General features: G+C 32.9%; 10 protein-coding genes and 1 long non-coding RNA gene across 21 annotated transcripts in view; 5 read left to right on the forward strand and 6 right to left on the reverse strand.

The window, feature by feature from the left end:
• Positions 1–12526, reverse strand: part of LOC139485167 (uncharacterized) — a 19502-nt gene extending 6976 nt beyond the window's left edge. The window contains exons 1-2 of one of the 7 annotated variants that reach the window (XM_071269397.1): positions 12437–12526; positions 1312–3382 (exon numbers count right to left, since the gene is read on the reverse strand). In XM_071269397.1, coding sequence (XP_071125498.1) covers positions 1312–3235 — 1924 coding nt within the window. In that variant the 5' untranslated portion in view covers positions 3236–3382; positions 12437–12526. Of the gene's footprint in view, positions 1–1265; positions 3383–11983; positions 12154–12185; positions 12301–12382 lie in introns of those variants that run through there. The other 6 variants (XM_071269394.1, XM_071269398.1, XM_071269395.1 and 3 more) reach the window with 6 other exon arrangements.
• Positions 12527–20208: 7682 nt separating this feature from the next.
• Positions 20209–21135, reverse strand: LOC139484013 (integrase/recombinase xerD homolog). Its single transcript, XM_071267735.1, has one exon. It carries the CDS (start codon positions 21133–21135, stop codon positions 20209–20211), a length of 927 nt encoding a protein of 308 aa, XP_071123836.1.
• A 5851-nt stretch (positions 21136–26986) lies between these two features.
• On the reverse strand, positions 26987–34496 carry LOC139485229 (small ribosomal subunit protein eS1-like). The gene is made up of 6 exons (XM_071269516.1): positions 34349–34496; positions 33037–33140; positions 32130–32443; positions 30903–30985; positions 28761–28870; positions 26987–27139 (listed from the first exon to the last, which is right to left on the reverse strand). The coding sequence occupies exons 1-6, from the start codon at positions 34408–34410 to the stop codon at positions 27021–27023; spliced, it is 792 nt and encodes a 263-aa protein (XP_071125617.1). The 5' UTR covers positions 34411–34496; the 3' UTR covers positions 26987–27020.
• A 31-nt stretch (positions 34497–34527) lies between these two features.
• LOC139485233 (PDZ domain-containing protein 11-like) lies at positions 34528–43819 on the forward strand. Its single transcript, XM_071269521.1, has 7 exons — positions 34528–34642; positions 38107–38193; positions 39369–39425; positions 40021–40071; positions 41053–41100; positions 41787–41847; positions 42812–43819. Exons 1-7 carry the CDS (start codon positions 34556–34558, stop codon positions 42877–42879), a joined length of 459 nt encoding a protein of 152 aa, XP_071125622.1. The 5' UTR covers positions 34528–34555; the 3' UTR covers positions 42880–43819.
• Positions 43820–51552: 7733 nt separating this feature from the next.
• Positions 51553–56714, forward strand: LOC139485169 (ependymin-related protein 2-like). Its single transcript, XM_071269401.1, has 6 exons — positions 51553–51766; positions 53483–53608; positions 54053–54131; positions 54298–54456; positions 55625–55731; positions 56586–56714. The coding sequence occupies exons 1-6, from the start codon at positions 51626–51628 to the stop codon at positions 56616–56618; spliced, it is 645 nt and encodes a 214-aa protein (XP_071125502.1). The 5' UTR covers positions 51553–51625; the 3' UTR covers positions 56619–56714.
• Positions 56715–59190: 2476 nt separating this feature from the next.
• Positions 59191–89730, reverse strand: LOC139485170 (serine/threonine-protein kinase MRCK beta-like). 2 transcript variants are annotated; one of them, XM_071269402.1, is made up of 7 exons: positions 89524–89730; positions 68002–68433; positions 67032–67306; positions 64803–65004; positions 63215–63286; positions 61016–61135; positions 59191–60284 (listed from the first exon to the last, which is right to left on the reverse strand). In XM_071269402.1, exons 2-7 carry the CDS (start codon positions 68428–68430, stop codon positions 59352–59354), a joined length of 2031 nt encoding a protein of 676 aa, XP_071125503.1. In that variant the 5' UTR covers positions 68431–68433; positions 89524–89730; the 3' UTR covers positions 59191–59351. The 2 variants fall into 2 exon arrangements, with proteins under 2 accessions (XP_071125503.1, XP_071125505.1); XM_071269404.1 differs by lacking the exon at positions 89524–89730 and adding an exon at positions 70799–70825.
• Positions 74300–75995, reverse strand: LOC139486946 (uncharacterized). The gene is made up of 3 exons (XR_011655693.1): positions 75925–75995; positions 75310–75428; positions 74300–74750 (listed from the first exon to the last, which is right to left on the reverse strand). It is a non-coding gene; the product is annotated as an uncharacterized lncRNA (long non-coding RNA).
• LOC139485171 (uncharacterized) lies at positions 77953–89743 on the reverse strand. 2 transcript variants are annotated; one of them, XM_071269405.1, is made up of 7 exons: positions 89605–89743; positions 86294–86642; positions 83150–83412; positions 82269–82467; positions 81522–81593; positions 79946–80071; positions 77953–79014 (listed from the first exon to the last, which is right to left on the reverse strand). In XM_071269405.1, exons 2-7 carry the CDS (start codon positions 86639–86641, stop codon positions 78079–78081), a joined length of 1944 nt encoding a protein of 647 aa, XP_071125506.1. In that variant the 5' UTR covers position 86642; positions 89605–89743; the 3' UTR covers positions 77953–78078. The 2 variants fall into 2 exon arrangements, with proteins under 2 accessions (XP_071125506.1, XP_071125507.1); XM_071269406.1 differs by lacking the exon at positions 89605–89743 and adding an exon at positions 88217–88415.
• Positions 89721–96630, forward strand: LOC139485172 (heat shock 70 kDa protein 12B-like). Of its 2 annotated transcripts, none has more exons than XM_071269407.1 (5): positions 89721–89772; positions 91490–91868; positions 92946–93164; positions 94739–94901; positions 95455–96630. In XM_071269407.1, exons 2-5 carry the CDS (start codon positions 91560–91562, stop codon positions 96501–96503), a joined length of 1740 nt encoding a protein of 579 aa, XP_071125508.1. In that variant the 5' UTR covers positions 89721–89772; positions 91490–91559; the 3' UTR covers positions 96504–96630. The 2 variants fall into 2 exon arrangements, with proteins under 2 accessions (XP_071125508.1, XP_071125509.1); XM_071269408.1 differs by having other exon boundaries at positions 89764–89964.
• A 2469-nt stretch (positions 96631–99099) lies between these two features.
• On the forward strand, positions 99100–104453 carry LOC139486948 (uncharacterized). 2 transcript variants are annotated; one of them, XM_071271986.1, is made up of 8 exons: positions 99114–99146; positions 99426–99587; positions 99919–100110; positions 100596–100723; positions 101082–101268; positions 102277–102381; positions 103301–103411; positions 103739–104453. In XM_071271986.1, the coding sequence occupies exons 1-8, from the start codon at positions 99129–99131 to the stop codon at positions 104033–104035; spliced, it is 1200 nt and encodes a 399-aa protein (XP_071128087.1). In that variant the 5' UTR covers positions 99114–99128; the 3' UTR covers positions 104036–104453. The 2 variants fall into 2 exon arrangements, with proteins under 2 accessions (XP_071128088.1, XP_071128087.1); XM_071271987.1 differs by lacking the exon at positions 99426–99587 and having other exon boundaries at positions 99100–99146.
• A 3203-nt stretch (positions 104454–107656) lies between these two features.
• On the forward strand, positions 107657–119716 carry LOC139486949 (uncharacterized). The gene is made up of 8 exons (XM_071271988.1): positions 107657–107741; positions 110234–110466; positions 111150–111347; positions 111824–112062; positions 112345–112540; positions 116347–116454; positions 117959–118075; positions 119271–119716. Exons 2-8 carry the CDS (start codon positions 110275–110277, stop codon positions 119559–119561), a joined length of 1341 nt encoding a protein of 446 aa, XP_071128089.1. The 5' UTR covers positions 107657–107741; positions 110234–110274; the 3' UTR covers positions 119562–119716.
• The last annotated feature ends 2180 nt before the right edge of the window (positions 119717–121896 follow it).

Raw genomic sequence — 121896 nt, forward strand, 5'->3', positions numbered from 1 at the left:
ATTTAGAAAATTTCTTTAAAAAGTTGACTTTTCCAAACCATGATCATTATGTGTATTGTTGACTTATTTTTTTGTCGATTCGTCCATATTTATATGGTTTTTTCTTTCTCTCTCTCTATTGAGGCATATAATAGAAAGATTTCAGATTGAATGTATCAAATTTTGGGTCCGACGGCCGTGAACTCATGTTTTTACTCTTTAAACTTCGGGAACCACGTAAAAGGATCAATATATAAATCTGTTATTTTTCTCTACTGTTGAAGCATATGATAAAAAGATCATAACATGTCATTTTTCATATCGCATGTATTATCAGCCCTCGGTCAATATCAGCCCTCGAGCCATGCGGCTCTTGGGCTGATATTGAACCTAGGGCTGATAATACATGCGATATGAAAAATGACATGTAATAATCTGATAATATGTATCATTTTTGTCGTTGACTGGTTGTCTATTTGAACATTATGCAGTAGCCTACACTTATTCAAAAAATATTATAACGAAAAGAAGAAAGCATACTTCATTGTTCTAAGGAGGTGAAGTAAAGTGTTAAATTGTGAATTTAAATTTAGTTATTCTTGAGAGAGAAAAAAATAGGAATCAATCCATGGACACAGGTGAAGGACTGTTTGCATAACTCAAGATCGGCAGAAGTGACGCTGCACAAATGTGCACTTGATCTGAGTTATGTGGTCGTTAACATTTTGCATAAGTTTCATAACATTTGATTGAGGCAAACTAAAGTAAGAGAACGGAAACAAAAAAATCAGCTATTTTTCGTTTATAACATGTATAATGGGGCATAACTCTAGAACCGGTTAAGTGACGCCACCAAAATTCAAACTTTAGTAATGAGCATTGTGTATAAGGTTTATAACATTTGGTTGAAGCAAACTAAATCTATAGAAACTTAAACGGAAAATAAAGTTTTTTTTTCATTTGTAAAGGGTTATAACTCTCGAACGGTAAAAGTTAAATCTTAATCTGTGTTTCGTTGGTAATAAGCATTGTGTATTAAAAAGCATTGTGTATTAAAGCATTGTGTATTAGTTTTATATATAAGATTTGGTTGAGGCAAACTAAAGTAAGAGAACGGAAACCAATTTTGGGCCGGACGGACGTACGTACAGATGGACAAGGATAAAACTTTTAAATTACCTACGGTGGAGGGCACAACAATGTGTATGCACCTCTATACGCCAAATCAGCATTTTTAAATACAACTTTGGCTCGCTTTGAATGGTCAATACTTCATCTTAGAAAAGTAACAAAATAAAAAATTTAATAAGTATAACACAAACATTCACTTACAAAAGCAATAAAGTTTCAATCTTTTATCATTAATGCACGATGACTGGTTTCCATAGCGATTTGTCCGACTAACATGTCCCAATACTGAAAATTCAATTGCATTCGTTTCCTCTATAGTTGCCTCAAACATAGCAGCACTTGGCAAAACGTCAAAAAGAATCAAAAAACGTCTGCTTGTGTCCTCTTTTGGCTTAATGAAATTATGCATAAATTTCTTATCGTCGTATTGTTCATTATGTTTTAATTGGGAGTGAACTAGTTTTGCTTCGATGATCGTATTTAAGGTCAATGTGACGCACTTTTCCTTTAAATGATGCAAATCACGATTTATTTTCGTAACAACAAAAGCTGCTACACGTTCAATCTTGGTATTGTTAACTGGAATATTTTCAGAAGTGTAGCACGCACAGTTATGTTCATGAATCCCAGCATCGGCACATGATCGCTGTTTTGGAATGTTCCTGAAAAGGCTAATTCCTCTTGACAACGGATATTGTACAACGTTTGTACTATGAGAGTATTCGTTCTTAAAAATATCTACAATAGTTTCGTAAAAGTCAAAAGGAGAAGTTAATCTTTCGATATTTGTTCGTAAGTTTGTTTCAGCTTGTGGAAATTTGTCTTTGAAGTTCTGAGGAAGAACAACTGAAAAGAATGGCATTCTCTCTTCAATACGTCCTATTGGTGTGTTTCGGATTTTATCTACTCTTGAACCATGATCACTTACAAAAAATAAAACGGACTTTTCTAAATGACCATCTTCTTTGAGAAACGTGAAAAAATCCAGCAAATCATCGTCTGCTAACTTTATAAAGTTTACGTAGTCATGACTAATTTCGTTTAACCAAGAGAGACCGAACTTTAACTTGTTGCGATAAGATTTTAAAAATCGTTTATAGTAGTCCAGTTGTAAAACGTGTTTTGGTTTATCACTATAACACAATGTTGATGTTTTACCAACTTTAATATTTTGGTTTTCTAGAAATAACAATGCTTCATTTATCGTTGATTGATACTTTCGCATTTTGTTTATACCCAAATAGAAAGGACGGAAATAATGGTCTGTTGGTGATTGGTTGAACCCTGGAACAGCATAGTTGAATGTTGACAGTCTGGGCCAATCTTCGGCATACATAGTTACAGCATCATCTTTTGAGAAGTTATTCCAGATAAACGGATGATTATCGAAAAACACATTAGGGTCGACCGGGAAATCTTTGCTGTATCCTATACGACCAGCCAAAAAAGCAACCATATTTGGGAATGTGTTTTCTCCAACTTTTGCATATCCCTTTAGAATGTGCCCCTGTAAAGTATCTTGTAGATATTTGAGCGTTTTTGGAAGTTCACGAATAGCTGCCAAGCGCGACATACCATCTATTCCAAGTAACAAAACACTAAAGCGATTTTCATCAGATGTGAATTTTTTTCCGGATTTATAAATATGGTAGTGTAGACGCTCATACAATAAATTGCCGCTGTAATCGTAGCACTGAACTTTAATAAAGTCTGAGGTCAACTTTGAACTTTTAGAGAACCAAACTGGTGATTTAAATAATACCTCGTTATCGTTTTCTGTTTCTCGAATTATATTCTGATAACTACAGTTAACAACTTCTAAATGAGTTCGACTATAATTTACATGTACAGTATCGTTGTCATCGATATAAACTAGTTCAGTGTTTTGTGTACACACTATAGGATCTGGTTGCCAAAAAAATGCTAGAATATTTTTATCAAACGGATTTATCTGTGGAATCATACACTGCGCATGTGTATTAGCATGCGTATACACAAAATGACCAGGTGCTTGAAAGAAAACTAGATAACAAAAATAACTGATTCCTACTAGGATGATGCCTGCAAACATGCGTCTTAAAATCCCAGCTTTCCAAAGCCTGCTTCTCTGTTTCTCTCCAACCATGGTGACTGTTTACTACGTCATGCATGTTCTACTAGTAATATTGATATAAAGCTATATATTTCATGCAAACCCCATCCAATAAGCCATTGTTAGTAATCATCGAACATAAATCACCTTTGGAGTGTAGATCTCTTTAACTCTTTGCACCTAAAAAGATAAAATATTGTGATAAATACAAATAAATGGGGAATGTGTTCATGAGACACAGATGATGCCCCCGCTTGTATATCATATAAAGTTATAAAGGGACATAACTGAAGGGCGGTATAAGTGACGGTACCAAAATGTGTACTTAAGCTGAGTTATATGCGGTAATAAGTATTGTGTATAAGTTTCATAACATTTGGTTGAGGTTAACTTATGTTAGTGAATGGAAACCAATAATTCAGCAATTTTTCCCTTTGAAAAAAGGGGAAAATTTAAGAACAGTAAAAGTGACACCACCAAAACCTTGATCTGTATTTTGTGGTAATAAGTATTGTGTATACGTTTCATAGCATTTGGTTGAAGCAAAATAATGTTAGGAAAAGAAGGACGAATATTCTATAGTTGACCAATTTTGTTTTAGTTCATTTTAACGGATTTTTGTTGATTTTTCTCCATTTTTGTTATATTCCATACATTAAATAAATTTTCTTATTGCTCAGCAAGGTCTACCAGGAAATCTGAGCGATTAATAAGAACAAACATGGACATGTCAACAGGAATATTGAGATTGAAAGAGGTGTCGAGATACGTCAATAAGACAGCATTTAACAAAACTTCCTAATTGACTTTTTAGTTTTTTCTTATGTATTGGGAGAACATCATTATCCCAGACCTCCCATGCTAGGAAGGATTGAGGGCTCAAGGCATGGCAACCGTAGGGAAGACATAACATTTGTCTTTTCTACACATATCAATTGATCATGTTGATAATTCAAACATTGAAAGAAAAAAAAACTAACCTCTTCCACATGCACGTGATTTCACGAATGCAACTCTCCGATTGTGTGCTTAATGAAATTCAAAATCTGTTGTTTTCTTATTGATTGGAACTAAGTTGGTGAAGACAAAAAGAATAGCTGAATTATCGTATTTATAAAAGTCAATATCAATTTCAGCGATTTAAACAGTAAAATAAGATAGTATGCTTATTTAATGTATATACAACTATGATTTTTTCCTAAGGCCAAACAAAAAAGTATGTGTTTACTGTACCCTAATTTTTATCTCCTACCCTAAAGTTTTTTTTTACCATTTTTGATTAAGCACTGACTGTTAAAGTCACAATGTTGCTCCCAAAAACTCTCTGTAAAAGATAATATTAAAACCAGATGCTCCGCAGGGCGCAGCTTTATACAACCGCAGAGGTTGAACCCTGAAAGGGTTGGGTAAGTATGGACACAACATTCAAGCTGGATTCAGCTCTAAATTTGGAATGTGATTAAATAGTTGACACAGCATAGGTTTCTGACACAGAATGAATGTGGTCTAATGAACTTAAAATATTTTTTTTTTGCCTTTGAGCAATTCACTATGCTGTTGAATATTAATCCTCTCAAAAAAATGTTTGAAGAAATTTTCTTTTTATTTATGAAATCTGAAATGAGAAAAATTTAACACCCCCCCCCCCCCCCCCCCCCCTGTGAATATACATTGTATATTGTATAAAACAATGATTTAGGTTGATTCAACTACTATTCTGGACAAAGAAAGATAACTCCATTTGAAAAAAATTCTTGCTATTGCACAATATTGTGCAGTTAGATATTTCTTGCTATTGCGCAATACCGAGCAATTGAAAATATTTGCTATTGCACAATACTGTGCAATTGAAGATTTCTTGCTATTGTGCAATACTGTGCAATTGAAAATTTCTTGCTATTGCACAATACTGTGCAATTGAATATTTCTTGCTATTGCTGAATACTGTGCAATTGAAAATTTCTTGCTATTGCACAATACTTAATATAATAATTTTGGATCCGATTTGGACCAACTTGAAAACTGGGCCCATAATAAAAAATCTAAGTACATGTTTAGATTCAGCATATCAAAAAAGCCCAAGAATTCAATTAGTTTAATTTTGGACCCTTTGGACTTTAATGTAGACCAATTTGAAAATGGGACCAAAAATTAAGAATCTAGATACACAGTTAGATTTGGCATATCAAAGAACCCCAATTATTCAATTTTTGATGAAATCAAACAAAGTTTAGTTTTGGACCCCGATTTGGACCAACTTGAAAACTGGGCTTATAATAAAAAATCTAAGCACATTTTCAGATTCAGCATATCAAAGAACCCCAAGGATTCAATTTTTGTTAAAATCAAACTAAGTTTAAGTTTGGACCCTTTGGACCTTAATGTAGACCAATTTGAAAACGGGACCAAAAATTAAGAATCTACATACACAGTTAGTTTCGGCATATCAACATGATCAAAGAAATCAAATTATTCAATTTTTGATGAAATCAAACAAAGTTCAATTTTGGACCCTTTGGGCCCCTTATCCCTAAACTGTTGGGACCTCAACTCCCAAAATCAATCCAAACCTTCCTTTTGTGGTCATAAACCTTGTGTTTAAATTTCATTGATTTCTATTTACTTATACTAAAGTTATTGTGCGAAAACTAAAAGTATTCGGACGACGACGACGACGACGACGACGCAGCGTGCAGTCCTTCGCTCTATTCACTTAAGCAATAAAACATAAAAATAATGCTTATTTGGGCCCCTTTTTGGCCCCTTATTCCTAAACTGTTGAAACCAAAACTCCCAAAATCAATCCCAACCTTCCTTTTGTGGTCTTAAACCTTGTGTCAAAATTTCATAGATTTCTATTTACGTAAACTAAAGTTATTGTGCGAAAACCAAGAAAATGCTTATTTGGGCCCTTTTGGCCCCTAATTCCTAAAATGTTGGGACCAAAACTCCCAAAATCAATCCCAACCTTCCTTTTGTGGTCATAAACCTTGTGTTAAAATTTCATAGATTTCTATTCACTTTTACTAAAGTTAGAGTGCGAAAACTAAAAGTATTCGGACGACGACGACGACGACGACGACGACGACGCAGCGTGCAGTCCTTCACTCTATTCACTTAAGCAATAAAACATTCAAAATGTAATAGTAAAAAGGGATAAGGAATCAAAGAGCAGATTGCTCTGAGGGCTACGATTGCCATTGTTTTCATTGATACATGTATTAGTATTATTTTCAAAAATAATTCAACTGCTCGTGTAAAAGACTCAAATGTAATTTACGTAATCTGAATAGTTATTCAACTTGAAAAATAGCCAATCCTCGATACAAGTGTATGAACATTACCAGTGTATGTAAAGTGCGGATCCTAAAATATCATTTTCACTGTATATGCCAGAAATTTTTTATGTAGAATGATAAATAAACAGACGACTTTTTTTTTATTTTTGAAGAAAATGAAGAAAATTAGTTAAAAAGTATATGTAAAGAAACACATAATACTAATAAAACAAAGTAAGAGATGCGAACGGATTTTTTTCGCGCCTAAATCCAAATAGCTGTGAAATATATACCAAAATAGGTGAATATTTAGGACATTTCACGAACAGATCGTGCAGGTGTTTTATAACTAACAGGTAAGATGTTGTTACAGAAAAAATATTCATTTCAACACAATTATTAAAGTTGTATAACGTAGAATAGGTTTTGTCATTCAGTTTCTTCATATTGAACTGAATTCCACTATGATGCTTTCTTTATGCGAGTCACGTTTACTGTCGAATAATGATACTATTCTTTCATTTTCACTGTACATGCTTGTCATTAGTATTGTATATGCGGCGCATTTTCACTGTATGATATATTTATTTTTTTTATCTATTACAGCGTATTTTTTTAAGCATGTAAAGCAAGACTTTAGTAAGCGTGCTTGCTTTGGGTTTTTTTTTGTACAATCATTATGATAACACCCAATTTTAAAAAATTCAAATATAATAATTATATAAATACAGGTTAAACTATGCCGATACATATTGTTTAAAGATGTCAATCTTATTTACAAAGTTTGTATAAACAATTATACAAACTAAGCAATCAAGTCAACCACAGTTTTGCTTTACATGCATTAGGAAATTACATGTAAAGCCTTAATTTAGCCGACTTGCTCAAACAATAGATAAAGTAAGAGACGGATTTGATAAAATTTAACTTACGGAGGAAAGTGTGGTTTTAAAACACTCTAAATAAATTCAATAGAAATAACATTTATTTCAAATGTATTCCATTTTTAAAATTTCTTATGAATCGTATAGGGATCTTTATCCTTGTTTTTTTTTTATCCATTTCCATATCCTTGTTTTTTTATCCATTTCCATGACACTTCACCACTAATTACGTACATCTTGATAAAGATTGAATCGTTGGTTTTCCCGTTTAAAAGGTTTTACACTGGGGCTCTGACTCCATGTTGAAGACCATATTTTGACGTATAAAGGTATACTTTTATAAATTGTGAATCGTTTTGAGAGTTGTCTCATTGTCACATATGACATCTTATCTATCTGTGGCTCAACCCGAAACGAGACGGGATAAAAAGGGATAAAAAACACACTTTTTTAATATATTTATAATGGGCTTAATATGAGTCAGAAAAGAGTAGAATAGTGGGTCGCGTTGGGGTATAAGCGTGACGCGGAATTGCCGATTTTTTTGTGAGCGTGACACGTGATAGTCAAATGATTGTGTCGTGAAAACGAGAAATAACGTATAGCGGGACACGGAAAATTAAAAAAAATGAGAACTGCATAGTATAAGCGGGATACGGGAATCATCTGATAAAGCAGTATGCGGGATCAGGGATCAGACCCCCCCCCCCCCCCCCCCCCAATGAGACCCCAGAATAAGATTTTTTTTTTATCTTCATCCTATTGTTACAGTCATGCCTTCAAAAACAAATGTATCCCATGCATACATTTTTATAGACAAAAGACCTTATGGATATTTGGGGTTCTTTGACATGCTGAATCTAACCTTGTATCCAGTTTGGGGATTTTTACCAAGTTACCGAATTAGCCCACATAGAGGTCCAAAGGGTCTAAGATCATCAAACATGAATTGTAGCATGCATGTTGTGTACAACTAGATATCATTGAGATGGGAGTCATCTCTGTGGACCCCGCTGTGAATAATGTGCATTAAAAAATTGTATCTTTACCATAGGACATGGGTTTGTCAACTGAAAATCAAAGTTTTTGACCTTGACCTTTGACCTAGGAAGTTGTAAATAAATTATGACACACCCTTTGGTGTTGGTTTATATACATGTCAAGTATAAACTTTGAAATGATAACGGTTCTCAAGATATAGAGCGGACACGATCTTTACCATAGGACATGGGGTTGTCAACTGAAACCACAGTTTTTGACCTTTAACTTTGCCCTAGGCAGTCGTTCATAAATTATGACACACCCTCTGGTGTTGGTTCATATACATGTCAAGTATAAACTTTGAAATCATAACGGTTCTTAAGATATAGAGCGGACACGATCTTCACCACAGGACACAGGGTTGTCAACTGAAACCAAAGTTTTTTTACCTTGACCTTTGACCTAGGAAGTTAAACATACATCATGACACGCCCTCTGGTGGTGGTTAATAAACATGTAAAGTATAAAGTATGAAATCATAATGGTTCTCTAGATATGGAGCGGACACAAAGTTAAAGTGTAACGGACGGACGGACGGACAGACTGATCACTATAGGGCGACCCGCCTTTGACCTAGGAAGTTGTACATACATCATGACACGCCCTCTGGTGGTGGTTAATAAACATGTAAAGTATAAAGTATAAAATCATAATGGTTCTCTAGATTCGGACGGACGGACGGACGGACATACTGATCACTATAGGGCGACCCGCCTAAAGGCGGGGCCCTGATTACCCAAATGTGCATTTTTTTACCTCTGTGGTAGTATCCACTCGCGGATCTAGAAATTTTTATAAGTAAGGGTCCAATGACTACCTAAGAGGGGACCCGCTCCAGTGATTCCATATAAAAGTAACCAAATGTTTTCCCAAAAAGGGGGCAACCCCCTGTCCTCCTAAATCCTCCTCTGGTATCGAGCTGTTCGTTACGGATAATTCTTTTTGTATCAAGGGTGCTCTACTTCACGTACCAATGCAAACAAAAAAGTTCGCCCACACCTTACATTTCATGTTTTAATGACTGTGGATGATTTATGTCACATACCGTTTCACCTTATACAGTTAAAATCATGCAAGCAACAATCGAGTCAAGAACATTTGTTCTACCAAAACTGTCTTTTTCAGAATATGGAAATTGAAGCAGTTGAGGGTACAAACTGGGGAAAGTTAATCTTTTATAAGCTTTTCTGTCACCATTGCGTTTCAAGATGCATATTTCTCTGTTCGCAAGTGTATTTATTGCGTGGAAGATAACGTCCTCAAATGTACTCGTCTCTATTTTACACAGACATCGCAATATCAATCTCTGACTTAAAAAAAGTACAGAAATATCTTTTAATTTTTATTTTAAATCAAGGAAAAACGTAATTTGAAGAATACAATATGACATTTTGGGAAGCGTTTTTGTTACAAGTGAAAAGCTATATATTTGATAAAGAATGAATGAGGAGTTTGTATTTCAATTTGAAAATACATTTATCATAAATTCTAAAGTCATCAACTAAGTTTTTTCATTTGTTTCAAGTGCATTTATCACATAATTCTACAATAAAAATTCCTCGCATCTTCGAAAATTCCACATCAGAAATGACTGCACTAACAGTGATAATTCATCGCATCTATAGTTAAAATGAATCGCTTTCAAAAATCGAAATGCTATATTATGTTGCTTTTATAACACTTATTTGAACTTTAATGCTATGTTTGTACATAATAAAGACATATCACAATGAAAATATGTAAAAACTTTCCTTCAAATCAATTAATTTGGTATTTTCAAAACGTAAACAAATACAGTTTTCCCATGATCCTTTATTCTACAATAGACATACCCGCATATGACAGTGAAAATGAACTAGCTGGATTCGCACTTTATATACACTGATTACAATGTACTTATTGTGTTTTATTTTTGTACTATCAATTCCAAGTTGACTTTCCACAGCAGTCACTGAGAGTGAGAGAAGGTATTTCACTTCGTACCTTATCACCTATTTTCCTACGTGAATTCTAGGTGCATGGAACCCCATTCCTAACTCTTTAAATGATGCATATGATTTAAAATTATGCAACAACAATAACCCTCAATAGCAGACAGACATAGAAAGGATCTCGTGAGTTTCAAGTTAATCAATGGAGTTGGGAATCCAGAGCAACCATTCAATCTGATTCAAGTCAAGGAAACTATAAGCATGCGCATAATTACCTAAACAAACCCTAGACTTGTGATTTGTAGCAAGGATGTATATTAAATGTTAAACGACCTTTATTTCTTAATGGAAGTACAATATCAAATATCAGTTTCATAACGGTGACATATATGAAAAACCTAGTTTTTTTCAGTATATTGATATGGATAGTAAAGTGCACATTGCTACAAAACAAAGAAATACCGATGACATCGTCAAATACGTTAATAAAGTAATACAAATAGACAGGAAATACTAAAAAAAAATATAAAAAACATTGATTAACAAAATTTTAATCTGCTAACCGAGTCCCTGTGATGTATCTTACCTAATTGTAAAAAAAATAAGGACAAAAGATTACATTCTACTTCAAAAATCTAAAGGGGGGTCCAACTTTATGTCCCAATTCAAATGCTTTGATCGTCACGAAAAAAGGGGGGCTCAAACCAGCGGACCCCCCCCCCCCCTTTTACAGCTGACATTTACAAAATACAAATATAAAAATAAACAAAAAACAAAAAACAAATATATACAGAGACGTATTTTCTCAATGATAAGAGACACATATTTTATATCTTCATTGCGTGGAGGTGTTATTTATATTATACTATTAACATCAATTGGAAGAAAATAGTATTCTTCTTTATACAAGATTTCAAACTTGTCATGTGTGTATGTTGATCTCGCGGGGGAATTAATTTCTACTTCTATTAATATTTTATTTCGGATAATTTTATTGTACTAAGTTTGATTTTTTTCATCTTTTTTGTTACTATATTATGTTTTACTATCAATGTGAATCAAAAAAAAAAGAAAAGAAAATGTCAGTATTAAACATTGAATATGAATGTGAATGCACATATGTTATGTATGTCATGTATGTATGTTATAGGAGTAGTACATGATGTTGTACAATGTACATCCGGGAAAAAAATATTCATGTATTATAATTATAGTGAGATAATAGACACGAAAATGGCGATAGCTGGTGAACTTATGGACTTGTGGACTTTAATTTCACATTTAAATAAAACTTGTCTCCAAAGGAGAGGAATTTGATAGAGATAATGTGATACCAGATATCACGATGCAAAATTAAACCTCCTCCAGGGAAATCAGTTAAATAAATTGGAATAATACATAAAATTAGTCATGACAGTAGACAACATATAACCTTGTGATCTGAATTAATGCAGTTTACCGTGTAAATCGTAGAAACTCGATGAAATTCAAAAATACACAAGAGAAATTCCAACATCACAATGATTGACAAGTTTTTTTTTTATTAATATTTAGAATAGAAATATTGTCAACATTATCACTAATACCTAAATGCCTAATCAATATATGTCCATACTGCATGCAAATGATGTTTGAAGAATTAATTACCTGTTAAAAGCCCTGTGAGTGCCTCTGACTCTGAGGAAGGAAGTTATAAATGTATAACATATACAACCAACATTTATAGCGATTCGGTTTTCTTTATTTTGCTATACTTTTTTTCAATAAGAGCAAACAATCTCAGCGAATAAACCAATAGAAAGCAATAATATATAAACAAACAGAAAATAAATACATAATATTCACTTACTTCTTGCCGAACATAAATGTCAAAGGTCAGTTAATACCTTGTTTTCATTCATGATAAATGATTTGAACATGAATACAAGATAACAACTATAACACTACACATGCATTCAATGTGTAAGAATTAATTACAACTTTTAGATAAATGTATTGTTAAATCACGATGATAAAATAAAATTGTGTATTGATAAGTTTACTAACCAATCAATATTAGTTGGTGCAAGTTGCATTAAAACCATTACAAACAAAACTTACTGTACGCTTTTGTCTAATACACACCAACGACCAATATATGTGCTGGTTATCCAGGCCACCTAAGGAATCTAATCTGAAATTTCAGAGGCCAAGGAAAGGGAAATTACAGTCATAGGCATTTCAATAAGATCATTCACTCAAGTTCAACTCATACAGTAACTGTATGTGTAGTCAAAACTACGGTGTATCTAAATGAATATATGGTTATCATTCATTTATCATGGGTTACGAGTTTTCAATGGGGCGTCTTCAATAGTATATATGATCAAATCTTTGAAAGACCGTGACCCCGGACCGTGACGCCTCCAAAATTATTGAACACTAATTTATTCAACACAGTCGTAGATCCATGCACAAGAAAGTGAAAATTTCATATCTTCTCTCAATTTATAAAATGGTTAAGTAGTGCTATAAATCTGTCATTTCATACTGATAAGGCGACCTATAATATTACTTAACTATAAACAGATGTTTTAAACACATAATTGTAAAAATTTGAAAGTTTTAGGAAAATGCATAGGCACATTTGGGGTTGACCCTCCCCCTTTTTTTAAATTTTAAAAAAAAAAATTTTGGAAATATTCTTTGATGTATCCTGCGTTTCAAGATTTATTTGAAAACTAATTATTTTTATACAGGGTTTTTAAATTTTTTTTGTAAAAAAATCAAAATCACATATATAATGAAAAAAAAGATACTTTTCTTGATTGGTATTGTGTATTTCATTTTTATTCCTTCTTGCAACAATTGTCACCTATAGATTGAGAAAGAAACCATGTGGTGGTGTCTGTGAACTAACATAATATAATCGATGTGACAGTTTAATTTGAAAATATGTTTTTTTCTAAGTGCATGGTGCAGGAGATAGTTCACTTTTTATTCAACATCCTTTTGATGCAAGTTCTTGGGCTTAGATCATAGACTGAACATTGAAAATAATGTCATTTTGTAAATTAGATAAAAATAAGAAAATGTGGAAAGCTCTCTGAGGGTAGAATTGTCAATGAGACAACTATCAGAGACCAATTTGACACCCAGAAACGTGAGGGGGTACTTACTATGTAATGTGTGCCGGGAATGGATGAGCCGCTGTGTCACTAGTTCATTTGGTTCTAGGATGAGGGGGTAGTAGGAGTCCTGATCCATAAATCCCGGACTTAAAAACATGAAATCCCGAGGTCCCGATTTAAAAAAAAATAAATCCCGCCATCCCGAAATTCGAAAAAACGAATTCCCGGATTCCGAAAGGACCAATCCCGAAATTCCGAGCTTAAAAAACCCGATCCCGAAGTCCCCATAAAAGTCCTTCCCCCCGGCCTCTAGGATGGATATCACAGCTCTGATCACGAAAAATAATCGACGCCTCGGTCCTGCCTAAATTAAAATAAAATGTGCATACATGCCAGATACCAGGAGCGGATCTAGCCATTTTAAAAAGGGGTTAAAAGGGGGGTCCAACCACATGTCCCCCTTCAAATGCATCATTTGATCGTCCAAGGAAATAGGGGTTCCAACCCCCGGGAACCCCATCCCCCGGACTACCCTCTCCCCGGGACACACACCTGGCCGGATCTGCCACTTAATACGATTTGGTGAGTTGACGATAAATTAAAAAAAAAGGCAGATCGATTTACTCACTATTTTTGTTTAGATTTATAAGTTAGACTGATTAAACGGATGCACATTTGAAAAAGGGTGGGTGGGGACATGTTGCTTGCAAGTCAATGTTTTGAGTCATATAGTTAAAAAAAAAAAAAAAAAGTATGCGTTCATTATATAGGACTCCCTCACTCTCGATCGAAATCTGCCTCTGTTGCACGAATGTTGTTCAATTCTCTGCATTACGAAAATATTGTGAAAAAGTATAAACAACTATCGATCAGCATACGGCCTTCAACAAGTGAACAAAGCCTATACCGCATAGTCGTCAGCCATAAATTGTTATTCATATTTATTAGAAAAAGATCAGTACACAGTTTTTACACGGACATCTAAAAGGGGCATTAGGTATCGTGATAATCTATCAAATTATTTTCACCGATTTCACTCAAATTCTCATTTTTGAGTTATCTAACAAACATATACTAAACGGGTATCATAATGACATTTGATCCAAATAATAAAAAGTCCATAAGACAAAGTTAACAGTGTTACTGTACACAATTATGTTATAAAGTATCAGCATTTCAAGTGAAAATATTTTAGAGGTAACGCCATCTAATTAACCTATTCAATATTCAATGTTGACCGTGACATTCTTTTCCTTTCATTCAGAGGAGGTGTTTCGTTTTGCACACGGCACGCATATTCAAACTATATCAATTGATCTTGCAAGACAATACTACAATGTACGTAGCGATGTTTTGCCGGATTGGGGCTCATTTTCAGAAAATGGAATTAAACTAGCGAAATATTCATTCAATTCTGACTTTGTAAATGATTTTTTTCTCTCTCTCGTCAATGTCACTTTCACATATTAAATAAGAACGTTTATGACCCATTTACCGGTACATATGTTTATACCAACTGTTGTATGACCTCCGTGAAATTGCATGGTAAGCGAGAGCGCCATTTGACATAGTCGAAATTTTGAAAGACTAATCCAGACCAGCATATAAAGGAAGAGATCCCTCATTTCCAATGGGTCATATAGCTATTTTCTTGAATATTTTACTGTTATAGTTTTTGGTCTGGAATATTATGTCATTCAAACTTTGTTTCTACGGGTAATCGATATTCACCGTTTTAAATGAGTTACTTTCTGTTGAAGGATAAACAAATGAATTAATTATACATCCGATTCGTAATCGATGCTTCATATTTTCATTCTGAATCACACTTCATTTCATTCTTTACATTTTACACTGTAACCTTACCATTTTCTATAGAACGGACGATTTTGCATTTTTGTAATAATAGAAGTTATTTTTAGTTATTAAATAGCTACTGGTCATCGGTGAGGATTATAAAGTTAAAATATTTTTTTTTGTATCGAGTGATGGTTAAAACGGTTTTCGAAATGTTTGATTTTACTGGAAGAAGTAGAAGATTGTAAGAAGGAGAAGAAAAAGAAGAAGAAGGCGCTAAACACCACCACCTTCACACCCCCATAATCATCATATGCTGACTGTCTTTTCACTAACTGCATTGGATGTTGGATGTGAACTGATTGGAGTTTTAGTCTAAGATACAAAGATGCATGATTTTTTATTAGTTGTTATAAGTTATTAATGACTTTGAACTAGCTGACCGTTACCATGGTTACTACGAGTACTTTAGGATCTGTACATAGTTGTGTTTTTTGTTGTCATGGACGAGCGACGTATATTTATCCTGATTATTTGGAGTTATGTATCGAAATTTGATTGGCCGATATTGTCCTAATAAATTTTAGTGCAATTTTTTATCAAGTTAAATCGAATTATCTCCCTTATCCCATTGACTTAATTAAACAAAACATTCTGTTGTTTCCCTTATAAGTGGTGTCATAAAAAATAAAATGTTTCGCTGAGCCGAGCTTGATGCGACTGCAGAGGTTGAGCCCTGAACAGGTTGGGCAAGTTGGACACAATATTCAAGCTTGTTTAAAAATACTGTCTGAATTTGGATTGAATCTATAATATAGGATCTGACACAAAATAAATGTAGTCAAAGATCTTCTTTTGCGCAATTGAAGATTTCTTCTTCAATCTACCACTAGTAATTAAAATATTGATCTCTGATTTCGTTATACAACATAGATTGATTTCTTCTTGAAACTATTCAAAAAATTAAAATTTCATAAGAGAAAAAGCCCGCCCCCCCCTTTTCGTGGGAAAAATTTGGTTGATTATATAGGGAATCACTGAAGCATGACTGAAGCGCCCCTCCCCCTTTTAGGTCAGTCAGCGGGGCCCCCTTAGGAAATGTTCTGGATCCGCCACTGTCATGTCCCAAGTCCTGACCCTGTTGTTTAACGGTTGTCGTTGATCCGTGTATGTCATATTTGGTTTCGAAATATTTCTTGTTATTACTTATATAAATGCTGTTAAGTTTCCTCAATTGTATACTTTCATATATTTCATGTCGGCGCCTTTTATAGCCGAGTTTTGTCTTTTCTCATTGTTGAAAGTCGAACGGTTGCGTTTAAAACTTACATCCATTTCATTTGAACTAACTCAATAGTTATCTCGTTTACAGTCGTATCACATCTCCTTTATTTTATATGAAAAGCTTGTTTTTAAAAATAACCGACAGACAAAGGCTTACGGAATTTGAACCCTTGTGATGATTCAATCTTAACATATGGAAATTTTATAGAAAATCCACAGATATTCCCATTGTACTCTCATATGGGGCAATTCGGTGCCGACTATGCGGTATGGGCTTTGCTCATTGTTGAAGGCCGTACGGTGACCTATAGTTGATAATTTCTGTGTCATTTTGGTCTCTTGGAGAGAGTTGTCTCATTGGCAATCATACCACGTGTAGTGTAGTTAATAATCATTCAAACGAGTTCTCAAGTAGATACATGATTTATTTATCAACTAAAATCCAAACCATCATTCATGATTACAAGGAGTCTACATAGAAAAGGGAAGGAAACTATTACAATGTCTATTACTAATGACCAACTACCACAAAACCAAATAAACATAATATTCTACATTCACCCGGCCCCTCTAAAAGTCAACAAAATACATGTAGTTCAATTAAAAATGTCTGGTAATCGTCAAATCCAAATCTACAGGGTTTCTTAATTTCACGTGTAGAACGTCTAATAACGGGAGATGTTTCCATAGTGCTGTCCGTGTTGTAGGTAGCTTCCAGTGTTGTATTTTCAACGTCGGTTTCGGCAATGTCCATTGTTCTATCGTTCAAAAATGATGATCAAGATTGCCATTGTTTATTGGTTGTCCTCTTGGCGCTAGATGTCGGACTGATACAGTAGTTTCGCGTCCATCAGGCAATCTATAATCATGAGCATAAGTTGGATTAGCTTCCAAAAGATCTACTTCCTCGACGAAAGGAACATACTTAGTCGCACGCACATGGCGATGCTTTTTCATTAAAATTGGTCCAGGATTGGCTAACCACGACGGAATAGATTGGCCAGATGATGATCTTCTAGTAAAGTTGAAAAACCTTTCATGTGGAGTACAGTTTATTGAAGTAGATAACAAACTTCGAACAGAGTGCAGTGCATCTGACAATACACTCTCCCACTGCGTCTCTTTAAGTCCCAAAGATTCTAATGCTAGTGTCACGGCTTTCCAGATGATACCGTTATAGTGTTCACATTGCCCATTGCTCTGTGGGCTGTATGGCGTTTTCCTGCTAGTAGCTACTCCATGCGATTGTAGAAAAGTTTTGAGTTCGGCACTCATGAAAGATTGACCACGGTCTGAGTGAATATAAGCAGGCATACAAAAAAGAGCAAATTACTGTCGTAAACACTAAATAACTGTTGCGCTTGTCATATCGGAACAAGGAAAGGCAAACGGGAATCTTGAATATTCGTCAACAACGGTAAGAATATACTTCTTTGTACTAACAGACGGCAGTGGTCCTTTGAAATCAATGCTTAAGCGTTCAAAAGGTTGTGTAGCTTTCACAAGAGATGATGCATTTGGTTTAGCATACTAAGATTGACGTCATCAAGTGAGAAAGGTAAGTTCTTTGAATGGACGAAGTGTACGTAGAAGGCGATTGATCCCCGGATGGCAAAGTGCACTATGTAATTTAGAAAGAGAGTCGGAGCTGATGGATGAGCAGTAAGCTAGAAACAAACAATCGGCTGATGCATTGTCTCGACCAGGACGGTATTTTATATCATAGCTGCAACAGCTCAATTCAGTTCTCCATCGAATTATTTTGTCATTTTTCACTTTACCGTGCTTCTTTGAATAAAACATTTAAAGAAACTGCTTCCTGGTCAGTGACAAGAGTGCCCACTAAGTAAGTGTCTCCATTTGTGAACAGCATCTATAATGGCACATGCTTCCTTTTCTACAGGTGAGTGTCCTAATTCATGAGAATTTAAATTTCTCGAAAAAAAAGCAACAGGTCTTCCACCCTGATTGAGACTTCCGGCTACTGCAGAATCAGAGACATCGGTTTCCACGACAAAAGGAATAGCTATATCAATTGCACTGATGCTTGCGTTTTCAAAGATTGGATCGTTTTTAATAAATTTCAGATTTTAAGTTTCTGAGTAATGAGGTTTTATTCAATAAAATGGTGGTATTTTTTTCAGTTTTCTTCTAAAATCTCAAAAATCAAGGAATTTTGGTGAATTGTTTATATCTATTGACATGAGCTCCCTTTCAATTTGTATAAATTTTAGATTTTACGTTTCCGAGTTAAGGGGTTTTATTAATCAAAAATTGGGAATTTTCTAGTTTTCGGACATTAACACAAATTTTCAGCAATTCTCATGAAACTTTGCTGAATTGTTTATAGCTATTGTTGTAAGCGCCCTTTCTATTTTCATTAATTTTAGATTTTATGTTAGTGAGTTTAGGGGTTTTATTCATTAAAAAAGTGGTATTTTCCAGTTTTCGGACAATAACTCAAAAATGTTTTTAGCAGTTCTCATGAAACTTTGGTTTATTGTTTATATATATATTGACTGAGGCTCCCTTTGAATTTTTCATGAGAAATATCTGATACGACATAAAGAAGTTATCGAATATTTCAAAAAGGGCAACGGATGTATCATGCGCTGTTTATTTGTTATAGAATACTTTTTTCAGCCTTTATTTTTATACAGTTATAAAAACTCAAACATGCTTGTAATTTAAATAGTGTGTAATGAAATTGAGAATGGAAATGAGGAATATGTCAGAGACAAAAATGATATCTAGTAAAAATTCAAGGGCAAGTTATGGTATCAAAGCAGGTCCAATTGACATAGTTCTTGTGTTTGTTACCACTAAAAAATGACCTAAAAGAGTTTGAATATATGAATTTTTCTTACTTAGACTAGGAGGCAAAGTGGTATATAGGGTAGATGAATCAAAAGCACTAAAGCATGCAATGTCTTAACTGCACTACAATAATAACAAACACAAAGCAATGCATTTAGCCGTGAAGACTAAGAGAGCCGGCGTTTAATGTATATTTTATATTATAAATCATGACATATATGAAATACAAATACATTCGAATGAGGTACACAGAAAGAATAAACATCTGAAACAAGTTTACTCTGTATCAATAAGAGCCCATATCTCTACGTATGCATGTATGTATGTATGTATATATATCCGTCTTTAACGTAACCTCGCCGCCCAGGAAAAACCATCAAAAAACTTTATTAAAGAAAATTGATTTGGAAACCTGTGTTCGGAGCAAGTGCAAGGCACGCCTCGGGACATTGATGCCAAACTCCATCAAGAAAAAACAGCAAAATAATATACAATATCAAATATTATGAAACATTGAAGTTTAGTGTTGAACGTCTGCGGCTAGAATGATTTTCAAACCCAAGAACATTTAAAACCCGCTTTCACCTCATTAACATAAGAAAACTTATTGACACAATCCAAATGATTGGTCCACGTATCCACGTGTACAACTACACATAACAAAACCCGCCAAAAAATATATACCGTTCTTATAAAACGTTCCTTTTAGACAACATTTTCCCGCTATACTCCGAAACGCGGGAAAATACATGTCTTAACTACACTACAATAATAACAAACACAAAGCAATGCATTTAGCCGTGCAGACTAGAAACACAAAGAAAGGGCGGAAAAGCGTAAATGATATACAATAAAATGAAAATGCTAAAGACCTAGCTTCTTAGTAACTTCTAAACGATGTGCAAGTGAGTCTGCCACGTACCCATCTTTGGCAGTATCAGATTTCCATCGACCGTGCCGTTTCCAGCAGCGTTCGTTAACATCAGCGTTAGCTGCGACAGTGGCTCCACCCGCCCTTAAAGAATGTAAACCTATGTTTATATCACCACAAACTTCTTTGAGTCTAGCTACTATACACTCTCTAGCTCTGGTATAACTCAGTTTTTTGTTCTTGTAAATTAGCGAACACCGTTTGCCTGATCTAAAAATAGGTTTAAATAAATACTGCTCAGAACTGGACTCAATTTTACAAATACTGAAATATTTGGACAATAAACTATAAGGACAAGCAGCAGACTCACCATTTGAAATAACTAATTTCTCCCCTAATCTATACTGATCAGTTTTGCTTTTGTCAATATCAATCTCTAAATAATTAGTTTTGAAATGAACATCTTTACATCGAAGAGAACTAAGCTCGTTGTATCTCAGAAAACCAGAGAAACTAAGAACAATCATACATAAATCCCTTAAAATAGCTATATCATCACTGTCTTTATATTTTATACAAAGTTCAATAATAGTTTCAGAATCAATATGTTCCTTTTTAACTTTCGGTTTATGTGGTTGACGTTTAGAAGACTCCAGTAAATTGGTCACAAATGCATTTTCTGTGGGATCTGAAAAACCTTGAACTGTATGTGCCCATTTTATACCGTAAAAAGCTGACTGAACTACACTATAAGATGAACCTGTGTCTATCAGTTTGGTTAAATATAGGGCTACATGTATAGGCTTTGCTGGTAAAGATAGTCCCCCTTGTTTCAATATAAATCTCTCCCACCGTTTATAAGCATAAAAATATTTATTGTTAGTATTGTCACTTCTGGACTGCAGTAAATACGATGACATCGTATGTCCCAATTCGTCAAAGTCAGCCGAAAGAATCCCTCCATCTTGTATTTGCTCCAACACCCTGCTTTTCAGACCGATACCTGTAGGAAAGAATGAAATAAATTAAAACCTTATTTTCATAGCCAACATCCTGAAATCTGTGGATTTTCCGAACATACCATTTCTACCTCGGCCTTTTTTGATAACTGTTGATGGTAATATTTTACTATCTTTAATGAACGATTCGAATTCTACAACATTACCATTGACTTTGTGTAAAAGTGGCCAATATGGTGCTGAAACCCATAAAGGAACAAATAACGTGCTATCTGCTTTATCTTGTATAATCTTGTGTATACATCGGGATATGTCTGAAGGTGGTGGCACAATCCAGTTATTTTCTTTACCCCAATGTCTATTAAAAGCATCAATACCTAGTGTACCTGGACACCAGTGTTTAGTATTGAATATGCTACATTTTGCATTGTAATCAGTGGCAAACCTATCTACGGTATGTGGACCCCAATTCTGATTAAAATATTCAAATGTAATATCGTCTATCTCCCAATCATCGCAATCGATAGTCTTGCTAATTTTATCTGCTTTAACGTTCTCTTGTCTAGGTACCCACTCTGGTACGATCTTAATGCAGTTTAATTTACATACATTAGCTATGTTAATTGTAATATTTTGTAAATCAGATTTCTTGCTGCCCTTTTTTATTATGTTTACTACGTTTTGATTATCTGTGTGCCACTTAACTGTTTGACCTTTTAATGACATAGATATAGACTGCAGTACTCTATAAACTGCCTCAAGCTCTCTCCAAGTAGAACTTTTCAATTTTTCTCCATCGTTCCAACTACCCATAATCTCTTCGTCTATGGCTTTTACCAAATAGCCACCGTAACCTATGCCCGAGGCATCTGTGTATACTACACTCGAGTATTGCTCAACAATATGCAATTCTCTGCCATTCATTTTCTCTATATTTTCCTTCCAGAAAATTATCTCATCAAGAGATCTACCGTTCAAAAGAACATGAGCATTCCAGCTTGCTTTATACAAAATGCATTCATACATACTTCGTGTACGTAGTCTAACTACAGGACCAACTGCCCCTTGCATAGATATGATCTGACCAATTATAGAAGCAAGAAACCTTGCAGAAACGTGTATTTCTCCTTTACCTATTTTGTGTATAACTCTATTTAAAGTATCTAACAATTTGGAAAGTCGCCTTTCCGTGACTGAAACCATGCCTTTGTCAAATTGCCATACCAAACCCAACCATACCACATTTTGGCTAGGTGTCCAATTGCATTTATCTTCTGCTATCAAAAACCCAGAAGCTTTCAGTACTTTCTGAACAACTATGCTAGTTTCATGAGCCTGACTTATCTCGTCAGCCCCGCCTAAGCCATCGTCTAAATACATGATAATCTTCAAACCTGAATTTCGTAAATGTTTAACAATACACCTTACAACTTTGGTGAAAATATAACTAGCAGTCGATATACCAAATGGTAAAACATTAAAGACATAATATTTTGTTTCATGATTTTTGACCCAAGCAAAACCTAAATATGTCTTGTGTGACTCAAATATCTCTATATGATGGTAAGCCGATCTCAAATCGTAAGTAAAACAGTAATCTCCCTTCTTAAACATTTGACTGGCTACGCTAGCATCTTCATATTTAAATCTGAATTTATGAAGATGTGGGTTAATGTGTCTACAATCTAAAACTAACCTTAATTTGTTTTTATTGTTAGCTACCGTCAACGGATTGACCACTTTAGGTTTACATGAAAATTCTTTTATGCATCCTAATTCTATCAAATTTAAAATCTCATTTTCTACAAAATCTGAATTCTCTAAAGACGATTTGTTGTTATTCAAAAATACCTCACTTGGCTCTGTGTGAAAAGGTATTTTATATCCATGTTCTATGATATCAATAACTGTCTCGTTAGCGCAAATAACATTACGCCAATAATCAATTGAACTTCTTAATTTACCTACGGGTGAATTACATGAAACTATAGCATTTTCTCTACCAAAATTAACAGATAAATCATTACTAAATAATCTAGTACTTATCTTATCAGACTTTTCTTTCTGAGTTTGCCAGCCCTGTTTATAATGGTCTGACCTCCAATGTCCTGACATACCACACTCATAACATTTTCCGGGTCGATGCACCACAGGAATGTTAACTGTACTCTGTTGATTAACTGAGCTGAATCGAGTAGACTGTGGGGCACTGTAAGGAGTTGTACGTGTCTTAAACTTTTTGTCGCTTTTCATTTTCCTCGACGCTTTGTTTTCTGCTCGTATTATACGTTTTTCGTCTTCGGAGTCATCTGCAAGGTTGTGCGTTTCATACTCTGTAACTGTTCTCCATCCGTTCTCGGACTGATCCGCGAGCTTTATCAATTTTTGTCGATGATTAAGAATGTCCAAACCTTCACAAATGTTCCTCATCGCGCCCTCTGTACTTTCGTTGTTGTCCTGCGATTCTGTAAGAATACTTCTGGCCTCTTTCATCTTGTTGGCGATTTTTGTGTTGACCTTGAACTGCTCCTCGTTTCCCTTTCGCTTGAAAACGTAATTCTCAGTGTTCATCTGCTGGATTTTAGACATTTGAGTTTCTGATAACTGCCTCTGCGTTTCGTGGACGGATCTCTGAAACGTGTCTAAACGACTAGACATTAATCTGTCGATGCTCTGCAGTATCTCGTTCTGGTTCTGACTCATAGCGTCTTTAATTTTTCGGTCGATGAGCATGTTTATTTCTGCCGGCTCCGACATGTTTAGTGTTGAACGTCTGCGGCTAGAATGATTTTCAAACCCAAGAACATTTAAAACCCGCTTTCACCTCATTAACATAAGAATACTTATTGACACAATCCAAATGATTGGTCCACGTATCCACGTGTACAACTACACATAACAAAACCCGCCAAAAAATATATACCGTTCTTATAAAACGTTCCTTTTAGACAACATTTTCCCGCTATACTCCGAAACGCGGGAAAATACATTTATCAAGTACCTCTAACCAATTTTGACACTCCAAAAAGGAATTTATTTCCAAAGGCTCAATTTGAACAATTGTTTATCACGCTTTTGATTGCACCAAGTGTACAAGTAAGTAGAATACATGGTTTAGTAGGGGAACAATGGCTTGAAGACGAAATAAATCTTTGTTTGTAATGAGCTGTGTGCAGCTTCGGAACCCAGTACATGGTTGGAACTTTCATTGTGCAATGTGTTTGGTTCTGCTTTGAAAAGAATCAGAGCTAATTAGTCAATGTACCATATTATATAAAAGGTTAACTGGTTGTAAGGACCTAGTTCTTAATTGAGATTCTTGTAAGATATTCCTGGCCGTATGTTTTTTTATTTAATTTGTTGGTACGGGAAACAAGGAACATTATCCTCATACAAAAAATTTAGATAATTCCAAATACATGTTCCAAAAAAAAATGGAATTTATTACAAAGGATAATCATAAGATATACTGGAATTGTCCTGGACCTCACTTCTGTGATGGGTATATGCTAATGGAATCCTTCTCCGAATACGGGACCAACATATTTAGTAGTGGCAGACCCCAATGTCCAATGATCTTCAATTTCTACCGAAAATTTTGCTGTCAAAAAAAATGCTAAAATTTCAATTTTCAACAACAGTTAACAGCAAATACATTATCACAATAACAGATAACAAAAAAAAAATAAAAGCCCAATAACAGCTAACAGCAAATATATTTTCAGAATAACAGACAACAAAGAATTAAATTGGCATTTGCCCCATAACAGCATAACAGTTAAAACCCTTGCCCCCCTCTTTTGATACTATTGCAATTTGAAAATTTCATAGTACTTCAGAAGTGGTCATACATCTTAAGCAATAGATTAGATAAATGAAACAAGAGCAAACCATGTAAAACACCGAGAGCTAGAATTCAACCGTGGGGCGTCGAGTTATTGTTTTCAAAAGTTACAGAAAAAAATTTGAAGAACATGTTGATCTGTTCCAGATTTTCGAATTGGAGCATTTTTAGACGGACGTTGCTGCTTTAAACAGACCTTGTAGTTCCTGGTTAGATTGCATGTTTTAGTGATTGTTCGTATGCGTTGCTCAAATTTCTAAATTTCTAAATTAATCTTATGTGCTTGCCCAAGTTGGTCTTGCGAGTTTTCTATTTAGTGTTGTGCTTGCTAGTTAATTGTCATTTTAGTAGACTACTTAGATTTGAAATGCTAAATGAGTGATAAACAGACGTTTGTGTTTTAGTCTATTCCAATTTATTTTTTGACTGGCTGGTTTGTAACAAAACGTGCTGGCTTAAAATCAAGTTACTCAATGAAACTTAACTTCCCCATCAGATGTTAAGAGTGCATCCATTTTAAGACCATACATTTTGTTTCTGTATAATGCATCATATTACAATTTGCTATGCTTTCAGGGATTAGCCTGCATTTCTTTGATGAGAACCATGCAATAGGACAGCCGCAGACTTTTAACAAGGAATTAATGACGGATGCCAATAGCAAGATTCGAATGGAACCCTGTCCAACACTAACATATATATTTTAATCATTTGACCGTGACCATTTCTTTTATCACTAATCAGTTTTTTGTGTGTCAAGCAGCTATTTATTAATTTAAAGCACATTCTCTCAACCCATACTGACATAATTCTTCAACTTCACAAGTATTGAGTATTAAGTCATGAGGTAAGCAAACAAATGGTTTGCTCAAGTCCATTATAATTGCTGCCAGGTATTCATCATTGTTTTAGTCTTTCTTTCAGTATTCAATTATTGTAAGCTAGTCCAGAAAACTGACCCAGAAAATGCCAAATTTAGAATATCAGCTTTTATTTTTGTAATTTCAGTTGAAGCATACTCGTTTCTTTCTCATCTTCCCACACCCGTTGGGTATTTTCAGCACCAAATACAACTGACTAAACAAACCCTTATTCAGGTAAATGTTGATCTTCTCCATCCAAAGCCAGAATTCAGATTGTTTTATATGATGATCACGCTATTTAACAAAGAAGCAACTGATCTGTGTCACTATAAATGTTGAACAAAACTAGAAAGGGATACAGAAATGGTTTTATGTTTAGATTTGAAAGTTTTCTACCACTGTCGAGGGTCAGCACTGAAAATATATAATCATGGCTTGTATGCTTCCAGGATACTAATATTCATCCAGTCATTTTGTTTTTTTTAACTTGAAAATTTGATTTTTCTAATTCACTAATGTTGGAATCAGTTTTTTCTGTGGCAAATGTTTTTTTTATAAATCCTGTTACATGTAATGCCTGTCCCAAGCCAGGAAGATGCTATCCATAGGTAACCGTTAGCTCTTCTTTCATTGCTGTAGTATGAATTGAGAACCTTGGGATTCTCTAATAAATTTAGGCAAATTTAAATAGTCTTTTAATGTGGACTATAAATATATATGCTTTGCTCATTGTTAAAGGCAGCAGCGGTCACTATCCTTATTGCCAATTCAAAATTTTGACACTAAAAACTATTAATTTCACAAGACATTTTCTTGTAACCATCAAAATTTGACAGGAACCTCTATGAGGCCAATGATGACAGACAATGAAGGATAAGGTGAATTATAACAGAAATGAGGCATAATAGAACACTAAATACCCCTTTATCTTGAACTCATGGCAACAACTAATGATTCTTACAAAAACTGACAATCAGTCCCATCACCAGGAGAAGAGGTATTTCATATTTCAACCGAATTATACAAATAAATAAATAATGGCAAACTTGACCAATTCGGTTTCAATGACTATGTACATATCAATCAGCTGAGACCAAACACATCATTGAATTTTTTTTTTTTATTTATTGTCCAGCATTTTAAACAGATTGTAACACTGGTGGTTCGTATCCCTCAGGTCGCTCGACTGTTTCTCCAGATTCTGTAATAACTGTCTTTGAAGCACTACCCTCTCCATGGAGTTCCATCAGTTTTCCCACTGAAAAATCAATGCATTTCAGGTAAAGTTTATGTTCTTTAAATATATATAGCATTCTGAAAATTTGTTTATACAGAATAATAACAAACAAACCTACCACAAAATTCTACATACAATTTACCAAAATAAAAGGGAAATAAATGGGGAATGTGTCCATGAAACAGATGACGCCCCCACTAGCATATAACATTCCAAAGGGGCATAACTCCATAATATCCAAAATGTCATTTATAATTGAACTATACAATAACTTTTTTTAAATCTTTAAAAGTCCCTTTGTACAGAAATTGAGTAATTTATAAAAAAAAAACGAATTCTTGGGAAAGGGCTATAACTCAACGATGAGAAATGCTTACATTATGAAAAAAAAATGACCTTCATTTAGTCACAGGAAACAACATATATAAATTTGAAGAAAAAAATTGTCAAAGCATTTTTATGTAAATGAACGACAGTCTGGCAGCCCCTACCTACTGTACATCCCCAATTCCATTACTGACTTTTTCCTTCGAAAGTCCCCCGTTAATTGTTTTTATACATGTATGTGAATAGATCTGGGAAATCCCATTTTTACTTTATAGTAATATTATTCTTGGCCTAATAATCATAATTATACCTCAGTTATCATTTTCAATATAAAATAAGTAAACACTATTTTGACTATTTTTTCAAATTGCAAGCATTGAACTATTGGACCAGTCGATGAAACTATTTGACCGCAAACATCATTATATTTCACGGAAATTTCAATGCCGCTACGTGATTGGACGATTTTGAAAATACAGTGGGAGTAACTTCATCGCTTTTTACCTATTGTATCTAGGGTTGAAGTCAGTGCAAGACATAACCTTAGCATTTCAGAATGTGAAGTCAATGTTATGGTTGGATTTCTGCTTTATATATTACGATAGTTTATTTTTCTACAGCCATTTATTTTCTGTTGTCTTTTTTGATATATAATAAAACACTTACTGGCTGGATATAGTGGAATAATAAGTTTATTGTCCAATCGTATACAACTTTTGCCCTCGACTATGCCTCAGGTCAACAGTTACACCTCAGAGACAATAAACTTACTATTCCACTCATACCCAGTCAATAAGTTTACAATGTTTGTATATACTTTAGTCCACCTATCTCACACTCTTTTAAATTATGTATATACATAAATTATGAAATTAATATTGTTAATAAATCTACTAAATTTTTGATTAGCAACCCATTTAATTGCAATACTTAAAAGGAGGGTAGAGCACAGATCATGCAATTAATTTTGGAAACAATGAATTCATCAATAGTTTGTTAGCGCTTAGTACTTGTTTGCACTTTGAAAAAAAATTGTTTTATCATATAGGGAACATTATCGGAACTTGATGCAACATCTAGTGAAAGGGAAATTTTGAAATTGAACAAGAGATATTAATAAACTAGTTCCTGATAGCATTCACTATTTGATTGAAGTCCCCTTTACAACATTTAGAATCTACCTGCAATAATTGAAATACTATTGCATGCAGCAAGTGATCACAAGTATGGAGTAAAATACAAGTATCTGACAAAAATGACTGTTTGGCAGTGTTTGCAATACATTTCTACAGTATAGCATAATCTATAAACTTACAATCAAATTTGGGTTTCTTCAGTACTTTAACTTTTCTGACATATACATCATGAAGTGGGTAGATTCCTTGACAGGCCTTCTCTATGTCCTTTCCGATACTGTCGGGGATCCTGAAAACAAATGGAATTTTTTTTATACAAGTTTACATTAGACAAAAACACTTCACTAAAATATGACTTAAAAGGCCAATTAATTCATTCATAAAACGGTGCAACTTTAGAATGGTGGGATTGATGCCACATAACTTCAAACTTGATCTATGTTTGGTAAAAATAAGCATTTGTGTATATTTTTTTCATTTCAATTGGTTGCAGAATTTGAGCAAAGTTGAGTAAAAGTGCAGGAACAGCAATTTCATCAATATTTACATTAGTAAGGTCTAAAATAAGATATAGTTCAGAGTTCGTGAAAAGTGTCAGTCCTCAGGATTTTACCACCAAAATTTTGCATAGGACTGACACAATTTTAGTGTTTTTCAATAGATTAATAGTGAGGACCAGCAGATTTTCTTCAAGGACCACCAGGGAAAAAAAGATTTCGTGAACTCTGATTGTTTGTTTCCCCAATCCCGACTGACCCTACAAAAATGGTGCTACTCATAAAATTATATTGCCGAAACTAAGTCAAATATTATTTTATTCATTTTGGATTTTCAGGCTTGCCGGATTGTCCAATAATGTTCCAAGCTTTTGGGAAAAATAAAATTATTTCCCTACCTACCTACCTACCCACACCTGGCTTGGGGAAACAAACAATATATTAATCAAGGCCTAAAGTTAAATAACCCAAGAACACACAAGTGTGAATTTGATCTGTATTTGGTGGCAATTTTTCAATGTTACAATATGTTGATCAAGAACAGTGAATGTGAACCACCATATTTCAAACATGAATTGTGTACAAGTTTCAGACCATTAGATTGTAGCTACATGTAGTAAGAGTAAGGAAACTGCAAATTCAGCATTTTTTCATTGATAAGGGACACAAGGCCATTGAGAAATTAATGTTGGTTTCCCCATACATATGAAAACCAGAGGCTCCGCAGGCACAGCTTGATACGAACAGAGGTCAAACCCTGAACAGTTGGGGCAAGTATGGACACAACATTCAAGCGTGATACAGCTTTGAATTTGGATTGTGATTAAACAGTTGACACAGAATAGGTTTCTGACACAGAATGAATGTGGTCTAAGAACTTAAAAAAAATAATTGGACATTAACATATTGTTGTCCAATATACAAAATTTAAATATATGGTTAGATTTAGCACATCAAAGAACTCCAAGAATTGAATTTTTGATGAATCGAATAAAGTTCAATTTTGGACCCTCTAGAACTCAATGTGCACCAATTTGATAAAGGGGCCAAAATATCCAAAAACTAAATACATGGTTAGATTCAGCATATATCAAAGAACCCCATATATTCAATTTTTGTTGAAATCAAACAAAGTTTAATTTTGGACCCCGATTTGGACCTGGGTCCAGTATCACAGCGGATATAGGTACTAACCAAGCAGGCATGATCGATTTTGACCTGACACGGTAACGAAAATCTTTGATTTGTTTTATCTTCATTCAGTGTACATTTCACAACATCTGAAATTCCTGCTCCCAAATAATTTTCGCATTATTTTTTTCCCTATTTATAAGGCAACTTTGATATTCTTATAAAGAATAATTAACTTTTACATGCACAAATAGTTGTGAATGTCAATACAAACTTTCAATTTCGATACAGTTGTTGAGCCATTTGCATGTTTTGTCTGAAAGAAAGCTGAAACAGGACAAAAGTAAGTTACCAATCATAAACCTACTTGTGATTACTCATTCCTTGAAACATTTTGGGTAATAAACAAGTGTGAAAATAAAGTTTTTGTGTACGGTGTACAGCAACTTAACTTATGCACGGTACAGGATTTATGTGGTCAGCTATACACCAAACACAACGCTTCTTTCGGAATAAAATATCGAAAAATAACATATGTATGAAATATTTCAATGCCAATTATTGAAACAGCTATACTTATTACACACACACATACTTCACAGCGGCCTTCTATTACAAAAAGAGTCGCAATGAATATAGAATCATATAAGGAGACGAGCTAAACAGCGTTTTAATGATATAGTTTTGACTTACAATTTGTTGACAACCTCTTTCATGTCATTGGTTGACACCTCCTTGGTGATAATATCTACCATCTTCTTTCTGATGGTTTTAATCTACAAGTAAAGGCATCACTATTTGTATAAAAACTTCCATTGTGAATAATTTTAACCTAAAATTTAATGCATCACGATTGTCATGAAAACTTTCCTAAATAATTGTTTTAACCTAAAATTAAATGCATTACTTTTATCATGAAACTCCAATTGTTAATATGACTATCACCAATTCTTGCTTATTACTTGATATATACGTAGTAGTTAAAAATAAGAAAAATGTTTAAACATGATTGGCCAACTCACAGATTACCAATTTCCATTCCCGGTTTTTGTTGGATGATTGTATCTCAATTATGAATAGTTGTATTTAGTTTTTTGTGGTCTGTTGTTCTGTTTGCCAGTCGACTAATGCTTGGTAATTTTTCTTTTTTATTGGTGAAATTCAAAATAAAAGAAAGGGGTTTTTAAGTATATGATGAACTTGTGCTGTCAGACCAAATATTAACAATAAAATGCCTGGCTTGTAATCAAATTTATAACATGTATAAGTGAACACAACTCTAGAATGGTAAAAGTAACCCTACCCAAATTCACTCTTGTTTTGAGTTTTGAGGTACAAGATTCATGAGTCAAACTAAAGTTGGAAAATAGAGAACTTTTTTAATGTAAAAGTTGCACCATCAAACTTGATCTGTTGTTTTTTTTGTAATTATCCTTGTGTATAAATTTCATAACATTGGCAGATGAAGGGAACAGACACCAATTTTGAGATGCATAAACAGAAGATCAGATAGACATGGTCACATCCGACAAGTGACAAACTTAATACTCCTCCGCAGGGGCCTAAAAACAAAATGCTTTTTCACCACTTATCAGTGAGTTATATGTGTAAATGGTTTTCTTAAGCCTACAAAAGGCTGAGCAGAATTTTGTATGCACGAATGAAGACACATGCATTCCTTGATAAATAAATGCAAATGGTTCGTTGTTCAATATTTTTAGCAAGTTCTGTCCTTGATCTAGAAAAATAGTAAGCAGTCAGATTAAAATTCTGATAGACTCATTGATGATTTTAATGAATCATACTGTGTCTTGTTTTTTATAGAATGAACATGAATTTCTGTCTATGTTAATCATGATGATTTGACTTATTTTTCAAACATGCCTCTTTTGAATTCTACATGTAGTTACATTTACAAACCTGTGTATGCTGAGCATAACATGTTTTCTTATTCTGCATGGCCTTCTTTTTGGTAAAGCCTATACAGAACATACGTAGGAGATATCCATCAGTTGTCCTCACATCAACATTAGCCTCGATCAGTGTCTGCCATTTCTTAACCATAGAGCAGAGCTTGTCTCTTGTAAGATCCATTCCGTGGAAGTTTGTTAAAACATTACGTCCCTGAACATCTTCGGCCATCAGTTTGAACTTTCTGAAAGACACTTCATCGTTCTGGAGGTCAGCTAGAGAAATCTCAAAGACACGTCCTTTCAAACCATCAGAAGCAATTTCTGAATAATAAAAAGTTGTACATCCAATTTTAGTAATAACATTTTCAGGTTAAATACATGTATATAAATGGATTTACAATGTACATGCTTTCATGAAAGATAGGCAACTATTGTTAAATTAAAATCTTTCCAATCTTACAATTAACACCAGTACTTTTTGTACTCTCTCAGATCATTGTAAATGATGTACATTTATTTTACTTTGATTGTTGATAGCTAAGCGTCCAGTGGCAAATATTTCATGCATATTCTGCAGGACAAAACTTTGACCGTATTATTTTTACTGTCATAGAGGAATTTTTAACCATCATGATCCAAATATATAACATCACCTATTTTTAAGTGTATTGCAGTATTCAGATTTAACTTGCTGTACATGCATCTACAGGGCCATTCCAGTAAAACCTTTGTATATAGTTCGACAGCACTCAGTTTTTAATAATAAAAAAATCAAGGTATGCATAGGTGAAAATATAAAAAAAAAACATATGATATACAAGATTTTCCAATCAAAAGTAGTTTGAGAATAATATTCTAAAGTACACTTTAAATTTTCTATGACTGTCCATCTTGGACTCATTGTGAGAACTTACTTGTTCCTTGTGTTCTAGTAACTAGAGTTTTGCCGATCTGTCTGACTACAAACATGCAAGGGGCCTTGACATCATACCAGTCTTTTTTGGTGAAAGGGTCAACTCTGAAAAACATTAAAATAATATTATTCAACTAAAGGTGTTTTTTATTGTTATCATGGTTGGCTACTAAATCATAGTAAATGTTTAATACTGCTCTCCTATAAAGGAGGTGAAGAAATATACAGATACAGGTCACTAATAGTAATACAAAAATTAGCATAAATATTTGCATACCTCAGTATTGAGGCCCCAGTCTCTCGTAACTTGACGTCCATTTGAAAATAAGTTAAAATATCAATACCAGAAGCAACAAAGTGTTCATCTATTTGTAAGACAGGCAAATATCCACTTGATATGGGACGACATCCCACAGCCCCAGTTTACAGTGGCGGATCCAGAAATTTTCAAGTGGGGGCCAGCTCTGGTATATTAGCAACACAATTTTTCCCAGAGAAAGGTGGGCTCCACACCTGGCTCAGGCTAACCAGCATTGATCATTGTTGAAGGCCGTAAAGACTATGAACATTTATACTGAAGTGAAATTCTGCCATTGAAAAGTATTCAGACTACATTTGTAGATCAATACATAAAATTCAAAATAAGAACTACCCATTGCATACCCCTTATGGCTATTTGTCCGCCATTACTAGATATCACACAGCTTCCTGTAAATTTTTGACGTCACACAACAAAATATCTGACGCCACAATGGAAAAGTGATTGTTGTATGCATCAAAATTTCAAGCGGCCGGGTCAGCTGGGATTAGCGATAAGGTGTATTGATTAAGACGCTCACACTGTCAAAAACTGGCCATGCATCCTATTATTACTTTTACTGAGTACTTTTAGAAGACTTATGCCATTTTCTGGCCAGAATCAATGAACTGATTATTATGCCTCTTTAGAATACGCATGTTAATGTTTTATATTAAACGTATGGGAACATTTTGTGCTCTACATTCTAAATAAAGCAAGGTAAAAACATCCTGACGGCGGTCAATTTACAAGTATTCCCATTATTAATATGAGCTAGTTCTTTAAACCACAAAACATGTGTACTAATTTGCTTGTGTAATTCATCTATCGGTTAAGGTTTAACAAACATGTGAGCGAGTCATGTGTGTTTTAGCAGGGATGAACGACAACTTTGGGCATGATGAAGAATAATCGAATAAAAATCAGTTTAATATCGCATCATCAGTACACCGGGGATCTTTGTTCTCTTTCTTAAAACATTCATTTATGAACAATTGATACTTTAAATACGTACACCTTCTTTTTTCCACCCTTCTTGCCACCTTTAGTAAGCCTCTTATTCTTTCCAACTGCCATTTCGGCTATATTTGAGGCAAAAAAGGAAGTTGCAGGTAGAGTAGCAAGAATTATGGGAAATCAAAAAAGGATCACTTTTGCGTTTGAAGACAAGGGTAAAAATATTTAGACTTCCAAGCGCTTAGTTGACGATTTATAATTTTCGATGTCAACACCGAGAGACAGACGAGAGCTAATCAGGGCAAAATTACCCCCTTATGAGCATCCCCCACCATGGATTCCTCCCCACGAGGTGTTTAAAATGTTGACATACAAAACTTGGTTTCCAAACACTGTTCTACCATTGCCTTTTAAAGACGCACGCTAGATCACAAGCACTTGTTTCTATCCATGGTCTGGTTGTCTCTTTGACACATTCCCCATTTCCATTCTCAATTTTATTACATGTATATATTCACTCTTTTATTTCTTTCTAATTTATTTTCAATATGTGATATTTATGTATGTATGTTCTGTATCTCCCTCCTTTAGTAGGAGCACCACCATGGGTTATGGTGTAAAAAGGAAGACATTTAACACACTGTATCGATACAGATTTAATGACAATGTGAGCATTTGCCTATCCAGTTTCCCAGCCTGGCCGTGACGGGTCTTACTACCAGAAAGTTAACCTTCCCCAAAACAATAAGTACAAAGTAATAAAGCAAACGAACACACCCACTCACCTGACTCGCTCATCCTCAAAAATATAAAAAATGCATAATATGAAAAAACATTATATACAAAATAAAGGATAAGGTCACCCGGGATGCCGCACAAATGCCTAGACAACAAATGGGAAACCGGAGAGGACATACTTGGAATCCAAACTGATACCACTAAATGCCCAGCTGTATTCCTGTATATCATATCAAATATCATTGGATGCCAAATTGACTTTAAATGGGTGCCGATTTGACTTTTTCTATGGGTGCCGATTTGACTTTTACCCCTCTGAAAGACCAAAATAAGTACTCCTTCTTCCCAAGACCAACCATGAGTTGAACACTCTACCGGAAAAAGCCACAACAGCAGCTACACTAGAAGAGTTCAAGGCCAGCCTTATCATCTTGTCAGAGGCCTTGACAGGAGCTTCTCACACCTAGAACTCCTTAGATCCCAGATGTACATAGTTTTATTTGTAAATAATTTTCCTGTAAATAGTTACTGCTGTTTTTATTAACTGAGGAGGGAAGGCCTCATAATTTTTAACGAGCAAGAGTCATTTATATACACTCAAGAAGAGTCCGACTCTACTGAAAGAAGAAGAAGAGAAGGCCTGTTGGCACAAATTGTCCCAATGTGCAGTTTTCCTCTCTGGTGCGTTCTCAACTTTTTTTCTTCTCTGTGCTTTAAATTGGTATGCACTGGTTAAGATTGGAATTGAAGAACAATAGTATTAAATCTGCCTGTTCTGTCGATGTAATGTGCCACTGTTTGTAGTTTGGCTTTTGTCTCTTCTGTGTTCTCGCTGTCCAGTCTCGGTAGCATAGTAGCTTAATTCAGGTTTCTGACCCCAACCTCTTTGGATATTTGATGTAACATATCTTCTTGTTCGTTCTCATAGCAGGGACACTCCAGAAGGAAATGGTGAGGCGTTCCAGGTGCTCCACAGTTGCATGACTCTATGGCATTGGTTTGGCCAACAGATAAGAAACAACAGATTTTTTATCATATTTTCCCCGCTTACACCTTTTTTATAAAATGAGGAAAGAGAGTCTTTTATGACCTGACGACACTGTTTCCAACCTAATTTAGATGGAATACGGTATTTCAGTCCATTTTACAAAACGTTTATATACTCTTTTTCTTGCATGGATGGGCGATATTGAGGTCCCCGTAATAAAATTGACATATGGATCACATCTAGACTAAACTTCGGCGATACACAATTTCAAGTTAAAGGAGTATTATTTTCTATATTGACTGACGTCTGGTGATAGTTCCTTTTACCCACTGACTATATTTAGCGAATATTTGAGTCTTAAATCAGTTCCTACATGTCGTGCATGTCCTTCAACTGAAATACAGAATTGCGTGCATTTTTCTTTTTTCTTTCTAGCATTTTCTAAGCAGGGTATGCCAGTGGTGGATCCAGATAGGGTGTACGCTCCTCTTTAACTTACACTTTTATTTTTAAAACACGACTGTAAAATGATAAATTAGACTAGATTTCGTTGACTTTTCTTTATCCAGTATATATTTGCGACAATTCGTTACTAATATGTAATATATTATTGACTACATGTATGTCAAAGTCCAAGTGATTTGCTACCATGGAGTTAACCAGTACGTCTAAAAAATGTCATTCAGTCATTTGTATATTCAAATTAATGACAGAATAATTGAAGATTTTCTCGACGAAATCAGAGGAATATGCTTCTGGTACTTTAAGGTGAACCCTATGGCTATGACAAACGATTTGTACAGAAGTCGTCACTAGAAAACTCTCAATAAATGTTAATAAGAAATTCACAATGCATTCTTTGGTTACTAGTTATGACCTCTATTTCAGTGACTGACTTGGCTAGAGAGAATTTTTCCATGTCTATTTTTTACTGACAAATTCCACATAATATTGCATCACAAATGTTTAATCCTTACACTTTAGCTAATAATTTATACATGCCCCACGTCAGGAACTGTTTAATTAGTTCATTTTACACCTATTTTATGTTTTTGAGCACAAAAAGGTCCCAAAAATAATTTACCACGCTACGCTCAGTGTCACATCCCAAGTACCTGTGAAGTATTCAAGATAGATGTTATGCCCTATTTATGGGCATTTTATTTTTTGGGCTTTGCGACGTCTGCATCCATTGGACTGAGGGAATAGCCTATTTTCATATTACCCTCTTTGACTCCGGTTTATATTATTTTTCGACAGGTTACCTATGACATCCTGGTACTTGGTCAATTAAGAGCAACGCAAAGAAGTAACATCAACCATTTAATCGGTCTGATTTAAGGCAAAATTTTACTATTTTTACGTTGCTCTTAATTGACCTGTACATGTAAAGTTAATTATATCATATAAGGGCTAATGTGCAGATGCTGAGCAAAGCAGACTTTTCTACTAATTATATACATTCTATAAGATGAAGAAAGTCTGTACATCCACGTTTTATTGACACTTGCAGAGCACGGCACTAGCTAGCTCTCCAAAAAGTTAAAGGTGTTTGTGTTTCAGAAAGAAAAAAATCTTAAAATTTTGATTTTGAGATTCAACACTGTCATGACAGTAAAAAAAAAAATCTTTTTTCTATATAAATGAAAATTGCACTGAACTTTTATTCATCTAGAAGATGCTTTAATAAAATTGATAATGGAAATGGGGAATGTGTTAAAGAGACAACAACCCGACCACAGAACAGACAACAACAGAAGGTCACCAATAGGTCTTCAATGCTGCGAAAAATCCCCACATTTAAAACTGTTTTCCTGTACATGTTGTACCTCTCCAACTGAACAAATGAAAACCTGTATATAAAATATGAAACTAGTGTTATGGAGTTGTCTTTCATTGGCCTGATTCATGTACAAAACAATAAATGAAAAACAAATAATATTCACACTAGGAAAAGTACCAAAGACACCCACTGACTGGTTCATTCATACATGTGCTTCGGCCAACACTTTTAAAATCAAATAAAATTACAAAGAGAAGAGTTCATTTCTTAAATATTAAATAAAAAATTAAATTTGTTTTTATTTCAGAGGGAAAACAATCCTGAATATAACAGTGATATTAGACAGTTCCTTCCAAGATCCCTAAAGTTACAAAGATCAAAGGCAACAGAACAGGTGAATTTTACACTCATGGATATTACAATGGAACACACATGTACATGTATCAGCAAGTGAATTTCTGAACAATGAAAATTTAAAATGTGCTTCTTGATGGTCTTGAAGTATTACCACAATGATGATACTTTCAGTACAATAGATATTCTTGTAATTAAGGAACAACACAGTTTAAAAGTAAATATTGATAAATTATTTTTGCTTTATTGACTCACATTTTTGGGTTCTTGGTGATAAGGCAGCAAGTTGCCAGCAACCATTTGATTTTCTGGGGGGGGCTATGGTTTTTTTTTCTGGACAAATTTTTTATTTCGCCTGTGGCGAAAAACAATCTATTTTTTTCGAGACAAGTCGAAAACAATTTTTTTCTTTCAATTTTAGAATTACATATAGTGGTAGCTGAGGGTGAAACAAACAATTTTTTTTTCTCAGAATCAAAAACAAATAATTTTTTTCTCCAAAAACTGGAAACAAACTTTTTTTTCCAAAAAAAACCATAGCCCCCCCCCCCCCCCCCCCCCCCCAGAAAATCAAATGGTTGCTGCCTAAGAAAATACCACTTGACCAAATCTTTTGTTCACACACATACATGTTCACTGCACAGGTTTAACTTTTGGAACATGTCGTTGCTTAGACGCACACTTTTTAGCATTGTGTTATTATCAGTAACTGGTTGCCTGTTTAGACATGTTAGACATAAAAGTAGAAATATCAGTTCAAAAACACAAAGTTATGATTATCTCCATTAGATATAGATATTTTTAAATACAGAAATGTTTGTCATTTCATTAAATGAAATAATCACTGTAAATTCAGAAATTATTGTCAGGTTAGTATTATTGTGAAAATTGCAACAGAGTTGTAAACTCAACAATTTAAACTCGCATTTTGAAATATTTTTTTATATGAGTTAAACAGGATTTTTCTCAAAATCGTACAAAAATAAAATCACATTTATAATTCTAAAATGAGAAAAATCGCAACAATTTCTCAATTAACAGTATTCTATTTCTGAACAACATGTTACCATTTCTCATATTTCTGTGTTTATACATCCATTCTTGGTCCTCTGACACATATAAATGTATATACTACATGACTACATGTACTATGACATCAAAAGCATAATTAAATCTGTTGAATAAATGTACATGTATGATTCTTTTTATTCCTAGCTTGGTTTCAACATTCGTGGAGGACAAGAACATCATTGTGGGATATTTGTATCCAAGGTAAAAATATTATATGTACTGGGATACATGTATATGCTCATTTCTCTAATTATTAGACAGTTTATGTTAGGTTTATCTCAGTTCTTCATCTGTCAAAATTCAGTTATGACGTCAAATTTTCTTGCTTTCTTACAACTTTGCTACATGTACATGTGTATTGTGGCATTGAATGAAAAAAACGTGCATGATAGAGTTTATCTATCATTAAAAGAGAAATAGAATAATTTTATGTACATACATTTTTTTTTAGATCTTTTAACATGTTGAATAAAGAGATTCCACCATCATTCTTATGACTCATTTATCTTGAATGGAGAAATATCACATTACATTCAATGCTCTTGTAGAATTAAGATATAAATGTATATAGTTGTATAGCTTTATGTTACCAAGAGTAGTGTGCCCTGAGGGGCCTCACATTGATATCATTATACCTGTATATTCTAATGTTCTTAGAAGATGTCTCTCCAGCATATGTTATTTGCATATTTTCTGCTATTAAATTGTTAATGTGACTAAATATTACTCTAAATAATTTTGACACAGTGTAATAGTTTGCTTCAGTTTCTATTAATTATGAATATATATATTATAGGTGATGCCAAACAGTGAAGCAGAACTTTTAGGATTGAGGGAAGGTGATCAGGTATGCACTCATTTATAACAAAGGATACTTTATATAATGGTATTTTGATAGGATAGAAAAAATAATATGATTAACAGATTGACCAAAAATTCAGCAAATTATTGATTTATGCTTCAATATTTTATAAACCTTTAGGTAACAAAAGATTTAACATCATTATAGTTCATTGTAGTTCAGAACATATAAACCAAAATATAGGTATACTGCAGATAGACCATGATAAAAAAAAAACCAGCAAAGAAATGCACTAAATTTAAGATGTTGTTATTTACCCTTGATTAATTTCTGTATCTAGATTTGTAACACTGGGTCCGAACACATTGTATAGCTGATCAATACCATAGTCAACAGAATATACCATTTAAAAAGATAAGAGATTTTAAGTTACTCAACTACAGCTGTATAATATATAGAGTTGTAACCAATTGAACGCCAAATGTTTAATATCAAAATAGAATTTTTTATTATTGAATATTTATATCAATGATTATATATAATTATAGTTTCACAATACTAAAACTTTCCAGTCCAAAACTAGAAAAGTTGATAGACAAAATCAAGCAAACCAAGACTGAATACAGCATGTCAAAAATTGTTCAGAATTAAAAACCACAAAGTTACTCAACTACAGCTGTATAATATATAGAGTTGCAACCAATTGAATGCCAAATGTTTAATATCAAAATAGAATTTTATTATTGAATATATGATATATATATATAATTATAGTTTCACAATAATAAAACTTGCCAGTCCACAACTAGAAAAGTTGATAGACAAAATCAAGCAAACCAAGACTGAATACAGCATGTCAAAAATTGTTCAGAATTAAAAACCACAAAGTTACTCAACTACAGCTGTATAATATATAGAGTTGCAACCAATTGAATGCCAAATGTTTAATATCAAAATAGAATTTTATTATTGAATATATATATCAATGATTATTAGGTACATCAAACTATATATTTTATTTTTCAGATCTTAGCTGTGAACCATATAAATTTTGAAAACATTAATCACTCAGAAGTAAGTATACTTATGCTTTGATAAATATTATTTGTCCACTGCTGCAGTTCAGAGGGAGTAGATATTGTAAAGATGGACATTCTTTTCTTCATTATGTTTGAATCAGTCTCATTATGTAAGTAATTAAAGATCTTATTAACACTTTCTGTTCCTCCTATCTAAGGCACTCTTTCCAAAAGTTCTATTGAACTGCAACAGCACTGAGAAAGAAGTTTAAAACTACACCTTAATTTAAGGATATATTCATAAATGCTTGCCTACATTTAGTGTATAGAAACACAATCTTAAATAAAGTACATTCAATTAGATTCTTGTCAATCCTGCAACATTTTGTAGAGAAAGCAAGACATGGTGATTATACATTTTAATGTCAACATTTACGTTCAATTTTTGGTAAAAGTTTTTTTTAGACATCAATAACTACATCAATTTTTGAGAAACAAAATCTGTTTTTTAATGATAAATGGACGTAATTCATGTAATTAGTTAATTTCGGTTTTACATTACATTTCACACTGACCATGCTGACAGCAGCAATCACAGTGAAACCCTTAACAAACTTTTAACATTTAGATTTTCATTTGAAGTCTGAATATACATTGATCTATGCTGAGGCAAAATGGTATAATAAAAAATAATGCACATTTAGTAGCATATCTCTAATAAATGATTATTTGATATTTCAGGCTGTTGGTGTACTGAAGTCTAATACCTCCATTGATATGATTGTTAGTGATTTTCCATATGGTAAGTTCTGTCATTGTTTGAACCTAATTATATATATATATATATATATAAAGATCACTATAATAATCTATATATATATATATATATATGTCTAGTTCAAGACATACCATGAAGACCTTTTAAAATTCAAAGCATGTTGGAAAATGTTCTCTACTGTTATACAAATGTATGTAGAAAACAGAAAAAAAGCAATGGATCAAGCAAGTCTGTTCCCGATTTAAATGCATTGGGAGCTTGGGAGGCACATTTGTAAGACCTAGACGGTGACCGCCCATCAAATAAAATTTTGATTTTACTTATGATCATGAAAGTTCTTAGAAATTTTAAGAAAACTGCAACCACAATTTTGATTAATTTGAGTGCCTTCTATCTTATTACTAAATGATTTTGGAAAAATAGGTGCTTAAATAGACTGTTGTAGTGCTTTTGTTTTGTATATTTTTTTCCAAGATATACATAAACTATACAGTATATTGTTGTGTGAGACACAGAAACAATCTAATTGATATTGACAAAAACAAAACAATGCATGTTAATTGGGCATAATTTTTTGTAAATTTGATTCCAGGAGTTATTTCAGTGTATGTCCTATGTAGATTAAGCTTGGTTAAAATATGAGCAATTGAATAGTTTATGTATTTTGGCTGCAATTTTCAAAATTGTGATGTCAAATATTTTTTTACACCGGGTATCAATTTGGAACTCTTACTAAATGTCCAAACATTTCTACATATTTTATATCATGCGCTCCTAATATTTTGAGATGATGATATTTCATACTATGTTAGAATCATTAGAAGATGATTTATACTTTATGCATATGATCAAAAATTTTGTTTTATCTAATCACTTCAAATTTCATATCAATTTGAAATGGCATATATATTTCAATTTTAATTATAATGTAAAAACAAAAAGATGTAAAACTGGCCCAAACCCTTCATTCATGTCTTTATATTTGTAGGTTATGACAGAACATATGATAAGACAAAATCATTAGCATCAAGTCATCAGCAGTCCCCAAGAAGATAGCATTTTACTGCGTTGGAGATGTGTGGATGAAGACATGTAGAACATTAGTGATGTAGTCATAATGGTTGTGAATATAGGAAATGAACTTACATAAAGAGAACTGCCATTAAAAATTTGCATTCATTTCATATATTTCCAAAAGTAGGCATTGCAAACTCTTTAAACTGGTTTTAATTGCCTTTTTAAAATCATCAAGATATTAGCATCACATGGCCGACTTTTTTTTTTTATTAGAAAATTTTCTTTTCGGAAATCATTGAGTTGGTGGTATTTATCCTTGGCCTTAAATTTACATATAAGTCATTACAATACACAGAAACAAATCATTAATATCAACCATCATAAAAGCAGTAATTCATCTATATTTTGGTAGGTTATCACACTTTCATTCTTTTGTTATTTATTAGCAAATGAGTTTAAAAACTAAATAAAGTAACAATTTGACATAATTTTTTATCCCTGATCATAAACATATATGTAAAGAAGCACAAACTAGCCAGTACATGATGAATATTTGAATGCTGCATTTATGTACTAAATATATTGCCATTTTATATACAATTTTATATAGTATGTTTTCTTCAGTTACAGCCCTCATATAGATAAATATAATTCATATTGTATCTTGCATTGATAGTTATCTTTGACATTTGAAGATTCATTTGTTATAGTTGTATAAATTTATCCTTTTGTTAAAAATGTTTTAATGATTCTTTATAAACTAAACAATAGCAACCAATGTAGGCCATTAAAAACTTATTTTGTTAACTGGTAATTGTAACTATATGAAACATCATGTATTTGTATGAGACAAAGACATTTTATTATAAGATAATACATTTTTACTTTTTTTGTATTTGTATACAGTTGGTACAGTAGTTATATTTACATTATTTTATTATATATCAATTTATTTACACAAAATATATAATTAAACAGATTAGCATTTTTTATGGCCATGAGATAATAATTTCCATTGGTCACAGTTGTAAATAAAATTGAGAATGTAAATGGGGAATGTGTCAAAGAGACAACAACCCATACCTGTCAACTGACCCGGATTCTGCGGGTGTGACCCGAGATTTTCACAATTCTGAGTGATCACCCGGATCACCCACCGGGTCATTGAAATAACCCGGAAATTCCGAAAATGACCCGATTTCACCCGTATTTCTTAGCCTTGAGATTGATTTTCATAAGTAATATTCCTTTGAAATACCGGCAAATTCGTAATTCTTCCATGAACATGCAGTTCATCTAGCTATGTAAACTGTCAAATTAAGTGACCCATTAAGTGCATGGCTTCACTTGACAGCTTTGGTGTCAAACACACTGTTGATTAACACCAATTACCTTAGCTTTAGTCGTAAATAAATTGCCCTGTTGTTTTACAAAGATATTTCAATTAAGAGTTACTTCCCCTTATTTGTCACCATTCAAAATTATTCCTTATATTTACGTTTTATGGGTGAAAAAGATTAAATCATAATAATATAAAATTCAAATACATATTGGAAAATAACTTTTCATTATTTTTATACCTTTATACAATTTTAAAAAAAAAGTTGAAAATTATTTTTTACATTTATACTTCCTTTAACTGTATTACTATATTTTATCATAGTCTAATTTCCTTCTCATGTGAGAATGAATGTTCATACATGTAATACCTCTACCTGGTATGTTTAAAGGCTACATAGCCAGTAGTCTCATTTTAAAATAACATTTGAAAAATAAATTTTAGATGATGACAAAAAGTAAAGGACACAAGACTGTGGTACACAAGTTTATAAAAATCTTTAAAAGTGTAATGAAATAATAATAAATAAGATTTTAAATGACTTAACCAAGTGAACGTGCATTGATGTTTTGGTATCTTTGATATACATTATAAGAAAATGTACCATAAATACTGAAATTCAGCTCGAAAAAGTTCGTACGCGTTATGACCTGAGATTTGATTCTTCAATGCAGGTCATGACCTGCATTTTCATCGTCACAGGTTGACAGGTATGCAACAACCCGACCATAGAACAGACAACAGCAGAAGGTCACCAATAGGTCTTCAATGCAGTGAGAAACTCCACACCCGGAGGCGTCCTTTAAATGGCCCCTAAACAAATATGTATACTAGTTCAGTGATAATGGACGTCATACTAAACTTCGAATTGTACACAAGAAACTAAAATTAAAAATCATACAAGACTAACAAAGGCCAGAGGCTAACTGTCTGCATCCAATGAAAAATCGCCTTTAAAAGAGGGGCAAAAGATACCAGAGGGACATTCAAACTCTTAAATCAAAATTAAACGGACACTATGGCATAAAAAGAAAAAGTTAAACCAACAAACAATAGGCAATATAGGAAAGGTGAACAGACATAAGAGGTCTCTAAACACTTTGGATCCAAATGGTCTATACACATAATTAACAGTGCCTGGTGATGTTTCATGGCCTGACCTGTTTTGGTCCAAAAGGGACCTTCATTAGAGGCAGAATGGTGGATTAATGTTTGCACCTTATTTATATAGATACTGTTACCACAGTAACCAGCAGTACAGTTAACCCGCAAACAGACGAACAATAGTACACAAAAATTTATCTCATGTAAATATAGAAAATGACCACATGCCGATTCTGCAACAAGTCTTCACCTGAAAGACATGAAGCTAACCACCAGTGTTATTGGTCCATCATTACACATAGATTAGTTGTCCATTCATCTGTTAGGATTTCAAGGTGGCTGAGGTGTCTTCCTCAATCTTGGATTTTGAAAAAAGCAGATAATAATCGGTCTAGATCTTTAATGACATGTCCAAATTTTGAGAGTAGTATATATTTCATGGAAGACTTTTCGTGTTATAGAACATTGTGTGTTTTATCATACACATGGAAAAAAGTATTGCAACACCTTGATTTTTTAAAATTTGAAAAATCAGTCTCTTTTTTTGGATGAAATATAATAAAATATTTGTATAATATTATTGAAACATAGTTTATGATAACATTGGCATTGAAACGAACAAAAAATGTTTGAAAAAAAAAAGATTTATATAACCACAATTTTAATAACAAAATGAAGTGTTTTTTGTACAAAAAAATGCATTTTACAACTTTTACTGTAGTCGAACTTTACAATGTCAGACATTTCAAAATAATCTTCAAATGACTGTTCACATCATGGTTGATCGTTATACGCCAAAGAATTAGTACTTTGTGCGCAGCCTCCATTCAAACGGATAACCGCATCTAAACGTCTTCTGATTCCTGCCAAAAAATCGACTAATTTGTTGCTAAGGTAGCAGCAACCATTCCTGATGAAGGGCATTGTTTATTTCATGATGTGTTTGAACTAGGGTGTCCTTTCGCGCACGTTCCGCCCAATAGTGTCCCATATAGGCTCGATATGGTTCAAATCCGGGCTACGATCCGTCCAAGGAAGATGAACCGAATTCCATTGGAACACTGAATATTCCTCCACGATGCTAATTTTCAACTTTAGCGAGCTCTGCACTGCATTGGATAATAATAATAATAATAATAATAATAAATTCTTTATTTAAAGAGGGTAAACTCAGTTAGTTACAATAAACTAATCTTCCCTGAGGCCCTCACATACAAATTACAATACAATCAAAACAGATATTTACACATAGTTAATTTACACTCATGTAGTTCAATGTATTGTTATTAACATAAGATATAATGCTGTTTAAGATGTATACATGTAGTCAAAAAATGAAAATAAAAAATAAAAAAATATACAAATACATTGTAGCAAACATTTCTTAATAATAATAATGAAAATTTATAGAGCGCCCTATATAAAAAATAAAAATTACTCTAAGGCGCTGTACATTAAGCATAATAATAAAAACAAATCAAAGACAAAAACATAAAACATATACTGTGTTAGATTCAAGTACTAAAATAAAAAATAAAATAAAAATGCCTACCATAATATAAAAGGTCCATTCAAAAGAAACATTGGAAAACAACAAATTAAAAAATAAATAGCAATCTTATCAGGGTTGTGTTAGGTACTTCTTGATACTTTGCTTAAAAGTAAAAGTGTTTTGAGCTTTACCCATTGTGTGTGGTAGTCCATTCCATAATACTGATCCAGAATAAGCAAAGGATTTCTTAAATAGTTCAGCTTTTGGCTTAGGAACTATCAGATTACCTTGAGTGACACCTCTTAAGGAGTAAGGATTATTGTCTGATTTCAGTTTAAACTTTTGAACTAGGTACATTGGTGCTTCCATACGCATACATTTATATAGAAGTAAATATTTGTGGTATTTTATTCTATGTCAACTGTCATCCACCCAAGTTTTTTAAATAAGGGGGCTGAGGGGGATAAAGGATCTGCATCTAGGATTAATCTTGCTGCCCTTTTTTGAAGTTTTAAAATTCTTGTTATTCCTTCTTTTTTACATTCACCCCAAATAATACAGCAGTAGTCAATTAAGGGAAGAATATACCCATTGTAATCTGTTTTCCTTGCATTTATATCTAAAAATTTCTTTATTTTAGAAAGAAGGTATATTCTGGATGATATATTAGCACAAACTTGGTCAATTTGATTTTTCCAGTTAAGTGTGTTGTCAATTTTAACACCTAAAAATTTTTCACATGAAGAATTTTGTAATACTTTTGAATTTATTATCAAGTTTGGTTGACAGGTCTGAATTGATAGTTTCTGTTTTGTTCCAGTAACCAAACATTTTGTTTTATTTGCATTAATGAACATGTTGTTCATTTTACACCACTCTTCAACCCTGTATAAATCTTCTTGAACCTCATCATGTAATATTTTCTATGTTTTTCCCAGATTTATGAAGAGTGGTGTCATCAGCATATAGGTCTGTTTCACAATTTTCAATGCATAAGGGAAGGTCATTTATAAATAGTACAAACAATAGGGGACCAAGTATAGAACCTTGGGGGACACCAAATTTTACATGTTGTTGTTCAGAATAAACATTACAAATGATACGGAAAACTGTGTGTCTGTTCGTCAGCAAAGGTCTCCGAAATGGTCTTATCGCACGATAACCGAGTAGCGATGAGTCGATCTCGAACAGTTCTTGTTAAAAGGCTCCTGTATGCCCACCACTCTCTTTTTAGGATTGTATTGTATGCAATGGGTTTCCTTCTGACCAACCTTCATTATGCTTGATTTTCCCTTGCAAATGGTATAGGGGATCTTCTTTATCTCGGAAGGTCTTTAACATCGTTTAGTGCCTTATTTTTATTCTCAAAACGACTTATAGTGGAATGGTGATGACCAAAAATACGTGCAGTTGTTTTAGCGACATCCCTGCTTCTCTCATGCTGATAATCTGCCATCTTGCTGCAGTTTAGAGTTGTCGAGGACCCATTACAAGGTGTCAATCACATAACTTTAAAAACTTGGTTATTTAAAGTGTTGAAAACAATGAGGATGAAAACATCTGTTTTGCTGTTTACGGGTACAGTAGCTGCATGTGCAGATGAAAACTTATCGAGTCGATATTTATTGATTAAACTCAGGTGATACTTAAATCATGTTTAATTAGTTCTATTTTACCAAATTATATCACAAAAAAATAAAAAGTGTTTTTTTAATTTCAATTTCAATTGGGTGTTGCAATACTTTTTTCCATGTGTATATTTACTGCTGTATATTACCAAAAAAAAACAATCAATTTTTTGTGTGATTGAATTGTTTTCAACTTTGCCAAATAAGGGGGATACAATTCAGATTTAAGGAGAGATAAATCACATAACGTAATTTTTATAAAAGAATGTGGTGTTAATTTATCTTATTTAGTGTGTAGCAAAATAAAACGACCTATTTTTTTTTAATTTTCTTATCTGAAAGCATTTTATTAGAGCTATTTTCTCATATTTATATTTCAATTTTATGGTGTTGTTTTCTTTTAGCACACAAAATTGGATTTTCCATGCATAATCTATACAAAATCTTACAATTTTGCACAACCAGTAGCATAAAAATAGCCCGGTGAACCATACTTTTTATTGTATCTTTGAAAATCATACAGAAGTCATCTCATTACAATTAGTCTAGTTCTTATCAAAATATGCGTAACATTCACCTTGCAAGTGTTTGTATTTTAAAATGTTATAAACATTAAATTTCTGACCAACCATCTGATGTGGAAACTTGATATTTATTAATTAGTATTTATTTTATCATGGGATATATCAAAAGAGAACTATAGACAAGGATCTTAATCTGGGACCAGCTCTTGAACATTGGTAGAGATTGTAAATATAAAAAAGAAGATGTGGTATGATTGCCAATGAGACAACTATCCACAAAATACCAAAATGACACGGACATTAACAACTATAGGTCAACCGTATGGCCTTCAATAATGAGCAAAGCCCATACCGCGTAGAACGAAAAACAAATATGTAACACATAAACAAACGACAACCACTGAATTACAGGATCCTGACTTGGGACAGGCACATACATAAATAATGTGGCGGTGTTAAACCTTGTCTTGGATATCCTTGAGCCTCCACAGTTAGATAAAAAGTCAGTATAGCGGATAAAAGATACTAGTATATCTGTAACATAGGGTTTTTTCTTCTATAAATTGACATAACAGGTTTGCAGGTTTCTAGATTAAAAGTAGATAGTGGGTATAAAACACTTTTTTTTTAAATTCAGTTTATTGACTCACTTTGACTTAATGGAAAAGGCTAGTCTTCAGCTTGCTGATTCCAGCACCTTCGGTGTTGATGACATAAAAATGTGTTATAGTTTATGAAAAGGTCAGTTTTAAAGTAATTGCTTGTGGTAGGTCAATGATATTTAGCATGAAGTTGTATTAACACTGGCAAGTCTCATCTCCGCGAAAATCATTTGGCTCCACCGCGTCATTCTTGATCTATTGACTTTGTAACTTTTGCTTGGTTTACATGTAACAGTTATAAGTTCAGTTTAAGGGGAACCCCTATCGGTAGGTCATAAGATAATTGATAGCGCCACGTAATTAGCGTTGTCAAATATCATTTCCAGGGAAATTGGTTTGTCCTGCCTCCTCAGTCATGGTCTATTGGCGTTGAAACTTATGCTTTGGTTTCAAGTTAGAATTTGTGATTGGGTCTGTTTATGATGAACCACTTATGGAAAATAAATTATCATTTGGTGTGCAGTTGCATCAAAATTTGCTCATCTCAATTCCATGGAGATCATATGGACCTACCTCCTCCATCATAATAGTTCAATGACTTATCACATGCACGTGGTCTCGGAAATCAACCCCCCCTCCCCCCTTATATAACTTAATATATGTATATTGGGAAAGTTTGTTCTGAGAAAAACGCCTGTGTGACTTATGCATAGTTTGCATGTTGTGATTAAGTTAGTTTAAGGGGAACACCTTCTGAAAAGTCATTGGTATTTGGCATGGATATCTTATTTCTAGGGAGATGATTTACTAGTTACGCATTACCTTCAGTTCTTTCAGTTTTGACTTGGAATATGTTGCATAGATATTAGGTTTATATATAAATAAATATTGCCATTTTATTTCAATTTCAGAATTTGTAATTTACAATCAAAATTACATAGCGGCGAGACATAACATTTATGAATAACATGGCCTTATCTTTAAGCTTCTTAAATTAACCTCCATACCATAAAGCACATGATTAATCAACATAACATTCGTTTTTGTTTAGGGGCCAACTAATGCCGACTTCGTGGGTGTGAGATTATCTTGCTGCTTTGAAAACCTAATGGTGACCTTGTGCTGTTTGGTCGTTTGGTGGCTCTTTCATACATTCCCCGTTGCCGTTTTCAATTTTATTGAATTAATGCAGTACACCTTTATGAACTTTAAGGTCTATCATTATCCTTGTATTTAATATAACCTCACTAGATAGATAAAATGAGCAATGTTATACCAAAGTATTTCACATTTGATATCCTCTTTATTAAATTGTCTTTTGTCTGCTTTGTATACAAAAGCAAAACCATAAGTTCAGAATGTAGTAGTCAACTGAAAAAACAAATATCCGACAACGGCCAACCGGACACATTTTCTGACAAATAGACGACTAGTGTTTACTCTGTCCAAAAAATGACCAACGATGCCCGCGCTAGATGAAAACACAACGCAATAACCGAGGTAAACTTAGCGATGGCGATAACATCTAAAAGTACAACTTGGACGATGAAAGCTTATTTCAAATCTGTAGAAGGAGTTTTGTGGGGTATGCGTCTTTCTCCGTTTTATTTTTGAAGGATAGTTTATAACAACTTAATTTTTATTCTGGTATGATCTGGACACCGCATTAGGATTTCCAAATGCATGCCGTCAGTTCGTCATCTTATTACAGTGAACAGATTCAAAACCAATTAAGACACTACATAAGAATAATTTTGGAGAATTGGATTGAAAGGTTTTCCGTAATAATAACCCTCGTCACAATTTATACGTATTTCAAAATACTTATTATCACAAGATTATCATTGAACGTGACTGAGTTTTAACTACCTTGACCGTTTTAAGATTTTTTTAAATCGTTTACCCTCTATGTTGCTTATATCAAGACAACTTGACTTAGATACACATTAATGTCATAACAAAATAAACCAATTTCGCAATAATCGAATCTTGTGACTGAAGATAAGATTTTAATATAAATACTAGTATGCTGCAACTTTTAAATAAAGATTGATAGACAATTTGAAGTAGTTCTACGTTTAAGAAGCAAGACAAATATGACGAGTCTGTTGAGCATACTGGGTTTGATAGCACTGGTTCCATTGGTAGCGTCAAACTGTTGTTTACCATCTCAATGGGAAGGTGCTGAGGGTTTTCATGTTGGAACAGTTATGAACGGAACAGTCAGAGTATCACAGGTATAGAATATGGAAATCATTGAAAGTAACTGACCAGTCAAAACTGAAAGTTTTTCGAATACGTATTATTTTTACCAAGTAAATTATTTTATAGATATTAACGAAAACTTAAACCTGTTTTATATGCATGAACACATTATTGAATTCATCATTGCTTGATTTCTCGTAATGGAATTATGTTAAAAATGAAGATAACATATTTGTTTTACTGTATTTACCTGCAGGAATGGTTTGAGCCGAATCTTTGAACGTCAAATTGCAAGGATGAATAAGAACGACTATATATATATATATTACCAAAAAGGACATTTATATAAACATAACTTAGTTGGCTAACAAAATACATATAAGTCAACAAGCGATTCTATAACTGATATTTTATAACTGTGTCTTTCTATGTTGTGATGTTACACTATTGTTTCAGATAAAGGTGAAGGTTTGGTACCATTAAAACGTTTAAACCCGCTGCAATTGTTTGCACCTGTCCTAAGTCAGGAATCTAATGTCCAGTAATTGTCGTTTGTTGATGTGGTTCATAAGTGGTTCTCGTTTCTCGTGACCGTTGTTTTCCCCGTTTGAATGGCTTTACACTAGTTGTTTTTTGTGGGCCCTTTGTAGCTTGCTGTTCGGTGTGAACAAAGTCTCCGTGTTGAAGACCGTAGCTTGACCTATAATGGTTTACTTTTATAAATTGTGACTTGTGGCGAGTTGTCTCATTGACCCTCATACAACATCTTCCTATATCTTTCGGTGTGAGCCAAGGCTTCGTGTTGAAGACCGTACCTTGACCTATAATGGTTTACTTTTATAAATTGTGACTTGGTGGCGAGTTGTCTCATTGACACTCATACAACACCTTTCTATATCTTTCGGTGTGACCCAAGGCTTCGTATTGAAGACCGTACCTTGACCTATAATGGTTTACTTTTATAAATTGTGACTTGGTGGCGAGTTGTCTCGTTGACACTCATACAACATCTTCCTATATCTTTCGGTGTGAGCCAAGGCTTCGTGTTGAAGACCGTACCTTGACCTATAATGGTTTACTTTTATAAATTGTGACTTGGTGGCGAGTTGTCTCATTGACACTCATACAACACCTTCATATATCTTTCGGTGTGAGCCAAGACTTCGTGTTGAAGACCGTACCTTCACCTATAATGGTTTACTTTCATAAATTGTGACTTGGCGGAGAGTTGTCTCATTGGCACTCATACCAAATCTCCCTATATCTATTTGCCTTCGGGTGTTGAAACCTTATATTTTCTCAATAATTTCTAAATCTATAGACGGATATTTAAAGAAAGGTTTGCTACAAATTATGACAGTACCGAAGTAAAACAAATGGTAGACAAAACTATGAGATTACTGCTACCCGGTGATCAATGAGCTACCGAAGGTTTTGTCATCATAACAAGTGGATTTTCCATATTTTTTGTTACTTAATCTTGTCATCATACTTTCCTGCAATAAATATTCAAATTACAGAATTCTTATCCTCCTTATAAAACTTCGAGAGAAAAAAGAAAACCGGCAAGAAGTGTTATCAACGCCAAGTACTTGAGGTGTTTTTTTTTTTCAGAACCATATTATTTTGAGTCAAATCTATCCTTCTCCCATTGACTCTATTTATGACCACTTTGGGATCATAGTACATCTTTCAGTCAAAAAGAGCCTCATTTTGACTCTTTATATATTTTAACATCTTTGTTGTAGGGTTTTATGAATATATCTGCCGATACAACTGGTGAGAAGATTGCACTGAATATGACTGTAACCACTGGAATTGTAGGAGCTAGAAAACATACATCAGAGATGTTTGTGTTACAAGACTATGGCCGTGTAAGTTATATATTCCGGCATTTGTTTTTACTGTCATGCAATCTAAGTTGTCTAAGCAATATGTGTCATTTTAATGATTAAACAAAATTGTGCTAGAATTAATTACAAAATTGAATGCAAATATACTAGTCCGGAAATTTTACAAGGAGTATATGTTCATTTCAAACTTTAAATAAGTAAGTACACAATGTAAGCTTCAAAGTAAATTTTATTTTAAGTCGGCTTATCAATACAATTGTCCCGGTAACAGATAAAACATGAACTCTTGTGATCTATTTAACCGACTATCATATAAAAACCATACAGCTTCATGCAAGGAATAATTGATAAAAGATTAAAAAGAACATGCAAATATGACGAAAGAAAATGAATCAAATAGTTTCCATGAAGTAAAAATTATAGATATGTCATTTATTTTGAAAACGGTAATTTTACTTTTTTCAGAAGATGCAGTACGTTGTTGAGAAAGGCGTGTGTACAAAATCAGCAATGCAAGATCCATTTACATTCAACTGCGTTCCTAGTACGTATTTAGATAAGATATACTGCATGCGTTTATATGTAGATTTGGTGGCCGTTTTAAGTAATGCGTAGAATATCTTTACTAAGTTATTACGATTTATATAAATACCAACTATTCTCTAGGTAAGAGACTTAAATTGATACTTAAGATTTCAGTATTCTTTCAGGTAATGCAACTGTTGTTATGAAGACGACGGTTGGGTCAGATCATACACCAGGGACCATCTTTAAGATACCTTTTGGCAGTATTGGAGATGGTTATTTAACTATTACAGATAGTGGCTGTATCCCTGTTTTATATCAGGTCACTGCTAATATCAATGGAAGTAAGTATGTGTATGTAAATCGGACCTCTGACAAACCCCTTGTTGGCCTCGAAGTGGCTGTATTAATGCACAAGATTTTGTATGAAGTATGAATAAGTAACATAGTTTTGTGTATTAGGTTGTGAATTACACCAAAATAATGTTAAAAATCATTAAAGCATCATGTCGCTTGCACTCCATTTATGTGAAATAATTTAAGTCTGCTTATTTTGAAATTTTATCATTAAGTCAACATTGCAATAATGACTGGATAAACAAAATCAATGGAAAGGGGTTTTAAGACTTCAAATTTGAAACTGACACAAAGAAACATTTCACAAAGCTATAAGAATAGATGATATTTATTAGAAAATATATGTGTTTGATATATTCCTAGAGGAATCCATAATAAACTACCTTTTTATTGTTCTCTACACGCCACTTGATCCTTTGTATGAGGGTCTAAATTTAGGGGGACTTCATTTCTTTTTTTTCTTCTCTTTTTTTTAATCTTTGTAATTTTTGCCAATTATTCTCTGTTGCTTACATTTTAGCGACCAAATATTTGTATTCTTTATTTTTTGTCCATTTTTTTTCTATATTCTTTATCCCACCATTATACTGTACCTTTGACCATTATTCTCTATTCTGTAAACCACACCAAACCCTTATGTACACCTGACCAGTAGATAATTTACAAATTTGCTATGTAATATACTAATTTATCAATAAAATGACACCAATGATTTTAATTGTAAAACACTATAAATGTTCTAGATTGCACAAAGTTAAAACTATATATGCATATATACAAAATCGCCAATGATAAGAGATTTTGGAAGACAAGACGTTAAGAACAAACAAACATCATTTTAACCCTTATGGTAAATTACAAAGCGCCGGATTGCCTAAAATCTTGAAGAAATGTAGTAACAATAACAGAAAACAGAGAACAACAAGAAGGTAATAACAATTACGGTACCAATTTGTCTGCACCAGATGCGCATTTCGACAATACATGTCTCTTCAGTGATGCTCGTGGCCAAAATATTGGAAATCCAAAGCTTATATAAAAGATGAAGAGCTATAATCCAAAAGTTCCAAAAAGTATAGCCAAATCCGTGAAAGGAATCAGAGCTTTGTATGAGGGTGTAACGTGTAAAACTAAGACAAATTTTGTTCATTACAGTGCAGACAATGGAATCAGTAGGCATATATGATGTCAAACAAGGAATAAAAGACATGTCAGTGTTCACTGTTCCAGACATTTGTCGTACCCCAGGAACGGTTATTAACGTAAGTATAGAAAAAACATATACACGAAGCGTTGACAGCTTTTTATTATTTCCAATTAATAAACCGTGGCAACGTTTTTTTTATGTTATTTTTACAGATATTGTTGAAATATTGAAAATTGAGTTCAGGGGAAAATAAAAAAAAAACTTTTATGTAGACATTCCTGTTCAGCATTCATTTCAAACTCAAAACTCAAATTAAATATATGCAAAAACAAGGGTTCTTCATAATGAGACTGGAAGCTAAAAAAGTTTACTTTTGAATTAAATATTATTTTCACAGACTGCCAGACGTACTAGTGTGGTATCAATGCACAACTACGAGAACTATGTATGACATGCATGATTATCTGCATTGCCGTAATGTTAAAACGATAACTAAATTTCAATGTCAATACCAGAAATCTGTAATCATATGACTCACTGAAAACACAGATGTTATGTTCACCTCATATGGTGAAAGTAAAGGTTTTGGCAAACTTTAAAACAGATGAGAAAAACCGCCTCAGTTTCATTTATAAAAATTAACACATTTGATAACGAAACTGTATGGGAAAATATATAAGCAGATTTCAAAAACAAAACCCAACATACATCTATAATTCCAAGATATACGGTTTATATGTATTTCCCTTTCTTCTGAATAATCCAGTCGTTATATTTCGTACACTACGATCACTAAATTAACTACTTGAAGGCGGAGTTACTCGGAGACCACAAGGGCTTGATTTATTCGAGTTATATTTCACTTTGAAAAAAGCGAAATGATGGCTTCTTTCAATAAACAAAGTGGCTCTACCGTAGTTATGATATCTTACAGTACACTGATTTAAAAAAAAAAATGCATAATTTCAGGTTAACAGACCACAGATTAAAGTTGGATTTTAGATGAATGGCCAATGTTGTAGCTAAAAAAGTATTAATGTTATAATGGTTTTATGAGTGACAATAAATACATGTACATATAAAGTGTATCTACATATATGTATTCTCTTTATTGATATTGCCTTAGAATTTTGTAATAACATATATATAAGCAATAGAAGAGGATAAACTTTTTCTGAAGCTAAGTCATTAGTAGTTGACCCATTGAACAAATCATGCGCCAATTTCAAGCCAAGAACCTCGTCAATGGTTGTCTTTTGTAATGTCTTAATGCGATTTTTTGGAGGATATTGGTGTGTTAATGCAAGTCTTGAGTGTGACCTTCCGAATTTAACTTATTACTGATTTTGTACTTACATGAGCAGCACAAAGGGTGCCACATGTGGAGCAGGATCTGCTTATCCTTCTGGAGTATTATTTTCAACTTATGAGTTTGAATGTCCCTCTGGTATCTTTCGCCTCTCTATATTAGTCTAATATTTTTTCGCACGTTTTATTAAATGAAATACATTTCAAATTTAATATCAAAGATTCATCTTTCTTGAACCGATTGTAATGAATAGCGTTTGTCTACCTATAAATGTATTCAAAAGTAAGAAGACGTAATTAAAAACGAACTGAACTTCAAGTTAATTGTAAAGAAAATGTCTAATTTGTATTCGAACAAAAAATATCTTCACGAATCATTATTGGTCTTGCACTGATTTAATTGGAACATCTTTATTGGAATGTTTGGAGAATGAGTCAGGATATTACCATAATGTCTTCCTATCTTTTATTTCAGAGTTTTTTTTATCGAAAAATTCCAAGGTCAATGATTTATGACTGAAGGCTACGGGCCAAAGAATATCAATGAAAATGTGACTTGCAAACCTTAATATTACATCATACCAAATATCATATGTGGTTCCTTATTTAAAATTACATATTCATTAGCTTTAACATGTAATTAAGGATGTTTGCTTCTCATGTTTTTGAAATTAATGCCAGATTTTTTTTAATCCTCTGGTTTTATACTTTTATTGACATTACAACATTTTGCCAACCAACCCCTACTTTTCTTTTCATAATTTTATTACATATGGTTTAAAAAATCGTATTAGAAAATCTTATAAGATCCTTTATTTTTTTCATAGGTTTTGCAATCATATAATTGGCCAATTTTAAAAGTAGGAAAATTAATTCTAGAGAGAATAATTTCCTGCCAAACTTTTAGTGGCTTATATCAGGAAGACATGTACACGGACCCTTAAAGCAAACATCCTTTATTATGCAAAAGTTTTAAAGTAATGATCAATGACTGGGATACCATATTATTATAACTCCGTGCTTATTAGATGTGACAAAGCCTTTCAAAATCTCTAGACCGTGACTGAGAAGGTGTTAAGCTGGGGTCACACATTCACGATTTTTACTGCCGTCCTTGACAGGATCATTCCCGATAAAAATTTATTAAAAGTCTGATCAAGATCCTATGAATCGTGGATGGAAATTCAAACTTTAATTAAAATTTGTAAAAAAAAAATTTAATCACGACAACAATCAGATATTGTTCAGGAAGCGTCGATATTCAACCGTTTCCAAGCGAATTTATCCCGATAATCCCGTTCTAAATCCTCTTCTAATCCGATTTGTATCTTTCGCCAGGTAAAATTCGACCGAGCCTGTCACGACTGCGTCCCGATTCTACCGAATGTAATCCGACAGAGATCAGATAGTGACAAGACAGTGAACCGACGCTGACGGAAGTTATCCGTTCGAAAACTGTCGGCATACTCTGGATGATCAGGTACTGTCGGAACGTAATCCTTTTCGTGTCGTATCGCTGTTTGATCTCAAACGGGAGCAATAATCGGCAATGTGTGAACCCCGCATTACCGAATAGTCTTCATAGAAAGGAGTCGTGACCATGTTAATGCGACTGCATACCAAATTTCATTGACTGACCAAAAACCAATCTGCTGAAACATAATACTTTAACTTCACTTTCTGCTATATACTATAGATGATCTCTCACTAAAATTCCTAGTAATCCAGAGTTTGGTGACTGCGTTTAACGCTTCTATCGCATCGATCTTGAAATACAGAATTCCGCACTCTGCATCATATTTTGACTTGCATCTTATTCTTGAAATTGAGGGTAGGTCGAAAACAAAATTTTGTGACACAAGGTATGAATTCACCTTCCAAAATGTGAACTTTCCATATCTATGTAGCAACATATCAGCAGCGCCTACATATGAAATGAATATCTCCCAGCTGGAGCTCGTGTTTCCTATCATGATTTCCTTGATAGATTGCTGCTAGCAAGGAATCTATTGACGCAAGGGTTCCAAGTGGAAATGTTAAAGTCGTTCCTTGGAAAGTTTTACATCACGGGTGTTGGTTGACGGTTATGAAACTCTATCTATATACGAACGAATGTTTTTGTGTAACAAAATTATGCAATCACAAATGTTAAATGAAATAATTCAATAAAATAAATCTCAAATATCCATTTATCATAGTGATATCAATGTGCAGACAAAATTAGGAGGAAAATACATGTTTCTTTGGAGTGCTGATCATAAAATAATATATTATTTACATATATATGAGTAAAATCTACATTTAATTGCTAAATAAACCTACAAAATTGAGTTGAAAGATAAAACTAGTGTCTATAATTCTGCAACTTCAATAAAAATAAAAAATGTTCTCAAATACTTTAAAAAGATTTCAAGCTAACTGCATCAGTTAGGTGTCAAACCCGCTCGAAAGATGCCATGCATTACTTATCCTATCATGTACATACAACTGATTTTGGTAAAGGGCATACTTTGACTGTCCAGCTTGATATATTTCCGCCGACTTTGGATCAAAGGGTGTCGGAGTGTTCTCTTTTGATTCTACTGCTGCAGTTTTTGGTCTTTCGTGTTTATAATCATATTCTGTGTGTTTTTCAGTAAATGCTGAATGTGGTCTATTGTGATTTCCATGTCGTCCATAACTGCTGTAGTTTTCCGTTGCTGGTTTGTTCGAAGGTGAATATTTGTTTGCAGATGGAGAAGTATCTATGTTACTCCTTGTATTTGAAGAATACGTCCGATATGGAGAATCCTGAAACATCTCGTTTACACGATGATCATTTTTATTTAAACCTGGACGGTCTATTTCTTCGTCATGCCTTTTACGTCGGTCAGTGGTATCATGTTGCTTATGTTGGGTTTCCCTAAGTAGGTCATTAAACCTTGTTTCTGTTTCTTTTAATTGATTATGCTCGTATAAGTCCTTTCGTTCAACCTCTTTATTGTGCAATAATCGTTGACGTCTTTCACTTTCGGACTCTTGACGACCCCTAACCTTCATTTTATCGGTCGAAATGTTTCGTTTTGTTTTAGAGACGGAAGTTGAATATGACCTTTGAATCGGTTGGACAACTCCTTTTGTAAGAACTGGTCCATCCTTTTCAATCAATAATGGCAGCCAAACAACGAAAGAAACTGCGTCGCCTTGTACGGTAAATTCTTTATAACTATCTTTGTCATATAGCTCTCCTATTTTTGGAGGTTCATCAAACTCGAGAGGAGGATTATGGGTATTCATCAACCAGCAAATTTCAATACATTTATTTGTATACTCTGGTAATCTTTCTGCGTACAATGGTTTACGACTGGAAGCCATGTAGGTCTACAACAACAACAAAAAATATCAACATTTAACTGTTTTCCTGTGTATAGTAATTGAATGAAAAAAACCGTAAAGAACATAAGTATCACGCGATTGGTGTTCAAATATAATTATATCTGATCTTCGATAATATAGGAATAGGAGATTGAGTCGATTTTCATGATTTACCAATCACCAGGAGTACTCAAATCCAAGAATGTATAAGTACTTATTTACTTATTTTTAAGTTTGTTCTTCTGTTGTGACGATTCAGTCAGATATATGATACAAATGTATGTGTTATTGCTTTTTGTTGAATGCCGTACTATGACATATAGCTTTTTTTTCATCCACATCATTTTGCCTCTGGATTTTGCCTCTGGATAACATTCCATGGCCATTTCATATATTCTGTTAATACTGGTGCATCGCTCAAGGCAAGGCAAATACATTCGTATGTATAAGATATTTTCTTATAAGCAATTAAAACAAATATGAAAAATACTCAGAACAAGGTTCGTATGTGTGAACTTAAAATGTTGTTTGTTACGACTGTTGCTACATAAAGCATTTTCGACGCTTACGAAAATTGGAAACAAATGATTTAAAAAGAACCGGAATGTTTATGTCAGAATTCAATTAGTAAGACATTCTGTTGAGAATAACATCCGGTGAAAATCTAATATGTATATATTACCCTGCTTATGATAATAGTCATTAAATTGACAAAGAATGACTGGTATTTATCTTACCTTTTGCAAATTAAGAATCACACTCTTAGCTTTCAATTTGATACATGTTTCAAGCATTTGCGAAATTTGTTTGTCTTCTCCGCTCCTGGCACTATCTGTGGCATGTCCTATAGAAGATACCTGAGGACAATAGTAAAGATGTAAAATGAGCAGAACTTACTACAAAAAAAATCGTTGTAGAAAACATAAGTAAACAAGAATGTGTCCATAGTACACGGATGCCCCACTCACACTATCATTTTCTATGTTTAGTGGACCGTGAAATTGGGGTTAAGACTCTAATTTGGCATTTAATTCAGAAAGATAATATCTTAGACAACATGTATACTTATTAGTTTTAAGTTGATTGGACTTCAACTTCATCAAAAACTACCTTGACCAAAAACTTTAGCCTGAAGGGGGACGAACGGACGAACGAACGAACAGACGCACAGACCAGAAAACATAATGCTCCTCTACTATCGTAGGTGGGCATAACAAATAATTTGCTGAAGGCAGAAAATATTTTTTAAACGGAAGAATGAAGAATGTTCAAAAAGTTCTGATGTGAAAACGTATACGATTGATCTTTGACGCAAAAATATAAAACCGACTGTATGCAAGAAACCGCATGGCTTATATTATGTTGGCAACAAAATTATAATTTTTTCCACTGAAAGAACTGCATCGTGTATTATTTTTTATTTTTATTTATAAGGACAATTTTCATCTCTCGTCTGTTTAGTAGATACAACAAAAATCTTTACAAAGAACGATACATAGTTAGATGGATTATCTGAACTTTTGACCAAAGTAAACCCCTTTGTAACTTCTTACAAACATTCTTTCTCTGGTTAAATATGATCTTTAACTGTGACGGTTTTATTCCTTAAGTGGCATCGATCAGATGTGCATTCTTTCAAATTCGAAAGTCTTTTCTAATTTTGTAATAACAAGAATGTGTCCAAAGTACACGGATGCCCCACTCGCATTATCCTTTTCCATGTTCAATGGACCGTGAAATTGGGTAAAAAATCTAATTTGGCATTTCAATTAGAAAGATCATACCATAGGGAACATGTGTACTAAGTTTCAATTTGATTGGACTTCAATTTCATCAAAAACTATCTTGACCAAAAACTTTAACCTGAAACTGGCATTTTCATTTTCTATGTTCAGTGAACGGTGCAATTTTGGTCAAAAGTCTAATTTGGCTTTAAAATTGGAAAGATTATGTCATAAGGAACATGTGTAATAAGTTTCAAGTTGATTGGACTTCAACTTCATCAAAAACTACCTTGACCAAAAACTTTAACCTGAAGCGGGACAGACGGACGAATGAACAGACGGATGAACGAACAGACGGTACGACGAACGAACGGACGCACAAACAAAACACATAATGACCCTCTACTATCGTAGGTGGTGCATAAAAATAAAGTTTAGATGATTCTACGCTCTTCACTTATGCTACTATCAATGCGCAATCGGAATAGTTTAAAATAGTGATTTTATCATTTCCCTCAAAAATAGGATCCGTAGATACTAATCAAAATGATGGACTTTTTTATCGATAATATATTTGTGGACTTAAAGAGGTTTATTTTATATTTTTTCAGTCAGTATTCCAATGAGAACCACTTGTGTAACCCATTGCCCGACTTATTTTTGTACTCATATCACACAAAGTTCTTACTAAATCGGCTCAAATAAAAATAACACGTCTGTATAAGTAAATTATTTCCACTTTCAGATACTGATGATGTTCACTCGCTCAGTAACTCCCAATTTTGTAGGTGCTTACATCCAGTATGTATCAGTGAACCAAGTCAGGAACCTGTAAATGAGTGGTTGTCGTTTGGTTCTGTATTGTCATGTTTGTTATTCGTTAAAGTTTTGACATTGTTACAATTCATCACTGTCAAGCCGCTGAACAAATGGGGTGTCAATATGTTGAATTGTTTTTGAGAAAAAAAAATGACTTGAATATATGTTGAACGAATGGACGAACGTGGAGATTATAAACAGACCAGGCCACTAAAGTTGGGTTATGTAAACTGACCAAAACAGGTCAATTGTGTGGATTTCCTAATAAGCAAGCCAATATATTTTTTTAATAAAAAATTCATATGTTAATTTAAAGGGTCCCACTTTAAAGCTCCTTTGCATACTTTTTCTTGTATGTTAAACTATTCCGATTGACAAATAAAGTACACTTACAGGATTACTTAAAATATTTTCCAGACTTTGCAATGATTCCATATACGCCCTTTTACAGAATGTACTTGCATGCTGAAAGACAAATATGTTATTTCATATCATGATTACCATTGAAGAGTAATGCGATACAAAACATAAAGATAATAATTATTTTCACTTCTAGAATTATAATTATTATAAAGAAGCTCTAGCTTGGTCAAATATTACTGATGTCCTTATTAAATATACATGGATATACACAGCTAATTTTGCATAGGTACTTTTTCTGTACCATAAATCTGTAGTACTGGAAATCTACTTTTAATATTGAGTACTATTTTGTTACTTTAAAATTATTGTAATATTTAGGTATCTGTATTTTACAGTACTTGATTTATACTTGAAATTTAAGTACTACAGATTTTTGGTTTCACGGTTACATTTTCAGCATTTTGAAAGTTTGACAATTTCTTGATAGAGGGTTACTGCTCACAAGGAAGCTATTATACCAAGAGTTCCAAATGGTGAAGTTGAAATCATCCCTTCGTAAATTTTACGGACGCCATCACGAGTTGGTTGACCGTTATGGAATAACCGTTTCACAAATGATATCGGATATGTTCCTTACGTCGTAACTACAATCCCCTTCCCTCTCACGAATGTGACCTACCGAATTAGACTATTTACCGGATTTGTAATCACATAAGCAACACGACGGGTGCCACATGTGGAGCAGGATCTGCTTACCCTTCCGGAGCACCTGAGATCACCACTAGTTTTTGGTGGGGTTCGTGTTGTTTATTCTTTAGTTTTCTATGTTGTGTCATGTGTACTATTGTTTTTCTGTTTTTCTTTTTCATTTTTAGCCATGGCGTTGTCAGTTTGTTTTAGATTTATGAGTTTGACTGTCCCTTTGGTATCTTTCGTCCCTCGTTTTTCAAATATCATAAAGCTATGATGTTCAAATATGGAATACAGTGATCATTGTTGGTATTATTTATGTACCAATATTTTAAGTACAAATCAAGTACTGGAAATAACAAGTACCTAAATATTACAATAATTCTAAATTAAAGAAATAGTACTAAATATCAAATATAAAGAAAATTTCAAGTACTACAGATTTTAAGTACAGAAATAGTACCTATGCAAAAGAAGCTGTGTAGAAAAAAAAATGGGTTAAGACCTAGCATATATACTATGGTTCATAGTTTGGGCCATAATAATTATAATAACAAAGCTGAAATTTGGCTATTCTTGTCTTGTCCCTTTCACATTTGGCTCCTAGCATTTCAAAGTATTTACGCATCACTGGCTTTCAAATATTTAAGTTTGCGCGTTCTTGAAGGTTAATCTAAACAAAAAGCGATTCGGACGAACAAAACATATAAATAGTGTTTTTCATTCACGAATTTTAAATAGCTCTTTATCATCATAATGGAACTAAATTATCTTTAAAAAAATTTAGTACTGACCTTTAACAATGTACCCTACTATGCAAATATTGAATTTAACATGTTGTTTGTGCAATAATTTATTTATCTTTGATTTCATCTCTGTTTTTAAATAGGAACTTTTAAATTACACTAAAGTAGAAATTTGTAAAAACCTTCATAATTTCCAATAAAAATCTGACACCAGCTTCTTCATCTACACGACCTTCAGTAGTGAGGCTCTCTAAAGCATCTGTCCAGTCATTGTCATACAAATTGTTGTACTTCTCTGCAAGCTTTGTAGATCTGTTAGGGTCACTAAGGTCAGCAATTCCTGCATTGTTTTCACTTAACTTGCCGCCCATTTCTTTGCTTAATCTGGTTAGATAGGAAACAGTTCGGTTAAATTTGTATTCATTCATTTATTCAGACTTTCACTTTTTATACTACTGTTGCCATTATTTAACATACGAATTAGAAGAGTAAGAAGCATAGTGATCATAGATCAATATGAATGGTACTGCAATAGCAAGCAAACGACATAAAATTTAGAAGAACTATTATACTGTAGTTATGAATAAAAAAATGAATAAAAAAAATGGGGTTACCTTACTCGTTTTCATTCTACATGTAAAATAGTTATCAAAGGTACCAGGATTATAGTTTAATAAGTCAGACGCGCGTTTCGTCTACATAAGACTCATCAGTGACGCTCAGATCAAAATAGGTAAATAGCCAAACAAGTACAAAGTTAAATAGCATGAGGACTCAAAATTCCAAAAAATTGTGCCAAATACAGCTAAGATCATCTATTCCTGGGATAAAAAAATCCTTAGTTTTTCGAAAAATTCATAGGTTTGAAAACCGAAATTTATAAAAATGACCATATAATTGATACAAACTTTGTATAAAAATATCATTCTTGTCCTCTTTCCTAATTAATCAAAGATGTAATATTTAAGAATCAATACAAACATTTTTTTTTACCTTATTCTGTATTTCAGTACTATTATCATATTAAAGATGTTACATTATCTTTTTTGTTTTTGTATTTTAGCGAAAGTTATGCAAATTAATTGCATTTCTGCATTACCATTACTGTTTAAGTCTGTATCGTCAAGTTTGGGCCATTGGTGATATAATATTGAGGAATACTATACCATACTATCTGATTGAATACTAAATTTTTATCATATAAATGTAGTAAATAAACATTCACGACTAACAGTTGTTCATTTCATCATCTTTTTCTTTTTTGTATATTAAGCTTTTTATAGACAGGAACACATCAACTTTAATTCTTTTGAACCTTTAGTTGTTTTTTTTTGCTTCAGTCAAACTTGTAAGATTCGATTTTTTCATGCATACACATCGTCTGCGTTTTATAGATTTACAGAGATATATTTTATACAAAAGTTTATTAAATGAACATATCAACAGTGCAAAAGAACCTGCTTTTTGAACTAACAAATACAATTGTTTCACTTAACTTGTCGTCGCCCATTTCTTTGCTTAATCTATAAGAAACAGTTCGGTTGAATTATAATTCTTAACGATTAGAATTATTTTACTATCCAGACAAGTAAGAAGCATGGTGCGCATAGATCAATATGACAGGTACTAAAATAGCAAGCCAACAACATAAAATTATGAAGATACGTTATACTTGGAATATCGTATTCCTAAAAGACACTTAGTTTATATCTTGTCACGAGTACAAAAAAGTACGAAAATTAAAAAAAAAAAAGTCAAAGATTCAAATGGCCAACAAAATCACGAATGCTGGCATCTGTACATGGAAAATTAGAACTATAATTCTGTAGTTATGAATAAAAATATGAAGAAGTTACCATACTCGTTTTCATTCTACATAGATTCTTAAGAATCAATACAACATTTTTTGACTCGATAAAAAATCATTATCATTATCATTATCATATTAACATATTATATTATCTTTTTTGTATTTCCATAAAAGTCGTGCGAATTAATTGTATTTCTACATCAAAACTTGCTGTTTTGCCTGGATCGGTAATTTGAGGCCAGTGGTGATATAATACCGAGGAATACTATACTTCTATTTTATTGAATACTATATTTCTATCATATCTTGTAGAAAATAAACATTTCTGACTTACTGTCGTACATTTCATCATCTACTTGAATTCTTTTGAACCTTTATTTGGTTTTTTGCTTCGGTAAAACTTGTAAGATATGAATATTTTAAGCATACACATCGTCTGTGTTTTATAGATTTAAAGAGTTATATGTTCATACAAAAGTTTATTAAGTGAATTTGAACATATCAACATTGAATATAGAACTTGCTTTTTCATTTGAAATGTTAACGAACTTATGAAAACTCGAAAACTGTAAGCTTTCTACACAGTTCCTCTAAAAATTACCTGGATAATGCGGAATCCTTTTCAGACTTGATATTAGCTAATTCAGCATCTTTTTCCTTCAGACGCATTTTCAATTGTTTAATGGTTTCTTCAGATTCTGTTCTAGCTTTAAGTTTTGCGTCCTTTATTAACTGTTTTGCTTTAGTTATTATTTCATCTTTAGCATCTACTGCTTCTTGATATTTTTTCATGGATTCATCATTAACTTCTTTAAGTGTATTGTATTCCTCAGTTTGTCTCTGCAACTCAGACTTCAGTTGTTCTGTTGATGTGTCCTGTTAATAAAAATTAACAGATCATCTTCTGTATACCTACTTTCTCCCTATTATTATTTTCAGAAAAGGAAACAGAGGAGGTTTACTATACGTCAATGATAGGACAATCTAATCATGATTACAAACAAGAGTTGATACATTAAAATATCTCGTTTTCTGTATTATTTGATATATTATAAAAAATCAGTAAAATCTCATGCAGGTGTAACAATATATAATTTGGCTCGTTTAATTTTCCTAAAATTTTGGACAAAAATATAAAAAATTCTAAAAATTTGAACCAACCATTTTATCAGAAAAATTACACTGGTTATATAGCAGTTTGACAAACACTACTGTTGATCATTTAGAAGCTTCAACGTAATTACAACGCTTAGCTGATTTTACAGAGTTATCTCCCTGTAGGGTTAGGTACCATAAAAATATGGACAAATTCAAGTACACACACTACTTAAAATTTTATAACAAAAATCTCTGCATTAAAGTCTGTGGATTTTCTACAAAAAGCTTGGTTTATTTGCCACACAATCCTGTTTAACTATCAAATGCAATGAAACTATAAATAATAAATTTGAATATGTACAAAATGACCCATCTCTTTTATTTATTATCTTTGCTGTTTTTATACTATTGCAGTTTGAAAATTTCGTAATTCAAAGGCTTCAGAAGGGGTCATAAACCTTAAGTAAAATTACCTTCAGAGATGATTCTATTGTATCAATATCAACTTTCTGTAAATCCTTAACCAACGAAATAAGTTGGTCCACGTTCGAGGATTCTCTTGATGATCTACGTTTCGTTCTGTCATTCTCGATTGTGACATTTGGTGATGACTTCTTGTCAGAGGAAAGATAAACCTTTCTCGTCGATGTTATTCGGTCGTGTCTATCATGTTCGTTGGTTTCACCTTCACTAGAAATTGTTGGTGATGTTTGGTGGTCTCTGGAAAGAACTTCTCTTCTTGTAATAGATTTACTGTGCGTATCAAAACGACTTCTTTCATCATGTGGCGAAGTTGCCCGGTTGTATGAAGATTCAGAGCTAGGGCTGAGGAAATCGTATAAATTTGGAGCTCTTCCTGCACCCACGGTTCTGCTGTGTGAATCGTTCCTCTTGTAAGACATTTTCTATTGCAAAAAGACAAAATGTGTTCATTGAAGGGATGAATAATATACGTAAGTAATTAAAATATCATTCTAGTATATCATGACTGTCCCGTTTTGTGTTTTTAGTATTTCATTGGCAACCACGAATAGTAATACGTTTGTATGTCTAGCTGGTCATCATTTAACTGTTAAAATAACCTTAGCTGAACTAATTTTAACCATGAACCAAATGCACGCTTCGACAGTTAAAGTTTCTTCAATAATGAAATACAAAGATTCCAAAAGGAAATAAAAAGTAAACCCAAAACCGGACAAGGAGTCAGAGTGATGATTAATGATCAGTTGTCGAAAAGTTATGTAATGTACCATGCACTCTGGTATGATCCTCTTTTCAATGTTTCACGCATTTTAATTTAGCAACATCGACACATTGCCTTAAGATAACATGAATACTTTTCGATGAATAGTGGTAATGTTTTAAACTAAACTTAGTTATTTCTGTATTTTAGATATAAAGATGGAATTAATAAGTAATCCCTGAACTAGTATGGTAATTTGTCACAATGAGAGAAAAAAATAGAGACAAAACATTTTTACATTGTGTCGAATAATGTGTTTTTTATAACTGACTATACGGCATGTGTTTTTTTTTTATGTTGAAGACCGTACGGTGACCTTTGATTGCGTACATCAACGTCATTCAGACTCAATTTAAGCGACTAGTTGTCTCATTGACAATCATACCACATATCCAATTTTTAAAAGACAAAACTTGAATATTACACAAACACCATGTTTTAAAAAAAAAATCCAAAATCAGGTTCTTCGTCAGTTTCCTAAACTTATTTGATGCCAAAATTAACATAGACAGATAATAGACGTATGCAAATTTGTCCACCATTACATAACATCACACAGGTTCCCGTAAACTTTGACTTCATAATTCAAAACATATGACGTCACAACTAAAAAGTGATTGTTGCTTGACGTCAAAAGGTTATTTGGAGGTGATGTAAGGTCATTTGGAGGCAAGATACAGCTAAATACCAAAAGTGTAAATACGTTTATATGGGGACGAAGTCCCCTATTACAGTAGAAAATTCAATAAAAAAAATAAAAAAAATCGGGAAAATTTCCCGAATTTTTCATTTTACTAAGAAAGGAACTAATACTAATTCATTTAAAAAAATGTTTGTTATTAAAAAAACGTTACCTGATGACAGCGTTTCTTTGTTAACATTGAATATGACGTCATAACTTAAATAACGTCACAACTAAAATTCCTAACAACAGAACCAAAATTGGAAACGTTACGGTATTTCTGTTTCTCTTTTTAACATTGTTGATTTAAAATAAAAAATCATAGACTTCGTCCCCATTCACAGGTAGTTCCTGCCTGATATTAAGTCTAGTGAAGAAAGATGCCTTCAATTTGTAATGTCAACAAACAAAAATAGTTGATCAAATCGTTTTTTAAAAACATAAATTGATTATATATAACTCGATGCAATACTTTATTCATTGGTCGATTTTCGGTTAGAAAATAATAATTTTAAATGTGCACATCAGTTATGGTAACTGCATCAGGGTTGATGGATATGTGACGACTGAATTTGTTTCAGCTACCTTGTTTACTAGTATATCATGTCGGTCGGTTGTTTTTGGTGGATGAAGCCGGAGTATCCAGAAGGAGCCATTGACCATCAACAGAAATTCTTGTCATCGAAGAACTTCAAGATGAGCACAACTCGCGACGAACGAGGTAATTCAAACTTACACCCACCGACTTGATAGAACCGAAGACAAACTACTTTGATTAGTCGACAGACGTTGACGTTTAAAACTTTATACATGGACAATGTCACTCCATTAACGCCGAACGGTTTTAATAAATAATTAAGAGAATACAGTTTTCAACAACAACAAAAAAAGTAAAATTCCAAGAATATTGAACTCCGTGGGAAATTCAAAACGGAAAGTCGCTAGTCAAATGGCAAAATCAAAAACTCAAACACCTGAAACGAAAGGATAACAACTGTCATATTCCTTACTTGGTGCATGCATTTTCTTATGTTTTAAAATGTGGAGAAAGAGGAATTGGATACATTTATTGACTGGTGGAAGTTTGTTGACGTACAGCGGCAAATGTTCAGAATCAATTCGATTGGTGGATTCTGCAATGTTGGTCTTACGGCATGAAGGGTGGTAAATGTCATCTACCACAGGAAACAGTAGTTATAGTTCCAAAATAATCCTTCGAGAGTTTTTTTTTAAATCGAAACGAACGAGCCTATATGTTCTTATTTTCAAACGTATGTGTAAACATGTTCCACAAGATAATTATGTAGATCAAATAAGATAACAATACACATAAACAAAAACATACCGTACAGTTTGGAAATTAATAATCCCAAGAGGAAGTTATTCTTTAATATTATATTTTCTAAAATCACGCGATGCAATTGTTTTATAGTACATATTTCAGAAGACAATAGAAATAAAATAGATCCATATTTAGTGCGATTGAAAGATTGTTTTGTGGATATTTATATTTTATTTGAATAAGTTTAAAATTTCTTATGTCTCAAGAGTAATTAATGTATTCGTGTTTTCTATCTGTCAAAGGTCCAAATACCTGAAGCCACTCATTATCAATCAAATATTCATATCAAAATAACGTCCATTCCAAAACATTCAAACAGTATAAACAATGATAAACCTTTGAAGAATGTCAATAATTATTTTTCTTGTAAGAGTGTTTTTAAATCAAGAAAGATTTATTTAGATTGGAAATACAAATACAGATATGGGAAAGTGCAAGCGTGCAAGACTTTGTATCAAAATAAATATGAAGATTATGTATGTACTTTGAGAAGGCAGATTGCGAGCTTAAATGAACGGTGAAACCATATTTTTATTTCATTTTTCTATTGAGTATAGAATTAAGTTTATTTATAGAAAAAAATAGCGAAATCCTACATTTAAAAAAAAAATACCCACGAGCCACCTTAAGTAGTTTCTCGATATTTAATATATCTTCACTGGACTTATCTATGTATATCGAATACATGTGTGTTATTTTTTCCAATTTTAGTGATTTGTTTATGACTAATTATTTTAATTTTTATTTATTTATTACTTGATTTATTCATTTATCTGTCTCTCTAGTCTTTATAAGAATGTTTCTTACATTCTAGGGAAAGAATTTTTAAAGAGTTGCTTCATAGTACAATATTTGTTTCAATAAAACGATGGAACTATTTTATTATTTGAAATAAGGACTCTCACTGCAAGTAATTTATGTCATTAAAGTCATAAGAAACGACTCGAGTGACCGGTGAAAAATAATGTTCTTCCAATTCTTGAACAAATGCATACAAACATCATAAACGTAGTCTTCTGTGCACGAACTTATCATTTTTTTTTCGTGTAAAGGAATAGGTCCGGTAAGGACTCATTTTGGCCTCAAATTTCAATTTCATCTGACGAAAGATTTTGACCACTTTTTAAACACTTTTAAAAGTGTCTGTTTCACTTGATTCAGTTACTTTCTGAAAAATATTTTAACTGATTAAGTCACTAAAAACGATGCGATTGAAGCTCAAACATGAAAAATCTCTCAAATATGCCAAAAAAAGTCACTTTTTAGATGGTTTTTGTCATAAATTAATGTGGCCGCATCCGTGTTCATCCACAACCTTTATATATGTTATGTATTATCATAAAATACAACTTTCATTGCAATATTAAGGATGAACACGAATGCGGCCACTTTCGTTTTACACGGAAACCGTCTAAAATTTAACTAAAATGATCGAATTTTGAAGATTTCAGTAATTTTGCATGACTTAATGGTGCTACAACCTGATATATGTGCATTGTATTGTCAAAAACAGCCCCTATTTATGTAGCAGAAGCATTCAACTGTCCAATAAATATCTAAAAGTTTACATTTTAACAATTTTGTAAAACTGTTATATTCTTGGGCCAAAAAGGGGCCTTACCGGACCTACTTCTTTCGTAAAAATCGTCATTTTTTTTCTCAATCGGTCAGGTTGTTGTGAAAATATGGCAGGTAATTAAAGTTCATGCTTTGAAGCCGAAGTTTCACGATTGTCACCTGTTTGTCAACAATCAACAAAAAATCAACAAAAAGCATGGACATTGAGCACGTGTTTAACATGTAAATTCAGATAATAGTTTTTTTTAAGGACATCCATGCGTATTGTGATCACCGGATTTTTACAAGATGGGTCACACTGAGGTCACTTTGCATACGAAAAATATGTCGGGGGAATTGCTTCCTGGAAGGAAGCAATTAAAATAAAGTAAACTTCTTCTAAATATGAATAAATTAAAGAACTTTTATTCAGAAAAATTATATGTACATAAGTTTTATAATGAAAACTATCCATTGAGTTATACAAAAACATATGCATTATTTTTTTAAATTTAAGGTTTCTTATGACCTCTAAAAAATAATGTTATTTATGTATTTGTTTTTAGACTGGAGCCAATTCAGTGGTCACAGATAAATTTTTTGCTTGCATTAAAGGTTAACTATTTTGGAAAGATCTTTAATAATATTTAACAAAATTTCATTGTTATCGTAATTTACTTCCCCAAAACGATAGGAAATAATCATATTTTGAGATTTAAGATCGACAAGTTTAGATCGTATGTATATTTTTAGACGAGAAGTGAGACAAAGAAAGATGCCAGTGGATAAAGCCATAACTTAAGATTTTATCAAATATATTTTCTGAGTAATATTCATGTTAAAACATGTTATTGCCTACGTTCATTGCTCTGGATTTGACCCTTTTGTACAATCAGTGTGCATTGACATGACAACACAACCTTATAACAGACTATCGGTTTTGTTCTTTTATGAAGTGGATATAAGAAGATGTGATGTGAGTGCCAATGAGACAACTCTCCATCTAAACAACAATTTATAGAAGTAAACCATTATAGGTCAATATACGTCCTTAAACACGGCACCTATGCTCACACCGAACAAAAACTATAAAGTGCCCCAAATTTACTAGTGTAAAACCATTCAAACGGGAGAACCAACGGTCTAATCTTTACAAACGACAAACGAGAATCACGTATAAATTACATAAACAAACGACAACTACTGTAATCAGATTCCTGACTTAGGACAGGTACAAACATTGCATCATCGAATCAGCCTTTGTTTCTTTTATCAATTTCATTCAAAACTACACTGTAAATAAAAGTGTTAAGAATCTGAACACTTTTTGAACACCCTTTTGTAACACTTCTGGAACGCGTAACAGTGTTCTAAATATTAACATTAGTGTTCCAGTTTTTAACAGTATGTGTGCATCTTTCGAAAGCTATGTGTGTTATTCTTGAACGGATAGTGTGTACTCCTTGAACGCCGAGTGTTTGGATCTGGAACGCGTAACAGTGTTCTAAATATTAACTTTGGTGTTCCAGTTTTTAACATCATGTGTGCATCCTTCGAACGCTATGTGTGTTATTCTTGATCGGATAGTGTGTACTCCTTGAACGCCTAGTGTTTGAATCTGGAACATGAACTTGTGAGCAAAATTGTATGCCGTTACGCGTTCCAAGCCTTGTAACACTTCTGGAACGCTCGGACTGTGTTTTAGAAGTATGTGTTAATATCCAGAACACATAGTGTATATTAGTGGAACACAATTTTACATGTTCCAGAAAAAAGTGTTCTATTCTTTGAAACATTATTGTGGTCTTGTAAAACAAATAATTTAATTGATTAAAAACATCTTTAATTGATTAAAAGAGGCAAAATTTAAAAAAAAGTACAATACAATGTGAAATATTGAAGCAACTTTAAAATGACAATTTAGACAAGTTAAAAATATAACATTTGTAATTTGCAAAAATTAATGTGTCCAAATATTTAACCACAAACAAAATGTTCGTCATATTTAAAATTGTTATGTAACAACAAAGTCTAGTGACTTATGAACACAGTTTAACTCATCGTTTGCAACTTCTCAAGTCAAGCATTGTCCTGAATTACAAAATACTTATGTCAATGACTCGTTTATCACAAATATTTTCGATGATCCACAGCTTTCATAGCACTCAGATAGTCAATATCAAACATAAAATACCCTGTGTATATGCTGCTACTAGTCGAGTCGGTGTTCATGTAACACTGCTACCTTAGGTACTTTTTAACATGATTTGAGTCGTCTACTACTGATTTTGAGCTTCCATTTTTTAGAACATTCGTCTTTTGAGCTTCCATTTTTTAGAACATTCGTCTCCTTGGGTTATAACTACTCTTTAACCTTGTTATCCATCAACTGTGAGTTCTAAAATATAAAATATAAAGTGTATGAGCAGAGACATATAATACAATTGTATTATATGTCTCTGGTATGAGTAAACAAATTATGAATCATGTCAATATTCCTTAAGAATTCGAATTAAACTCTTATTTCGTTTTTGTAATTTCATTATACTTGTCAGCATTATTAGATAAGATACATTTTTTAAAGAGTAGTATACATGCATTTTCAAGTATATGGGCTCTCGTGTTCTATAGCTTTTAAAAAAAGATGGTAGGAAGTGTCCAGCAAATGCTCATAGGTGTTTTAGGCAAAACTTTGTCGTTAGACTTGTCACTAAACTAACTGCTCACATTTCTAGAAACTAACTACCTTTTGACTCTTTTTTTTTTAAGATATGTAGTAATTTCACTTATGATCTGTATACGGTAATTCCAATTTAAATTGATGTTATTATATCGAATTTAGCTCAAATAGTTTTCTGATTAATGTACACCAGTGAATGGTGCACATTTTATTGATAAATCTGCAATAACAAAACTTGTAAGAAGTCAATGGGCACTCCTAAAATTCTTAAACTTACATAAAGTACTTTTATGGTGCAGGATAAGTAGTCATCTCTTGAACTGCGAAATTTTCTCTTCATTCTCGGCGAGGTATGCACGAACAATTACCCCTCAGTACTGTAGTTGTGTTTGTACCCTATAAAAGTAACATATAAGAATACATAACAATACATGTATGAACGGTGGACATTTGCTAAAATTACTAAGATTTAAGTATTTAAGAATGAGAAAGCTATTAATATAACATATACATAAGAAATTTAAAATTAGTGTTGCAGTATGCCTTTTTACAAACTTCTGTCTTGACATTGGAACACATGGCGTTCAGAAAAACCGATTAGCTGGAACGTTTCATGTTCGAGACTAGAACACATTTACAATAGCAACGATATCATTAAACATTTACGTATAAATTTACATTGGTTATTTTTTTTTATAACATGATCATCTAAATATATTCTCTCAACAAACCTCCTACTTTTTAAATCGAATTATGGCATAACAGCACCGTTATGTGTTGACACAAAATGTTCTACTTCCATTTATACTTCAGTGTGTCCTGTCAAAGTAGAAATTTGTTGATTTAATACTAAAAAAAATGTGTGATAAATATAGATATAAATTAAACATACCTATTAAATCAAGTTTTGCTGTAATTTTCTTCAGTGAAGCTTCTTCAATCACGATCAAAAACCAAACTTCCGGTACATTAATACGTCACGCGCTGTTATGTACGCGGGCATGTTTGGAACACATGGCGTTCGGGGGGAAATGGTAAATTTGAACGCATCATGTTCGGCGCCAGAACACTTTTACAATAGCAACGTTTTCATTAGCATTTACACATTTACATTGTAAAAAAATATACCCAAAGAACTTAAGTCCTTTAGAAAGAAGATTTATATTAAAAATCAATCATTTGCACGCTTATATAAATACGCTCTTTCATTTTTTTTTTACCAAACTATAATTTGCTTATGTTGATACAGCTAAACTACATTCATCGTCAAATTATAGTGCGAATCACCCTTATTCATCGTCTGTTTGACTCTGAAGTGATGAAATATTGTTTCACTCCCCATTACAATATTAGAACATTTCTAGTGTTCAATTTAGAACACTTGTCTTGAACATGTGCGTTCAAAGACTGAACACAATGTGTTATATTTTTTAACGCTGGCGTTCAATGTGGAACACGAATGTTAATAACTGAACATATTGTGTTTAAAATTGGAACGCGTCCAGACGCGTCAGGCGTCCGCAATATTTGCAGTGTAGAGACTCTTAAAAGCCTGTCGCCAACCTTGGTCTATGCGTTTACTTAACAAATGCCATTCTCCAACATTGTAGATGAGAATAAAATTGAATGACAAAAATCTCTGTTTTGTTGATCTTGTACTACTTTAGTTTCTACTCAAAACACAAAAGAGGATTAACAAATCTTCTTTTAAGGGCAATTACTCTTATACACAGAGAGTGACAGTCTTCTTACTATTGTAACTATATCGGCCAAATTTGACATGCTATTAGATCTTGCCGTTCTTACCATTCTTGTGATTTAAACGGTCCATCTGTTTATCAATTTTTTTATCATATAAGGCATAACGCAAAAAGTACGCAATTAACGGGGGAAAAAACCTCAAAGTATAAGTTGTATACGATTTTCTGCAAATTTTTAATTGTCTTAATTGAAGACCTTTTCCTACTGATCATTTTTTTTTTTTTTTTTAAGATATTTCTATTATAATTTGTGAAAACTAACGCGAAAACGCAAAAAAAATGGTAAAAATCTTCATAACTGTAATTGGGAGTCGACCGACCGACGATTTCGACAGTGCAGACTTTTTTTGTAGAACTTGTCTTGCTGGTCGCATTTAGCATGCAAAAACATTCTCTCTATCTATCATCCGTTTTCAAGATAAAAGGCAAAAATAACACAAGATAAAATTTGTCATCCTAGAAAACTCCTGTAAAAAGTTGTCTGACAGTTTTGACATGTATAAACAATTGGAAGAGCTCAAAAGTCGGAACGAATAAGCTCTGCAGATTATCTCTATTTATAACGGTTATAAAAGTAAAAAACGCAACTTGCATTTTACCTGTCTATTTTTAGAAATGTCAGCCTTCTTGGTTGACATGCGGGGTCATCGAACACATATTTTAAACTAGATACCCTCCTGATAATTGTGTCTAAGTTGGGTTAAATTTGGTTCAAAAGTTTCAGAGAAGACTTTTGTGAAGTTTAACGACGAGATAAGTGATGAGAAGAGCTCAAATGTATTGTTGGTTTATTTTGCTTTCTTAAATATGTTGATTGAGATGGCACCTTGACGTATATCAATCTTTTCGTGTGTCATCTGGTTACTTCAAATATCTTTCAAATGACAGATTTATTAGCGTACCTGATGAAGGTGAATTGAAAAAATCGATTCAGACGCAAGAAATTGTGTATCATCAAGTGTGTCTAAATATCTGTTACATGATATGTCATATGATATCATATAACCCACTTTCGTACTAATAAGCGTCTAAATATTTCTAGGAGTAACTATTTTAAATGGACACTTTTTTCATCGTTTTCCCTTTGAGGTATAAATTCTATAAAGCTATATATCAAAAGTTTCAATAATTATATACACAGATAAAATAAAGACAATATCAAACAAAAGGTCATATTTTAAACACTACTAAACTGAAATAACTTCTAACCAATAAATGTATGATATGAAACTGTTAAAAGAAGACTGGCAATCCTTAATAAAAGAAGGTATGCTTTATATCCCAAATCATCTTTGAACATAACACCATTTACCGTCTGGTAAATTTCGATAGACAAGGTTTCCTTTGTGCTCCTTATATTCTATATTGTCAATGTGAGGCGATTCTTGCTGGTTAGAGCTTTTCCAATGGTTTGAACCAGAAAAAGTGTTGTCCGTATGTGTGTTGCTTGTATCATATTTGAGATAGTTCTTTGCTTCGATGTCTGCGACATAGTTTGATATTCTGCTGGTTCCTGCAGACGTGCTCTTGCTCCATTGTGTATTTCTACTACCATATTGATCATTTGATATCCGACTTGTTTGACTACGATCTCTGTAAGATTTCATAAAGTCAGATGAAGGTATATTTTCTCTATCTTTTTGGTGTGCAGAAGTGTCTGTCCATTCAAACTGATGTCCATACAAGTTATCTTTAGTTCCTATAGTTGTTCCATCTGATGCTGCCATATGGACGCGGCCTCCTGTTTTATTTGATTCAAATAACCGCGAAACCACGTCTTCTTTATAATCTGATCTTCTCTTTGATGTTTCTTCCCCTTCCCCTGGTCTGTATCTCGTTTTGTCCTCTTGACTGTATCGTGAGCTATATGCTTTACTTTCTGGTTTGTACCAGTCATCTTTTAAGTCCTTTCTACTCCGTTCTTTAACACTTGACCGACTAAGTTTCGCTTCAGATGGTATTGGCTGTGCCACTCCTTTCGTCAAAACCGGTCCATTTTCTTGTATTAGTAAAGGAAACCAAACAACAAATGATACGATGTCTCCTTGTTTTGTGTACTCCTTGTAATAATCTTTATCCAGTTGCTCACCTGTTCTAGGGACATCTCCGAAAACTAAAGGTGGATTACACATGTTCATAAGCCAACACAATTCCATAACTTTTTGCACGTATTCAGGAATTTGTTCTGCATACATTGCTTTTGATCGCATACTCAAATAACTCTGAAATAATAAAAAGATACGGAGTCACTACGAAAAAAAGCCTCTGACCTTTACATATAAAGCTTTGATACAGTTAATTTAGAATGTTAAAATTGACTAGTATAAAAAAATATATAAAGGACAAAGTTTACTTCTTCCTTTCTTCTACTACAAAGTGAGTGGGAATATTTTGAATTATTTTCAGCAACCTTTGATCTATCATAAATCATGAATACATAAGTGTTGTTATAGCAAGACCAATATGTCATCTAAGATCTTTAAGAAACATCTGATGTGAAAGGAAAATCATTTGCATATTCTTTCACATTTCCTTGGTGCTTCGCATTTGATGCTCTCTTAAATCTACTTCTTATATCAAATATATAATAGTTTATAAGGACATTTACTTTCATAACTTTAATTGGTTCAAGCGTTGCACGAACGATTCATGGTACAACTGAGTTAAGACTGTTGGTCTTATAAGACTTTACAAATGTTATTTCAGGAATGATCTTAAACATGGAGTACTAACAGATAAAGGATTCGACTGTCTGTCTTTCTGTCTGACTAATTGATTGAAATAAAACATTGTCTCTGTTATCTTGGGGTTTTTCCATCAATTTTTTGTTTTGTAGAAAATTTACGACCAAATTTCCTATTCTTATTATTATTTAAAATATTATTCAAAATAAAACACTTGTGACATGTTGAAGGCCGTACATTGACCTATAATGGTTTACTTTTTTTAAAATTGTTATTTGGATGGAAAGTTGTCTCATTGGTACTCACACCACATCTTCCTGTATCTATGATTGGGTTTTACAAATGGTTTACATGCCACGTTCTATAGAAATATAAAAACAAGTTGTTACAGATTTTTTTTCTGTAATTGCATATCAATAAAAATATCTTTGTTCGATTAATGCCCTGTTATTCTAATGTAGACATTTACCTTTTGCAGACTTGGTATCATATCTTTTGCACCTAATTTGATACATTCCATCAATAAAGAACGGATCTGCTTTTGACTGCTCTTGGTTGACGGGTTTTCTTCTGACCAAGCTTCGCGTTTTGACATCTAAAATTATAAAGGGTTTATTTCAAGATAAAAAATTCTTAAAACCATTGTCGGTTGCAAAAACTATATAAACCAGCACGTTTCGTTTTTATTGTCTGTTCCGTGCGATTTAATTCTTATTTTATATCTATAAAATTGTATTCTGTAAGGCGAATCCTACAGTCCCTAGTATTTAATCTAGTAAACACACTTTACAGACATTCTTTGAGGGGTTTATTTCCTTTTGACTGAGATTCCAAATTTCTAGATAACACATAAAGCAATCCCTCAACAATCAAATTAAATTTTCAGCAATGCATTCCCGACGACAAACACTTGCTATTTCTAATTATCTTTTAAAATGTTTCCGTTCTAAATAAGCACGAATATTTGTTTAACGTTTATCCAACAACACTGAATCAATGATATATCGATAATATTCGATACTCATATGTCCCCCTCCCCCCCCCCCCCCCCCCCCCGTTTTTTATGGGGTTCGTGAAGCTTAGTTTTTATTTTTCTAAAGCTGTGTTGTGTTTTGTGTACTATTGTTTGTCTGTTTGTCTTTTTTTCTTTTTTATACATGGCGTTGTCAGTTTATTTTCGATTTAAGGGTTTGAATATTGCGCTGGCATACTTGGCCCATCTTTTATTTACAAACGCGCACAAGATGTCCTGATGTGACTAAAATACACCACATGTATGATGATCTGATGACTGTTATCGACATGACAAAGGACATACAAAATCGTATTCACATCGATTGCCTTTTTGTTTCAGGGCACTATTACATTTTTGCAAAAATCTGATATATATCTGACCGGCATCATTTCCCCCTTCTGACTTGAAAATTTCAAAGTCATCAATCTCAAACTGGATACATTCCTAAATAAAATCAAGTTTAGATTTATAACATTGATTCCTGGTCAGTTTCAGAAATGTTATAAGCTTACAGAGCTTTGGTGTTATCATACCAGTTCCAAATATCAATTGGAAAATATCTTAATTATGCAATTTTCAATTTTCATTTTTCTGATATTTGATGGATAATATACGATTGATGTTGTATGGCATCTTTTTGCCTTAAGGGGCAAATAATTCTGTTATTAAATCTCCACGTTCAAAGAACTTCTTATAAAAGAATAAATATAAAGGAGGTTTACAAATCTCCTGTCTTGCTTTTTCAAATTTCGTCCTAGCCACAATAAAAATCATATTGTAGCTCCTCAAAACAAAACATACAGTATTTTCGATTTTTTTAATCTTTGTGTTTTTTTTCTCTTGTCGATTGTTGTCTCGTTGGCATTTATACCAAATATATCGTGAATCTAAATTTTGACATATTACCTGAAAGGAATCAATCGTCCCACTTCTTTCTTTAATATTAATACTAAGTTTTTCTAGTAATTGAATAACATACCAGAGATAGAAGTTAGGGCATGAAAGTATTTCATAAATAATGTATACATACCGGACGAAGTAAATGATTTTCAAGTTGTTCCACATGCTCCTTTTTAGCACTGGAACAGAATTCGTATATGGTCTGAAAAGAACAAAGCAAATTGAAAGATGCTTGTTTTTACTAAACAACATTCATATAAGTAACATAAAGTTTTCTGCTGGGGTCGCGGCATACTAGTCGGAGTCAAAGACCATAACCCGTATTTATGACACGTTATATTTGTTTAGACACTGACAATTCATAATTTGTATAAAGGGACAATATAAAAATTAGAAGAGAAGGGAATTTTGGCTTTGATTTCCCCCTTATTTTACACAGTGCAAACTATTTATTCATTTCTTTTCTGTAGATGAGTAGGACCAATTTCTCCTGTAAGTGAACATGCATGGTCAAAATCAGACGACTTTGTGTGTTCCCGATGAAGGTAAATCCAGAAAAGCGCTTTGAACGCATGAAAGTCATTAAGTGTTGATTTTATATTAGTTTTGTAAAAACCTACAGAAATTTTGAAATATATTATACAAAGATGCAACAGTTTTATAGATACCATATTGTCAACACTATATTTTGAGCTACTTATCTGCTGTTGCAGATAATATTGCATTTTTCACGTTTTGTTTGTAAAACAAATTTGACATTAAAGGAGATTTTGCATCAAAATGAATCTATACAGAGAATTGCTATTTAATAAACAAAATTGTTTTGTTCACATATTTGTAAAACGATAATATTTAGTAGGTTAGTGTCTCAAACTACCTTCATAATTTCTAATAAAGAGATGACAGCATTTTCCTCATCGAGTCGTGTTGATTGCAGGGTTTCTAAAGCATCAGTCCATTCATTGTCGTAAATTGAGTTGTACATTTCAGCTATTTTCGTTGATCGATTTGGGTCACTCAAGTCTGCTATGGCTGGATTGTCTTGGCTAAGTTTGTCTCCCATCTCTTTACTTAGTCTTGAAGTATATAAAGAAACATTTATTGTTGAATCAAACTTTAAAAAAATACTTGTATTACACAAAGCGAGAGAGATGATGACTAATAATTGATGGAGGTTAAAATTATACCACTGTTGGTGTAATGGTAATCATGGTAATAGTGTCTGGTTTTTTATTTTGCCGGTTTTTTTTTTTAGAGTTATCAATAATGACAATTCCATTAATTTAAAACAAGATGAAACTGATTCTTTTACATCTGTACATATTTGTTGTTAGAGAGCTGTTTATTGCTGAAGAACATATCAAGTTACCCTATTAATGTGTTTGTTTTTTGTGTCGTATGTTTAACATATAAGGGATTGTTTCAGCATTAAATTGACACAAAACAAGGTAAGACAAGCTATTATAAGCGGTGATATAGAATAGATTTAATACTCAGTGCAAACAATGAGAAAAAAAAAGCAACTCAACAAATTTTTCATCCATGCACCAGTCAACTATATAAACGGCGGAATGCAAATGCACATGAGAAGCAATAATCATATAATATAGGTCACAACAGAATAGATAATAGCAGAGAGAATCTGAGTATAGTTCTTTTGTATAAAAGCTATGTCATGTATGTGCTAATCTTTAGGAGAAAATAATTATAAAACATATGATCAATGTATCTAACAAGAGAGAAAACTTTTAAAGTTACCTGGAAAGAGCAGATTCTTTATCCTTGGCCATGTGCTTTAGATCTCTGTCCTTATCCACAACCACTCTTTCAAGATGCTCAACCTCTTTTTCTTTAATTCGCAATTCGTCTTTTATTCTTATAAACTTTTCCTCATATTCACTTTTATCCTCAACTGCCTGCATACATTTCTTTTCAAAATTCTTACACGTCTCTTCCAGCACCCCATAAGCTTCTTTCAATTTGATGACCTCTTCTTTGGAATTTCCATCCTCATGTCCGCTCTGTTACAGACGTAAGAAACAATACAAATTATGAAAAAAATCAAAGCAATAAATGCTTAGATTATTCTTGTTAATGAAATCGTAATGGGTCTAGTATTCAGTCTTTCGTTTATATACATGATGTCCAAATTCATTTCGTTTTACTGTGTAACATTAGCGTAAGGTTATGTCCGCCAGCATGTAACTTATTTGTTCATTTTTTTTTCTGTATGTTTTATTCGTATGATTGAATTTAAACTAACATTACTAATGACATATTTTTTAGTTGAAAATAGTGATCCTCGAGTAACGATAAAAACAATAAACTAGAGGCTCGTGTCGCTCACCTTGGTCTATGTGAATATAAAACAAAGGAAGCAGATGGATTCATGACAAAATTGTGTTTTGAGTGATGGTGATGTGTTTATATATCTTACTTTACTGAACATTCTTGCTGCTTACTATTATTTCTATCTATAATGAACTTGGTCCAGTAATTTCAGTGGAAAATGTTAGTAAAAATTTGCAAATTTTATGAAAATTGTTAAAAATTGACTATAAAGGACAATAACTCCTTAGGGGGTCAATTGACCATTTCAGTCATGTTGACTTATTTGTAAATCTTACTTTGCTGAACATTTTTGCTGTTTGCATTTTATCTCTATCTATAATAATATTCAAGATAATAACCAAAAACTGCAAAATTTCCTTAAAATTACCAATTCAGGGGCAGCAACCCAACAACGGGTTGTCCGATTCATCTGAAAATTTCAGGGCAGATTTTACCCCTATGTTCTAATTTTAGCCGTGGTGGCCATCTCGGTTGAATGTCAGGGTCACTGGACACATATTTAAAACTAGATACCCCAAAGATGATTGTGGCAAAGTTTGGATTAATTTGGCCCAGTAGTTTCAGAGAAGAAGATTTTTGTAAAAGATTACTAAGATTTACGAAAAATGGTTAAAAATTTACTAAAAAGGGCAATAACTCCTAAAGGGGTCAACTGACCATTTTGGTCATGTTGTCTTATTTGTAAATCTTACTTTTCTGAACATTAATGCACTGTTTATGATCGTTTATCTCTATCTATAATAATATTCAAGATAATAACCAAAAACAGTAAAATTTACTTAAAATTACCAATTCAGGGGCAGCAACCCAACAACGGGTTGTTGGATTCATCTGAAAATTTCAGGGTAGATAGATCTTGATAATCAATTTAACCCGTGTCAGATTTGCTCTAAATGCTTCGGTTTTTGAGTAATAATCCAAAAACTGCATTTACCCCTATGTTCTATTTTAGCCCTGACGGCCATCTTGGTTGGTTGACCGGATCACCGGACACATTTTTCAAACTAGATACCCCAATGATGATTGTGGCCAAGTTTGGTAAAATTTGGCCCAGTAGTTTCAGAGGAGAAGATTTTTGTAAAAGTTAACGACGGACGACAAAGGACGCCAAGTGATGAGAAAAGCTCATTTGGCCCTTTTGGCCAGGTGAGCTAAATAAATCTACAAAATGATTGAAATATTTATCAAAACGAGTTGTTATACTTCAATGACAAATATGCTATGTTATATATATAGCACGGCTCTTACGAATTAAGATTTTAATGCATCGAAAACGCGTAGCGTTTGAGTGCATTACAAATTTTAATGAGTAAGGCGTGGTTATATATGATTTGTAATATGACCAATGAAAATGCTATATTATACAGACATTAAATATGATAATTATCAAGGCGTGGCCAAAATGACGTTATTCCCGCTAAAATTCTGCACGAGCTCTTGCCAGTCTGTCTAGAAGCTAAAAATGTCGGGATTTTTTAAGCGACGATGAAGAAAACTTTGTCTTCACTCAAATTTCCGAACAAGATGCTACTGGAAGATTTTTAAGATTCATTGGTCGAAACAACAAGACGTTCAAAGTTGGTTTAGGCGATTTACGGCTGAATAATAAAGATATCAAACACTATGCAAGAGGTAAGTATACGTATTTAATTTTTTTAATAAAACATGTTTTTAAAACGGCAATTAGCATATCACGTTTTATGTATTTTTGAAACAAAAAGAATGACAAAGCCGTGACAAATTTGTTTCAGGCCGCTAAATCGTATAAACTTGTAGAAATCTGAAGACTACCATATTAAAAGCACGTGGTTGTCTTTTATTTTCGCTTTCTCCGTCCGTCCGTTTGTTTGTTTGTCGTACCGTCCCTCAAAAGCTAGTTATTGTGGGCGCTTCATCTGAAGAGACAGGACGGGGTTGCTGACTGGTCTATATCATTTTCTGAATCTTCAGCTGTTTCCCATAAAATATTTAAAATTTTGCCGGTGGGAGACCCTTTCTAACTAATCAGTTGAGTTTTCTAGTTTTTATATTAATTTTAAACTTGTTGATAAATACCACTTGTTATTTCTTTCTGTTTCTATACATGCAACATGAGTTTAGTGGAGGAAAATACATTTTAAAGTTCATAATTCTTCTTTTGCAGGTCCAAGATGCATAGCTGACTTCTATGAAACATACTTGAAGGCAATTGGATCTGGCGTATTTTATCGTAAACCACTTATTTCTGATGTCCAAGATGAGCATCCCTACGGAAAGTCCGCATTACATTATTTGAGTATATTATACGTGTTTTTTATTATACGTATGCCAATGTCACATACATGTAGTAGTGATTTCAATGAATGATAATATTATGGAAATTATCTGTTTTGGCAATCTTATTTTTTTTGGTCATAATTACTTGTTCTGTCAGGAAATAAAATAATTATTATGATTGTCCTACAATGTCCTAATATCGTTTACTATAAATTTGTAAAATGTGTAAAAAATAAATTTCTACGTTATTATTTCATGTAATGTTTTTCTTTTTTTCATAAATGACTAAATTACCTGAAAACTTTCGAATGACTTTTGCACTGCATCTAGATCAATGGCTTGTAGCTTTCTTGCGATTTCCACAAATTGTGCAACGTCTTTATTCTTCGACAAAGGAGGGGGAGTGTAGGTTGAATTCATGTAATCATTACTTGTTGAATACCGACCAGTTGATGAAATTCGTTGTCTCAAATTATCTAACGGATTTGGCGAGGTCGATCCTGTACCGTATGGTGACGTCGATCTTGAACCGTATGGCGACGACTCCGTGTCAACATTAAGATAACTTGGTGTACCAGAAACAGTCCCATACTTTCGACTGGTTCCATACGTAAATGTGTGTGTGAATGGTTTGGAAGCCATCCTAAATATTGAACAATATCATCTTTATGGAATGCAACAACATATAAAACTCCGTATTTTATTCAATCTCGAAAAAACAGCTCGAAATCCCGATGTGGTTTAGTTGAAACATGTTACATGTATATTACAATTTTGTCCTAACAGAGAAAAATTCTGAATTTCTACATGTGAACACAAAGAGTGCATTTCTTTCTGACCAAAACTTTGTAAACGTTATGTGGCATTAGTTGTTGTTTTCTAAACGCTAAAAAAGTAGAATCAAATACATCGTTCAATGAGTGTTTACTGACCCTGTTTTAACTTCAATAATGCATGCACAAGTTGTTTGAAAGATACTTTTTACAAACGTAGAAACGAATATATCGTTTGATGAGGGTGAAGTTAGAAACAACTGTAGCGTTTGTTCTAACAAACGATGAACAACAAACTCTAGACGCAATGTTTAGCGAGTGCATACGTTGTCAAAGTTTATGTAAACTTTGCAATCGTATGTTAGAAACAAAATTTCAATACAAGTGCGCGCTTAGCCGTTTGCATCCGGTTTGTAATAGAAAGAAATTCACCCAAAATCTTCATATGTTACAGTTGCACATGACATTGAAACATTTTGTCCACTAATTAGGGTCTGTTGAAGTTTCCAAAACTTACTTGGTAAAAAAACAAAATATCAGAGAACAAATTATTGGCTAAAGAAAAATAGTAGATATTTTTTTTTCCTTTTTCACTTCAAAATAATTAAAATCTGTTAAAGTCATATATAATTCGTTTAGCTCTGTAACTGATTCGATTTATTCGACCTCGATTTAAGATAAAAATTCATACAGAATAAAAAATACTAGTAATAAAAAGTGAAAATTGTACTAATCCTTGTCAATTAAGATAATTGCAGACGAGCACAACTCGCCACGATGGGCCAGGGATCAACACCATAACCTCAAAGTTAGCAGGCTATATGTTATTCTTGATGGCCTACATGCACTTGGATGTCTTCAACTATTCTGTTATCGTATGATATTTCATCGACTTTAAGATTAAAGAAAGAGGATTTAGATAAATTCGTTGACTGATAGTTGTTTTCTTAATGTACAGAGCCAAATATTTATGCACCATAGGACGAGGGGAAAAAAATCACAATAAATTCGATGGTTAGAATCTGCAATGTTAAACTGTCTTTTGTAGATCTACCAACATAAAGGATGGTTAATTTAGACACGGAAACCAGTAGTAAACATAAGAGACTGACTTAGGTGGAAAGTGGGAGGGAGAGTGTCACCCACCGCCCTCTTGAGCAAACATTTGGTTGATCATATAGGGAATAACTGAAGCATGAATGAAGCGACCCCCTATAAGGCAGTCAGTGCCCCCTTTTAAGAACATTACTGGATCCGCCAGTGAAAAAAATCCAAGATAATCCTGCAAGTTTATTGTTACATCGAAACGAAAGTCATTGAAAGTACATGTGCCAAAATGCTGTACAAAATATTCAACAAAATTAAATGTATACATGTACATGATGTAATGTGCTATACAGTTTTTTAGTAAACTTAAGAAACCAATATCCATAAACAAACAAACCTTAAAATTTTACATGTAATAATCCCACGAGGAAGTTATTCTCAAATACATGTTCAATATTCTAAAATCACGTGATTCTCAGTATTAGTTTTTCTTATGAACTTGTGCTTAACGTTAATATGACAATACAAAAATAATGCATGTATTAATAAATAAATATTAATTGTCTTCAAACATGTCAAATTAAAAGATAGTTTTCATGTATTTATCATGTTTATATGTGATCAAGTAAATATGTTTAAAATGTCCCTGGACTCAATAAGAAATATTTTTTCGTGTTTCTACATGTTATTATCAGTTAAATGCCTAGTCCACACCTGAATTCGTTGTAAATATTCAATCAAATATCCATATCAATATCACACGCATTCCTTAAGACATTTAAACAGGTATTTTAAACCTCTTAAGTGAACAATATCGTTCTGTATTTTTCTTTTGCAATTTTTACAGATATTTTTAAGATATAAAATACAAATATAGAAACAGGAAAAGCAAGTCTTCAAATTATTATGAAAGACCTCTAGAGGTATTAATTGAATTGAATTTCTCTATATTCAAATAAGCTGCACTGGGCCTGTTGTTTTACATTATATTATTTTCAAAAAACCGGTCTGAATAATTGCACAAAATATTTATCATTATTATACATGTTATACATGTATAGCATATAACTTGAAGCCATTGTTATGGTTTTATTTTTTACTTTCCATATTGGTCCCTAGATATATAGGAAGATGTGATGTGAGTGCCAATGAGACATCTCTCCATCCAAATAACAATTTAAAAAAGTAAACCATTATAGATCAATGTACGGCCTTCATCACGGACATTTCTACTCCTGTTTAGCATGTATAGTCTTGAAAACTATATTTATAATTGTATGAACTTTAACTTCATTTTTGATCATATTGATGACATTGATCGATATGCTGTTGGTTCTTGGAAAAGAGGATGTTAGTTGGGCAGTAACACTTTGTAATACATCTATGATCAATAAACTAGTAGCCACGAATTACTTGTGATCATCCTATGTGAATATATTAAGAACACGTTCAGCACTTCTGTACATTTGAAACGAATTTCTGCAAGATTGTGTAAAATAATTTGTTAATGATCCAATGAATATATTATTTAAACGTATAAAACTTATGGCATGATTTTTTAATATCAGTTTTTTTTCTAATGTTAATTTTGAATTATGTAAATATGTTATATATGTGTATTCATATTATAACATATTACTATCTACCCCGTTGACCCTCAACTGTTGATAGGGGGCAACAAACCGATAAGAGTTTTTAAAAAGCTAGCAAAGTAAGAAACTATTTTTAGTGTTCCAAAGTAAGTCATTATATAATAAGCTTCAGTTAACTCATTATCTTGCTTACCTTCAATGTTTAAGATCTATTTCTCCATGTAAATTAGTAAGATGTATAAATGATCATATATTAGTTTTCAATACTTTCTTGTACACTTATGACTGTTGTGTATATTTACATTTAAAACCGAAAGTTAAATTCCAAATACGCATGCGCCGGGAAATGGACAGGTGAGGGGTATGTATTTATATATGTTTTTACTTATTTTGTTATAACGGTTGGGTCCAGTACAAAATAAAAGAATATGTATGTACATTTCAATTAAATATGCAAATAGTACCTATTTAACCCACCTGGTGGTAGATTGTTGATTGTTACACCAGGAAGTGTTAATAATAGCTGATGTACAGAATGGAAACATCCAAAATGGTATTTTGTACTTTCTTTTCAAAAGCAATTCCTCAACAGTATCTTAAAGACTACGTACAATTGTTTAAGTGATGTCTGCATACTAAATTTGTAGATCATATTGTACAAATTAGCTATTTTAATTTGAAGAGATGTGACTAGACACGTTCCCCCTTTTTCGTATCACCACCAGAATGGTTTCACATCAGTGGCGCATCGAGAGAGAGGGGATTTTCCGCCGTTGGACCCCCTTTTTTTTGACAATTAATGCTTTTGAATGTGGATATATGGTTGAATCGCACCCCCTTTATCCTGGGCTGGAACAATGTTTTCAGTAAAATGGGTCAGTGGATCTGCCCATGCACACCATTCGCAGTAATAAACAACGAATTTTTCAAAGTTCTCGGCCTTTTTTTAACTGAATAAAGAGGGGTAAAAAGAAACTGAAGAGTTTTGTTGATTAACATTAAAAAATAGTTCGTTATGATATTTATTTAATAATTATAGATAACAGACAATGACAGATAACATTAATTATACCCCATCACTTCGTCCATCATCATTATCTTAAACAAAACCCATAGATCTAACGTTTGAAACACTGAAAAACGGCATATTTCAATGGAGTATTTAATTCAAGTTCATACTGTTATTATATTTGTTAAATTTTTTTTGTTGATGTGACAGTGACCCATTATGATCTTTAGTGAAGGAAATTCCGATTATCGTTTATCGTTGAAACAATGTATGCTTTGTCTGAAACATAATTTCGGGGCAGTAAGACATTTTAATTTATATGACTGTTATCTGTTCTACTTACGGTCTTCCTTTCAGGAGGTTATTATGTTAGTTGATCTGCTTTTACAAAAAGAAATTGTCTTTGACTTTATAAATAGGTAAAGAGTCCCTTGTATGCCATTTGTATGATTTGTTGATTTTTTGAGTTTTGGGGGTGCCAATGAGACATCTCTCCATCCAAATAACAATTTAAAAAAGTAAACCATTATAGATCAATGTACGGCCTTCATCATTATTTTACACAATCTTGCAGAAATTCAAATGATTTCACATGTAAATATGTATAACTTTATTTCATGATGCATGCAATTGTTTTAACAGACCTTTGGGTTGTTTTCATCAGATCAGCTTGATGTAGAGAATTAGAGCCAACTCTCTTCCCTGCTACGTCTCTGAAAGAAGTTTTCCTCTCTAAATGCAAGTCTTGATACCTGTTTTTATTTAATGTTTGCTGTCTTGATAACATAGAAATAGTTAAAAGGTGATTCTATGATCTATAACATCATGTTTGTTTATAAGAGTGAATGCATCGGGTTTCAAAGGGTCCAAAAAGGGGACTGAGGGGACATCGCTATGTAGGACCGAGGCAGCAAACAATAAATAATAAACATGTACAACGTCTATAAAGTACAGCCATAACAGGAGAGAGTCCATAGACCTTTGTTGGAGCTGTTAATAAGAAATATGCATTTTTAGCAATACTTTTGTAGCTTCTCATTCATAATTTTTATGATGTATCTATTTACAGAATGATTTCTGAAATACAAGTTCGATAAAAATAAAACCAATAAAGGGAAAAAAAAAAACTATACTTCAAAATGAGTAAAAAGAGTAAAATCCTTGTGGCAGCAATTGACTTTGGAACAACGTTTTCTGGATATGCGTTTTCTTTCAAAACTGATTATGAAAATGATCCAATGAAAATCTCCGTCAATCAACAATGGACAGCTGGTTCTAGAAGCTTGATATCACTGAAGGCACCAACTGTTGTTCTGTTAGACAAATCTAAAAAGTTCCTGGCTTTTGGGTACGATGCTGAAGACAAGTACTCGGAGGCTGCTTTAGACGAAGAACATCTAGATTTTTATTACTTTCGTAGATTTAAGATGTTACTTCATGAAACAAAGGTAATTATAAAAACGCATTTTCATTAATTTGAAAGATGTTTTATTTGATATATCAAGGAAGGTATATGCTGACATGCCCCTTAATGCCAATGACTGTAAATTGGGTATGTCTCAGCCTTTTGGTAAAATTTGGCATACAACTTTAGTACTTAGAACTATGACTAAAGATAAAAAAAAAATAATGCATCCATCGCTTTTAGTATTTGAAATGTTATTGATTGAATGCTTTTAAAACAGACTGAACATGTTTATAGAAAGCTTATAAAACCGACGAAAAACGGCTTCCTAAAATCTGTCTTAAAACCGTTAAATATTAAATTTCAAATTCTAAAATCCAAAGATTTTTCTTTGAAACAGGTTGTTTCCTCTTATCCTCGTTAATTGCAACTTTTTTGTGCACGGTATTATGAACCAATGGATAGCCTATTGAGAAGTTGGACTACATATTATAAGATAAATGTATTTATTCACAACTAGGAATGTCATTGCTGAATGTCGCAAGTTTGTTTTTTCTAAGATATCAATTTGCTGAACGTATAAGGGGGGTTGTCTCTGACAGATTTTCTCCAAATATTATCTTATCCATAGAAATGATCTTGACAGTTTATATAGTTATTTTTATGTTAATTTGCTCCTTTTACAATGTAATTAAAATACCGATCTTTTCCCTGGCAAGCTTTGTTTACACTGGAGGATCTGAAAAAGCTCCGTTCTATATATTTTTAGACCGTTCGGGATTCTTTCAGTCTGGTTTTGCCGCATCGATCCTTCAACAAATCTGAAAGCTATAATTGTATTGGCTGATGAAGTAATTACTCCCACAAAAATTTAAACGAAGTGTTGTGAGATCCTTGAAAGCAAAGATTGGACTGAGAATCTGTATTTTTAACCTATCTTTAATTTGCTTTATATAATGTTTGAAAATTATATTGTGATTATTCTGCTCATGTTTGTCGCCGTGATTGGCTAATAAATGTTTTGTATTTCAATCAGATTGTTTCGTTTAAAGCGATTATCAACTGTCAGATTATCCATTTCGTAAATTTGACGTGCGTTATTCATCAATTTATTTTAAAGCATCTTACACGAAAAACGATGATCAAAGACGATAATGGTAAAGAAATGCCAGCTCTAGAAATATTCTCCATGGTTATAAGATATCTGAAGGGTCATTTGTTAGAAACCCTGGAAACACGAGGAACTGGACTAGATAATAACGACATTCATTGGGTGTTAACAGTCCCAGCTATTTGGACAGAGCCTGCTAAACAGTTTATGAGAGAAGCCGCAGAAAAGGTGCAGTGAAATTGTAAACTGATGGGGTTTTGTTTACCAACTTATTTTTACTAATCAAGAGATCATCGTATTTGGGGCTATTTATTTTAATCAATGTATTTCATATTCATCCATGTGAAAACCCACTTCTGTAACTGCTATTGATTTGTTGACGGAAATGAACACAAAAAAATGACAAAAAAAAAAATTTAGATATCCCAACTAGTAAATGGAAGTGCTCTTTTCAAACTTATTTAGCTGACTTAGCAAACGGTTCAAACGAGAGGCGAAAGATACATGTACAAGAGGAGCATTCTAACTCATGAGTCAAAAATAAACTAACAACGCCATGGCTACACAAGAAAGTTGTCAATATTTGTATTGGCGCCTTTCTACATATAAAATTATGGAGTACGATATGATCGTCAATGGGAAAACTACAAATAAGATTCAAAATAAAAGTGGAATTCATTTCTCGCTACATTGAAGACCTGTTGGTGACCTTCTGCTGTTTCTACGGTCGGGCTGTTGTCTCTTTGACACATTCCCCATTTCCATTCTCAATTTTATTCAAACTGACAAATATAAGCAGCAAAACGTTTTGATGATCATATGTGGACATTTCCCCACTTTTAAGTGAAAAACATTACCAGAACGTTTAAACTTTGATAATGATTGGTCATTTTCAAATGCCTTGTTCTTTGAAAATAAAAAGAATGAAAAGGCAACTTTTTAATTTAAACTAGCGACAACTTGAACATCCTCGTTTTATTTATAGATAGATCTAATACTAATAGGATTTCTGGGATATACTTTTTATATCTTCTATACTATCATATCTCGCCAATTTAAATCTAACTTGACTGAAATTATGCTTGCTTTTTTTAATTTAATTCAGGTCTTATAACTATTTGTTGCTAAGTAAGACATCAAAATTATCAAATTTCATGTCATTATTAATTTATGGTATATTTTTTTTTTTAAACTTTAATTGGAAGATAAGTATGAGATCTTAAGCATGTTTAAAAACAATCCCTCTCTTCCTTGTTGATGCATGGCGTCAATGATGGTACAATGTGAAATTGAGAATGGAAATGGGGAATGTGTCAAAGAGACAACAAGCCGACCAAAGAAAAAACCCAACAGCAGAAGGTCACCAATAGGTCTTCGATGTAGCGAGAAATTCCCGCACCCGGAGACGTCCTTCAGCTGGCCCCTTAACAAAAATGTATATGTTTTCAAGGGTATATTTTGATTTTATCCTTGAATCAATGTGAATTAAAACTACTCGGGATAAAATATGAGGGATCCTTTTGTCAACTCGTTATTAGCCATCGGTATTGTTACAAATGACAGCACGGCACCACCAGGGAGCTTGTAATGTAATCTGTGTTGGTTAAATGACTTCATTTCTTTAACTGGCAAAGAGTGCTTTAGTGTCCGAAGAAAACATATATACTGACGTTGGCGAAACAAGTTGACCTAAACGTTAATAATAATTGATTATCTATTTTAAATATATTCTAAGAACGTGCATCAGATATTTGTCCAACACCAAACTAAATAATCTTTATTATTGCCATTTGTTAATTTAGGCTGGTATTAGTGGAGAACAGCTTAGCATATGTTTGGAACCCGAAGCAGCATCCTTATATTGTCAACATTTACCAATAGAAAAACTTAAAGATAAGGACGGTATAGGCAATGAATTTACAGCATCCGGAAGAGGGGCTAAATACATGGTTCTTGACTTGGGAGGTATGTTAGATTAAAGTTAAACATACATGTTCTGTCTTCTTTATATTGGCTTTACTTTATGAACTATCAGAATCATTTTTTGAACGGGAACAATTTATTCAGACCTGTTCCCCCCCTCCCCCCCCCAAAAAAAAAACCCACATAAAATAGCGAAGATAACAATTAACTATGGTACGTCAAACGAATTCTAGTAAAGTGTTTTAATATAATAAATCGTAATTTTTGTCGAAAAAACTGTATCTAGGCTAGTAATAATATTATGCTAATTATTCCGACGATATATAGAACATACAATATAACTCTTATTCAGAATCGAAATAATTGATGCAAACTATACTTTATTGTAGTTTAAAGATGGGTGGGCAGTATACGGTATTTTATACGGTATTTTATAGCTTGCTATCTGTTATGAGCTTGAAGACTGTACGGTAACCTACAGTTGCTAACCTCTTACGAAATTTAAAGGTGGAGAGATTTATTGACGATCATACCGCATCTCTCCTTATTTTTATATATACTTTATAAAACTGACATGTAGAAAATATGATTTCAGGTGGAACAGCTGATATAACATGTCATCAGAAGGATGCCGAGGGTAGCCTCCGAGAATTACAGAAACCAAGTGGGGGTTCGTGGGGTGGCACACGTGTAGATGAAGCTTTTAATCAGCTTCTTATTAAAATTGTTGGTGGACATCATTTTAGAATTTTTCAAGAGAAAAACAAAGCTGATGCATTAGATATCTTGAGGGAGATGGAAACAAAGAAAAGAAACATTACAAACGAAACCGAAGGAAAAGTCACGTTAAAAGTCCCTGTTTCACTAATTCAATCATTTGAAAAAGAAACGGGAGAGGAAATCAAAGAAGTTATAAAACAGATGGCATACGCAGGCAAAATGACTTGGGTCGGAGACAAGTTACGAATGGAGGCCAATCTTTTCCGTGCATTGTTCAATGATCCAAAGACCAATTTGGTAAACCACGTGAAGGCTTTAATGACTAAAGGCCCTTTAAAAGATGTAAGCACGATATTAATGGTCGGAGGTTTTTCCGAGTCTCCCATAATGCAGTCGGCAATTAAAGATGCGTTTCCGGGCAAGAAAGTCGTCGTTCCAGATGAAGCTGGGTTAGCTGTGTTGAAAGGTGCCGTTATGTATGGGCATCAACCACAAACAATTTCCGTCAGAATATCGAGATATACATATGGAATAAACATTTCTCCGCCATTTAAATCCGGTGAACATTCACCAGAAAGGCGTGTTAGCATTGAAGGTACAGACAGAGTAAAAGACGTTTTCAAGAAATACATAGAAGCCGACCAAACACTAAAAGTTGGCGAAGCTGTTAGTGGCCGTCATGTCACAATAAAGAAACGCCAAAAAGAAATGCTTTTAAAGATATTTGCAACTGAAGATAGTAATCCTAAATATGTCACAGATAAAGGATGCGAGTATTTGGGAAAGGTTGTCATTCAGCTACCGGAAGTGGACGAAAAACTCAAAGTTGACGTGAAAATGATTTTTGGAGAAACTGAACTTATGGTTGAAGCTAAGGAATCGACCACTGGTTCTACATACAAATCATTCTTTGACTTTTTGTAGAGAAGCTGATCTTTTTAATATGCGTTTTACAATTATTGTTTAAGGTGTTATATTGAGAAAGATGACGGATGTTGAACACATTGATTGTATTACCACTTAGACATTAAAATAACAAATTTAAGCCAACGTGTTCAGTAATGGAAAAATCTAGCATTTTTTTTTAAATTTGTAAAACAAAGCAACCATTTGACTTTTTGTACAGAGTATTTGGTATATTCCGGATATGCATGAAATATTTTCCACAGGGCACAACAAATTACAAGATAATTATTACAATGTTTCATAAAGGTCAAGTATGGGATTCGGAAACAAGTTTGGAAAAACTTTTATAAATCCGTCTCCCTTAACAAAAAAACAACATCTATTTAACAAACAATACTACGTGCCAACAGTATATTCAGTTTACAGGACACAACAAATTGAAAATGATAAACGGGAAATTATGTTAGGTTTTCTTCTATGAACTTGTCCACAGAACTTCTCCAAAACCGTTTGTCAGATTTACCCAGGGTTCCATAGTATGTCTGACCTCTTGTTGGACCGTCGTGGTTTTGTTTTTGCATTGGGGTATACGTATATGAAGAGGTATTTTTTTGGCGGGGGGGGGGGGGGGAAGAAAGGAAGGATTGACTATAGAACCCTATGGCATTTTTTTTTTTAAATTTTCAAATGATGATAAATTCAGAACAGTTAGTGAAAGACAAAAGGGATCTTCAGCAATGACTACGGGAACATAATTATGTCTACTTGAAGGTAATGGTCAATTATGGCCTTGACCTTCGACCTTGAACAGATTTTTTTTAATTTCTAGCGGTTTTTTAATTTAAAAAATGGAAATTCTATTGACTTGGATGAATTATAGAAAGAGTCCTTGTGGCGTCATACTTAAAAGAAATTCGTCTGTGAGACAACTTAACACCATCCTTGTACAATCATTTGTTGTTTTTGTTTTCTTCTTCGGCATGTACAAATCAAAATCCTCCACGTACTGAAATTACCCGTACACCTATTTTTTATGAGAAATAAATGTGCAGAAACATTATAAACATAAATCCAATTCAGTTTATTGCCTGTTCAATCAGCCTATCATCTCTAGAATTCACAACTGCAATTCTATTCTATGACACGAGCTAGATGACGATGAGAGTGTCGTATTTATTATTCTGAAAACTTTGTGTCCAGCATGTATACATGTACAAGACATGTGAACTCTTCTATTGACAAATTGCTGGTCATTGACGCCAATCAAAATTTGATCTGTAAATTACGCCCTCAAAAGACTCATCACGTCAGCTCGAAATCAAAAACGTTAAATAGGCCCAAGAAAAGGGACGAAGTTGAAAAACATTAGTAGTTCAAAAATTCTAAAAGGGTTTTGCCAGCTAAATACAGATAAGAGAAGGCCATTCCTGTAGAAAAAATATTTAGAAAAAAGTTTATTCAACAGTTGGTCCAAGGACACGAATATAGTCCCTAGTGTGAACAGTGTATAACTTGGATTTTTAATTTAATACACTTTTCCAATTCATTTCTTGATATTTAATGCATGAAATATTAAGTAAGGGGATGAAATTGCATTTTTTTTTAAATCGGGTGCTGTATCTTTATGTTAAGTAGTGAATTGGTCCAGTTCAAAAAGGTCAAATATCACTACGTTTGTAGTTGTCAAACTGAATTTTAGCCCCCCTTAACACAAATTGTCAATATATTGAATTAAAGCTGGTAGACATTTATACAATTTTGATATTATTTGTCCCACTAGTAGTACACTACACTGTAAAAATCTTTTTGAAATAGAGCAGGTGCGATTTTTTGAATTTGAATTTATTGTCTAAAAGAAATGCTCCACGAAACAACTGTGTTCCCGGGCCAGTTAATATGTAAGTTTGACCCTATAAATGATAAAACATGTTAACACAAAAGTGCTGACTCTTTGGATGGTGATATCCTTTGAGAGAAAACCCTCTGCCAGACGTGGCATCGACATAAACTGGGTGAATGTTTGTTTCAAAAAAACCTCATCATTGATACCAATTTGTGTACGTTAGACGCGCGTTTCTTCTACAAAACCTCAAATAAATAAAGTTTAAAAGGTAATAGAAAGTATTTTAAAAAAATCTTTAGAATGCCTAGCCTGCGTAGCGAATCTTTGAAATTTGACGTTCCCTGCTTTAGATTGCATGTTGTTGGATAGTAATATGTGTTGAGTTTCTACACATTTATAAATATTTTCGGACAATAAAAAAAAAATCTCTAACTTTGTTTAAAGCGACAATATTGTGTACATATTGAAATTTACACATGCGTTAAATACAATGAGTACGTTTTAGTCGATTGACTGTATGTGTGAAACATTGGTTGCAGCATACCAAAGGTCCAGATTACAATCTAAACAAGGTACACTATAAAGACACAGTTATGTCGAATGTCTTTTGTTAATTTGTAGTTTGATATTAACAATACAAGAATTATTACAATAACATTCAATAATATTTAAATAATTTGACATTTTATTATGATTTGATGGTAGTGTTCCGTCATGGTTTGTTTCTCGTGAGTTTTTAAACTGGATATTTTTTTAGATAATTGTAATCTTCGCCAAAAACGGTGGAATTATTTGTGGTTATGGCACTTCGACATCAGGTTTGTGATTGAAATTAATATTATATGTGTAAAGGGGATATCTTATGAAACTTCAGAATTTTTAGGTAGTATTTGGAATTGAAAATTGTTTACAGCAAAATGTTTACCTTTACAATGTGTCAGTTAGATGGGGACAGTAACAACTAGGATTGTTTTCACCATATTAATATAGAATGTGCAATGGCACTATCGTACAGTATTAAAGAAAAATTAATAATGTTTGTTATTGTCATAACTGTGTGTCACATTCATTAATGAACTTGTTCTCCTTGATTCCAGAAAAGTGCCAGTAGTGCATCTTCAAAATCAAAGCGGTCGGCAATCATTAGACTCTTGAGACAAGTCAAAGATGCATACACTATTGACAAGATCAAGCAGGCTAAAGGGGAGTATGAAGGTCTACTGGCAGCGGATCAGCGCTTTCAAGTTTACCCTGGGAAAGTTAGTTGTATATATGTGATGTAATAAAATAATAGAATTAAACGTTCAGATATATGCATTTATTGACTATAAATGTCGGATGAAATTCTGAAGAAATTTTGCTATAATAGTAATTACTCCCTCTTCAATGTTGTTTAAACAACACGCATTTGTTTAATCATTTGTATGCATCATAAGCAGGTGACAACAATGAGACAGCAACCCGTCAACCAAGATTATAAGAAATCAGCATATATATGTCTGCAAAAATGCATATGAACATGTGTCTACCAAAATATTTTATCACATGTTATTCATATAAATTTAGTACTTAATATTTATTTTCATCTAGGAACTCCTAGCTGTAGAGAAGCAGGATGTGGACAGGATTGAAGCATTAGCTCCCTTGCAGAAACATGCCAATGTTCTATATGAAATGTTAACCACAGATAGAAACGGTGTTCCCGTACAGAAAGAAGCACAAGACGAGCTGTGTCGACTCCTGGTAGTAAAGGAAGCATTTGATCTTATTTCAGCAAAACAGGTTAACAATTCAATCAATTAAATTATGTTTGTTTACTTACAACTTCGTTGATCATTCTTGATGCCGAAATTTTCTCGTTTTCAGGTAGGGTCTCCTGTACATGCAATATAGTAGGAAGTGGGTTTTTCCCCTTTTGTTTGGGGTGTAGTTTTGCAGATGGGTTGGTCAGTTTGGAGAGGCTACCGAATGTATAATTGTGGCGTAGTAATAGTGTATTCCAGGCTATAAACTGAGTCCCAATAAACTAGAGATTGTCTTTTTATAGCTTGTATATGCTTGCTCTGGGTATCAATTTCGTTCCGTGTGTGCTATTCATTCACAATCCAAATCTTCGGTTACCACTATTGAATTAGTTAATTAGTTAGCATAAAATGAAAACCCATACCCATAAGGTTAACACTGATTAACACTATTATTATCATGATGATTAGAATATGTTTAGTTATTAAAACAAAGCAGATAATTGCACGATAAATCTGTTATAGCTAGACGAAAAGAAGCGGTCTCGCTTGTGTGAGTTACCAGATACTGTCACTATACCATTAGAAGACTATGAAGACATGAGGAGAAAAATGAGACTTCAAAAACTAGAGCTCGATGAATTAAATTCTAGGTAGTGTAACATTTCAAATTAACTCTATAAGTAATCACATGAAGAAAATTTATCTCATTGGCAATCAATTTAAATCTTTAAATTCGATTTTATTACATATAGTAGAATTTTGAAATGTTAAGTATTTCGGGTCACAAATAAATATTTCAGTATAATTATGTAAAGGATATTTAATGAATGCATAACATATAACAAATAATCTTTAGTGCATAAAACATTAGTTCTTATTAAATTGTGCTTTAAGATAACATTTATGTAACATAAATTGAATCACAGCATTATATTATTGGCTCATTCGAGTCTACCTAGTCATCAAATGTGACGTAACTATAAAGCTGTTTTATATTTACATATTAAGGTCGAGTAGAAGACAACACCACGGACAATACCTTGAACTTGGTACTAGTAACCCAATACGACCTACAAGAATAGGAGATATGTATGATGGTTTGTTTGACATACAATGGCACGAAGCACTGCCAGTAGTAATGGGACTGTATCCAGAAGAATCAGAAGCATTTATATTTCTAAGAGACTTGCTATTGGTATGGTTTCCATTAAGAAATAACCCTGCGATTTCAAATACATTTTGGTTATTTGTATGATATTCGATTGTATATGTAAACAAAGGGAAGATAAAACCATAACTCTGTACACAAATAAAATTAAAACAAGTTTAATGGTGAGATGCTCAATACTGATGCCCGCTATATGTGTTAGGTTAAAATAAAATTTAATGAGTGATAAACGTGAACATGCACAAGGGCAGATACATTTTTAAAAGGGGGTTCTAACCTTATGTCCCCATTCAAACGCATTGGTCGTCCAAAATAATGGGGTTGCAACCCGCGTACTCCTCTTGGATCCGCCACTGTTGCATACTGTGGTAAAGTATTACCACAAGAAGCTTACTTTCAAGTTTCAGGAATCTCTGAATTATAGTTCATTAGAAAAATGCGACAAAAAGTTTATTGGACAGAGGGATAAACATACGAAAGAAAAAAAAAGACCAAAAAAACTAATGATTTTATAAAACGGACGCCATCTAAACCAATGTAGATATGTGCATCAGAAGGGAAAGCAAATTAAGAACCACTAAAGACACCCGACCGTTTGATCGTGATCAGGATTAAAAATTCAGTGTTTGAAAAACCGATAAAGCTATGCACACTTACAAAATGTGGAAAGGAAATAACATTATTTTAACAAAAAGAACCGAAAATCGGTAAGACCAGACTGAAAACAGATTAGACTTATAGCACGAGGAGGAAAGCAGACCAATAAATGTTACACCTTTCAAAACAAAGACATGATGTGTCATTTGTTAACAAAAGAAAATAGAACATCTATTATATTCATTTTATGACACAGGTTATATAACATTGGTTAAATGACTGGTCATCAGTCTAGTAGTTATTCATTCTTTTTTCATATGAAACATGAAGTGAAAGTCACAAAAACACTTTTACTAAATTTAAACAGATACGCTTATACAAATCTTATATTTTCAATCTAGTAAGGAAAAGGTATCCATTTAATGTGTTTTCATTTAGAAAGCCTACGACTTTAGTTCAGACATTGCCAGAGACGAGCAGGAGAAATTGGTCAGTCATCTTAATAAATCTGTTTTAGAACCTACCTTACACATGGAAGGACAGGTAAGGGTCATTTACACATGACATAAATAATGAATAGAAGGTCGGTTGAAAACAAAACTTTACGACAAAAGACATGATTTTAGCTTCCCAATTGTGAACTTTCCATTTTTATGCAGCAACATTGCAGCATCACCTGCATACGGAGTATATGTATCTCCCAATATATACGATATTCCCGGGCTTGTATTTCCTATCACGAGTTGGTTGACCGTTATGGAATAACCGTTTGACAGATGATATCGAATATGTCCCTTATGTCCCAACTACAATACACTCCCCTTTTCACGAATGTGATCTTCCGAATTATAGTCTATTTACCGGGTTTGTAATATCATAAGCAAGACAACTGGTGCTACATTTGGAGCAGGATCTGTTTACCCTTCCGGAGCACCTGAGATCATCCCCAGTTTTTGGTAGCGTTCGTGTTGATTAGTTGTTAGTTTTCTCTGCTCTGTCTCCTGTATTTTATGTGTTTGTTTGTCTTTTTATTTTTAGCCATGGTGATGCCAATTTATTTTCTATCTATGAGTTTGACCGTCCTCTGGCGTGCCTCTATGTGATGCTTGTTGCAACTATTTTAAAGCTCAAGATGAAAATCAAATATTTCTCATTTGGAAAATAAGCAAATATAATGTGACTGCGTTGTATATTGTTTACTCGATAACAAGTACCTGCACAGTTAAAAACAAGAATTTGATGCGACTGTCATGCAAGTGTGAGGGTAAGCTAGCTTTAAAACCATGTTTAATACACCATTTTGTACTGTGTAACCAAGTCAGGAATATGACAGTTGTTGTCCATTCGTTTTGGTGTGTTATAGTTTTTTATTTTGCCATTTGATAAGGGATTTCCTTTTTGAATTCTGCTCGAAGCTCAGTATTTTTATATTCAAGTATACTATCTCCTTTTCTTTTTGTAGGAATATCGTAAAAGGGCCAAAGACGATGCTGAAGTCACTGCGCAGAACGAAATGTATGCAAAAGAAGTCAGAAAAGCAACAGCTATGAAATCTTTGCCATCTCTCTTTTCTGTAAGTTTATCTTCTTAAAGAAACTTTAAACTTATTGAACATTCATATAAAAAATGATATCTACTACGGTAGCGTTTTTAAAAATGTAAATACATAACAACGTTAGAAAGATCGATTCTGAAGATTAAATTCAACGTGAATATATATATACATTAAATATACAAATGCATATGCTTTTCAATTTTATGCACACGGTTTTAACTAAGATTGTATTTAGATCATAGTGAATAAATATGTAATTGTTTTCATTTCTCTAGTTCAGTTATGATTTTGTCTGATAGTACATGTAAACAAAACACAAGAATTATCACTATTGCTTTATTTTAGCTGTTTAAAAAGCTCTACCTCCAGGAAAACTTGAACTGGTCCGAATTTCAGCTTGTAGATAAACTAAGTAACTATTTGGATAAATGTGTTGAGATCACATGGTTAATGAGTGTTTATGATCCGCCTCTGAGATTTGTGTTAGCCAGACATGATGAGCAAATAGACATGAGCAAATTTATGTATTTCCGGGTAAAAGGCAAGGTGACAGATTACACAATTTGGCCGGCACTGGTGTTATATCATGGTGGCCCAGTAATACGACATGGTCATGTTGTTCCGAAACGTCATACCAAATAAAGTTCAGCTAAAATACAGGGAACGTTGAAAGTGCAATATAGATTTTTACTTGGCTTCAATCATTTTAATGTCTTATCACAATAAAAATGTAATATAAATGTTAGAATGATACAAAAAGATATGCACTTCAATACTTATATAATTATTAACTTTCGGTGTATACAGGTATCGAGACTAAATGAGAATGTTTAATATAAAAGGAAAAGATGTATATGATTTGTATAAAATTTCAAATGAAAGACCATCACGTTGCTTTAGTATTACTTTTAATTGTAAACTATAATTTTGACATGATTGATTTCTGGGCATTTGGCTTAACACACATTATCAAATGTAAGGTTGTTTTCCAATTTATGCAAAATAACCTGGAAAAAGTGGTTTCCAATGACAAAATTCATTACTAAATGAGTATCAGTTGCTTTGACTTATCGTTTCTTGAAACATATTGTTTGCTACTTCAAAATCACATTCTTGTAAAGCATCCTCTATGGTCATACTTTTTATTACTATTCTTACACTTAACGTATCTAGGTTTGACGAATTGTGTATATGCCATTGTTTTATTTAGAAAGAACACCACTTGATTGATAAGTGAAGAATTTGAAATATACAAATAACTAATCTCATAAATAATAATATGTTTCAACTTTTCAGTGTTCAGTCTTCAAATTAAATAAAACATGTTCGTCATCCATGACGAACTTTAATACCGAGTATGATAAAAAGAACATGCTCGTCATCCATGACCGGTTTTATGCCGAGTACGATAATTACAACATGCCCGTCCTGTATGACCTGTTAAATACCGAGTAGGATGATTAAACCATACCCGTCTTCTATCACCTGGTTAACGTCGAGTAGACAAGACAAGACAAGACAATATTTTATTTGAGTCTCACCTCTTCTAAAACATTTACATAATATTACAATTTAAATATTACAATATAAAACAAGAGCCACTCTAAAAAGAGTTATGAGAGACTATAAAAAAAAAGGTATATACATTTACATATATATATTTACATACATAAAACATAAAACAAATTAAAAGTATACAAATGTTAAGAATAACATAAAACAGTTTAAAAGTAAACACATTTTAAGAATATAATAAACATTTTCTTTTCAGTAAAATATCATAGCAGATTTTGGCAGTGTAAAAATAAACATTTTCATCACTAAATAAAAATACAAATTTATCATCATCTGACATACTATTAAAATCATGACAAAAAGAATTAGCATGACTAAACAACACAGCACGAAAATCTGCATATAGTGGACATTTCAAAATTACATGTTTCTCATCTTCTATGGTTTCATTACAACTAAAACATATTCGTTCATTAATAGGTAAGTTCTGATACCGGCCCGTTTCAATTTTTAGGGGCGCAACACCACAACGAAATTTTGCAAAAGCACTTCTATATTTCCCTGCAATAGTTTTACAAATGTAATTTTCTACCTTAAATTCTGTTTTAAATAATTTATAAGTACGAAGTTTGGCATATTCATTCGAAACCAACTTATTATGCCATTCAGTTTTATATAAATCAATAGCTAAGCATTCTATATCCTTAATTACATGTTTAGTTAACAATATATCACAGTTACAATATGGTTCAAGATTATACTCTTTAAACTTAGTCATCACTCTGAAGCACCAGTTTTTAATTGGCTTATTTCCATACTTATATGACCATATAAATACTCTTTTGTTCAATCTATCATTGTCCATTTTACAAAATATGGACCATAATCTAAAAAGTATCGAGTATGATAATTACAACATGCTCGTCATCCATGACCGGTTTAATGCCGAGTACAATAATTACATGCTCGTCCTCTATGACCTGTTTAATGCCGAGGATGATAAAATGAACATGCCCGTCATCCATGACCGGTTTAATGCCGAGTATGATAAAAAGAACATACCCGTCATCCTTGACCTGTTTAATGTTGATTTTGATAAATAGAACATGTTCGTCATCCATGACCGGTTTAAGTCCGAGTATGATAAATAGAACATGCTCGTCATCCATGACCGGTTTAAGTCCAAGTATGATAAATAGAATATGTTCGTCCTCCATGACCGGTTTATTGCCGATTTTGAGAAATAGAACATGCTCGTCATCCATGACCGGTTTGATGCCGAGTAACATAATCGTCTTTCATGACCTGTTTATTGCCGAGTATGATAAATAGAACATGCTCGTCATCCATGACATGTTTAATGCCGAGTCGATGAATAGAACATGCTCGTCCTCAATGACATGTTTATGACGACACATTCATTGTTATGAAGTCTGGTGTGCAAACTTATATACGTTCAATTTTATGAAGCATTATGGATAGAATAACTTTTTTTCTAATACATTAAGCGATCTCTGTTTTTGCAGCTTTCAAAAGCGAATGACCACAAAATACTGTTTTTAATAGAGTGTAATTATTGTACAAATAAAAAAAGTATAAATTTATATATAAAGTATATTTGACATGAATTAAGGGAGATTTAAAATGGTGTAAATGAACGAGACAACAACAGAAAAGCCTGTGAGACAAAAACAAGAGATAGCAGTTCTCCAATTTTAATTTCAGTACATAGATCATATTTTTAAATACAGTTTAAAATTCACAATTCGCTAATTGAATGTTCTTATCCAAATAGTTATCAAAGGTACCAGGATTATAATTTAAAACGCCAGACGCGCGTTTCGTCTACACAATACTTATCAGTAACGCTCAGATCAAGATAGTTATAAAGCCCTACAAGAACAGAGCATTGAAAACCCAAAATTCCAAAAAGCTGTTCCAAATACGGCATAGCTATTTATTCCTGGGGTAAGAAAATCAATAGTTTTTCGAAAAATTCAAAGTTTTGTAAAATGGAAATTTACATTATAAAAAAATGACAATGTATAATTGATATTCATGTCAACTCCGAAGTGCTGACTACTGCGCTGGTGAAACCAAAAATTTTAAACTGTTAAATAAAATTGAGAAAGGAAATGGTGAATATGTCAAAGCGACAACCACCCGACCGTAGAGCAAACAACAACCGAAGGCAACCAATGGGTCTTCAATGTAGCGAGAATTCCCGCACCCGTAGGTGTTCTTCAGCTGAACCGTAAAATATGCATAATAGTACAGTGATAATGGACGTCATACTAAACTCCGAATTATACACAAGAAACTAAAATTTAAAATCATACAACACTAACAAAGGATAGAGGCTCCTGACTTGGTTGTTTATTTCACTTGAATTTCTAAAATCAATGCAAATACAGAGAGTTATTCCTCTTTAAACAATTATATCAGAATTCCAAAGTTACAGCGATATCATTACTTGTTGACAAAATCAATACAGTATATTTGCGTTTACTTTTTAATCTATTTATTAGAACAAAATGTTATCGTGAAAACAAATAGGTATGTAATTTGATTTTATGAACCCATTTAACAAGGTTATAAGCCATTCAATACATCAATAAAATTGTCTAACAATACATAGTTAAACTTTCTTTTTATTTGCTTTGTTGGCCTTTTCTGGTTGTCATACAGATCATGTATTTTAGACAATGGAAGTTTATATTGATTTGTCAAAGTATATCTAATTTGATTCAAAAACATTGAAAGTGTTAAACATTCATTTAGTCGATATTTTCGATATTAAGTTTCAGTGGAACTTTAAAGATTCTAACAGAAGGTAAGGAAACAATGCCAGGATTTAAACACAATTAATGTGATGCATGAACATGTATTCAAAATATTCATTTGCATATGTACAATTAGTAGAATAATGTATCAATCTAATATTACTTTCTCTAAATTAATTAAAACGAAATTGAATGCCAAAGTCAGTGAAATTTTAAAGATCTTCTGACTCTTCCAGAGCATTGGAGATTATCTCGGTTTTCGGTGGGGATCTCTTGTCCAGTCTGTAGTTTTCGATGTAGTGTTTTGCGGACTTGTTTGTCTTGTTGTCGTCGTTTTTTAGTCAGTTTCTCTTCAGCTGATTAATTTTGAATATCTCTTTTTGAATGATAAAAAGGTGAAATTTGGCTAAGCGCGCCTCAATTATAAACACCGCAATGAACCATTTCAGTTATTTTTTGTAACATTCACATTCGTAATAATTGGTTACGTGCTCACTTAGAGTTGCTTAGCATTGTGATGTTAATAATTGAGGCGTGCTTAGTCCAATTTCATGATTTCCGCCAAAATTTATGTGATTTAGTTTATATAAGGAGAGAGGACCCGGAAAGGGTAAATAATGCTCTCTTATATGAAACTGCACTCGTCTTAGACTGAAGTTCTGACGACAAAATTGATGCCATACATAACTAGTCTTTCATGATTATCCAGATGTTCATAATTGTTTTGTATATTTTCTACTCTGATCCTTGATGTCTTCGCAGCCTTTTTCATTGTCATTATAGTTCACTAGCAATGTTTCGCAAACGACCTTTACACTGTCAAATTCTTTGAATACTTAGAATTTGGCACAACTTTTTGGAAATTTTGGATCCTCAATGCTCTTCAACTTCGTACTTCTTTGGCTTTATAAATATTTTGATATGAGAGTCACTGATGATTCTTATATAGACGAAACGCGCGTCTGGCGTACTAAATTATAATCCTGTTACCTTTGATAACTATGTTAACTATTTACGTAAATAACCTATCAGTTAAGCAGGTTTCTTCTTGTTCTTCCCAGGCGCGGATCCAGAGGGGGGGTTCCGGGGGTTGGAACCCCCCTTTTTTTTGACGATCAATGCATTTGAATGGGGACATGTAATTGGAACCCCCCCCCCCTTTGTCCTGGGTTAGTAACCCCCCTTTTTAAAATGGCTGGATCCGCCCCTGCTTCCACAGCACCTGCTTTCACCTGTTATAGGGTTTGTGTTGCTGAAACTTAAGTTATTTTCTTTGAAGTGTTTGGTGAACCATTCGAATTTTTTTTTGTTTGTTGTTGCTTTATCGTCATGATTGTGTGTTCTTATTTTTCGTCAATTAATATAAAACATTTGTAGAACGTTGATAACTACATTAATAATTCACTATCGGCATAATTGGGTTAAATACATGTTATGTAAACATATTGCAAGCAGCTCCTTAATTCTTCACTAAACGCCTTCATACATATACAAACTAGTTGAACTTCCGATATCTAAGAACTGTTCCTAAGATCTAATGCCTAATTATACCAAATACAGCAAATATTTAAGTAACGATTCTTGGGCTTCTTAATTGTTGTTTAATTTCAAAAATGGGTTTTGATCGATATCTAAATACCGTATCTAATCGCAGTATAGATTTCTTTTTTATGTTTCGAAACACTGTTTTTAAATATTATTAACTATTTTTTAATTTTACCTAAACTAAGACAATAATGTGTATGCCTGCCTTTCCCATCCAAATCAATTTTACCAAAACAATCTAACGATTGAAGGTAATCGTTACTAATAAAAGGTTCAAATCAAAATGTTCCAACAACATATTTCAATTGTATCACAACTTGTTCAAACAAAAATCTTATTTGGCTTCATTATGGTTGTTCCTTCTCTTGGGCAAAATATTGCAAATTACATTTTATTTTAAACACATTCACCCTATCTTCCCCTCGATTTTTTGTGTAATTAATTTTATGAAGTACTAAATATTCGATTATGGGGGTTGGTATATATTTGTTTAATTAAATATTGATAGCTAGAAACAGTAAGAAAGAAAAAACGGATTGCCCTTTTCCATTTCTATTTGATCAATTTAATGAATGAATGCAAATTCATGGTTTGCTAATGAAAACCCCTAAGTTTATTCAAACATAAGGTTACTGCTACAAGTGTGTCACAATGACATTATGACCACCTTAAGATTTTGTGAAACGAGATGAGGTAAGTATCTAAATTCAGCAGGAAAGATGAATCTGCAAACATACCTAAATTACCCTCTGTTCTAGTATACCACCACTTCACAAACGGTTGACGAAAATAGTAATATTAAGCACTCCATTAACATTTTGGACTGTTTTTAAATTTCTCAGAAAATTATATATTAAAAGTATGTTGCATGCTTCTCAACCAATGAATGTTTATCATACTCATTCAAATTTTGTCCTTAGGAGTTATAGGTTTCCATTGTTCCATATGAATGTTTACAATAGCAGAATCATCCCTATGTTTTGTTCTTATTTTATAGGCGACCTGTTTTATCTATTCGTATATCATTGAAAGTATAAAATGTCTGTAATACAGCCTGTAGGTCGGGGAGATTATTTCATTCCCCGAGAGTACAGGCGACGGCCTAACATTGAGGTGATTCTTCAAGATATGGAATCGTATATCAACAAGCGGACATTAGACGTGGCCGACCGAGAATATGTCACACTTATGGATAATGAATATCATCTCCTCAAGAAGTATCGAGATAAGGTTAGATGGTTATCTTATATTTGAATACAGCATTCATTATGAATTTAATTAATTAAACTTGTTAATATAATTTTAATCTGATAGTAGTTGATATTGTTTTATATAATTTAATGGGTTGTGAAATAAAATCTTGAAAACAAGGTAAGAAATAAATAGTTTTTTATTGGAAAATAAAGATTTACAATATTTAAATCGAAAATAACTGATAAAAAATACACTTTTAAACACTCAAAGCGATACACTTAGATATTTTTAGCATCTGTCAACGTAAAGTTTGAAGTAGTAAACTTCTCTGTTCCAACTAGCTTTACCTAAAACAAATATTTTCGATTTTAACTGTTATATTCAAATTTCAATCATCTTATGATCATTATAACCATAATACATGCAATGATGTATACATGCTCAATTAAATACTATACACCTCACCAATTCTAAACCTGTTCAAAGTTATTTATACTTGTTATTTGAGTGAAAGAGAAGAGACATCTTGATTTACTTGTCACTAATAGCGAAGGAATCTTAACTAATTTATGACAAAAGTCACGATTTTTGTAATTTATTTGGAAACGGTATAAAAAAGGGGGAAAAACAGTTGTCATTTAATTCAAGATAGTAGCAAGGATATTCATGACAGATTTTGGTACCCACTAATACAAAGTAACATACATTTGTCATTTCAGTATAATGCATATGTGCAAAACATACAAAGAATAGATAAGCAAATAGCAGCTGATTCCGACTTTTTGACTGCCAGTAACCTGTATGTAGTTCTAAAGAAAGCTTGTGATAACTGGCGCCCTAAGGGGAAAACTGCCATGGAAGAGTTTAGAGAACTTCAGAATTTTACAAAGCTTTATAGTGACTTAGAGCGTTCATATGTGAGTGTTATTAGAATTTAAAAGAATATTTCAGATGAGATCAGATTAACTAAGTAATTTGAGCTTAATTGTATTTATCAGATTATGAAAGTAGGTAGTCGTAGAGACTGATATGTATTTTTATATAGTCGTTTGATGTTCAGATTTTGAATGAGTATGGTATCGCATGGCGAGGTGATACACATAGCATGAGACTTGTTACCTATTGACAAATTAGCTTTGCTTCTTTAGAGTTTATGCGATTCCGAAACATTTTTGTTTGTACTAATTTGTATATCATCAATACAAAGGATTTATTACACTTTAAACATCGATGAAAGACTGTTGCATTTTATTCTTAGACTAATTATGGTTCAAGAGGCACGACTTCAAAATTTAAATAAGCATCCAGATATAAAAGATGAAAACGTTTTATTGATAAATATTGTAGTAATGCTTCAGTACAAGTTTACTCTTTAATTTACCAAACATTGCAGGGTAAAGATGGTGGAACCTACAAATCTATTCCTAACGTCCATACCTCCATAATAGGGCAGCAACCCAAAGATCAATATAGTCCCCGTAGTCAGAGTTATGAATCTCCAAGATCTGATTCTAAGGCTTTGTCCATCTCGTATGTTCCGATAGAAGCTTATGAAAAGTTAGAAAGAAAATTGGGTAAACAAGAAGAAGTCATTGCAAGAAAAGGAGCAGAAATAAATGAGCTTAGAAGCAGGTAGTAAAGGGATTTTCTTTAAATTCATTATTCATAGTGAAGATAACAATAATATAAGCAATGCTAATACAAATCTATGGTTATGTGGGTTTGAACAACATAATAACGAGTGATTCTAATCTTGATAAAATATCAAAAAAGGCATTAAAAATAATTAATATATTCAACATTTAGATAAGATCATTTCAAAACAATTAAAAATTACATGATTGTATCAATACATTATGTTAATATTGCTAAGAAGTAACATAAACAGCGCCTTGTATATTTACCATATAAAAGGATTGGCAGCATCTCAGCTAGGGATTCTTTTCCTGAACATCTTAGTCCTACAAAAATAGCTGATAAATTTAAGAATCTGTATGAAGTAGAATGGTACGCTGCTGTGGGATTGATTGGTACTAAACAAGGACAACGGAGGCATCAAACATCAGAGGAGGAGGACTATGCAATATATAAACTACTTCGAATAATCAGAGTAAGTGACAGTATATCACTTATTTTAAATGTGCGCATAAACACTTTATTAATAATCAGAGTAAGTGATATTATACATCTAAAAATAAAATCTTCACAAATATTTTATCAAGTCAACTTATTGTCGTATAAACGTTAATTACTGGTTAGATCTGAAAATGTCTACCAAAAAACAAATACATTTACTGACTTCATGATTTTCCGGCTAAATACACCAACAGAGGAGTATAGTATTCTTGAGTTATTACTTCGGTACCGCTTACTACAAACATGTACGATTAAAGGGCATGCACTCGCACATATGTTTAACCCCGCCACATTAGGCATGTGCCTGTCTTAAGTCATGTTATTCAGTGGTTATCGTCTGATTCGTCGTTATTGTTCATTGTATCCCGTCATGTTTTATTGTATTTTGTTTCCATTCAGTATTTCTTAAATGAAAATGCAGAGTTGAAGTGTTATTTAGTGAATTAGGTGAAAAAAAATAGAGATAATCCTGGTTTATCTGAGCTTAATGTAAAATAGTGAGATAATCCTAGTTTATCTGAGAAAATCCTAGTTTATCTGAGATAATCTAGGATTATCTATAAAAGTGGTTCAGGCGTGCCGTAGATATTGATATTTGTTCTGATTTTTTATGCATTTTGATGACCTTAATATAACATTGATCTTTTATTATGCATTTTTTTAACGAAATAGCAAACCAAAACAACCATGAAACGAATCATATACCTGAGTGTATTTTTCGCAATCTCCAATAAATATAAGAATATGGGGTATGAGTGCCAATGAGACAACTCTTCATTAATCTCAATACTTTTAAAAATATTCTAATTCAAACTTTAAAATATGACATATATTATTCTGAATGAAAAAAACTCACTAAATCATCAGAGTCAATGAATAATTATTTATAAATCTTGAAATATATCTGCAAAAACACGCTTATCAAGTTAGCTTATTGTTGTATGAATGTTTATTACTGATAAGATCTGAAAATGCATACAACAAATATATTTACTGACTCTTTCCATGATTCTCCTGCTAAATACACCAACAATGAAGTATAGTATTCGTAAGTTATTACTTCGGTACGGCGTACTACGGACATGTTTGAATAAAGGGCATACACCCACAAGCATGTTTAATCCCGCTGCATCATCTGCATGTGCCTGTCTTAAGTCATGTAATTCAGTTGTTATCGTTTGATGCTGTATATCATATTTGTTTTTCGTTCATTGACTTGTATCTATACTATTAAACGAGAAGACCTCATTTTGTGTGTCGCTTCTCTTCCTTCCACAATAAATTAATCATCATGCCTCTGTGACCTATAGGTACCATGTATTGTCGCATTTGTCATCCATTCTTATGATTATTCAGTTTATGTTATTTTGGGGAAAAAAACGAAAAAATCTGCGTCCGGATATTTTTCCGTCATTGGACGAAATTTTAAGTCAGACTAGACATCCGGTTTGCGTTTTTCTGTACTTTGTACATAACAAAGACTACGAATAACGTGTATTTGCTATCTGCTATCATTTTCAAGTTTACTATCCACGGCGGTCACTGAGTTTATTAAATAGAGAGAGTCTATATATTGAAATCAATAGGGAAAAAATATAGGAGTTTTGGAGGAAAAAAAATAGGAGCCGGGCTAGAAAAACAATTGTCATGTCCCAATAACTTTTGATACCTTTTCTGAAATTCTTCAGTCATAAAATCTTTTACAAACATTCATCGGGTCACAAAGTATATTAAATATAGAGTGTCTATATAATATATCAATGACCGCCGTGGATTGATTATATATATAGTTAACTGAGAATTGATAGTAAAAAGCAAACACACTTTATTTATAGTAATGTATGTTTATAACATACTAAACGTATGTTTATATTGAAATAAATAGAAAACAAAAAATTGGAAATTTTGGGAAAAAAGGAGAAGGAGTTGAAAAACAATTGTCCCGCTGTCCCAAAGTACCTATAACTTTTATTACGTGACCTTTCCTGGATATCTCCAGTCATTATTTTTTTTTATAGTAAAAAGCAAACACACTTTATTTATAGTAATGTATGTTTATAACATACTAAACGTATGTTCATATTGGAATAAATAGAAAACAAAAAATTGGAAATTTTGGGAAAAAAGGAGAAGAGGTTGAAAAACAATTGTTCCGCTGTCCCCAAGTACCTATAACTTTTATTACGTGACCTTTCCTGGAAATCTCCAGTCATTATTTTTTGATAGTAAAAAGCAAACACACTTTATTTATAGTAATGTATGTTTATAACATACTAAACGTATGTTCATATTGAAATAAATAGAAAACAAAAAAATTGGAAAATTTTGGGACAAAAGGAGAAGGGGTTGAAAACAATTGTCACGCTGTCCCCAAGTACATGTACCTATAACTTTTATTCCATGACCTTTCCTGGAAATCTCCAGTCATTATTTTTTATACAAAAATTCAACACAACACTTTACATACTTTCAACCACGCTCTGGATGCCCGCGGTTGTGTTCTAGCATTTATCATCCTTGCTTAAAGTATTTCAGTTTGGGTCATTTTGGGAGGAAAACGAAAATATAGGTGTCCATATATTGTTTCCGTCATCGGACTGACTTTTGAGAAATATAATTTAAGACTTCCGCTGCCCTTTAGGCCTGTTTTGAAATAAAACATAATTTGCATAAGTACTTGGGACAGAACAATTATTTTTTGCGTTTTTCTGTATACTATGATCATACATATACTATAGATAAAGTGTATTTGCTATTTATATATATTATCAATTCCGATAGTTTTCTATCCTCGGCGGTCACTGAAATATTTCTGTATACTACATACATATATACTATGAATAAATTGTATAAATTTGCTATAATTTACTATAAATTCCCCTGAATAGTTTACTGGGGTGACTTATAATATATCAGTGACCGTTTTATATAGTAATGTATGTTCATAGTATACAGAAAAACAGAAAGAATAAAAATCGGTATTTGAAAAAAAGGGGGAGGGCAAAAAAATGTGTCCAGTCCCCAAGTACCTTTGACAAAAACATCAGAAATGTACAGATTTTGTTATATTGATGGTCTATCTAAAATTTCATAATTAAAACAATTGTCCTCAAAATTGTTATTGACTCCCTTACACATGAAGTCTATTGCTGTCTGATTTTTTAAAGAAATTTAACTAGATAAACTTACGGAAATATAATTAGGAATACACTTTACATTCATAAACAAAAAAAATAAGTTTCTATAGGTATAAGAATGTATAGACTAAACTTTGTCAGATGAAAAGGTCCAATTTGGACGGCAAATTTCAGCTTTTTATTGCTCCGCTTGGCTATGAAAAATATAAAATAAACTATCGCACCAACCTTGCACCAAAAAGATTTTTTATCCGAAGTTTGATATGTATGAACTTGTCAAAATGTTAAAATTTCTAATTGGTGCAAGCATGGTGCGGTGGTCAAAATTTAGAAAAACCATCAAATTTTCGGTATTTTTGCTTATTTTCCCAATTATGACGTCATTTGCACCTACCATTGTGACGTCATTGAACCTTTTTTAGTTAAATAAAAACATTTTTTTAAAATCATTTTCTCATATTCTAATAATTTATGGAGAAAAATCTGCTCTGTTAGAATTTTCATTATCTTGTAAATCTGGGGCCATTTTAGGCCATTAAAGCCCCTACTCCTTTGATATATATTAAGTATAATGTATATCGACTATCATTATAATAAATATACTATGCTCTTGATTGTAATATATGTAATGCTATTTCAACAGTATGGCTACACTTGGTGTAAAAAGCTGGCTGCAGAGCAGTTGAATGAACTTTCTGATGCTATGTCACAACCTGTAGCAGATCCTGGTGTGAAACCTGCTTCACGATTGGTAAGATGGTAATATACTTACTTGAGATAGTTGTTTGAACTACTTGATGATTTTTGTTACTGTTCCGGACCATATGAGTATTTGGACCATACGCGTATGGTCATGACCATATGGGTATATACTCATATGGTCCGACCATACGCGTATGGTCGGACCATACGCGTATGGTCGGGGTAATTAACACTCTGTTACAGTTTACTTTTAATACTTCTAAACTCTTAATATGGTATGACCGTTCATTCAAAAGACGCTATTATATAGGTAATTTTATCGTTATATTATAATAAAAAGATAAGCTAAATAAAAATAAGAAGTTTCACATTGTTAATTTAACTTAATTGTCAAATTTAAAGTAAACACATTTTATACCGATGGTCATTACCGATGGGATGGTCATAACCGATTTGTTATTACGAGTAAATGGCAATATGTCGACTAAAAAATTAAATTCCAAAAATTTCTTAATGAACTGTTACATAAGAAGTCACTGGAAAGTAGCATACTATTAGTTTATTTAAGTTGTGTTGTGAAGATGGTGTATTGCAGTCAACCATTTTACGATATTTGAGATCTAAAGCTTCTTAAAAACACTGTAGACATCAGAATTGCCAAAGACCTCGGTATCACTGTACGCAGCTGCAAAAAAGGCTTGTTTTTCACTCGCAAACAAAATGTGTAAATGAAAAAGATCGTGCACAAAACTTGCAAATGCAAAAAAGCTATGATACCGTGTGGAAGTGAATGTCATCCAAGCCTACATGCACTAATGTAACTAGCGATGAAAACTAACTATGGCATCAATATTAAATTTTTACGTAGTTTTTTTTATTATAAAATTAAAAAATTGTCATGTTTTAAACCATCACTGTTTTTTTTAGATAAAGTTCTTGTATTATTGAAACGTTTATAATGTAATTTGGAAAAATAAATATACCTATATGGTCCAAATACTCATATGGTCCGGCCCGTTAATAACTAAACGAGTATTATACTCATATGGTCCGACCATACGCGTACGGTCGGACCATACGCGTATGGTCGGACCATATGAGTATACGCATATGGTCATGACCATACGCGTATGGTCCAAATACTCATATGGTCCGGAACATTACCACTACTTCCTTGTATTTCAGAGATGTAATTTTTCAAAAGAAATTGATCTGCAAAATAGAGTTAATATTATCAAGTATTTAGTACATATTTCTACATATTGATTACGACATAGGTTGCCGTTGCTTGTATTGTTAAAAATATCAAAGACAACGTATACTATACGTCTTTCATTTACAGACTGAAATAATGTATAATCTAGAAACGTGATCGCATGCAAAGTTTAATTGGTTTAGGAAACTCCCTTGGTTTAGAATGAAATGTATTTTTATTTTTTTTTTATATTTCCAGTCGTAAAAGATCACTAAAGAGGGGAATTGATTTGATGTAAATAAAAAATATTGTGTTTATTTCTAGTGCAAGAAATGTGTACAATGTTTATAACTTGCAGAGTAACACAGTAGCAAAAACCCCAAGAACAGGAAGACTGTCGTCCAATCTAGTTTTACAACAAGCCAGAGATTTTAGGAAGCAGATGGCTGTCTCATCAGTTGATGCTGTGGTAGATGTATGTTGAATAACTAAATAACAATCGGAATCTTGATAAAAACTTATTTTCTGTAACACTGTTGACTTTTTCACAACATTTCAAAGTTTTCCTGCGTGACTGGCCTGTTACATGGAAAAATATCGAAAATTAGATATAGTTTGGGCCTAGACGACTTTTCCTTTCAGAAATTATTGAAACTAGGCGGTTACGTATACTGAATATTTTCTGAAACTAATTGAAAGAACATTAAACTGCACGAGGAAAACTGTTACCTACTTTGTTCCTTTTATGATATTTTTTTACTGTTTGTTTATTATCTAACCAGTAACTTATATCTCGTACTTGATGACTGGTGTACCCTTCTTTTGACAAATTACTTATTATAAAATTGAGAATGGAAATGGGGAATGTGTCAAAGAGACAACAACCCAACTATAGAACAGACTACAACAGAAGGTCATCAATAGGTCTTCAATACAGCGAGAAATTCCCGCACCCGGAGGCGTCCTTCAGTTGGCCCCTAAACAAAGATATATATACTAGTTCAGTGATAATGAACGCCATACTAAACTCCAAATTGTACACAAGAAAGTAAAAAAATTAAAATTAAAAATGATACAAGACTAACAAAGGCCAGAGGCTCCTGGCTTGGGACATGCGCAAAAATGTGGCGGGGTTAAACATGTTTATGAGATCTCAACCCTCCCCTATACCTCTAGCCAATGTAGAAAAGTAAACGCATAACAATACGCACATTAAAATTTAGTTCAAGAGAAGTCAAAGTCTGATGTCAGAAGATGTAACCAAAGAAAATAAACAAAATGACAATAAATACATAAATAACAACAAATACTAGAAGTTAACTGACATGCCAGCTCCAGACTTCAATTTAACTGATTGAAAGATTATGTCTGTTTTATTTACGAATCGTTGTCAATATAATGGAATTTGATGCGACTATCATACAAGTGAGAAGTCAAGCGCTATAAACCAGGTTCAATCCACCATTTTTTACATCAGAAAATGCCTGTACCAAGTCAGGAATATGACATATGTTGTCCATTTGTTTGATGTGTTTTATCTTTTGAGTTTGCCATTTGATTAGGGACTTTCCGTTTTGAATTTTCCTCGGAGAACAGTTTGTTTATGATTTTACTTTTTGTTAATCGTATTATAACCATTAATTTATAAAAGTAGCTTTATTTTATTGCAGCGGTTTAAAATTGAAGTGATAAAAGACGAGCTTGGTATGGATACCCAACAATTGTCACCTACAGTGATCAAGTTTATCCACAAAGCAGCTGAGTTATTGTGGTACATGTGTATACTTGATCCTCCAATGTACATTGCCTGGCCTGAATATAACGAACCATTTGATACAACAAAATATATATTTTATAAACAGAAAGATAAAGGACGGAAAGTAAAGGTTCCTGTCTGGCCAGCTCTTTACCTACAAGAGAAGGGACAGCTTATAACAAAAGGTTTTGCAAAAGGATACTGAATTTTATCATATATATTTGTTTAATAAGATCAGGGCGACTGTTTCTGCATATGTCGTGTTGATTTTGAATTAATTACCATGTTATTGCTTTTAATGGTTGACATTAATTACTTTTTACTGGTTATATTACAATTCCATAAAATTATTTTACAAGATTATAGGTGTTATTTCCGCTATGCATTGGTTTCCTAGTAAAACAAATACAAAGCAAAGCATTGTACAGCCGACTTGTTTTACTGTATTTTGTTACCAATCAGGTGCTTTCTTGAATAAAGATGTAGAGTTGGAGGGTTATTTAGCGAAGAAGGCTAATAACTTGTAAAAGATATACATGTCGTTATTTTGAAATGATGGTATTTCAGATGATATGGTTTTATTTAGCTTAATAATAAGACCAAATATTATAGCGATAGTAGCATTTTTCTGAATTTATCATTCATTTTGTTGACCTTAATATAACTTCTTTTGAACTGAGTTTTACTGTGTGGTTGTTTTTACGACATTGGCTAGAGGTGTAGTGGGAGGTATTAGGTCTCAAAAACATTTTTTAACCCTGCCGCATTTTTACGCCTATCCCAAGTCAGGAGCCTCTGGCTTTTGTTAGTCTTGTATGATTTTTAATTTTAGTTCATTTATATATTTCGGAGTTTAGTATCATGACGTTCATTATCCCTGCACTAGTACACATTTTTGTTTAGGGGCAAACTGAAGCAAACCTCCGTGCGTGCGATTTTTCTCGCTGTATTGAAGACTCATTGGTGGACTTCGAAGTTGTTTTCTGCTTTTTGTTTGGTTTGTTGTCTCTTTGACACATTCAGTCACCATTTCCATTCTCAATTTTATTTTGTATCTTTTATAATGCATTTTGTTAATGAGGTCAAGGGCAATGGACATGTGACAGACGGTAACTTCGTAACATATGGCATCTATATACAAAGTATGAAGCATCCAGGTCTTCCACCTTCAAAAATATAAAGCTAAAAACGAAATTAGTAAACTCCGCCACTGCCGCCGAATCACTATCCCTATGTCAAGCTTTCTGTATAGAAAAAAACTTATCTTAATAAAGAAAAACCTCATCATAATAGAGAAAACCTCATCATAATAAAGAAAACCTCATCATGATAAAGAAAAACCTCATCCTAATAAAGAAAAACCTCATCCTGATAAAGAAAAACCTCATCCTAATAAAGAAAAACCTCATCCTGATAAAGAAAAACCTCATCATGATAAAGAAAAACCTCATCCTAATAAAGAAAAACCTCATCATGATAAAGAAAAACCTCAGCATGATAAAGAAAAACCTCATCATGATAGAGAAAAACCTCATCATGATAAAGAAAAACCTCATCATGATAAAGAAAAACCTCATCATGATAAAGAAAAACCTCATCCTGATAAAGAAGGAAGTACCATAAGGCAGTTACGGCGTTCCATAAAAGACCAGGACGATAATGGTTGTTTAGGCCAAAGCTTTTTTTCTTAACCACAGAACATCTGAAAATGGTTTAATGTTAGATCTGTCTTGTACATTCATTTAACTAGCAACGACTACAATTTTGATAATAAACTCAATAAGTATGCTAATTTTACAGCTTTAATATATCTATACCTCAGATTCTGGTCAAACTGTTAAACAGAAAATTTATACATGTATATACATGGCAAAATCAACATCATTGCTCCATAGCAACTAAATTTGCTCATAGCTAAGACTATTTATTATTTGTTAAAAAAATAGTATTGTAAAAAGTTTTTAAACTCCGAAAATAAATTTCTATAAAGAGCCTGTGCCGCTCACCTGGGTCTATGTGCAAATTAAAAAAAGGACACAGATGGATTCATGACAAAATTGTGTTTTGATGATGGTGATGTGTTAGTAGATTTTACTTTACTACTTACAATATTCTCTATCTATATAGACTTGGCCCTTTTAAATACAGAGGAAAAAATTACCAAATTAATGAAAAATGTTAAAAATTGACTATAAAGGGCAATAACTCCTCAAGGGGTCATCCGACCATTGTGGTCATGTTGACTTATAATAAGATCTCATTTTGCTGAACATTATTGCTGTTTACAGTTTATCTCTATCTTACAATAATATTCAAGATAACAAAAAACAGCAAAATTACCTTAAAACTACCAATTCAGGGGCAGCAACCCAACAACGGGATGTCCGATTCATCTGAAAATTTCAGGGCATATAGATGTTGACCTGATTTTACACCTGTCAGATTTGCTTTAAATGCTTTGGTTTTTGAGTTATAAGCCAAAAACTGCATTTTACCCCTATGTTCTAATTTTAGCCATGGCGGCCATTATGTTGGTTGGT

The sequence above is a fragment of the Mytilus edulis genome, chromosome 8, assembly GCF_963676685.1.
Source record: "Mytilus edulis chromosome 8, xbMytEdul2.2, whole genome shotgun sequence".
Lineage (NCBI taxonomy): Eukaryota > Metazoa > Mollusca > Bivalvia > Mytilida > Mytilidae > Mytilus > Mytilus edulis.

Bases quoted from the DNA above. Each gene is read 5' to 3' on its own strand.
- LOC139484013 (XM_071267735.1), bottom strand. From the start codon at position 21,135: ATGTCATCGTATTTACTGCAGTCCAGAAGTGACAATACTAACAATAAA.
- LOC139485229 (XM_071269516.1), bottom strand. From the start codon at position 34,410: ATGGCAGTTGGAAAGAATAAGAGGCTTACTAAAGGTGGCAAGAAGGGT. The intron at 28,871-30,902 runs GTAAGTCAAAAC...ATTTGTTTTCAG, and splicing joins AAAGAGGTTGTCAACAAATT to GATCCCCGACAGTATCGGAA. The intron at 27,140-28,760 runs GTAAGTTTATAG...TTGATTTTTCAG, and splicing joins GAAGAAACCCAAATTTGATT to TGGGAAAACTGATGGAACTC.
- LOC139485233 (XM_071269521.1), top strand. From the start codon at position 34,556: ATGTCAACACCGAGAGACAGACGAGAGCTAATCAGGGCAAAATTACCC. The intron at 41,101-41,786 runs GTAAGTATACTT...TTGATATTTCAG, and splicing joins AAAACATTAATCACTCAGAA to GCTGTTGGTGTACTGAAGTC. The intron at 41,848-42,811 runs GTAAGTTCTGTC...TTATATTTGTAG, and splicing joins TGTTAGTGATTTTCCATATG to GTTATGACAGAACATATGAT.
- LOC139485169 (XM_071269401.1), top strand. From the start codon at position 51,626: ATGACGAGTCTGTTGAGCATACTGGGTTTGATAGCACTGGTTCCATTG. The intron at 53,609-54,052 runs GTAAGTTATATA...TACTTTTTTCAG, and splicing joins TGTTACAAGACTATGGCCGT to AAGATGCAGTACGTTGTTGA. The intron at 54,132-54,297 runs GTACGTATTTAG...GTATTCTTTCAG, and splicing joins TACATTCAACTGCGTTCCTA to GTAATGCAACTGTTGTTATG.
- LOC139485170 (XM_071269402.1), bottom strand. From the start codon at position 68,430: ATGTCTTACAAGAGGAACGATTCACACAGCAGAACCGTGGGTGCAGGA. The intron at 67,307-68,001 runs GTAATTTTACTT...TTTTATTAACAG, and splicing joins CAATAGAATCATCTCTGAAG to GACACATCAACAGAACAACT. The intron at 61,136-63,214 runs GTAAGTGTACTT...TATTGTCCTCAG, and splicing joins AAAATATTTTAAGTAATCCT to GTATCTTCTATAGGACATGC.
- LOC139485171 (XM_071269405.1), bottom strand. From the start codon at position 86,641: ATGGCTTCCAAACCATTCACACACACATTTACGTATGGAACCAGTCGA. The intron at 81,594-82,268 runs GTAGTTTGAGAC...TGTTCTTTTCAG, and splicing joins CTTTATTAGAAATTATGAAG to ACCATATACGAATTCTGTTC. The intron at 79,015-79,945 runs GTAAATGTCTAC...TTATTATTTCAG, and splicing joins TGATACCAAGTCTGCAAAAG to AGTTATTTGAGTATGCGATC.
- LOC139485172 (XM_071269407.1), top strand. From the start codon at position 91,560: ATGAGTAAAAAGAGTAAAATCCTTGTGGCAGCAATTGACTTTGGAACA. The intron at 91,869-92,945 runs GTAATTATAAAA...TTTATTTTAAAG, and splicing joins TGTTACTTCATGAAACAAAG to CATCTTACACGAAAAACGAT. The intron at 94,902-95,454 runs GTATGTTAGATT...ATATGATTTCAG, and splicing joins CATGGTTCTTGACTTGGGAG to GTGGAACAGCTGATATAACA.
- LOC139486948 (XM_071271986.1), top strand. The intron at 100,724-101,081 runs GTAGTGTAACAT...TTACATATTAAG, and splicing joins CTCGATGAATTAAATTCTAG to GTCGAGTAGAAGACAACACC. The intron at 102,382-103,300 runs GTAAGGGTCATT...TTCTTTTTGTAG, and splicing joins CCTTACACATGGAAGGACAG to GAATATCGTAAAAGGGCCAA.
- LOC139486949 (XM_071271988.1), top strand. From the start codon at position 110,275: ATGTCTGTAATACAGCCTGTAGGTCGGGGAGATTATTTCATTCCCCGA. The intron at 112,063-112,344 runs GTAGTAAAGGGA...ACCATATAAAAG, and splicing joins ATAAATGAGCTTAGAAGCAG to GATTGGCAGCATCTCAGCTA. The intron at 116,455-117,958 runs GTAAGATGGTAA...TATAACTTGCAG, and splicing joins TGAAACCTGCTTCACGATTG to AGTAACACAGTAGCAAAAAC.